The following is a 143,856-nucleotide window of genomic DNA, read 5'->3' as shown; positions in this document are numbered from 1 at the left end:
TCGCCGGGCCGCCACCAAGGTAACAAGATTCAGGGTCTTTATAAAGACTCTGACACAACACATACACAAAAAGATGAATCGGTTTCCTGTTTTTTTGTTTCACTGCTCGCAGAAGAAACGCACCAGTGCATTGGTTTCAGAAGGTGTCCTTCTAACTTTTTCTAACCTGCTATACTTTGGTGTTTGAACATAAAGCCATTACAGGAAGCTCTTGTTTTTGCTGTTCTCTGGTGCCTGTTTTTTGTCTTTTCTGGTGCAAAGTCTGCCACGAGCTCGTGTTTACATGAACAGTTTGAATGTTTGAAATCCTGCTCTAAATTTACAGTGTGTGTGAATGGGTCACACAGTTCACAGCTGTGTGTGCGAGCAGATCACGTGTGGTACGTTTCCAGGCACACACACTTTCAAATGTGCAGGTGTGAGTATTTATGCAAATGTGAGGGTTTCAGGTTGGAATTCATCACTTACCAGCCAGCTGCTGGTTTATTTTGTTTGTGACGTGTCATTTTTGTCCCCACTGTCAGCTTAGCAGGTTAGGACTCTTGCACCAGCTGCACCTGCATTTAATCAGAATTTGAGTTGCAAAAACCAATTGACTTTAAAGCTTTGCATAGTCTCACCAAGAAGAGAGAAATGACATCTTAAGAGGTGTTTAAGTTCCAGTAACTACAACATTTCTCCAGATTTTTCACTCTCTGTGGCCAGAAAATGTGTACCTAAATCAGTTTCCTCTGTCAAAGTGATTTTGGCCTCAGGCAACATGTTTTACATACATACATACATACTGTACATACAATAGCAAAGGACAGACCTCTCTTATAGGCACGTATTTAATGGCAGGCTTTGTTAAGTATTTCAAGTGGGTAATTAAATCAAGTGGTCTAATTATTTTAGCTGGGTAAAAGCTATTCGGTGACACTGAATCCACAGATTGGGAATACCTGTGAAAACAACTTTGAGGGAAATAAAGTCCAACATCTGCAAGCCTATAGCCTAGTTAAATCCATATTTTAAAAACCTCTTTATATATTTTATAAATGCATAAAAACCTGTAAATATTTCACATAAGCAATGCACAGCCCCCGTGTTTACAGTAAAACTGTTGATTTATTTTTATAAATATACACAGATTGACAGATTGAAACAATGCCTACCCTAAGACTAGACGTCTACTAAACTTTTCAACCTTTAATAACCTTAATCTAAACTAAATGTCTACAGAAAGATAGACATATAATATACCTCTATTAACATATTTTCAACATCAAACTTCTCAGTGGTTTTGGATATAGAGTTCATGTGAAGCAACATGTTAAGCAACCCAGCTTGTTGTAAAACAAGTTCACCCTCTCTCTCATAACCAGAAAATTCAAAACATTTTGGCCTATTTAAACTTGTCTTTTCTTGTGCATGTAAGCAGATATCATCAGTATTGGTCTTAAAGGCACAGTTCACCCCAAAGTAAAAAATTATACATATTTTTTCCTCTTACCTGTAGTGCTATTTATCAATCTAGATTGTTTTGGTGTGAGTTGCAGAGTGTTGGAGATATTGGCCGTAGAGATGTCTTCCTTCTCTTCAGTATAATGGAACTATATGGCACTCGGCTTGAGGTACTCAAAGCGCCAAAAAAAACATTTGGAAAAACAGCAGTGACTCTTTCCAGAAATTATCCCCGGCTACTCGACATAATCCACAGACCTTGTTGCGAGCACTTTCATATAGGAACTATTTTCTTTCTGCCGAACTATACCCGCCAACTGTATCACTGCAGCGCAGGAGGAAGTGTGCATCAACTTGTGGATGAGAAGCTTGTGACAGCATGAGATGTCAACATTAATGGCGTCTTCCTTGGCTGAGCCGTAACGTCAGCTAGCTCAGTGGTGCTAGGTGAGCTAGCAGTATCGGTTAGCTATCAGCCTCTCGTCCATGAGTAGATGCACGCTTCCCTCTGTGTGGTGAGACATCTCTATGGTTGATATATCCAACACTCTGCAATTCACCCCAAAACAATCTAGATTGATGAATAGCACTACAGGTAAGATGATAAATATGTGTTTTTGATTTTGGTGTGAACTGTCCCTTAAAGGTAGTTTGACAAAATGGGGAAACCATCAGCTTCTTTGATCAGTGAATGGAAGAAATTGCCTCAACACACATACTTGCAGACACATCACATGGTATGAAGTTTAGTGCCTGATCTCTGCCGCCCTGTCTGCTGTCCAGTCTTGACAGTTTTCTTATGTATCTTTCCCACTCCCCCCTTCCAACAGGCATGCAGTATGGATATGTTGCTAATAGTGGAGCTAGCTCTGCCTCTGCCACCACCTCAGGCCCAGCCGCTGCCCCCTCGTCATCCAGCTCTGAGGATGAGGATGATGATGAGGAGGAGGATGAGGAAGCAGGTCTGCTTTAGCCTTTACCTCCCCATAACCCATTCATTAGCACTTTCTCCATCCCCACAAACTCATTCACACCAGAAACGTTTTGCAATTCCACCCATCATGTTTACCATTGGTGCATTTCCATCCCCTAATGTCACCTTTTGATCACTACCGCTCTCCTCTTCTGATTCACTTCTGCTCTACGCATTAGGGATGTCATGATACCAGAAATGTAGTTGTCGATACCAATACCAGTGAAATTCTGCGATTCTCCATACCAGGTTATAATTCCCTCTATTATCTATTTTATATTGCTGTGAAAACATCTCCTTCAACCAACTGGATTTATTCAAGTTTCTCAACTAAAACTACATATTACAAGATTACATTTGAACACATCATGATAACGTTATAATTTACCCTTGCCCAATGCTCATTTTTACTGAATAGATAATGCATCATAATGTAAATCAATGGGAACTCATGTGTTGAAATTGGCAGGACAACAGCTAGTTAACGTTTTCAGAATTTTGGCATCGACTTGGTACCAAAGTAACGGTTATCGTGACATCCCTACTACGTACCAACATGCTTAATCAGTTTGTAGCTCATCAGCCATACCTTCCCCTTTCTAGTAGTCTAATGAGATATTTCCCTCTGCTCTCCGTCCTGCTGTCCCCTCAACAGCCTTCCAAAGTTCATGCAATGCTCACCATCTTTCCCCCTAACGGTCATCAGTACTGACACTGAATCATATTTTTAAATCTGTATGTGTACCCTGCTCTGTTGCTCCATTTAACGGTATCTTTAAAAGCTTCTGGCAGGTTCTGCTGGTCTTAATTGTCATGCAGTCAGTGTCTAGCTCTCTCTCACTCAGTAGTCTTTAGGATATGATCATCCGTCTGTAGTGCACCTCCAATTACCAGCATCCAACTGTGGTGATAAAAAAATAATCAATAAGTTCCGGTCTGTTTGTATCTCGAAACTTAATTATTGTGAGGTGTTTGGAATTGAATCAACAACAATTATGATAAATGATTAATACTTAAAGATATTTATAAAAAAAAAACACAATGCCCGGTCATAGCTTCTAAAATGTGAGGATTAGCGGCTTTTCTTGGGTTTCATATTATTGTAAATGGAATATTTTGGGGTTTTGGACTGTTGGTTTGACAAAACTAGCAATTTGAAGGTTCAGGAAAATAACTAGTGTGTGGAAAAAGGATCTTATTTTACTTCTCAAGTATGTGAACCGCATAACACTGTTCTGTCTTGAGCTTAAACAGTCTCATACATATGTGTGTTGTTATATACCACTCAGGTGTTGACGACGATCCCCCCGGTGCTGTGTCATCAGCCAGAGGTTAACAGGTTTTTAAATATAGTCACTCCCCTGCCAGCAGGTGCAGGCTCTCTGTGTTCATGTTTAATGACTCGCCTGCTCCCCATGAGAGAGAGCATGACTGCACAGCGAGCACTCATTTACACCTCTTAATAAAAAGAGAAGCTTGTTTTAGCTTTCAGCTTTTCCCCCCATGATCAATCCTGCCCGGTCTGTAACAGGCTGCAACAAAATACCAGTTGTGGATTTCTGGATACCAGGATAATATCTGAATCAAAATTGTGATATTAATAAGAGCATTTTTTCCCCCATAGTGATCACTTTATGGCAGTCAAAATTACATTTAAACAATCAACTTATGTTACACTGTTAGGCATTACTCTTCAAATGTGGAAAACAAAACCCTAAATTTACTTGTTTTTTTTAATCACATTTTGGTTTTAATCATTCATTTGGACGGCCGAATTATGTAAAATAAAAGTATAATATAAGTTAAGATAAGATAAGATATTCCTTTATTAGTCCCGCAGTGAGGACATTTGCAATATGCAATATGATCATTAGTTAGGATAATGGTACCACTAAAAGTTCAAAATCTTTTTTGGGGATTCAATATATAATTTTTTCTTCCTCTTTACAAACATTGAATAAAAAGTTAATCAAGAATAACAAATAAACTAAATTGGTAACAAAATAAAGATAGGTTATGTAAATTGAAATTTAACTTTTGGTACAAATGTGTGTCTCCTAAGGCTTAGTTCAGCTGTTCTGAAGTGGGGTTGTATGAGGTACTTATCCATAGTCAGTGTATTATTTAGAGTAAATGACGATCAGCATGCCGTCAGTTTGGAGAAACAGACCGGAGTACCAGCACAGGAGCAAAGTAATATATTGCTGGAACCATCAAATTGACCCCAGTTTTGCTAGAAAAATTGTTGTTATAAGTAGAGTAGTCTCATTCAACTCACATGCACTGTTTTGCTTTCTTTGTCTTCTTGTGTCCTCTTTTCCAAACCTGCTGAGTCACCCTGACACTAGTGTGAAAATGATGAGTCGTCTCAAGTGAACGACATAAGACGCAACTGTTGTCATGGCAGTGCTTCATTCAGGCACATGTTGCATCTTCTAACACATACAGTATGTGGTCCTGAGGAAAATTTAGAGACTCTAGAGATGCAGCCTTTTCCTCTGTTCACACTGATTATAGATGATCAGATCAGTTTCGCTTGTGAGAAACGGATTAGAAAGGGAACGTGTCGGCCACAGTATGAATGGAGCTTTAATTATCAGTAACCAGATGTGGTGGTAACAGCCTGGGGCAAGCATAGTGGGCTTGTGACTAACCAACAGTTGAGGCTTGGAAGAAAAATGGAAAACTGTGTCTGCTGCAAGGCAACACTTACCATGAACAGATTTGTTTTACTCTCATAACTCCTGGCTTGCTCCAGCGGAAAGAGGAGGACGAGGAGGTGTCTGAAGAATCTAGGAGTAGGAGGAAGAAGGCTAAGCTGTTCTGTGTCCTCCTCCTCCTCCTTCTCCAGAGCAGATAATCCAGCAGTCTGCTGGTTCGATTTAGTCAGAGATAATTGGATCCCGTCCTGTCCAATGAGCTCGCTGCCAGAGGCCTGCCATGTCTTGGTTTGCTGTTGCTGATCCCTCCTTTTGGCCTTCATGGATTAATGGGTTCATTCAGATATTCTACTCTTGTAATCCTTCTGGAAACCCCTATTCATTATTGGACATGAGAGGAAAAACAGTGGCTGCAATAGACCATAATGCAAGACTTATCTTGTTTAGATAATTTTTCGTGGTACAGTAGAGAATCACATAGGAAGTGTGACTACAGAGAGCGAGTGGAAGGACCTTGGGGTTGAATTGGCCACCATGATGCCCCATCTACAAGACCTGTTGAGTTTTGAATAAAGGCCGTTGATAGATTAATAGACACCACAAATATTTTTGTTTGCCCCTTTTATCTCTATGGGTTGTTAGGCAATCTAATAATCACTAACTAAAAGAAAGATGAAGCAAGTTGAGTGAAAGCATGTTAACGGTAACCTGTTGAGTTTTCTCGTAAATAAACAGTTATGGTTATTATAAATATCAGGGTTGCAAATTCCTCATAAAACAAAGCCAATTTAAAAATAAAATAAAAAAAGATTATAGAATTAAAATGGTCTCATCGCTCCACACAGATCTGATGTAACCTTCCTCACATTAACACATGAAACAAATAGAAATATCATATTTCCATCCAGTTTTCTACTTTGTTTTTCACCGTTTGAGGCTCGACTGGCGCTTTTTTAATTAAGTTATCTTATCGCTGCTTATCTCGATACTCCTAATAATCGCACAACGGTAGTGGATTGAAACAAGCATTCATTCGCAATTATGTTTTGCGGATTTTCTTGAAATCCGGGTAGAAGCTGCAATGGATAGAAACCCGGCTAATGTCTGTGTGTGAAAGAGAAGCGGAGAGAGTGTGAATGAAGAAATAGACTTAATCAGAAACAAGTACTGAGAGAGTTGATGATAATGACCGCCATTCTGTAGCCATCACATAATCTTTGTAATCTTTCGCTTTTCTCATGTTTCTCTCCTCCATATTTTTCCCTCTGCTCACTCCATGTTTTCTGTCCTGAGAGGCCTGTTCGCCAGCTTGTTCAAGACTTAAGTGCATCTTTTCATCATGTTTTCTTCGCTGTATTATCTCGCTCTCTCTCCGAGGCCTGAGGGAGTCCAAACGCAGCGTGTCTCATGGTCAAACCAAAACAGAGCCGCTTTTCATTCCCTTTTGTTTCCTCTTTTGTTGTTTCCCTCCTCTTATTTCATTATTTTCATCTTAACCCTCCTTTCTTCGTTTTTATTGACTCTTCAGTTGTTGTTTCTCAGGCCTTCTTTCTTTTTTTATCTTCCCTTTTTATCTTTCAACCTTTTTTTGCTCTTTTGTGTTACTTTAGTTTTTTGCTTCTTTAGTTTTGCTTTGTTCTGTTGTGCTTTTTGTTTTGCTATCCCCATGGGTCCTTGTTTAGCTATATTAATTAAATTCTTTACTCCTCTAGTCCTCCCAACCAGTCTTTGCCTTTTATTTCAGTTTTTAATAACTCTTTCTGTCTCTGCGTGTCTCAGGTGGTGACACGTCGTCCTCCAGTACTGGCAGTGCCTCTCCGGTGCCCAACAGCTATGATTCCCTGGAAGGGGGCAGCTATCCAGGTAGGTGTTGATCACAAACTCACTGTTCATTTAAATAATAGGCATACACACAAATATATCACATTACAAAAGTGCTCACCAGGGTCGTCTTTGTTATTTCATAAAGTTGCTGCTCTTATTGAGAGTAACAACAGTAGATTACGCTGCCATTACGTTTGGTAACGTTACATGTAGCCATGTATCAAAAGGGTTAATGATGAGCAACATTTCCTAAAGGATATTGCTACATCGGTGTGTTAGGGCCATTGTAGGTTACATTTTTTTTTATAAAAACTCAGAAAAACACTTTTTTCTTTGTCAAGCAACCACATTGCTCCACTTTGCAAGGTTGGCTCAACCTCATCACACCACAGACGCCACTGTTGTAAACACTGGTAGCGTGAGCAGCTGAGTGTAAAACTGTGCTAAGGCCAGACGCCATCTGAATTTCAAGTGCGCCTAAAGTAGTGTTATGATGGTTAAGATGGCCTCTGAGGGAGATGTTTTATCTTGCGTTATCAGATAAATCCTAAAGATCGCTGTTTCCGATGTCCTTTCTGACGGACGGCCTCTGAGCGAGGCGAATGTCTTGAAAGATGAACATTTTCTTTCTTTCTTTCGAGGAACGTTCAAGTTTTTTTTTCTCATAAATTTACCACAAGTTTTTCCTCGGAAATTCTGGCTTTTTTTCTCAGAATATTATCCCCCCTCCCTTGGCTGTGTATTTTTATTTTATTTCCTTTTACGTACGATGTCCCTAATGCACCGTCATAATATACTAAGACTTTAATTAAGTTTGACGAGAGTAAATGTATCATGTAGCATTTTGGTGTGGCCATGATCATAGATGCAGGTTGAACAGGTTGATGGAAAATGGGGCGAGCAAAACATAATAAAATAAACAGTACAGAACATAACAATACAAACAATAACATCACTAATTATATCTAGCCAAATGACCAAATATCTTTCAGCATCAAGAGATATGCATGTTGGATGACGTTCAACAAGTAATATGGGAGAAGTGCAGTGAAAGGATGATGAGATGCACTTCTCAATTTATGTAAAAGCCTGAGATGAAAATGGGACGGACACTCACACACACACACACACATAAATATCATATTTCCAAAATGCACTACGCAGCTCAACTGACCTTTACACTGTCGTAATCAGGTTAAAACATTGAAAACCACCTGTCCTCCAAACACACATCAGATGTCTTTAATGCTGATCTCTCTTGTCCAGATTCCATGCCGCCCTCCGACGATATGACCAACCAGGCCGCGCCCTACAGTAGCTATGGTTACCCCAGCATGCAGCCGGACTATGGGCAGGGACCGGCCTCCCATGGTGACTCCGCCCCCTCTGATGACCCGTACGGCCAGTCAAGCTACCAGCAGTACTCCCAGGTGAGGCCACAGCTGGAATAAAATCGATACTGAGAAGTGTTTTTGTATTACTGTTGATGTGATTATTTCTTATTTGCAAGTGAAAAGCATTTTTAACAGTCTTTTAACAGTTTTCAGCTCGTACTTTGTTGACTTCCCCAAACCATATTAAATGTCCTGTCAGCATTTGACATGAATCATCATGTAACTTGGCAGTAACATTGGCTAACGTTATGTAGCGTCGGCAAACTGCACACATTCGACGGGTAAAACGCAAGAAAAAATAACCGGTTGATGGTCAATGTTTGACTCATATCCTGTTCCAAGGATAGATGGATGACACAGCGTCAGGCTTCAATATAAATGTTGTGGCAAAACCAATCTTTTTTTTGGGGTAAAATTGTCGAAACAGTGTTTTGGAAAATGTCTTCTGTTAATGCAAGTTTGGTTCTGGAAATTTGGCTGGGATACGATTTTTCAAAATAAACTGCACCTATTTCTGTCAAATTTTCTGATCCTGCAGGCTCAACATTTCTCCTTTTTCAACTTTACAACTGAAAATATAACACATCTCTGCCATCGTTAGAAAATAGTACTTAGCTAGCTTCTATTGAATCTGCAGCTCTCCTCGGCTTTACGGAGCATTAACGAGAGTTTCAGCTCATTGTTTTGCTATCCAGCCCACAACAACTTTATTGTTCTGGTTCACTCTCACCGCTCTCATAGCATCATGTTCAGCCACAGCAAGCAGCAATAATGCCAGCTTTGTCTTTTAACAACTGTTGATAAACTGGTACAGAAACTTAACCACAACACTGATCTTTGTATTGCAGTTTGGATACAAGTTAGGCTTATAGTTTAATATGTCTCATCTCCTCTTGCAGCAGCTATAGTGTTCTTGTTGTATTAACACACTAGTCCTGATTTTATCACAAGAGTAAAAACAAATTTATGTCTCTCTCTCTCTCCCTCCTCTGCAGCCATTCCCAAACATGTCCCAGCTGTCTGCGGCCCTGGGGGGGCTGAGCGGGGTGCCAGAGCTGGAGGTGGAGGCCCTGAGGCCGATCAACCTGCTGATGGAGAGGAGCCTGCTGCCTCCCAGACCCCTTGAAGCCCCCGAACCGAACCTAAGCCCCGACCTCAAGAAGGTCAACTGTAATCCACAGTAAGTAAAGTGAAGGGGGTGGGGGGTACTATTGGCTTATAAACATTGCTGTTTAAAATTGCGTACTATTTTTGTTCATATTTCATATCACTGTAATTTGAAAGACTTGTTTTGAATTATCCCTTTCTCACACACACTGAAATTCACTCTGTCCTGGTCTAGACTGTGTTATCTAATACGCTTTTTGTCTCCTTGTGTTTGTCCTGCTGATCAGGACATTCAGGTGTACCCTGACCAGCATCCCCCAGACCCAGGCTTTACTCAACAAGGCTAGACTCCCTCTGGGACTCCTCCTCCACCCCTTCAGAGACTTACAGGTATGATTTGATGTCTAAAACCCCCCAAAAACACAACGTATACAGTGGAATATCCAGTGGGACAGTGCAGAAAAGGATTTTCCCTGAAAGAGGGACACCTCCACACGGCAGTCTAACTGAAGACTGGGGGAAGAATACATTCCTTATATTATGTAAAACTTAGCCGTCTTTGTCCGCCCGTCACATACTGAACCGGTTATGAGTCTGTTCTTTGTGACGAGCAGCTGCAGTGACAGCAGGACGGGCAGGTGGAGGAGATTGATGATGAGGTGCAGTAAGATAGCTGAGTGTATTTATAGGGGTGTTAGTTGATGTGGTGTCAGAAGGTATGAAGTGACAGAGAGCAGGGATGCACTGATGACACGTGAGAAAAAAGTAGGAAGTTAACACCAGCCGACTGGAAACTTTGACCGCTCAAGCAGCAATGATGGCTGGAATAAAGTTGTGAGAGGGGTCAAGTATATTGTAAGTCCATATACAAGGGACTCACTGAAAATATGATTTTGCCTTGATTATATTCACACAGTAAAACATATTCACAACCTTGAAACTGCCCAAGTGCATCCACGATGGACTTATGGATTTTTTTGGTGTCAGTTACAGTGCACGCTCAGAGCCAGTTGCTACTGCTTTCATAGTAGATGACTGTAACACCGTGGATGCAGGTTTCCCACTCACTTAACACTACACCGCTTGCCAATTTCACACTACACAACTCTGCGCTTGTCATAATTTGCTTTAATTATAAAACAGATATTCATTCTCCTCTACAGTTCCACCATGCACCTCTAAATCCTGACACCACTGATTATTTATTAAAAACAAAAACATCTGTGAGTATGCTTTGTTCCAAAACAAATGTGCTTTGTTTACAACCACTTCATAATCAGTGCTAGACAACCTGACGGTCAAGTTTTGTTTTTTTCTTGCGGATGAAATAATTTGTGTAACAAGAATACAGTGTTAGTTGTATACTGAAGAATAAATGGCCTATATTGTGAGGAAAAACATTTTGAAAATTCTCAGGCGCTACATGAGCAGGAGAAGTCCTTGAGAATACAGTCATAGAAACGTAAGAGATGGAGACAGAAAACAAAGACTACAGTCCCAAAGATTCAACAGAAACAAAGCTTCTCTTCAGGCATCTGCCAAGGAATGAATAGAGGAATGTTTTGAAAAGGTCACGGTTGAGACTTAACTTCAAAAGAAGCACAAAAATCTAAAATATTCAGCTCACAAGACACAAATGTACTTGCTCTCAGTATTTACTACATTTTTACCCCCTTTTTTTTCTTCGTCTCTCTGCAGCAGTTACCGGTGATCACGTCGAACACGATAGTGCGCTGTCGCTCCTGTCGCACCTACATCAACCCGTTTGTGACCTTCCTGGACCAGCGCAGGTGGAAGTGCAACCTCTGTTACCGGGTCAATGATGGTATGAGTGCAATCATGAGAAGTCTTATAATCATCATTATTTCATCATTTTGTGTCCCACATTGTTTTGCAGATGTCAAACCTGCTCTCTTTTTTTCTTTCTTGTTCAGTTCCAGATGAGTTTATGTACAACCCAGTCACCAGGTCGTATGGCGAGCCCCATAAGAGACCAGAGGTCCAAAACGCCACCGTGGAGTTCATCGCCTCCTCAGACTACATGGTAAGCCAGTTGTAGTAATGGAGGCTGTCACTAGCTGTCTCCTCTGTCCCAAAAGTTTTGGCTGTTCTTGTGGAGTCATGAATGTTCATTTAGTGTGATTGTTTGTCCACTAGAGGGCAGTCTTGTCTTAGTGCTACAACAGTTGGAGGCGAGGGTATTTCCACTGTATAAACTTTAATTTAACAGAGAAAAGAAAAAGCGAGTGACTGGAATAATAATGAACTCTTACAGACTATAAATTAGACATAATATTACATATATTTTCACATCCATCCCCACTAATCATGTGTGTTTGTTCTACCTCTTGTGTGTTCAGTTGCGGCCTCCTCAGCCAGCGGCCTACCTGTTTGTCCTCGATGTTTCACACAACGCTGTGGAAGCGGGCTACCTGAAGTACTTCTGTGAATCACTTATAGACAATCTGGATAAGTGAGTGCTGTTGATAATCAATACAATGAATGTGTTAACCATTTGAAACTTCTTTTTGTATTTTTTGTATGATTTCTTGAAAATAAGCAGATTTATGATTCTCTGGAAAAGTTTTCCACCTAAACCAGTTCTAACAGGGTTGTTGTGTGCTTCAGGTTGCCCGGGGATACGCGCACCAGGGTGGGCTTCCTCACCTTCGACAACACCATCCACTTCTACAACCTCCAGGAGGGACTCTCCCAGCCACAGATGCTGGTTGTTTCGGACATCGATGGTACGTCTGCTCACTGAAATCAGACTTTAGATTGGATACTCAGGAAAGGAATTTAGTTTTTTAACTAAGGCTGAATGATTTTTTTTAAAAATATGTAATTGCAATTATTTTTGACTGATATTGCGATATGATCTGCAATATTAGAGGGAATGATTTTTTACATCATTCTCATTTTTTATTGCTCACTAAGTTACATAAAGGATGAATTACAAATGTTCATGATTTATCCCTCACCTTATGATTTCTTTAATTAACTAATGATGTGTTTAATTTAATGTAAGACACCATCCACATCTTTGATATAATGTATAGCAGGGGTCTCCAACCCTTTTTCCTCTGACTTTGATAAAATTAAAGTGGTTGAGAGCTACTCATATTTTATATTATTAGTAACATTTATTCACATTGCTCAGCTCCACCCAAATCAGCTGAATAAGCTTCTTTTGTGTAAACATTTAGAAAATGTTGATATACAGGCCCGTGCTACACCTTTCCACCAAGTTTCATGAAAATCGGGCCAGTACTTTTTCCGTAATCGTAATGACAAACAAACAAACCAGCAAACCGATAACATAACCTCCTTGGCGGAGGTAATACAAAAAAATCTAATTTGCACCACTGTAATGCTGCTGGTCTTGTGAAAATCTGCATAAATCTTTTTGCTGTGATCCAAATGTCTGTTTTGTTTTTTCCAGATGTCTTCATACCGTCTCATGACAGTCTAATGGTGAACCTGAAGGAAAGCAAGGAGGTACACTCTTTGTTTTTTGTGCACATAAATGGCTACAATAACACTTTTTATAATCACACTCTTTTCTTCCCATTCCTTCATTATTCTCATTACTTCCTCTCTCTCAATATTATTTCTTCCTCCTTCCCTTCCCTCCTCCAGCTGGTGAAGGACCTGCTGACGTCACTGCCGGGCATGTTCAGCCAGAGCAGGGAGACCCACAGCGCCCTAGGCCCGGCTTTACAAGCCGCCTTCAAGCTCATGTCGCCCACCGGGGGCCGCGTCACGGTGTTCCAGACACAGCTGCCGACAATAGGCGCCGGGTCGCTGCAGTCGAGAGAAGACCCCAACCAGCGCTCGAGCACCAAGGTACGAATGAGGCGGCGGATGTTTTACTGTTTTGTGAGCACTTCAGTTATAAAAAAGTTATTTTTTGATGTACTGATGACAAAGTTTAAATTTCTGCTATCCGGCATGTTTTTAGATTTTCATTTTTCGAATAGAACGCAACCTCTAAATAATGGTGGTGCTGTATTTCCTGTGATTTTTGAAGCCAAAACCAAACCATATGACAGATGAAATATAGCAAGAGGAATGACTCTTCCTCTCTCCCAACTGTGTGGATTCATACTTATTGTCCTGGCGTTCTCAGTGCTGCTGTTATATTTATATTCCTGCCACAACTCACTTTTATTTCCAGCCACAATGTCATAATTGGATCTCACGTTTTAGTCAAGAGAGAGACAGAGCACTCATGGAGGATCATGCTGAGCTAAAGTCTGTTTTTGTCATCCCAGGATTGTGATTTATTGATCTTCATCATCTGTGTTTTATGTTTGATCTGAATAAACTGCCAAGAAGCTAGAGCGATTTGAACTAAGAACAGATGTGCTTTCTTTTTTCAGGGAAAGTGATTTTCTGTTCTTTGACTTCTGTGCTTTCAGGAGGATTTTGAGCTGAAAAGAAATGGAAATAAAAGAAAATATACTCCTTTCCATATTATACATTATTTAGTGGACACAAGTGTATCTAATAGCACAGGAGGCTTTAAGAGAAAAACTCCCTAAAGCTGTTGTTGGTGATTTCTTCATCTACAGAGCAGAACAAGAGGAGTTCTTTTTATAATGAGCCTGTATCTTTTTCCAGGGAGTTCAGCACCTCGGCCCAGCCACTGACTTCTATAAGAAACTCGCACTGGACTGTTCAGGACAACAGATTGGGGTGGATCTCTTCCTGCTCAGCTCCCAGTACAGTGACCTTGCCTCGCTAGGTAAGAACATCGCGCAACAGGGCTGTTGAAAGTTTGTTTATCTGCTGACCCAAAACTTTGATTCAGAGTGAAATATCTCAACAACGGTTGGATGGTTTACTGGGTCAAAATTTCCTCTTGTCACTTTGTGTTTGCATCACAAATCTATGTTTTGAGTATTTTTGAGGTGGATATGAAAAGTTGGTAGCTTGCTCCTTCACACAGCTGCAGTCAGTTTTTATTCACAGTCATAACAATTGGTTCTAATTGAGACCCAGAACCATGGCACAAAAAGCATTAAAACATCTGTTGAATTTTTTTAAAGCACACCTGCAGCTTTATACTCTTATCCATTGTTGGTCACTAGTTATGGGTCATAATTGCAATGCTTTGAGCAAGCTAGAAACTGATCCATAGTCAGTGTATTACCTACAGTAGATGGCGATCGTCACGCCCCCAGTTTGGAGAAACAGACAGGAGTACCAGCACGATAGCAAAGCAATGTACTGCTGTGGACAGGGGCAGAAAGAAAATACATTTTAGACACCTAAAAAAATATCAGTTTAAGTGTACGCTATATTTAGAATATTTTCGCCGCTTTACCTTGCCGTCAAACAGCCTTTTCCAATGGGGAACTGAAGCCATTATATCACTCTCTTCAAAGCCACCAGACTCCATTGCCAAAAACAATAATTTTACCATCGCAGAACATGGGAGTCGCTGTTCTACCGCTGCCTCGATCGATTAGTTTGTTTGTGTTGTTGTGTGACTTTTTAAAAGGGTTAGTTTGGTTTCACAGAAGTCACACAATAACAGAAACAAACTAACCCATCGAGGCTGTGGTAGCAACTTTCGTGGTCTGTGGGGTGAGGTTTTTGTCAATTGAGTCTGGTGGCTTTGAAGAGAGCATGACCGAAAAGGTATGAGAAACCACAAGGGACATTTCTATCACTCTTAATAAGAAGTCATTTAATTAAAACTTCTCCTCTTCTTCAGCATGTATCTCCAAGTATTCAGCGGGCAGCATCTTTTACTACCCCTCCTTCCATTACGTTCACAACCCGGCTCAGCTAGAGAAGTTCCAGAAAGATCTGGAGCGCTACCTCACCAGGAAGATCGGCTTTGAGGCGGTCATGAGAATACGATGCACTAAAGGTAACCGGGAAACAGAAACTCTGTTTTCAAGTGTCTTTCTCTACATTGTTTGTGTCCCTGCCTTCATCCTCTGCTTCCCCTTTAGGTTTATCCATCCACACGTTCCACGGTAACTTCTTTGTGCGCTCCACTGACCTGCTGTCCCTGGCCAATGTGAACCCGGACTCTGCCTTCGCTGTCCAGATGTCTATTGAAGACTCTCTGGCAGACTCGTCTCTGGCCTGCTTCCAGGCTGCTCTGCTCTACACCTCCAGTAAAGGTACACAAATACTTTTAAGTTAAACCATGATGCTAAATACAAATAGTATTACTGTCTCTGATTATTCATCCGTCTATCCTGGTAGGAAAAAGGCGAATCCGGGTCCATACTCTGTGTCTACCGGTGGTCAACCAACTGAGTGACGTGTACGCCGGAGCTGATGTTCAGGCCATCACTTGTCTGCTAGCCGATATGGGTGAGTCCGTTGCATAAACACTCAGCTGTCACAATCTTTTTAAATACGTTGCTTTAACGTTTTTGTCCATGTTGTGATGTCATGAGGTAGTGTGAGGTCACTAGAGGGAAAAAAAAATGGAAATGATAGAGAATCAGTAAAGTAGAAAAATGTATGTACTTGTAGCTTAAATTTGTATAAAATTAAATAGTTTGTCCTCAACCCAAGATGCAGCCTTTTCAGAAATGTACTAACATGTACTATTATTTGTGAATCTCCACATTTCAGCCATCGACCGGTCGATAACGTCCAGCCTGTCAGATGCTCGTGATGCGCTGACGAATGCGGTGGTGGATCTGGCGAGTGCCTACAAGAGCAACGTGTCCAACCTGCAGCAGTCCGGCCTCGTCGTCCCTTCGTCCATGCGCCTCTTCCCCATTTACATCCTCGCTCTGCTCAAACAGGTGTGGCTGTCGGCACATACACACGTCTTATAAGATTTAGACACATATACGACTAAAACCAACCACAGAGCCACAGTCACACATTCAATATGAACACCCAATAATCCACCTCTACATCAGTGTTTACATCATCACTACCCCTCCCTCTACACACACAATAAAATCTGAGTTTACACTCATACAGACTCCCTGTATGTTCAATGACTGTATTAATCCATCCAGGACGTGTTCATTCATCCATCCAGGGTGTGTCCACTTTCAGACACACTCTCACACACTTGGCGTCATCTGAGACTATAAGTCTAACCACAACAGTGTACACCCTGAACATTTAAAACACAGTTCCTACTTATTAAACACTTTGTCATGATTAAGGTAAAATTACAGATGGGCAACAATTCCGAGTCATCAGAACTACTTACTTACCTTCACTGTTTAATCCACCTTCATTACAGTGTAATGATATTCAATTAGTGTTTCTAAGTGCTTAAAGGGATAGTTTGTATGTTTTGAAGTGGGGTTGTATGGGGTCAATATTCAGTGTATTATCTACAGTAGATGGTGGTCGGCGCAGGAGTACCAGCATGGGAGCAAAGCAATGTACTGCTGTAAAATGTGTTTTAGCCTCCTAAAACCTGACTATGGATAAGTACCTCATACAACCCCACTTCAAGAAATCCAAACTATCACTTTAAGCAATCTAAGGAAAACTATGTCTTTAGCAGATGTTTGTTTGAATCCAATGACTGATGAGAAAATCAAATGAGAGGTGAACTCCATGTTGTCTGACAGTTATAACCTTCAGTATCAGTAAATGATAGAAACCTGTGTTGTACCGGGCAGCTCCTGACTATGAAGCAACATCAGGCTGAAAAAAGGGAAATGGCAAAATACAAATAAATGAAAAAAAGGATTAAAGATTAACACACATATTAAAATGATAAGTATTTCTTTTCAGAAAGCCTTGCGGACGGGCACCAGCACGCGGCTGGACGAGCGGGTCTTCGCCATGTGCGAGTTCAAGACGCAGCCGCTGCAGCAGCTGATGCGAATGGTTCATCCTGACCTTTACCGGCTGGACAACATGTCTGACCAGGTAGGACACGGACAAGACTGAGCAATATTAATGTAAAGTGCGGGAGTGAAAAACTTCTTAATAACATGTCTGGTAACGTTGGATACTTATATTATTAGTGGTGATTTATTATTTAAATAAATTGAAAACTTATTTTCAAATGACAAATTTACTTAAACTATTATCTTTTAGGCCTTTGGAGCTGTGAGTGTGGATTGTAAAACAAGTAACAACTCTCACTGTACTTGTGAACAAAGTGACTTTTATATGAAAATAAAACAAAAATAAATGGAACAAACTTGAGTGTCACTAACTAATCCGTTGCACTATTTGTGTTACACCTGCAGAGGGCGCTCCATCTGAACGACACAGTGGTTCCCCAGCCTCATCTACTCCACCTGTCTGGTGACAATGTGAGCAGAGATGGAGCTTTCCTCATGGACTGTGGAAACGTAAGCTTTCAGTATTATTTTTTATTTATAACACTCTGGAGCGATGTGGCTCTGGTTTTCCTCAGAATGTCAGAGATGATGTTTATTTCTCCTCACTTTTTATTTTTGCTCTTCTTTTGCCACAAATCTGTCTAGTTGTTTTGTTTTCTTTAACAAGTGTAGATCATCGTAAACTCCTGGAATCATTTCAGGCCAGTTTTCATTGAGTTTTAGTGTCACATGATTCAATTTAAGTGGACTTTCAACCCCTACAAAATAAAGTACAGAGAGGAAACTGAATCATTCATATAAAGACATTGAATATCAGTGAAAAAAACATCACTTATGAGCAGTTTTTCCCAGGCCAGTTGTTGAAATATGTAAAAAAAAAAAAAAGAAAGAAATTAGGTATTAAAGGAATACTTCACCCACACAATTACCATTTGTACCAATCAGTGACTTGCCCTGTGTTACCTTGTGTTATTGAAGGAAACTTAGTTTTTCTCTCATGCCTCCACGGTGAATCCAAAAAACAGAGAAGAGTCCTGATGAACTAAAGTAAATGGGGGGCCGCGTTTAACAGCAGCAAAACTATATCAAAACATCCAAACTCTCGCATAACTCATGCAGAATAATCCAAGTCTCATTTATCCAGTTGTGTGCTCACTACTTCCCAAACACATGCATTGAAGTGTTTTAAATAGTAAGGTTTTAGCAAAGATGCATGTATTTGGGAAGTAGTGAGTATACGACTGGATAAATAAAGGATTATACTGCGTGAGTTGTTTGAGAGTTTGTAAATGGATGTTTTGATATAATTTTGCTGTTAAACGTAATTCATCAAGACTATTCTCTATTTTTTGATTCTTTGTTCACGGTGGAGGCATGAGAGAAAAATCAAAGTTTTCTTCAAGAATTCAAGGTAACACGTGGTGAGTAATTGATTGATTCATAGTCATTTTATGGGTGAGCTATTCCTTTTAAAACTATTGATTGAGCTTCTCAAATGCTCTGGTAACCTACTTTCTCAATCACCTTCTTACTATGAGCGATACATCCTGCATATATTTCCGTCCACCAATCAGAGTTATTGAATGTTTAACTTGTAAGAAACAGACCTGAAGATGTTTTTTCTGGGCCTTTAATCTTTTATTGCTGCTTATTTAGTCACAAATATAGTAATATATTATAGAGCTGTGATGATCGATTAGTTGTCAACTATTAATTGAGCCCAAAATATATTATCGAGAATACTTGAAACAAAGCTTTCAGGAGCTTTAATCTGTCAGGACGATTAGATACTCTGTATTGACTCTGTTTCTGTCTGTGCAGGTGTTTTATCTGTGGATCGGCAAAAGCTGCAACGAGATCTTCATCCGAGATGTTCTGGGCTGCCCCAACTACGCTTCAATACCCCCCAACATGGTCAGTAAGACTGTAACTGTATACAAGTAGCCGTCATTTCAAATAAGATGTCCATCATTTAAAAAGTAAGTGAAAAATGATGCATTTATATTGAAGAGGAGAGTTCACCAACATCCAAACATGTCAGGATATGACAGAAAATAACTATGATTAGGGGAAATGGTGGTATTGTTTTGCACACCACCACCGCCCAGTTGCTGCATGAGTGATGTAACGCAACATTGCACACATTTGCCCTGAACATGAGTCACAGATTTGCTCCACAATAAAAGAACACTGCGTTTCTCTCAAAAAAGAAAACAACTCATGCAGCAAAACAGATTTGCTGTCGTAGCTTTTTTAACAAACTGCGCTGCTAGACCTGGAAAGCTCTGTCATTACCACACTGTGGGTGTGATGGTGACATCCAGAACTAACAGCGACCGTCAGCACTTGTTTATGCTGCTTATTGTATTTTTCTAGAAAGGGGTCGATGCCACCTACGAACACCACATTTTAAACCACAGGCATATTTCTGTTGACCACGTTGTGTAGCCGAGATGACCACGTGAAACCACGTTATCTGTTTCCAATCTGAGATGCACGGCAGTGAAAACAATGCTGTTGATGTTCTCCTCTCTTTCTCTCTATGAACCCCAGAGTCACATTCCTGAGCTGGAGACTCTTCTGTCTGAGAGAGTGCGAGCGTTCCTCGACTGGCTGCAGGACAACAGAGCGTTCTGCTCCACGATACACGTCGTCAAGTAAGCGCTGCCACACATCTGGATTAACATCTGACTTAAACTCACACATCTTCTAACATCCAGATTTTAGAAAGTCTGAGAGGCTGTTTCTTCTTCTTTTGTTTGTCTCTCACGTTTTAAAATGATGTAAAATCTTTTGACAGTTGACCTCAAAATACCGTAACAACTAAATAAGTTTCACTTCCTCTTCCACCAACATTACCAAACATTAGCTTCAAGAGGCACAGTAGTGCGACACTTTCTTTTAAGGGTGCTCTGATCAGTTTTTTGGGACCAATCACTGATCGCTGGAAGCTGTATTAGCCAATATGAATACAGGGTCTATTTGAAGCCTGTATTTATTATATTATACTGTATTTATCGTATCTATTTATTTAACTATTCTTAACAACACTGTATATTAAGTAATACAATTTAAGAGAAGAAAAAGTATCATGAATTGACAACTGATTATTTATTGGCAGGCAACATGTGCCTCATATTCCACTTCAGCTACGTTCACACTACAAGCGACAAAAGCAACAAAACGGCCAAGCGGGCCAGCTACATTTTGTTGGCGAGTTGCCGTTGAAGTGTTGCTCAAGCGCTTGTTAACGTAGTTTTGACGTTAAATGGCACTGAAAATTACAAACTTCAGTGCTGCTACTTATATACCTCTTACCCTCTCGTCTTTTTCTCCTGAAGGGCCGTTTTTCTTTTAGACGGAATGGAACAGGGTGAAACAAAAACATATGATTGTTTGATGCTTTCACATCATTGGAGCGCTTAAAAAAGGTTGAGACCAGCTCAACTTTATTTGTAGCGCAATCACGCCCGTCATGCAGTGTCGGACGTCAGCTTCATGTCCCCGACTTCATTTGAAAATGACTTGTAGCCTGTTGCTGTATCGCTCGTAGCATTAGAGACACAACTCACAACATGGTGAAGCCTTTTTAGCGGAGTGTAGAGAAATTGTCTCATGTTTTGCATCATCTGATCGACCTTTACGGAGACACCGATCAAACTATTTAGAATGAATATCGGCCGATATCGATCAGTGGCCGATCGATTGGAGCACCCTTAATTTTTTTTATTCATAGCCTTTATTTCTGCTGCTGTAATCCTTGTGTGGGATTACTAAAGTTTATCTTCAAAGTAAGGGGCTGAGATGTGGATGGGGAAACATGAAAAACCTTCAGGTTGTTGTTTGTTGTTTGTTTCTTTTTAGAGCTCTGAAGCAGCCAAACAATGCTCACTTTGTTCTCAACTCCTCCCAAAATGTTTTACACTGAATGGCGGTCAGGTCTCTAACTAAAGAAAATCTTAGTTGAATAACACTTATATGATTTTGTTGACTAATCTGTTAGTTAATTTTATCTGTAGAACTGAGTTTCTCCACAAAGAATCACACAAAAGCACCACTTTAAATCTTGTGTTTACCAGAGATGTGCTCTCAAGGTTTTTGGATTTAGTAATTCGGCATGAAAAAAGCATAAAAAATGACTAATTGACTAAAGAAATCTTTGTCGACTAAGACCAAAACGACCAATTAGTCGACTAATCGACTAAGGTGGCAGCCCTGCAGGTCACCATGCCAAGTTACACAAATATGAAACAATATATATATATATTTTTGCAAACAGTCAAAATGAGGTCAGAGGTCATGGCCAGCCTCTAGTGGTGTCTCTTGGGCAGAAAGGCTTTAAGCCTTGGTTCTGTTTTCCGCACGGACATGAGCTGATGCATCTTGTCTCTGAGGAACTGTGACATGTTTCGCTATTTTTATGTCATTTTAGTGTAAACTATTAATCAAAAACTAGGCAACAGATTTAATTTATTTTGAGGGTGTGGTGACGGGAAATGAAGTAGAGAGGGAGCGATAAACATGCAACTAAGGTTCCCGGCTGGAATCGAACTGGAGGCGTTGCAGTTATAGTTTGCGGTTTATGTCGACCAACAGATTAATCTGTATGAAACTAATAGGTTGCAGTGTCCAATAGTTAATCTGTTTAAAAGAAAAAGCTGACAGCTCCGTAGATGTTGTCAGCTTTCTGAAAAACATGTTCACATTTCCAGCGATCTGCTCTCGACTGGCACCACACAGAAACAGGGTGTGACCAGTTTTGTGTTTAACTGCAATCATGCTCCCAATAGAGATCGGTCTGAGGTTGACACAAAAATATTTCCAGTGTAAACACATAATGAGCACTCCAGTGAGGTCATTGATTGACAGCGGTTCACAGGGAACACATTGTTTCTGTTTCCTCTCTCTCCTCCTTTGTGGCACTGCATTGTTGCTCCACCACAAGTTTACACCACAGTGTTGCTGCTGTTGTTGTGGTGGAGGAGAAGGAGGGCTGATGTCAGTGCAAACGGACTGAGGATGTTTGCATCACTGTGACAGATGAGAAATGCATGTAGAGAATTGTGTGTAGTGTTTTGGAAAAAGTGTAGTTTCGAACTGCAATCTGGGTGTAAATCAGTAAATGTGCTTGTATTTTAGCAGAATTGGTTCAGGGGGCTGGTACATGAGTTGCAGGTTGAGGTCATTGTGTCTCAATTACCAGTGTTTGTGTTTAAACAATTGGGTAAAACTGTAATATATGTAAAATGTTCAATGATACCCAGCCTTACATGGAATCCAAAATTACAAACTTCAGTGCTGCTAGGTATATCCCTCTTACCTTCTCGTCTTATTCTCCTGAAGGGATGACGCCTCGGCTAAAGCTACCATCTTCCAGTACCTGGTGGAGGATCGGTGCGAGTCGGCTTCATCCTACCATGAGTTCCTGCAGCACATTCAGCAGCAAATGTCCAAGTAGGCTCCAATCACACAGAGAGAAACTTTGGCCGCTAGAATCCGAAAACCATGGAGAGAAAAGGATTTCGGCCTCGTAGAGTGAAAACTAGCGTTAGAAACGACGGACACCCATCGCTCCTTCAGACCAGTTTTAGGGAGATGGGTTACCTCCAAACACTCTTATTAAACAAATCCACCCTCCGAGCTCATTGGTCAGCCGGGATATGACCATCAGAAGTGGAGGAGGGTGATAGTTGTAGAAAAGAATAAAGAGTTACAGAAATAAATAAATGAAGAACTGGGATTTTCAAAATGAATTATTGAAAGAGCTCCTCCAGCATCTCCTCGCTGCCTCTTAACCACTGTCTAACCCCCCCCGTTTAGCCTCTCGTCAAACCCTTCGCTGCTGAGAAAAGAAGGGGACAATCGAGCCAAGAAGATGCCACTTCAACACGTCTTTAGTTCGATTTCGTGAGCCTCACATGTAGCTAGTGCTGTCTTTTTTTATTATTATTATTATTTTATAATTTATTCCTCTCCTCACTCCCTCAGTTTTATTTTAAGACTTTTTAATACACTGGAGAACAGAAACAAGCATTCTGTTGTTTTTTCGGCATGAAATACGAAACGCATGTCACCGTTTTGTTCGCTGCTAGTCTGAGCATAGACGACAACCGTCTGTGTAACGGGAATATAATTCGACAGTGGTTGGATGTTGAAAACCCCCCCTGTTGGCTCCCTCTTCTCTCCTCCACTGTGTGAACTCCTGATTTGTCAAGATCAAAATCCCCCCACTGTCAATCTTCTAATTTGTTTTATTTTTTCCAGGCGCTAACTGAAATTGCTATCCACTTTGTAACTATTGAAAAAAAGAATCTTTTATGTGCGATAATTTATGAACCAGCTTATTAAATAAAAAACAAAAACAGGACTCTGCTTGTTTCATGTCATGGTGCCATCAGTGACATTAAAAACAACCAGATTTTATTAGACTGCTGTTTTACATACAGGTATGTGTTTAAAAAAACGGTTGCTACAGTTCCCACAGTTTCCAAAGAACCTTTGGCTGTTATCTTTGAAACGGGTTGATGTCATGATTCTTAGACATCCTGTGACATTTCAGGACCTCGACTAATTGCTCTCGTGTTTCGACACGTTTACATCATCCGTCATTCCCTCCACTTTACAGATCTCATGACGCCTACACATATTTTACAGCAGCAATTTTTGACTTCATGAATCTCATGTGTATTTGAAGAGTTCGACTTTTGAATTTCTCATCAAAATAACTGAAAATATAGGCTTGCTTTACAGATGAATCTAGATATATTAGTGATGAACACAAACATGTAAATATCTGTCTCAGAACTTTGTCTCCATTTTTTTTATATGACTAGAACCAGTTGCATAAACTTAGTTTAAGGCTAGTTTTGGCCTTAGACTGTCAGGTTAGACTAGTCTATTAATTGGCTAAGCTTGAGGTCAGAGCTTTGTTGCTATGGCAACAATCAGTGAGGAGATCAGTTGCCAAACTATTTCAACTGTTTGTCCATTACTTTTTGGGATTCTTGTACCATATTCTTGAATTGTTTCTGAACATCTTTAACAGTTCTAACAACCGTTGGATTTATGCTGTTTACCTTTTCTGTTATCTTCTCCCATACTTATGGTGTCACTGTTGTTGTTGCATCTGCCATTTTTTTTCTCTCCTATGAAGTGTGTTATTTCACCCGTAATGCATTGCGCAACAGGCGTCAGTTTCACTTTATTCACTCATGGGGAAGCTTTATGCAACAGGTAAATTTAAGTGTCTATAGCAAGTCTGACAAAGATATGTTTAAGACAAAGACTAGGTCTATTTTTATGCAACTGATGCCAAATTCCATACTTATTTACTGGAAATCAGTGAATAAAAAGGCAAATGTTATTTAACTATATGCTATACGCTCTTCTCTGGTTACATTTCAGACCAATTGAAGAAGTAAAACCTGAAGAAACTTATCTTGAGAAATTCTTCACGATACTTTTGACATCTACAGTAGAGCCACCGCAGCTCTTCTCCAAACCGTTAAAGCTGCGATCTGTCCAATACATTTATAGCAACGGCACTGTGGTCTTTATATTTCAGCAGTCAAATTGGAATCACATGTTAAGGCTGCAGCCTGAACAACAAGATCTTTAATCAGATCTCTGAGACTCAAGCAGCTCTACACTATAGTCATAAATCAGATAGACATACTTGACTAATGCTGAAGATAGTTGATATCTTTTAAATTTGATTGTTTTCATGCCAACAACTTAGTCATTTTGGATTCCCTCCAATGTTTTTTTTCTTGAAAGGGCGTGAACGTATCTGAAACATCAGTTATACTCATGAGACTGCAAAGTATGCATTGAAAAACACTGTAGTTAATGAATATAACTTGAAAATCTTCCCCATGCTTTTCCACACTTGTCCTGTGTTTTCCTTAAACTCTTCAACAGCAGGAAATGATAAACTTCCAGTAGTTTTCAGACTTCACAGACCTGCAGAGGACCCCTGTCCGAGAATTAAGTTTGTTTTCCTTAACTGAGTCGAGCTGCTTGAGAAGGAGCTGTAAAATACTCTGAAGCTAATCGTCTGTAGTAAACACACAAACAACCAGTGAACTGGTCACCGCTCCATTTGCAGACTTACAGTATCTGGCTCCCACATGGTCTGACTGCTCATGGAAAAACTGCACCATGGACCTCAAATATTTTATCCGGTCATGCTTTTTCAGTGCCAGCTAGGCAAAAGGCAAAAAGTTGCACATTCTCGGTTTTTATTTTTTAAAAACAAAAAAACATGGTACAATCTGAAATGTGTAAAGAAGAGAAAAGGTCACATCCAGCTGGAAAAGGGCGTTGCAAAAGTAATGTGAAGCACTTCAAAGCAGCAGTATTTTACATACTTTTCCTGTTTTACGGATGTTCTATGGATGCCAGATGTTCGTCACACTATCATACATATGCACAGGCCATAACAAATCAAGCTCAGAGGTTTGCTTTGCTTTTCAAATCGTTACCAGTCAACAACATGTTGAACCAGCCCTCCAGTCTCTGTTTCTCACCCAACAAACAACAAGTGAGTGCTGCTCTGCCAGATATATTTAAACTCCAGTTGTGACTGGTCCAACCCTTCACACACCCACTTCCAGTGTGTCCAACCCCCCCCTTCACCCACCTCAGCTAGCTCCCCTCTCCCCTGCCACAACTCTGGTCCAACTTTCCTCCTAACTACAGACCCTCTTTGATTAATTCATGATCATGAAGTCACAGTTTCCCCATCTGGCTTTACATTTTACCTCAAGCAGTTTTAGTCTGCAATGACTCCTGTTAGTAATCATCAAAAAGACAAGAAACTAAAAGGAGTGAAAGCCACAATGAGAGCAGAAGTATACAAATTGTTAGAAATTCTTTATGAGGAATAACCCGTTGTGATGTATCACCTCGTTCTCAAGGGGGTCCTCAACGACAATAATATAATATAATATAAGCACCGCTGCTAAGCAACAGCAATATTAACGTTACTTTTCTCGTGAACATGGTAGACACAACCCCATTTGAAGGCACCATTAATATCACTAGAGTCAACACAGCAGCACCCGGTCAGCGTCTGCAACAGATCTCTATCTGTGCTTTATTTATATGGAATAAAACGATAACCAACAAAAGGTTTATCTTCTGGGCGTTAGAACATGTTGAAAGCAGCAGTTGGGTGGAGGAGCGTTCATCACTGACTTCTGCATACATTGTGTTCAGTTTCGATCTGAGCCAGCCGTTAGAAGATTGCCTCCCCTCCCTCTCCTTCTCTGAAATCCAAACGAGATTGTTGGACACATACGCAGCTCCGGTCTTGTGCTCTCTGAGGTTATCTGCCATTGATACGCTGCCCTGCAGTCTGTGGGAGTTTCTACGGGAGTCGACTCTTGGCTTCACTCTAAAGCGCTTTCTGTGTTCGTCCTGTAAGCAAACAATGGGGTATTGTTGCACCGGATATACTTCAGATAGTCGCGGGCTGCAGTCAAAATAGAGAGAGAACTTCTTTTTGTAGTCAGTGAAGGAACATATTTGAGTCTGGGGCCAGATAAGGACCTCATGTGCCTTGTTTTCATCCCTGTGGTTCAGCAAACCTGGCTTCTCCTGTATGACTCATACCGCAGAAGACGCAGACATGTGGTTCACTCAAATGTGGTCGCATGTTTTGTCTTCATGAAGGAGATCCGTACTCTTTAAGATTTATTCTGCAGTTCATAACCTGTTGTTCACACATGACTTGAACTCGAGAGATCGACGTTTCCATGAGCACAAACAAAAGCCTGGTTTCATAACACATGTCTGTCAAAGCATCATTAATGTGCAGAGCTCTCATCACATCTCTTTATCACAGTGACGAACAAACGCTGTTGTTTGTTCAGCTTTCCTGCAGCTTTGACACAGTGACACGCCAGCCCTCTGCAGGCTAAAACCCTCCGCCTCCTGATGGAGCTTTTCAGCTGTCAGGAGGGGAAAAAAGGGAGAAGACCAGCTGAGTTTATTTTGATGAGCAGTTCTCCTCATGACAAGCCCCAAATCCTCAACCTGAACCACATGCAGAACAACTTCAGAGAGTGGGAATGCTGCCACAGCGACTAAAGATTGTCTCATAGTGTATCGCCATACAGTCCCTGCCCTCACTCGGCAGGCTTTTGTCATTGTTTTGCAAAAGCACTATTTTCCCTTTACACACTAAATCGCACAGTTAACATTTTAAGATTTTTCTACTCTTTAGGCCGTTCTGATTCGTTCTCTTGGTCAGTAAGGTTTTAAGGTCTTTGCACACCCAGTCCGTATTTTTCGGATGCGTTTTTTGATCCGTCATCTGATTAAAAAAAAAAAACTTGCACACTGAGTCCGATGCGTTTTATTATTCTGTTCGTTGCGAAAATTTTCAATACAAGATAAAACTGAATTAATTACGTGGGTGCCGTGCAATGGACTGCGCTAGTCCCAAACGGGGACATTAACTGCCTATAGAGCACAATCACTGCTGTCTAATCTTTCCTACATCCTTTGTTTTGCGACCATCCCCGATTCCAATCTTTCTGCAATCGTCTGCCACAATCTTTAAATTCAGTATGTCTGTATTCTTTTATTTATTTATCGTAAATGCTTTGTGCTAGTAGACGAAGTGAATGTTTTGGGTGAGGACATTTGAACGGACGGTGGCTCTGAGTGGTCAAACAACCCTCGTTTGGCTTTTGACGGATGCGAAACAGCGCAGAAAATCGATTGATTTGAACTTTAATAAACGTGAGTGACACAACATGAGGTTGTATTTACTTTTAAACGTGCGACAATTTCAGATGAAAAATACAGACTTGGTGTGCAAAGGTCTTAAGTGTGAACACAGAGTTGAAACACAGAAAAAGGTTTTTACATTTAATTGGCTTAATCTGGATGTTCTTTAAAATACAAAATATTTAATTAATTCTACCACCCTTGATGTCATGAGGCCTTTTGAAAAGACGAGATGTGTGTTAGGTTCAAACAACGCTTTTTCTATCTTTCATTATTCTAAATATTTTGTACAATCCTCAAAGCAGTGCTTGAGTAAAATAAATGTGTGAAATACTCAGGATTTGCTGCTTTTCATAGCTGCCTAAATGGACAAAACGCTGGTTTAACTGCTTTGTTTTTGGAGTTCAGTTTAACACTCCTCCATGAAAAGGTGGCGGTTCTTCAATCTGTTGTACTTGGCCTGCAGCACCAGTAGGGTTTCAGACTCTTCCCCAGAGTAGTCAGTTACCTACTGAGGGCCCCCTGTGTTTGGTGTGGAACGTATAAATCCGCCCAGTTACGTAAGAGATCCTGCCTTTATTGTGTATTGGTTGGATCCCCAAACCGACTCAGGAAGTCGTTTCCTGCTGTCAAGTCTTGGCTTCCCTTTCTGGCCGTTTGAAACGTCTTTAGCACTTCCTCTGTGACGGTTTGCCTGAGAAGAAAAGAACAGAAAATATCCTGAGAGAAATCTCTCTGTCGCTATCCATGTTCCTATATGGGTTCTTCTACTACCATGGATAAGAGTTCCCATCCCAGTGGTCAAAACCATGCTAAAAATACGTCCACACATGGTGATGCAAGCCATTTGGGATATGAAAACACACTGGATTTATTGTACTAATGTTTAAAGCAAAGTTTGAGCCAAAGAGCAACAGTTTTTCCGGCTTTACTGAAGAATTAAAGGCACAGTCTGTACTGCAAATGTGCAGAAAATGGTCCACCAGCGAAAGTCAAAACACAGGAATGGATCCTTCTTTTCACTCCTTATTGGTTGAGAGGTCATTTCATATACTGACCAACAACCGAAGGAGAACAGCTGCTCCTCCTTCATGTTTAAAGGAGCCAGTTGAGGTGGTTCAGGTCTCTGATCATAATGTCCTCTGGCCACTTCCATTTGGAGGCATCCAGCTGGGAGGTGACGCCATGGCTAACCCAGTACATGCTGCAGCAAATACTGCATATATTCCATCTGGCCTGGGAATGCCTAGGGATTGGTGGTTAAGAGGATAGACGGCTTTGATAAAACATTTTAAAAATGTTCCAAAATAGATCTGACAATCACGCTGACTTTACGCAGCAATTGGCCAGGATTACTGTTGTTGGAAAGTAAGGCGGATGTTTGAACTCTCTCAAACTCTCCCTTTTTCATTCTTCACATAGCTACTTCTGTCAATTTTAGACATCCTCCATGTGTACGTCTCACGCTTCTCTACAGCGGCTGTCTTTTCATGCCACCTTATAGCGTGACCATCCATAACAGCTGTAAGCACTTTGCCTTTAGAGGTGGTCCGACGACATGTTGTGCGACCTGGAGATCATTTAAAGCATACCAAAATCTTAAGGCTGCATTCATTTGGACACATCACTCATTCTGGTTCTGTGAAACTTTCCAGGGTGGTAAAACGCTTCTTCCTACTATCATAAACCTCTGTGCAATGTTTTGGCCTCTGATAAGGTTTTACTCATCTCCTGCCTCAGCTTTTATTGTGCACACATGTAGCTCAGGTGGTAGAGCATGTTGGCCGTCAATCGGAGGGTTGGTGGTCCAATTCCTGGCTCTTCCTGTCGTATTGTTGAAGTGTCCCAAAATTGCTCCTGATGTGCACATGTGGTGGAAAAAAAATGCATGTCGTTTTGGACAAAATTTGGTGCACTAATGATTGTAATCTACCGGTAATTTATTTTTCACCAGTACATGTAGAAACTAGGGCTGTCAAAGTTAATGCGATAATAATGCGTTAACGCAAATTCGTTTTAAAGCCACGAATTTCTTTCACCCAGTAACCATGTCATACTAGCTTGTTGCATAGGAGGCCAAATAACGCTCCAAACTTAAGCTAAATTTTGGAAGCAAATGGCCATTTTCAAAGGGGTCCCTTGGCCTCTGACCTCAAGATATGTGAATGTAAATAGGTTCTATAGGTACCCACGAGTCTCCCCTTTACAGACATGCCCACTTTATGATAATCACATGCAGTCTGGGGCAAGTCATAGTCAAGTCGGCACACTGACACACTTACAAATCTCCCTTCAAGGTAAATTTTGAACAGATGATTAATTTGTGATCAATTGCGATTAACTATGGACATTCATGCGATTAATCGCAATTAATTATCGATTGACAGCCCAAGTAGCAACACGTCATTGCAGCCCTTTGCGTTTTTCAACACCCAGCGCTGTTTTCGTACTGAATTTGGCTTTCGCAGTTGTTGTCCTAGCATCGTCTTGCTATACAGCTGACATGCCGAGTGGCAATTTTGGCTAGTTAACCTGTCTACCACCTTCAAAGATCCTAAATGTCCTCGTCAAGTACGCAAGTTTATAAATTTAAATCTGAAAATCTGGCTTGTTCCGATATGCTCAGACCAAAAAGATGATTTGACCTCCAACACCATACAATCTGAACACATCACTCAGCAGTCTATTGATAGTAAGGCAGCAGCGTTGTTTCCGCTTTTCCCATGTCGATGTGAATTAGATTCTTCATCCCCAGATGTTTTTGTTTGACGGGGGGAGTGGATGAGTGGGTTGGCAGCTTGTGAGCTGAGACTTATGTAAGGGCCATGTGCCGACCACGATCCTCGGCCAATAATGAACTCTCTCTTCCAGGCGTCGGTCCTGACTCGCGGCCTCTCTGTAATGAAAACAAGTCTCTGTGAATTACGAGGGTTAAACGGTGAGGAGGCGGAGGACACGGCTGCTGAGACGACCGGAGATCTGTTTCCTCTGTTTCCCACAGGACCCAGAGATTTATTAATAGTAACCTACCGTACATATCAGATTCTCCGTGGACTTACTGTCTCATGAGGAGGATGAGGCTCCTTTTCTGAACACAAAACCCATGTTTGTCTTGGATTTCCCTCCTCCTTTTCTTCAGAGAGGTTAAACATCCTCTTGCCTTTTTTAGCCTGTTGACCGGGAGAGCAATCTATTTATGACATTGTGACGTTATATATCCTTTTTCAGTCATCTTTGGAATGATAAACTGTAAAGATCTTTTATTCTTCTTTCTCCTTTAAACCTTTAACCTCACCCAAATGGAAAAATGTAAATGTCCACAAGTTATGTTAGCACATGTTATTGTGCTTAAATTTGACTTTGTTGAATATGTATTACCCGTATTAACAGTATCACCATGGACATACCAAGTTATTGCTCTTTATTCATCTAAAAAAATGTCTAAAAATCGTATTTATATAATAATTTAAACAAGTATACAATGGAATAATGTTAGATTTATCATATTGACAACAGTTTATAATCAGAAAACTTTGTATTCCTTAATATTCAGCAGTACTTTGAAAACAGACTAAGGTACGTGTTTTTTCTTGCAGGAACCTCCACAGATAGATGGTATTGACTTGTATGTGTTAATGTAGTTAAATCAGTCTACTGATATCATGACATCAGCCTCTGACTCAGACGTCAACAGCTGTGTTACGTGACTGAGCATCTGTATTTGAGTCTGACTGTGAGAAGTCACAGTCAGACTCCCGTTCGTGACGGGACCTTGACACTTGTACCTGTAATTATGTGTAAAAACAACCCTTTACTACAGTTCGTGTCTGTACGGTGCAATAATCTATCAGACTGTGAGAGGATGTCTCGCTGCAGGGAGGCCACATGGGATCATCATGATTCAGACTTTGTCACGAGTGCAGAACAGAGGACTTTTGACCCAGATAGTGCTGACAGTAATATTTTTATATAAAGTTATGCTAAGCTAATGTTGCTCTTCAGAGCCAGGAATGAGGAATGTAAATAAGAACAAAGCGGATTCAACCTATACTGCGTTTCTTATCTACAAACCACGTTAGTGAGTGAAGACTGGACTGTTCTAAATACAGTGCAGACTGTTTCACACTTATCTGGACAGTTTGCGAATGAGACTATACTCGCTGGGAATACCGTCACCACGAAATAGATTGTGTAAGACAGATATGGTAGCTGGCAGATGCAAAGAGCAACCAGATAAAGTCTCATTAAAGCTTTCAAAAGTTGTTTAGGACAAATTAGCAGTTTCTTCACCAGTGCGGGGCTAAAAAAGCTTTAAAATATACTTCCTCTGTTTGCTCATTCAAGTTATGTTTTTTTGTTTTCGTGATGATTTATATTGGAAAGTGGCACGTCACATCCTCATCTAAACATTTGGTCATTGTATGTATCCGATCAGGCTCAGTTGTTTGTTTAAAAACTTCAAGGGTATAATGTACACCAGGAAGCGGTGTCATGTTAGGCAAAACACAATGTAAAGAAAACATGAAAATAATTCATTAAATGGAAATCCGTTTCACGCCGCTGACAGTATAGACAAGCTACTGCATCCGTGAAACAAACAATAAACGCACGAGATAATAACTAGATGAATAAAAGATTATTAAAGAGTTTATTTTCCTATGCTCTGCTAGAAGACCACTTGTTTTAGCACTATCCTGAAATGTATGCTAAAAAAATGGAAAAAAAAACCTTCCTCGTAACCCCTTTCTCTCCATACGTTTACAAATATGTTTTTCTCTGCAGAAGCATAATTGCAGCATTATGACTGTGCTTCTCTAACGTACGGGATATAATGAGGTTGCTGACCACCAGTGCAGAGACACACTGGCTCAAATGATTTGTACTATTTCCTGCACTGACTGGCTGGAACTACAGGGTCGTGACCGGTGATATTTTTACTCTGGTGGTGGACTCACAGCCACTCACTGTTATCATGGTGTTTCTCTATTTCGGGCTCTTTATAAGTCCTGTTATCCCACACCTACCTACAGTAGAAGGAAAACTACCGACCTGTTGACTTTGTCAGCAGATTATCTGTGTTTATTTATCTGAAGATTCAGGGTTTTCAGGGACACAACACTACCCTCAGACGCCGATTGTTGCCAAAATAAACTCCTACCGTGTGATACAGGAGCTAAAGTTCTCACTTTTCTGGCATTTTTTAGTCTGGAAAAAGTGATGTAACAAAAACAGTCCGAAGAATGTCTGATAAATGTCCGAAAAAAGGTGGAAGAAAGGCAGAAGAAAGGTCCCAAAAATGACTGAAAAATGTCCCAAAAAACGATGTAAACAAAGAAAGGAAGTTCCTCAGAGGTTCTTATTCTTAACATTATTATTTTTTATTATTAATTATAAAAGTAGTTCAATGAAATTTATGAAACTAGTAAATACTTCCTTTTTTGTTTTGTACAGTCACAATGACTTGGTTTAAATGTTTCACATTAGTCATTTAATAGCTTTCAATTGCTCATTTAACTTTGTCCAACTAACAAATGATTAATTAACATTTAATGAATTATGCAAACAGGGAAAGCAATTCTGCTTTATATATATTTACAAAAACATGACAGCCCAAATGATTGCGTTTCCCTCAGTGTGAACTTTGGATCGCTCAGATAGGATTTACCTTTCTTATCATTGAATACGACCTGGACGATCGGCAGCAGCCAATCAGCTGTACGTACGGGACGTTTTCCCCTGTATTCCACAGAACTGTTAATTATGTTTGTCAGTCATAAACTGACGGCTTGTTATCAGCAGAATCACCATATGCTGTGTTGTCAGGCAGGGATAATAATCATCCTCTGCGTGTAAAGGACAATTTCCAAATGTATGTCTAGTGTAAGACACCTTTTTAAAGTTGTTAGGAGGTCTTAAGTTTTGAAATACCTAAAATCGGGACACATTTTGGTTGGCCAAAGCATCAGCTGATTTGATTTTGGTGATCATCTGAGCTGCCAAAAGTAGGCTATTTATTTATTTCTGTTTTCACATGCTTGTGGAACGTCCGACACAGTGTGGGCTACCTCCGGGTCTGAAAAGTGAAGCAAATGTTGAAGTGCCTTAAACTTGCATTCTTTCTAACAGCCAGCAGGGGGCGACTCTTCTGGTTGCAAAAATAATTCTGATTGTATAGAAGTCTATGAGAAAATGAGCCTTCTACTCACTTGATTTTTTGAGTTTATGGTCTCAATCTCTAGTTTCAAGTCTTCTTCAATACAGCATGATGTTCATTTAGTAAATTATGGTCCCATTTAGAGTCAAATAGACCATAAAGCAGGGGATGCTTTAGGTGATTGACAGGTCGCTACCACAGCGTGCTTTTGTCTTAGAACTTTAACCCTTTCACAGTTTGTTTTCACTTCATTAAAGTTAATTATAACCTTTTGGTTGCCTAAAAATGTCTTATTCAGCGTTCGGTTGTGCCTAAGCAAGCTCACCCTCTCGTGTCACTTCTGGTTGGAAAGATGGCGCCGGCCAAAATGCTGCCACGGTGGCTATGTCCACTTCTTATATACAGTCTATGGTCCGACATCTGGCAGTTTCTTGCTGCTAAACTGTTTAGTATTTTGCGTTGTTAAATTGGAAATCAAACATGGAAACCCAGTAAAAAATAAACAGATTGTTGTATGCTTTGCTCTGGTTTGTATTGGTACGATCAGACATGTGGTCTATTGTTGTTTTAAAAGTCTTATTTTGAGATTTGGATTGTTAGAATTTGGACATAAAGTTTTATTACGGTGTTGGAGGGTCAGATGGCTTTGAATGGAGGGAGACGCCATATTTGTCATGTTTCAGTTTTATGCCCTGCCAAGCATTGATTCTGGATTATTTTTATTCTAGGTTGTTTGTTTTAAATACAAAAAGACAGTTAAATTTAGTCAAATGTATTGATTCCGAAAATCATATTCATGTACTTTTGCATGCTTTTCATAGTACTGTACTAGCAGTCCTTCATATTTCTACATGGTGCTGGTGTCCTGCGAGTGCAGTGACCTATATCCTTCTTCTTATATCTTCCTCTTTGGTGTCTATTCCAGTTGGTTGGAAATACACAAAGAAATGTCTTCACGCTGTATTTTCTTTCAATGTATTATTCTCCCATGCCCGAGGACCCGCTGGCTATCATAATACCAACATCCGTCTCCTTATAGCCATAAAACTTTGGATTTTGGAGTCATTTCCTCAAGTTGGCTCAGATTACGTTTTCACTACAAATAAACAACCCCACGATCCTGTTGAAAAGAGCTGTCTGGCATTCAACAAGATCACTTTTCCCAATCAAACTCAAGGAGAAAACCCCCTCTGACGTGTAAATAAACAGTTCCAAGCATGTTAAACGTCCCTATAAACATGCTAAATACAGTAGGCTACACAGTACTGCAAATATAACAACATTAAAGGATAAACAAGCTGAATATGTTTAGACTAGCCCTAGCTTGCTGTCTGTAGCTGGTGAGATTTGTGTAGGCGAGATATTATTTGCCACCAAAATCCAAAGAGGAAATCACCCAGAAAGCTTTGCAGTCGCTTAAGTTGAGTTTTCAGTGAGAGTGGGCTACCACATAATTATGGGTCTAATCAAAATCCAAAGATAGCATCAAAAGGAACTGTGTGTTGTTAGTGTTGAGGAGCATTATCAGGCCCGTATTTACTGTTTCCACCACGTGAAATTCAACATGCTTGGTCAGGATGTTTCCTTTGCTGCAGACTCGCCACAACAGTCGGCATCTATCTGATCAAAGTGAGCCCATGTAAATATTCCACTCATTACAGCACAGTGAAACATTGCATAATAACATTCACAGGGGAGAAAAGCATAGCAAGGGTGTGTGTGTGTGTGTATGAGAGAGTATGGAGGTTTATGATTTAAAAGGAGTATCTTATCTTTGTAATCCTGCTTGAACAGGTGCCTCCCAGAGTATCCTCGAGTCAGTCAACATGTTCAGCAACGAGCGGATTAGATTTATGAACATAAACGGAGACATTAAGATGAAGAATTCACCTTAATAATCCTACTGGGACATAAAAGTGTCTGTTGTACTTGTAAACAGTGAGTTATTAAGTGATTTATGTTAAGAACCTGAAATAAGATCTGTGGTTAACACAAGCTCTCTTCAGGTCTGAAACGTTTTGAAACGTTTCAGATATAAAAATAGCCTGCATCAATAAATATCCCACTCGTGAATTTTGATTTTAAAGTCTTTATGTGTATATAAAAAGGCGTTTGCTACCAAGTGACGTCATCACGCCGACTAGCCTTTACAGCCTCGTTGTGTATACTCGCAATCATGTGACGTTGGTGTAGTTTGTTTATAGCCCAACGTTAGCTTTTTACTTCTGGTGATCGCATTCGCATTTCAAAAATCATAAAGTGGTGTTCATTTGTGAAGATTATCTTACTGAACAAAGCGTGTAAGTATCATAAACGAGCTTATTTTCTACATTAATCCAAAACCCAATGGAAAAATACCATTTAGCTTTTTGTCGGAGGGAAACCAGGGCAATGCTAACTTCCTGGTTGGCCTACAAAAATACGCCATCCCCTGGAGCACTCTATTGGAAACATTTCAACATTGGCGGCCCCCAGTGGCAGCATCGAAACTAAAAACAGTGACAGAAGTCATAATAATTAGGCTATAATTTGAAATACGGTATTAAAATGAATACACACAGACCTAATAGACCTCAGGAAATCCTTTGTCCCCCAAGCCATCAAACTGTACAACACCTCTCTAGGGAGGTGGGGGGGGGGACGAAAGAGGACGGTCTGCAGGACAGATGATAATGCACATGGTGCACTTTCATAGACTAAGTTACCCTGCACTATACTCACTTTCAACAGTCTCTTCTGCAACTTTCAGTTTTAACAGTTTTCTTCATCTCCTTGTATTTTGATATCTGGTATATTTATTTGTATTTTGCACTACTAACTTTTTTACTGCCTTTTTACTAACATGTTTTTGCACTGTGGAACTGTGATGCTGGAAACTTGAATTTCCCTCGGGGTCAATAAAGTTACTATCTGTCTATCTATCTATATATCTATCTAATAAGGGCTTCCCATTCTAATATAAGGCCTATTATAATAGTGTATCAGTAGCTGCATGTTTCTAGTAACTTTACTTTATGGTATTTCCTTGTGATAACACTGCAGGCCAATAAAGTGAATTTGTTCCTGATCATTTTCATGTGATTAGCCTACCAGTAGTTTATTGTGGTGATCATAATATTCCCATAATATCCCTTTAAGTGCTGTCACTGAGCTGCTGTTTTATTGTGGGAGGGCTCTTCTGCTGGTGGGAACGGCCTCATGATGACGTACCTCTGTTGACAGTTGTAAAACCTCCACACACACGCACACACACACTTAAACACACACTGCCTCCACTTCACTCTCACACTCCCACCTCTCCAGAAGCTGCCAGAGAGCCACCACCTCTCCACCTCTCCACCTCTCCATCTCCATCTGCGCGTAAAGCTGTGCGCAACATCTCCGGAGCTCCAAACCAGCACATTGGAGAGAGAGAGACGGATAATATAGGAATATGTCTACCGAAACGCCGGATGATATGAAGCTGTCGTACCAACAGAAAGTGCTGGAGGAGAATTTCACGAAAGTCAGCAAGCATCCGGAGGGAGTGACGCTCATGTTGATCGCTGCGGAGTGCGGGCTGTCAGAGGAGGAAACTAAAGTGAGTAACCAACATGGCAATACTCTCTCTTCTTCTACTTACTGCCTGTGTGTGTGTGAATTAGTAGAACGTGTGTGGAATTAAGTTTTCTTCATGTTTAGATATTTTTATTTTTTTTATACTTGATTTTTTCCCTCTTTTTCATATATGCAATCCACTGTTTGTTATTATAACAGTCTATAAACCAACTTTTAAGTAGATGAGCTTTACAGACAAACCCATCAAGTACACTATAGAGAAAACAACCTCAACATTCAAAACCAAAACAAAACCAGGAAAATAAATAATAATATTAATAATGACAAAAAGACAGAGTAGAGTTAAAAAAAAACCCAACAAAGACAATGTTTAGATTTTTAGGCTGAATTGTATTTATTATGTTGCATAATGGTTTGTCCTGAACAAACAGTATATGCACAATTTCTAGAAATAATGACACATTTGAACAGCTTGATCATATCTTTTTATATTTATTCATTAAATAATGTTTTTCAGTTCAGTTTTGTTCCATAAATTCACCCCCTTCAACTGAAATATATCTATTTTATATTAGATCTGACCCTTTGCTTCTTCAAAATGCACATTGGAATTGGTCGCACTGTGAGCCACAATGGAGATAATATCAACATTTAATGAATTATGCAAACAGTGAAAGGAAGTATACTTAAAGTCAGATTAGATTGTAATTAATTGTGATTTTGTTATGGCATCACTGATCATCTATACTCCTTTAGAGACTTTTATAATAGGCTATCATTTATTCCCATATAGACAAGTGAATCTGTCTGTTTTGTGTGCATTCAATTGAGCAACACACTTAAAATAACAAATTAAAAAATCCCCTATTATTATTCATGTGTAAAAGTAGCCTATTTCATAAGGACATGCCTTGAATTATTGATGCTTAATTTTGTAAGCATGTATTTTCATTTTCTAATTTGGGTGATACTAAGTGTAACTATATACCATTGTGTAGTTTAATCCAAAGCAATACATAATATTGTATGACTATAATCTGCAAAGTAACTAGCAGATAATATGAACTATAGTGGAGCAAGAGTATAATTTTGCCAAAAAAATACTTGCATAAAGCATCTAAAAATGTTACTGAACTACACTTCTTTAGTAAACGTGCTTTGTTTCTTTGCATCTCTGCACACTTTAGAGGTTTTACTGAAATTACCAGCACAGAAGCAACCAAGTGTGATTTTTATGGTATCACAACTTAGTGTCAAGGAAGTTTACAAGCCCTTGAGTGTTATCAATAAAAGTGTCTCAGTCAGGTGACAGGAAATAATGTACTGCTAAAGGCATAAACCTGTTTTTCTAGAAGCAACACAAGACTTTAAATGTGTGATATGGAACCTGGAGCTGCTCCACTGACTGTGAATGGAGCAGGTCTTTGTCTGTGCTCAGTGTGATCCTGGTTAATATATCTGTTCAAGTGTCACAGTCTGATGAAATAATCCTCATTTGAGTGTAAACACAGACCACAGAGCTCTGCAGCGCCCCATTGATCGTCACTGGGGCAGCTCCTGGTTGTTTTCCCTGATGAAGTCATGTCAGAGTCGAGTTTCCTGCTGCTGTTTCAGCTCAGAGAGAAACTGTTCTCACAAACACTGATTCATCTGTACAGAGTGATCTAAAGCTTAAAGAGGTGACTTTAAGGAAAGATATTCTGTCAGTCATTCAGAGTAGGACTGTGACACCACATTTGTTGGCAAAGTTTCAGTTTCCTATGTGGTCGCTATCGCTGCTCGTGTCTATGCAGCTCTCATATTTGGTCGGATGTGGGTGGCAACGTATTTTTACTGAGCTGCTTGTGATGTTCCAGGACAATAATAACTGAAAACACATGTGGTTAACCCTCCTGTTGTCTTCGGGTCAAATTGACCCGAAGACAACAGGAGGGATAAATCCACAGAAATTCAACATTAGGTCATGAAAAATTAACAAAAGTATGCTCATATTATTAATAATAGCCAGACAAGAATACATTATTGTCAAATAATAGCCTTGTTCATTATCATCAGTTGGCCTGTTTAACCCTCCTGTTGTCTTCGGGTCAATTTGACCCGAAGACAACAGGAGGGTTAAGGGTTCGTTAGGCTCCTAACGTGCAGCAGGAACTCAAACGATTTGTCAGTTAATTTACCAGACAATTCACTGGCAACTATTGTGATAATCAATTAATAGTTTGAGTAAATTTTCAAGCAAAAATGCCCCAAACATTCCCTGATTTCAGCTTCTCAAATGTGACGATTTGTCGCATTTCTTTGTCTTATGTGATAATTAACGGAATATCTTTGAGTTTTACACAGTTGGTCACACAAAACAAACAATTTGCAGACATCACCTTGGGCTTTTGGGCGTTATGGACATTTTACACTATAGATTCTGCCATTTTATCGACTAAAGGAAACGATTAAATGTTAAATTAATTGGTAGATAATCATTGGTTGCAGCATAAATTACAGATTCCATTGGTAAATGGCTTTAAAGACAACCTTTGAAGTTTGAGTGTGAAAATACTTTCTTGACCTTGGGAACAGTACTCTTCCTCCAGAGCTTTCAACCACATCATCAGTAGCTATGTTCATTTCCCATCACACCAGGCTTTAAGGAGAAACAAATCCTACATCTTGATCAGTTTAACTTTGTTTTTCCTTTTCGTGGGGAATCCCAAGTTAGGGCTGCAACTGACAATTATTCTCATAATCGATTAGTCTGCCGATTATCTTCGCAATAAATCGTTTGCTCTACATAACATCAAAAAACAATTATCTAGAGTCCAATGCAATGTCATCACATGTCTTGTTTAATCTGACAAAAATCCAAAACTCAAAAATACTCAATGTATAATAATGTTAAGACGAGGACAAGCGGCACATATTCCCAACTGAGAAGCTTAAACAAGAGAATAATTGAATTTTTCCCCACAAAAAAAATGACTTAGACAATTATCAACATTTTCTGTCCATCAACTAATCAATTAAAAGACTGTTCATTCTTCAAATCAAACCAGAAACACAGCAGCAGGAAAGAGCCACCAGACACCGATATTGTTGAGCACAAAAATCCCATTTAAGCCAATTGTTGTAGTCACTAGTTGACATTTATATAAAACATCACATTGTTACTTAGGTATTTAATCTCTACCACCCTCCCTCTCCCACATACAAACACTCCCACCATCCCTCTATCTGAGGAATGTCTTACTGTAAAGTCTGTGCAACTGTCACATCAGGAGCCAGATGTGAAGCTTCAGAGCGCCAGAGAGTTCTGCGGCAACCTCCAGTAGCATTCCTCTGATAGATGAATCATTTTAAAAGCATTCAGTCGTTATTTTTTTTTTTTGAAGAGTAGCCTGAAAGGTGAATGTCTCGCTTTGGAATAAGAGTTGTCAGTTGGCATTCTGCTTCAGGATTTGGCAAGCAAACAACATGACTATTTGTTTAGCTGTATTCCCCAGGAGGTGAAACCCTACATGTAAATTCTGTCATTTGAGTTGACGTAACATCAGGTTCATCTCGTAGGCAAATTTCTGCTCATGTTTGTGCTCTCGAGGCTGACAGATCTCACATGTTATGGGGCGTGTGTGCTTTTCATAATTAGCTCCTGAAGTACAAACAGTTCACCACTTCATACCTCGTGTACATCAGACTCATGCTTGTGACTGTTCTTTCTGCTTCGACTCCACAAACCAGTTCCTGTAGATTCCTCAGGGCTGAAGTTGACACAGGCACAAACAATGTGCAGCAGCATCAGATGAAGTATTTGTATCGTATAAATGCAGGTGTAGCCTCTTTTACACCTTTTCTACACCAGCTGCGAAGCAAAATCACTGTAGTTACGTGTGTCAGAAGAAAATACTTGAAGCCTGAAAATTAGTCAGTTATGTGTAAAAAGAGTGAGTGAACGTTTGTTGGGAGGCGGATTCAAAACGCCCGTTATACAACATTATTCAAGATGTACGTACAACTATAAAAGTAACATGCAAATGTCTCTAACCCCCGTGCACCTTCATTTATGTGCAGCCCAGAGAAGCATGTTTCAGTCTCAATGCTTATACTCCATGAATTAGTATTGCATTTCCATAAGGAAGGGTAACTTGATGTACCAAAATAGACGCAGCGATATCCTGACTTTTAATCCCTAGTTATAAAACTCTGGATCCTACTGTTCCCATAATGCAACTCAATAGTATGATGTCATTTGAGTACTCAAAGGGAGTTTCAAAGGGAGTTTGCCGTTTTTGTTGCAAGTGTGATCTACAAGCGCATCATGCCGATCTGGTTAGACAAGAAAGAACAAGAAGATTACAAAGCTAAGAAAGTTACAAGCTAAAAAGGAAATACAAAAGTGACATAAAATTTTCAACTTCTTTAAGATTAGTTAAGAAAAATGTAAAGTTAGAAGCTAAAAACAGATGCAATGCAAAAATTAAATTAAATTAGCTCAGCACCAAAAAACGATTGGTGGAAACACTAAACAAGATTACAACTTTAAAAGATACCCACTTGATTTGACTACTATTGCCAAGCCCCCATCTTCGTTACTAGAACAGCAAAGGTGTTTCATTATTTGGCTCCATCCACTGAGGCTTATAATCTGCCTGCAGAGCAGCTATGAAAAATGTCACATAAACTAAAACTGCACTATATGCTGCGTCCTAATTCCTCTTCCAGTGTTAGTGACCGTTTCCATTCATCATATACAAAGGTTGGGAGGTGCCGGGCCAACCTGACGGGGGGAAGCCTGGTCCAGGGTGAGGTAAAGGTCTGGCCCCTCATCAAAAGACCTGACTTTGTTTGTTCCAGCTGATGTCGTTTTTTTTTTTCTTTCTAGCTTTCTTTCTGTTCCTGCCGTGCTCCCCCCCCCTGTCGTGTGTTAACAAAGCTCTCATTGGAGGAGGTTTAGCTGAAGAAACACACCCCGGCTACCACTCCCCGTTTCACATTAACATTTACTGTGTGCTTCAGCGTCTGTGCGGCATGTTTGAGCTTCTTTCATAGACCGTTTTTATTTGTGTTCAGTGCTGCACTCAGTAAAGGTCTAGAGTCACGTTTGAAAGACCTCGTTATAAAATCAAGTGCTAGTCACTTGGGGGGAAAAAAATACACAAGCACCGTTGTATATGAGTTATAAATCATATTATTGTTCTGAAATGTGCAATGCTTTTACAAGACATTCAAAGATGTTGCACTTTGAAAAAGGACCACAAACAAAACAAAGTACAAACTTCCATTCAAAACCTGGTAGAGAAAATGGCATTTTTAAAGGCTGAACCTTTACAGAATTATGAACCATAGCAACTTTTTCCCCAAAATATATGCCCTGCGTCATAAAAATGAGGTACATGAATATGAAATCCCAAAACACAGATGAACAGCCAAGTTCAGAGAGCAGTTCTCAAATTGATTTAGTCATAAGTGCAAGCCCAGACGGCTCCAAATAGGAGTCTCATGTGTTTTCAGTACAATATGTGGAAACCATCCCTCCTGCCAGGCGCACGTCTCACAAAGCCAAGCAAGGGTCTCGTGTCTAAAGGCCACCGTACCGAATCCCTCCCTTTCCCCTTGGCGTTATCGAGATGAGGTCAGCATTGTTGTGAATCCCTTGACAACACGAACCGCAAGACAGCAATGCGCCGGGTCACGGGTGTGTGTTCGAGGCACTCAGCGCAGTCATCATCTGGTCAGAGTTTTCAGTGGAGCAGTTATTGGTGGAGCAGTTTGTTAAAATTGGACGGAAACATTCGTCTTTTTGTGGTTTCCTTGATACAACTTGAGCCTCAGGGTCACTGCTGTGTCTGTGTGAGTCAGTGACCACGCTTACATGCACCAAGAAATGTGACTGTGTTGTGATTATGAAGACAATGAAAGTCCGAAAGGAAACAAAGTTAATGACTTGCTCTTTTAATCATAGACTTCATATTTTGGAGTTTCTCGATGATTGCACTCTGGTCACAGAAAAAAATCAACAAAACTAAAAACAGATGGTGAATGATATTCACCCATCCTAAGACCTTTAAATGATTTAACCTTAATTCTGCGTTAATTTGTTGTTTTTAGATGCCAAAACATAACTATCAGGAATCTTTTGAATAAATAAATACATCTTTTTGTAATAGCCTATACCCTCATGTGCGCTTTGTATGATATCCTATAGTGCTAATCTAGGTTAACATGTTCTGATTACAGCTTCTTATTGCACAGACATAAGTTTAACAGTTCCTCATCTCACTCTCAGAGAGAAAACTATTCTTTTATCCAAGACGGTGTCATGGCAGCTTAATATTTTTAACAAGACTGTAGCCAGGCTCGTGACTACTGAGGTTGTAATGCTCAAATGATCTCAAAACAAACTGTAATAGACACCAGTTGAACGATTTCACAGGTCTTTAAAGTTGCCCATAGAAGCACAATAGTTGTTTTAGTGTCTCACGTGTCTTGAGTGAATACTTCCAATAACACAACTGAATTCTCAGTGATTGCTAAATAATTGTTGTGTATGTAAAAGTAACCAATGGCCTGAGGAACAATGAATTTGGAGAACTCGTTATTTTATTCAAATCATTCTTGACAATACAAGAGCTCCACCTGTGTCTCAGGAATATTCATGTCATGACTGTATTCTGTCAGCCAAACCAGTTACCTCATCGCTCTCGTGTTTCAGGCTCTGCAGCACTTTGGTTTCTGTACAAAAACCTCTGGTTTCTAACACCTCCCATTTTTTCTTTTTGTTTATTTGTGTCCTCCAGAAATGGTTCAACACACGTTACGCACAGTGGAGGAAGGCGGAGGGTCTTCCGGCTCAGCTGGGATCAGTGTTGGACTGAGACTCGAAGAAGAAGCAGACGAAGAATCTCCTGGATTGCCTGAAGCTCTGACCCGACCTTGTTTCTCCTGGACAAACTGACCCTACCACCTCTTCCTCATACACTTCCCCTCTCTCCAATGTGTCATTCTCTCTTTTTGTATCTATGAAGCTATTTTAAAACTTACTGTGTGGAATGTGAAGGTGTTTGTGTGTTGTTGCCAATATAACCGCCATGTTTACAGAAATAAACATATTGTTATTATAAGTTAAAATGACTTTGAGTGTGCTTTACGTCTGGGGGTCCAAATTCACTGAGGAAGCAGAGGTATAGTACGATGGTGTAGATAGAATAGGGAGGTATTGGGGATTGTGTGCTTTTGTTTTCAGGCTTTGTTTACATACGTGTCTGTCAGAAGGTATAGCGGAGCTGGACACTATAAGCTGTTCACAGGACTATAAAAGATGTAAGGAAGCGCTGTGATTACAATAGATGCTGCTGGAATCAGCTGACGCTCTCCAGCAACTTCCAGGGACAAATCTGGAACATTTGTAGTTGTTAGAGGGAGGAGGAGGAGGAGGAGGAGGAGGAGGTGGACATGTGAGCCGACTGAGCTGAATGGCATCACGGGCTAAACAAATGACAGGTGATGTCATGCATTGTTCCCTGTGATCACTCTTTGTGAAAAGGATGTGATCTCAGCAGCCAGTTTTAGCTTTATGCCTAAAAAAAAAAATATTCTGTATTTTATTTCCATGAAGAGAACACAACTAACAAAACAATTGATCCTACTAACAAGTATTGCCTAGTATGCCAGTACTCACAAGAGCACCAAATGTGTACTAATCCACTACTGGAAATAGTCCCCAACAAATGGATATTTCCTCTGTTTGCTAAAAACTACAATTCCCAGCTGTTTTATAATAATAATAATAGTAAAATTATGACACTTACGATAATATTAGGTACAGAAGAAATGAGTTTTGGTATTTTTTTTCTCATTGCACCTGCTGAATGATGTATGCATTCTCTGTGATATGATTTGGAGATATATCAAGCAGCTACAGCGGGGTTTGATAGTTAATCTAAAAGTTTTGCTGTCAGTCCTTCAGAAACAAAGAAGCTCTCTCGTCTTTCTTGAGCTGCCAAAAAATCCATCAAAACAAACACAAAGGCCAGTTTTTATTTTTCAGTTTACGTGAGAGGTTCTTTGAATCGAAGGAAATTCTTTTCAGCAGCTTTTACTGGACAGTTAATGGAGTTTTGTGCTGTAGAGGAGCAGAAAACGTCCTGAAATCAGACTGAAAAAGTGGGACGAGAGAGAGAGAGAGAAGGGCTACAGTTTCTCATTTTACAGGACAGAAAAGAAATCCTGAACCCTGTGTGAGAAGAGACTGAAGAAGGTGGAAGAAAGAGAGAGAGAGAGAGAGAGAAGGGGGATGAGGTTTCCTGCCAAAGAGCCTGGTGTGAACACGCTGTGATTGTGGGAACAGTCTGCACAACGAGCTCGACAGAAACCAACACCGACCCAACAGGTAGTTCAACTGCTCATAAAACACACTGCTGCTTTTTAACACGCTGTTGTGACAGTGTTTACTCTGGTATCTGCACACACATTCATCAAGTATGAACACATTCATCAAGTATGAACACATCAGCACTGATATTCATGTTTACTGACATTTTCTTTTTTAAGATTATAACTTTAATTTCAACAGTAAAAAACAAAATCCCCTCACTTTTAAGTTTTGTTCTATTTGATTATGAGGATATTTGTATCCTCATGAGTATAGAAATACAGAACATACACAGTGGTGTCTGTTTCCTGAGCCTGGGGGTGTTTTCCTGTGTTCAGCTGAAAAACAAGTATATTTGTTTATGATGTGCACACACATGCAGCTGCTCAAGCCCCTGCTTAAAAACACACATTATATCCCAGACGCTGCCCCGCTCCCGCTCGCTCATAAATCACCATTTAATCTTATACAGTCTGGATTTCTTAACGGCACAAAATGGTTATGATATGTCAGATTGTTAGTATTAAAATGATGATGATATTGTTCAGGATTATGGATTAAAACCAATGAGTTAACAATTTCTCAACCACGTGATGTTTGGCTCCAGGAAATCAATTTAATGGCCTGCACTGTTTGTGAACAAAAACATGTTACACTGCCAAAAAACACAGCCGTACTCTTGTTACTGTAGTGTATTTTGTAAAGTGACATTTTTTACATTGTCTTTTCATTTTTGTACTTCCCAGATCTGCATAGACCTTCGACTCAAGTCAACTTTAAAGGCGTCGTTGTGCTCCAGCTTTGAGTGTGGCAACACCATTTTTACCAGGGTATGTACATTCTGTTTTATATCACTGGGTGTATTAGACCACTGTTGGCAATGTGGGAAATCAATAAGCAAGACTGATCTATGGCAATCTTGGATTTGGATTCTTATGGTCAAAAAACCTCTTCGACATACTATACTATGATATTTTATGACATTTTTATGGTATACTATATTAAAGCCTTTTATTTACATACTATACTATGACTTTTTTAATGAAATGTTTATGGCACTATGATATTTTTATGACATTTGTATGGTATACTATACTATGACCTTTTATTTACATACTATACTATGACTTTTTTATGACATTTTGTGACATACTATACTATGACATATTTATGAGGTACTTTACTATGACCTTTTTGTGACATACTATACTATGATACTATACTAAGACCTTCAATATTTACATTTTCACTTGCAATGTTGACTGTAAAACTTAAGTTTTTAACTTGTCTGGAATGACTTAAAACCAGCTGTGATATTTCCTACCTTCTTACCAATAAAAGCCAGTAAAAATTAAAGATTACTTAATGACATTTTAACTAATTCAATAAGGGAATAGAGTTTCACCTGGTCATTTTAATTTGTGGAAAAAGCAGGAGGATGTATTTTAAATGATTTTGCCCGATGAATATTCAAGGCTCTCAGCTGATAACTTACCCAAAGTTATTAACAGTGGAGCTAAAAGTGGAGTAAACTTATAAAAGCGTGATTACTAATATTACTGTGAGAGGTCATGAAGTCCTGATGGCGCAAAACCCGAGTCACTCTGGTGAAAGGGTGATCTGAGTCTCTGATGTTGTGCCATAAGAGCCCATGAGAGTGTGTGCAGAATTTGAATGGAGTGTGGTTTTGTCTGTTGCTAAGAGGACTCTGCAGGGCTGTGAGGAATCTGCCATTTAGAGGCTGCCAGGCTCAGTTTGCGTCAGTTTGTGCAACCTGACTTTTTGTTCCACTTAATGCAGCCGCTCTCAAAGGTTTGATGACTGAATGACATTTTAGGGAGTCAGGTTATGATTGAGGGCCGCACACATAAAACTAAATATATGTCCCATCTGACTTCCATATAAAACTGCAGAGTTGTCCACCAAAGTCCCTAACTTTAGCTAACAGCATTATCATTGATGATAAATCCAGCAACAATTTCCATGCAAGTAGCTTTCTACAAGTTTTTGTTACGGTTAGGGGGGCGCAGTTTTGTCTTAAAAAATGTCATGATACTATACTATATTTTTATGACATACTATACTATGACTTCTTTATGACATTCATTTACATAATTAAATGATCTAATAATATAATATTATATAATTAAATTAATTTTATTTATATAACGTCAAATTATAACAGACGTTCTCTCAAGACACTTTTTTTTCTTTACATACTATGACATTTTTATGGCATATTTTACTATATTTTTATGACCTACTATACTATGACTTTTTAGTGACATCTTAGACTGACGTTTTTGTGACGTACCATACATTTTACATTTTTTCACTTACTATACTATGACGTTTTTTGTGACTTTTGTGACATACTATGGTTTATCATGATATATTCTGACATTTTTTGTGACATACTATACTATATTTTTATGAAATACTTTTTATGACCTGTTTGAAATACTTTACTGACTTTTTTTTAACATACTATACTATGACTTGTTTATAACATTTTTATTGCATACTATACTATGACATTTTTATGATTTTTTTTTAAATACTATACAATGACTTTTTTCGAGATATTAAACTGTGACTTTTTTTCATATAAAAGACATAGCTTCAAGGTATTTATTATCATATGCACACCAATTACAGAAAACCAGAACATTTTCAATAAAAATCTTCTCAGGCTCCCTTTACTTCTTTTTGGCATAGGCTGGGGTGATTGGGGTCCCTGATGATCCTGTTGGCCTTCTTCCTACACCGTTGGGTGTAGAGGTCCTCCAAGAATGGCAGTTCCGCACGGGTGATGTGAGGATGTCAGAATAACCTCGATGGTGCACTTGCAGAAGTGTCCGTGTTGATCCTCCTGAAGCTGCAAGGAAGAAGCCGTTGTCGATAGTATGTCGAAAAAAAGTCATAGTATGTAAAAAAAAAAAAAAAAAGTCATAGTATATTATGTCGAAAAAAAGTCATAAAAAAGTCATTGTATAGTATTTAAAAAAAAAAGTCATAAATAAGTCATAGGATAGTATGTAAAAAAAAAAAGCTTGAAAAAAGTCATAGTATAGTATGTCGAAAAAAAAGTCATGGTATATTATGTAGAAAAAAAGTAATAGTATATTATGTCGAAAAAAAAGTCATAAAAAAGTCATAGTATAGTATGTCAAAGAAAAAGTCATGGTATATTATGTCGAAAAAAAGTCATAGTATAGAATGTCGAAAAAAAGTAAAAAAGTCATAGTATAGTATTTTCGAAAAAAAAGTCAAACAAAGTCATAGTACAGCATGTTGAATTTTTTTTTTTAAAAAGTCATAGTATAGTATGTCGAAAAAAAGTCATGGTATAGTATGTAAAAAAAAAAGTCATGGTATATTGTGTAGAAAAAAGTCATGGTATATTATGTCGAAAAAAGTCCTAGTACAGTATTTCGAAAAAAAAGTCATAAAAAAGTCATAGTACAGCATGTCGAAAAAAAAAAAAAAAAAGTCATAGTATAGTATGTCGAAAAAAAGTCCTGGTATAGTATGTAAAAAAAAATGTCATGGTATATTGTGTAGAAAAAAGTCATGGTACTGTATATTATGTCGAAAAAAAAGTCATAGTATGTCAAAAACAGTCATTATAAGAAAAACTCACCGCAGAGACATCATCACCAAGACAGCGAGACAACGGCTCTTCTTCCTCGCAGGTTGAGCAGGATCAACATGGATTCCAGGACACTTCTGCACGTGCACCATCGAGGGTATCCTGACCGGCTGCATCACCGCCCTCACATCATCCGGACGGAGCTGCCATTCTTGGAGGACCTCTACACCCAACGGTGTAGGATGAAGTCCAACAGGATCATCAGGGATCCCAATCAACCCCAGCCTACGACAAAAAATTAAAAAAATTAAACCCAATACATATCGAATCGGCACCCAAGTATCATGATAGTATTGAATCGGGAAATCGGTGTATCGTCCCAGCCCTAACACACACAATACGTTTTGGTGATAAACACTGACTGTAAACAGAACTATTTGTTGACAGACGAAGAAGATCTTTTAGCTCCACCTGGTTACTGAAGGTTACACTCCAACAAATTTCCTCCTCTGAAAAATATTGTTAAACTAAAAGTCAGCTTTCTTTTTTTTAATGTTTGTCCCCATCTCCCCACTACCTTGTAGTCCCAGGTCACGATCGCGGCAGGCTAATCCCAGATTAGCCACCCAGTGGGGTGTCGGTTCAATCCCCTCTGATGTCTAGCCGAGCCGTGCTGGGCCACAAACCTGACTTGATCTAAAGCCCACGTTGGCTGCCCCATGCCTGAAGCGCTCCAAATGAAATTACAGCACAGGGCCTCAACCTCTGAACACGTCAACTGTGACTATGTTTTATGTAACACTCGCTCACACAACTGTACACGGGATTACAGTGGATTTCCAAGATGAAGCCCTGGCACCCTTTGTAAACTATGTGGCCAGATTGCGGTATTTTCCGAAAGTCATGACCTCTGAAAGGGGAAAGGGAAGCTTCTGAAAGGCTTTGGTAAAATGTTCTCACACTCAGACTGCACATGGATGCACAACAGTGGCCTGAAGTGACACTGTTCAAAATATCTATGAGTGGGAAAACAAAATGCTCATGGCAGACACACATCTGTCCCAAATTAAAAACTTCAGAGAGAGATGGACAGGAAGTGGTGAAACTCACAAAGAAGGTACAAAATGGAAAAAATAACTCTTTAAAAGGCTAAAATACCTTCAAAATAAAAGTCAGTGAACTGATGCTGTCTGTGTGCAAGGATTCATACACACATGGTTGTGATATAAATGCAGAAAGACCCTGAGGATCACTTCGGACTGAGGCCGTTTTTATTTCCAACATTATTCATCTTCTCCGCTCCAATATATTCAAAAGGTCTGAGATTTAAACCGTCAGTCTTTCATAAATTCTAGTATCGCAGTCCAAATTTTTTATTCAAGGTTTTATACACATGGTAACGACATCAACAGAACCGCAAAGAAAACAGACGCACCAATGTGGGTTGTTCTCACTCACATTTCTCCTCCAGACGAATCTAAACATATTTAATAATTTTATAATCTTTCAGCTTTGTTTTCTAATAAAATAATAATAATTTTTACAGTTTATAGTAATTTTAGGGCTGTCAATCGATTAAAATCGTTAATCGCAAATTAATCACACATTTTTTATCTGTTCAAAATGTATCTTAAAGGGAGATTTGTAGAGTATTTAATACTCTTATCAACATGGGAGTGGGCAAATGTGCTTGCTTTATGCAAATGTATGTATATATTTATTATTGGAAATCAATGAACAACACAAAACAATGACAGTTATTGTCCAGAAACCCTCACAGGTACTGCATTTAGTATAAAAATATGCTCAAATCATAACATGCCAAACTGCAGCCCAACAGGCAACAACAGCTGTCAGTGTGTCAGTGTGCTGACTTGACTATGACTTGCCCCAAACTGTATGTGATTATCATAAAGTGGGCATGTCTGTAAAGGGGAGACTCGTGGGTACCCATAGAACCCATTTTCATTCACATATCTTGAAGTCAGAGGTCAAGGGACCCCTTTGAAAATGGCTATTCCAATTTTTCCTCGCCAAAATTTAGCATAACTTTGGAGCGTTATTTAGCCTCCTCGCATCAAGCTAGTATGTTATGGCTGGTACCAATGGATTCATTAGGGTTTTCTAGTTTCATATGATGCCAGTATCTTCACTCTAGAGCTCTTTAAATGCGTTGAATGAGTTCAAATTGCGTTGATGTGTTAAAGAAATTAGTGGCGTTAAAACAAATTTTGAATGTTATTATCGCGTTAACTTCGACAGCCCTAATTCATTTGTTTTAGTTAATTTTCATGCTGTCATTTAGATCATGTCCTTAAATACTGGTGTGTTTGGTCATCTTGACTTCTCTTTTTGTCATTTTATGTGTTTTATTATATGACTGCTTGTCGTAAAGCTTTACAGTGCTGATTAGCTCAAAATAATTTGTAAAACACTGAATGGCCGAGGTAAATAAAGCACCTTGTTTTAGGGCTTTATTTAAATGTCCACAACGATCATCATTACTGTCTTTATCATTTTTAAAAATCAAGATCTAAATATATTTGACTTCAGAACTTTGTATCATATTGTCAAAGTTTTATTGAATGTGCTTCACATACTGTAAGTGTACAAACTAGGAAAGCACTGACTTGGTTGCGATGTTGAGGGAAGCTCAGCAGGACAAGACGTTGTTTCAGCTCCACCCTGGTACTCGAAGAGGGATGTAGTCCTTGGAAAGTGGCTTTGGTGTCGCCAGCATTTCAACACGAGCACTCGCTGTGGCTTCCCTCGCTGCCTTAGAAACCTGAATTTAGAGATTCAGACATTTAGTTTTAGAACTGACAGCCATTTCAGAAAAAAAAATAAAGAAACTACTGGCCCCAAACTCATGTCTTAAAAGATGTTAATCATGTTGTACACTCAGCTGCTGTTCAAGCAAAGGATCTTTTGTCATTATACATTTTTCTGTACGTCATTATGTGATTCATCCATCAAAATAAGAGCCAGACTGCAAAACCACAGATCATAAGGACAGCCAATAAAAAAATCTGGCAATGGCGTGTAAGCAGAGGACGCATCGAACAGTAATTTGGCTGATGACAATGATTGGAAAATTCCATATATAATTGAAAGAACTACTCATCATGTGAAAACAGCTCTACAGTTTATGACAGAGAGCTGGATCAAACAGCTGGAACATATTTGATTGATGAGTGATGTCAAGCATGCAGCCGTACAGTGAGATCTGTTCTTGTTTTGTTGAGATGTTTGTTTCATCCAAGACTATTTTTGAAAGAATGTACAAGACATTTTGAGTCCTCTGCTGTTTATTAAATTGGCATAAACTGCATCAATAAATAATTAAGTAGGTGCTCTTACAGTGCCGAGCTCGTTGCAGATGATGCCCTGCTTCAGTCGGGGCCGTGACAGCTGGACCACTCGCTGAGAGATTCGAGCCGTCTTGGAAGCGAAGGAAATGATGGACTCAACACTCTGACGAACACAAGCAGACGAAGGAAACACCTTTGTGGTTATTATCTAGAAATATAACCATCAGCTGAAGAAAAACTGGCCGAGGAAGGTCTAGATTTGTTATCATTGGCTGACGTTTACATCATGATATCAATATGTACTGTGATATAATACACTTTCTGGAAACTCAATGTCTAAGTTTATATAATTTAATGAAAAAAAAAAAACATCTGCACACTCAATCTGCGCAAAAATCTTTTTAATAGACGGGCTTTTCGAGACCTTCATCAAAGTCTTTTCTTGAGCTTTCTCTGATCGCAAGCTTATTAAAACGAGTTTTTGCACAGACTTGAGCGTGCAGATGATTTTTTTTCCATTCAGTTTGATAGTCTATATCTCTAGCACCTCAGCTAAGTCTGATTCTATTTTTAATAATTGATTAAGATGTGCACTGGAGAGTGCCCTGATCAAGCCCCTCAGTTTTTTTTGCACCTCTTGATCACATTTGTTGTTGTTTATGTAATATCAATTTTTACCTTTTTTATATGCGTAAACAAATCTTAATCTGATACTGGGTGAGCTGTGTTTTTATCTCTATTTTTAATAAGTTTATATAATTAAAATGATCAGAAGAGAATGTCTTTTCAGCTAATACTGTGAATTAAATACCAGAAAATAAAGGTACTTTATTACATTAATGCAAAAATCCTGTAAACCAATATTGCAACAAAACAGTTCCCATTGATTATTGATAATTGGAGGAGAGAAGCTTCTTTTAACAATAACACAAAACGACAGGGTCAGAAATGTATTGCAACTATTGCAACTTGTCAGCCAACATTACCACTTAGCATTGCCTGTGGTTTTTTTCTAAGTGTGTAAGTGCTGTAGGATCTTACCTCTCTGTCTCTTTGGAAGTCAGGATGGTCCTGTTTGGGGTTGGAGAGCTGCAGCAGTCGCGGTGTGATCACAACAGTCCTCATGCTGAGATCGACGTGCCAGATAGGACAGTTCTTCTCACACTGAGGGGTGTGAGGAGGCCTTTGGGACCAGCAGAAATACATTTTAATATACTACTAGAAATAAACATTTGAAGAGTCAAGTGTTTTTTTATTGAGCTGTATGTGTCTAACAGATACATCAATGAGCTTTTCTTTTAAAATGTATTATATTATTATGACTTTCTTGTAAAATGATGTCTTTATCATAAAAATATCAGTTTTTCTCCACTAACAACTGTTTCTAGAAAATCTATGAGTGATTTAAGTACATCTGTGGTAAATATTCTAAACATAAAGGCCCTCTTACTTATCCTGGAGCTTTCAACTGTGTCTCACAGAGGGTCAGAATAAAACAGTCGCTAAATACAGTTGAAAAGCTCAGAGAATAGCTCCAGTAAGTGGACCTTACATTCAGAGTATTGACCACAGATGTGGCATCCTCGTGGCACAGTGGTTAAGATGAACACCATGAAACTGCAACGTTCTTGGTTTGGTTCAAACTGGGGATCTTAACATGTCTCTGTCCCACTATCTACATAATAAAGATAATAAATAAACAAAATCTCAAGAAAATGTCATGAATCTCAACGCTTAACACGTTCTGACATTTATTTTTAAGAAAAACAAGACTTCAAGACAAGATGTCCCCAAACTAAATGCCTTTCTAAGCTGTATTTTCATGAGAAAAATATTATATAACTGGTGGAATTTCTAAAATATCGGTTGATACTCTGTTGACCTAGGATGTGCCTCATCTGCTCCAAGTCCCAATCTCTCAATAAACAACATAATTAACACATGAAATACTTAATCATGCTAATAATGAATCATGAATCTTGACGATGAGACCAAACTAAAGATGTATTTTCATTAAAAATTACATAACTGACGCAATTTCTCAAATATCGGTTGAAACTCTCCGTGAAAAAGCAGTTGAAGTGATGACTATAACACTATTAGCTTTAACAGAGGGCTGGTACTTCAGTATTGAGTATTTGAGAAGGTGACAAATTTGTAAGGGCACATCTTATTAATGTTTAAAATGAATAGCAACTTTCACTACAGTGATCATTATACCAAGGTAAGCCCTTTTACTCCCCAGCAGCACATATGTGTAATTTTAGAAATAAAGGTATCTGATTTTTATCTGCCACATGCTGCTTTGTGTTTTGTCTGGTTTATTTATTTATTTATTTCGCTTTTTTGTGTTGTTTTTTTGGAGCAACAAGATGAGAGGATTAAGTTTCAGCAGCTGGTGATGATTATTTTTTGGTGTAGGGCATTAAAAGAAGCAATCAATGTAATGTCTACTATCTAAATTACAAATACTCATTTTGTGTATTGCATTCAGAATGTAAACCCTGTATAAGTCTATCTTCATGTCCTACAACATGTGCTGCTGTGTTCAGGATTTATAAAAAGACTTCCGCGGCTGTCTGCGAGTGTCCCGGGGGACGTGAACTTTGGACAATAAGCTCTATTGTCTCCGCTCCTCGCTCTCCCACAGTCTGACACTGAAATAACAGATGTCCAAAACGCTGGCTTCCTCATACAGCGTGGAGACGTTAGTGTTGGAGCGAAGCCTCTGCTTCTCGTATTTAACTATATGATATATTATATTCTGCAGCGATCGTATTCTAGGCTTTGGTTCGTACGTGGACCCCGCCGAGGGAGAAGGAAAGCTTTGGAGTTTTGAAGTCACAAATCTGCCAAAAACCGATGACATGGAGATCTAGTGAAGAGCTGGAAGTGGAGATAATCTCAAAAACAGAAATCTCAAAGAGTTCGTCATGATCCTGTCGCACATACTGCACACATGTATTAACATTAAAGCAGTGATGAGCTGTTTGATATGATGAATATGTTTCAAAATTGGTTTAAAAAAAAAAATAGGTGTCTGTTTAAGTGATGATTTCTAAAGAAAAAACAATGCTTACTGAGCCCAAAGCCCAAATAATGTGCTTTTAAATAACCTTAAACATCAGAGCACTAATTGGACCTGAGCTTGTTTGGTTCAGCTCCACTTGTCCTCACTTTACTGGTTGTGTTTGATGTCTAATGAGGCTTTTACCTCATTTCCCGGGAGCCGCAGCGCCTGGGTAAGGGTGTTGACAAGCGGACAATGTGCTTGTACTGGGATGCCATGGAGGAAGTACGTTGGGTCTTCGCCGCCTCCTCCTCCTCCTTCCTGCAGGAAAATGGAGGCCATTACTACATCCATTATATGTTGTGTGTCTGGGACAAAAGAATGTCTTGAGCCAGAAGGAAGGAGGAGGAGGGGAGATACAGAACAATAGATGAGTGTCAGTGCACAGCTGATGACGGAGATATGAGCGGAAAATCATCTGTACCCACAAACACATTTAAATTTTAAACACAGACAGTGGGAGGACACACAAGGTCAAATGCTCCCTGCTGGCAATTTAATTTGGACTCATTGTTCTGATCTTGTTTAAGGATTTAAGGAATGCATCGTCTTTGCAAAGTCATTCCTGGTTGATTGTTAAGGTTGAGGCTGGTGATATTCTATATTGTTCTTATTGTCAACAATTGAATTGATCCTACTAACAAGTATTGTCTTTGGTTTATTTTGATTCAATCCCACTGAAAATAGTCCCCCAAAAATGCAATATTTACTCTTGTTTGAGTCATGTTTGCTTAAAACTACAGCGTGCAACAGTTAGGAAATTACTAAGCTGGTTTTCAAATTGAAATAATATTTATTATTATTCACGCCTTCAGTAGGAACCGATGGTCTTGGTATGGCAGTGTATTAGGGCCGTTGTAGGTAAAAAAAAAAATTAAAAAAAATTACAGGAAGGGGAGTAATATTCCAAGAAAAGAATATTCCAAGAAAAAAAAAAAAATCGGAATTTCCAAGACTAAAATTGTAAATTTACAAAAACAAAATTACGAGAAACTCAGAAATTCTCTGAGATTAAATTCACAAATTTATGAGAAAAATTACTAAAACATTCTCAGATTTGCAAAGTCATTAATTTACTAGAAAAAACATCCAATGGCCTTAATAAGCCGTAATATCTTAAAATTATGTAAAACAGAGAAAAGCAGCATTATTCTAACATTTGAGAAGCTGGGACCAGCAAGTGATTTTTTGCTTAATGAATGACTTTAAAAATTAATCAACTATCAAGATTGTTGTTGATTATGTTTTGTCGACTGGCATATCGATAAATGGTGTAATTGTTTTGTCACTACGAGTCGATCGACAGAAAATTCATCTGCAAAACATTTTAACAATTGATTAATTGCTCAAGTTAAGCAAAAAAGCCAAACATTCACTGGTTCCAGCTTCTCTATTGTGAGGATTTTCTGCTTTTCTCTACTTTATAATCACTGCAAACTACGTATCTTTGGGTTTTACACTGTTGGATGCAATGGGCATTTTTCGCTATTTTATAAACCAAAAGAATTATAATAATAATTATTATAAAAATAATTAATCTGCAGATTAATCCATAATGAAAATGATCCGTAGTTGCAGCCTGATATTAAATGAAAGCACCAGCTGCCATACCCTACATTTCACCACACTATTGATACTGAGGTATCAGGCTACACCGGTAATATTGTGATATTTGATTTTGTGGACGAGGACCAGACAGTCTGCCAGATAATCAGATTAGAAATTAACAAAGTAGACTTCTTGACTGCAGACTGATGTGATTAGATGTGGAACAGCGGTGTATTTATCAGAAGTAACAGAATATACAGTATTTATCACAATCTAGATTTAGTATTCAGATAATCCAATATATATTCATAGTGTATGTATTCAGCAGCCTAAATCAACAATGTGAATCTCTGATGAACTTCCTGCTTCGACACAAACCAGCAGGTGATCGCTGTCATCTTAAATTACAGTAAATTACTATTATTTGTTCCGGGAGCTGCACTTCCTGTGTGGGCTTCTGATTGAATCACACTGTGCTTTTAATCTGACAGCCGAGGCGAGGGGGGAAACAACAAACAATATCAAAATAAAAGCCTCTGTATAGCTGCCATCACAGCTTCTCGTCCACTAATTGATCCTGACGGCTCTCTGGGGGTGATCACTTCTGATCAGCTGGCATCAGTCCTGAACATCACTTTGCAGTTTCCTGAATCAACTCTGTGCCAAAGAGGGACTTTAAAAGACATTACTGATTCAGCTCTGCAAACATTTTCTCAAATATGTCGATGCAGCTCGGCATAAAAGGCTCGTCTGGAGCAAGAACACAAACAAACCCCTCTCATGCCTTTTTGATAAGAGTCATCAATAATGTTTGTGGTGCAGACAGGCTACAGTTACCTCCGGTGGTCCTCCCATGCTGAGAAGTCTCTTTTGTGCTTGGCTAGGTATTGGATTCTTGCACTTGGAACGGCTCCGAGCGCTGAAGCAGAGGGAGACCATATTGGCTCCTGGTTGCCCCAGACCAGCCTCTCACTGATCAATGAAGAGATGAAAAAAGTTTCCAGGAAGGAGATGAGATTATGGCAGTTGGTGTAGAAGCAGAATAAATATTTTCCAAGTGAAATAATGACACTTTCAATCAAATGTGACCACTGTTCATTTTCCTATTGTTTTGCCCTTTTAACAACACACACAAAGTGTGCCAGGCATCTGTCTTTAATTATGTAGTTTAAAGAAACGGCACTCAAGGAAGGAAACGCTGACCATAGAGGCTGCTGGAGTCAATTTCACACTAGATCGATGAGCAAACATGCAATTTCATATGATGTAACAGCTGGAACACGCTGCAACGCTGACAATGTTTACAGACCGAGAAGAATACAATGAACAGAGGCCACTGTGATAAATCTTGTGGTATCAGAGATGTTTGTTTTTACAATATGCAAGAATGAATCCGATTTTAATCAAGAGGAAAAAATTTGTATGACTCAGCTACTCACCAAGGAGCCGTGGTCGAAACTGTTTTTGAGGTTTTGTGCAGCGCCAGCTCCGAGATTCTGCCAAGAAAACATAACATTCCCAAAAAACACAAATCAGCTTTAAATACCAGTGTAATTCAGAGACTTTGGGCCCAGGGGGAACATGCAATCACTCAGTGGGTTTCCCGTCTGTGTTGAGGGTTTTTCCTCTTTCTGGCAGAGCTGTGACATAAACTGGTCGGTTAAAAAAAGTTGGCTTCGAACTCTGAACCTCATCGTGGCCACTAATCAAAGTCAAAGACACAACTGTGAAGTTTTAGATCCGTGAGTCGTACATCTTCATGACAGGTTTTTCATTTTGCAGGACTGACTGTTAGAAAAAAGTTTACTTCAACTTTTCCTATATTCCACGATGAAGCCTCAGGAAGGTATATGGACATAGTAAGATATAAATAATATAGGTAACACTTCACTTTAACACCCCATATTCACCATTTTTGAGCAGTATATAAACATGATAAACTGTTAATAAGACATTACAATGTAGGTATATTAGCAGACATAAGGATATTCAAGTGTCTATTAATGTACAGTATTTTCAACAATTATAACTTCCCCTATGAAGACACATTTTATATAATTACAAGTAAGGGATAATGTACAGCGAGCCGGTCATTGTTGTGAAAGAAACCCCAACAGGGCGATGCGGCGGTCTCTCATCGCCCTGAAGGGGTTTCTTTCACAACAATGACCAGCTAGCTGTACATTATCCCGCTTATTACACGGCTACTTACTTAAGAAATCAATAATTTGACACAAAAACGGTCCGAGCACTGCGTCCATATCTGCTATAAAAAAATAACAGACCGTAGAACGTCATGATTAACCAATCAGAATTGAGAGGTCAACACCGCCATGTAATAACTTTGTTATAATATGTCATTCATCATGTTTATATACTAACAAAAATAAGACAAAACATGAGGGAAATTCACATTATAGCAGCACAGAGACTAAGAGGTAAGAAAAGCAAATAAAAATATGAAATAGATAAAAAATAAAAGAAAGGAAATTAAGATAAATCAAGAGATGACATTAAAAAGATATATACACATTGCAAAACTTACGACCAGTGGTTCCTTATACATTTGTTGTTGCTATTTCAACTGTTAATTAATTACTTATTACTAATAATTTCTGTTTTTGTTACCTGCCTAGTGACTATGGATGTAAATTAGCATTCTTGCCAACTCTGGCACGTTTACATCTTGTATTTTATACTGATGTTCATTAATGTGCTCTGTCCCCATCAAATAAAAAATAAAAAAATTAAATTAAATAAATGAAATTTCAACTGTTACCCATAATTTTAGTTAGCTATTAGCCATTTGAACTGTGTATCCAAGACGGAAATAAGGCAAAACTTGAGGGGGAAATTCAGATTAACTTACAGCAGCACAGAGACAGACTTAAGAAAAGCAGAAAAACAACTGTTTGAATGAAATAGATAAAAAATAAAATAAGGAAATTAGAGATGACATTAAAAAACTATGTTATATATACAGTACATTGCAATATGTGGTTCCCAACTCCTTATCCATTATTACAGTCAACTACTTCAACAGTTTATTTCCTATTTCTGGCTAACTATAAGTGTGTAGAGTTATACATATGATAAACTACTATGGAATATATATAGAAATTATAAATAAACAAATAAATGAGCAGACAAACACACTGGCAATTATTCAAGGTTACTTATAATTAGCCATTATTATCCATAACTATAACAAACTGATCCAGATTTGTAAACTTTTTGTAGCTGCATCTTAAAAAAGTAAGAAATTCATATAAAAATGAAGTGACTTCACCTGTCTGATGGACCGAAGCTGGACTGAAACCCTGCAAGAAACAACAAGAAAAGAAATTAGACTGATAATACAAGACTAAAAATATTTGAAGACATAACAAGTTAGTAGATTTACCTTGTTTTCCAGTCATCATCTAAACTTGCAGTAGGCTGGATGTGTCGGCTTGCTGCCTGTTGATGGTGTCACACTAATCTCCTGCTGTTGCTATGGAGCCAGGAGTCCTTAGCAACCACCATCACACCTGAGGACTCCTTGAAACTGGAGTCTGCACACTCAATGCCATCTTATCGTCTCAAGACTTCCGTTAAAAAGAAAGTGATACGTGATCAGCGGTGACGGCGGCTGCTGGATTAAAAGTGCTCTGATGGCAATGTTTGAAAAAGGTTCTTCCTCACATGTCAGTCTGCATCCTCAGATAAGCTGTTATTAGTTTTATACTCATAAGCAAGACTGTATGTGGAAGGTCACACAAGGTTACAATAAAACACACCAATAAATTTAGTGGAAACAATTTATTAAATTGTGAAAAAACTGTATATAAGACAATCAAACTGTTCACACAATACTGTTTGTTGAGATGTTTTGGTATTGGAAAAAACGCTCTGAAAATGTGGATGAATTTTTAAGAAAATGTGCTCTTTGAAACATTTAAATTCCTAAAAAAGAAATGGTACACATGAAGGCTTTGCACACATCAACAACATAATTCCCCTTCATCCCAAAGTTAAGAGTGGTTAATTAAACATATATCACCGAATAAAACAGTATTAAGACAACAAAACAAGCAGCTGAGCGCATCTCTCTGAACAAGCAAAAACACAACACTAATCCAAAAGACATCTAGAAAGACAATGAAATCTGGTTTATATTTCTGTTTTCGGAGTTATTTTTTAAGATAAAGTAAATTCCCTTTTTTAAGATAAAGCCTTGACACTTATCAAAGTATTTAACAATGAACTTGTGTCATAAAAGCAATAATGTTTTAAAGCTGTCATCTGTAAAATGACGATAAAACAGCTGATTATTGAAGGGAAATATCCACTTTACCTGCTCCGTTCAACAACTCCGTTTATTTTAAATATTAATGAAACATCAGAGAGCTTGACAAAGGGAAAAGAAGTTTAATGTCTTCTTTTTATTAAAGCTGTAAGAGTCAAGTTTGCATGTTGGCGGCCCCACATGGCTGAAAGAGGTCACTGTTTGAAAAATGATAATTTAAATACTCATAAATCATGTCATGTACCATCACAGCAGCCTTAAGGTTTGTTTCTTCATCAGAAGGGATGGGAGCCTCACTTTGTACTCTCGTATTTGATATGAAAATGCTGCACAGTACAGCTTTAAGTCTTTATGTCGAGGTATTGAATATTCTGTGAATCGTGACAATCATTATGATACAGTCCAAATCAGAAAAATAAATTTGCTTAAAATAAAAAACTACATCCATGATGCTAACAGACTGTTAACTCATTGCTGGTGATAAAAGCTGCATCCTGCAGCTACACAACACAGATGGCCTGAAATAAATCCACTGTGATTGTGTACCATCTGACAATCTGCATTAAAACCTGAAGGCTGAACTGCTTCTAGAGTTGCTCGTGATTCATCATCTACAGTGCTTAAATGACATGAGGAGAAAGAAGCAGTCTTTGTATAGAGAAACATTCATGATCTATTGGTGAAACTCGTCACCTGCCTGGATGAGAATAAATCTTTGGTGAAGATAACATTTGAACACAAGTTGTTAGGAGTGTCCTGTAGGCCCCCAATTAAATTAACACAACTCATTTATTAAAGGGATAGTTTGGGTGTTTTGAAGTGGGCTTGTATGAGGTACTTATCTATAGTCAGTGTATTTCTTACAGTAGATGACGGTCAGCACTCCCCCAGTTTGGAGAAACCAACAGGAGCAAGGATACTAAGTGATGTACTGCTGTGAAACATATTTTAGCCACCTATAAGAAAGGCCCACCTAAAAAAAAAAAATCAATACATGTTTGATATTCTATACGTTTATATATATTTATAACAGGAGTTGCTGGTCTACCGTTGCCTCGATTGTGTGACTTTGGTTAGTACGAATACCAGCAACTCCCATGTTCTGCAAGGTAAAATTACTGTTTTTGTTGATGGAGTCTGGCAGTTTTGAAGGAAGTATAGATGGATACAACAGCTTCAGTTCCCCGAGGTAAAGAGGTGAAAATATTCATAATATAGCGTACATTTAAACTAATATTGATATTTTTATGTGTAACATTCTTTTAGGTGGCTAAAATATGTTTTGCTACCGGCCCCGTCCACAGCAGCTGCTGGCCGACCGTCATCTAATGGAGGTAATACACTGACTATGGATAAGTACCTCAAACACCCAAACTATCCCTTTAAGATTCGGTCTTTTGGTAACGGTGAAACAAGAAAATAGTTGTCAAATTCAGTGAAGTTTTACACTTCCAAATCAAAAATGTAGGACTTTTATAATCCTAGCTTTGTCATACCAAAACAACAAACACATTTTAAGTTTCTCATAAATAAATAAGAGTTTCAGCTGACCTGGTGTAGTGAGAACATTTAGATGAAAAGATGCAGAGAACCTATTACATTTTTTTTTATCAAAAACCCAGGGCTAAGTGAGTGTTTTATCTGCCGTCACAAACCATCTGGATGATCAGGTCCCGAGCATCCTGAACGCCGGAGCTGAGCTCTGCCTCGCCCTTCTTCACGTAGGTACCGATGAGGAACAACCTGCGGTCTCCGACCTCAGACAGAGACAGGGCGTCATGGAGGTCGGTAATGCTGCAGGCTCCTGGAAGGTCCTGGAAACATCAGACAAACATGAGGACACATCTGGGTGGAATTTTTAATCATCCCCTTACTTTATTATAAAAGATACATCAGAGGATATTTGCTCTGTACTGGACAGGGGCGGATGCGGTTGAAGGGCCTCTGAAAGCAGCAGGGAAACTACCTTCTAAGTGGTTTCAGATGATGTAAGTAAAGCATCCTCTTTTCCTTTCTTTCAATGTATGAGATGTGTTATCAGCTTTTCTTGGATTAAAAGGCAGAATTATTACGATGTTGAATTCATGTAAGATTTATAAAATCTGATTAACAAAAATATATTTTGATCATTTTTTTCCACTGACACAATTGAGTTCTGATAAAACAAAAGATATGCTTTCATACTAAATATGTATTTATTTATTTTGATACAAATAAATTCACAAAAACTTCACAGAATTTCCTCAAAAAAACCCAACTGTGTTTCTCCAACTGTGTACAATGTTACTTTGACTTTTTTTTTAAATCAAAACTAACATATCTACTCAAAACTCTCTTTACCAGATTTGTGAGAATGCAGCATCTTTAATTATTCTTATGGCATGACTTTTTGTTTATAATAAAATGAGACAATCTTTGTGAAAATGTGTGCAGTCTATGTGGCTGTATTGGTGATGAGGAATTTTAAAATCCTTCAAATAGTGTCTGTGTCTGATTGTTAGACCTTTAAAACGGCCTGTTTTACTCCTGTGTTTGCAAACACTTTTCATGGAATCAGAGTACGTTAATGTGCTTTGGGTCTCGTTTACCCGGGTACAGTGCAAATGAAGTGCGAGCTGTTACGGCTTCTGTGTAAAGAGCTGGATTGAGGAGTGAATCTGTTCCCTCAGATGCTAGTGAGACGATCAACTGAAAAACACAGCTGAAACGTCTTCTGTGCAGACACACTGTTACTCCATATATTAAATACGTCATCAATTTGGTAGTGAAAGCAGGTTACAATCATGTGTTTTACATTTTAGTGGTGATGCTATGACTTACATTTGGATCACACTTTTACACATTTCTGAACCGAAACAATAAAATCCCATCTGAACACAATAGCTGAAACGATTAATCAATTTGTTGATTGACGGAAAATGAACTCTGCAACTATGTTGATGATTAAAACAGAATATATTTGCATTATGGAGTTTTGTTCGGACAAACAAGACATTTGAAGATGTCACCTTGGAACCTGGGAAACTGTGATGGACCCTTTACACTATTTTCTGACAATTTTTAGACCAAACGCCTAATTGAGAAAGTAATCGGTACATAAATTGATAATGAAAATAATCGTTCGTTGCAGCTGGTGTGTAAACGAAAGTCTCTAATTATGAACTGTTGAAAGTCCTTCGAGGACAAGAGGCCTTTTGTTCTGGAGAGTGTTTCTGTCACACTCACCTGTTTGTTGGCCAGTACCATTAAAGGCAGGCGGGGGTCGGACGCCAGCAGCTCATGTAAATGCTTCATAGCGACGGGGAAGAGCTGTGGGTTGGAGGAGTCGACCACAAACACCAGCAGCAGGGCCCTGGACATGTATTTCTGCCAGTACGGCCGTAGATCCTCTTTACCTCCAACTGACAGACACATATGACATCAAACTCATGACTGACATGAAGCAGAAGTGACATTGTTGATAATCAGTTTTTGAGTTGAGACTTACTTTCTAGGAACTCGATGTGCAGATCCTCTCTGTTGATGGAGACGGCGTTGAAGCCCTGCGTCGGCTGCATGTCCTGCTCCAGGACACCGGTGGACAAACAGTGCAGCAGGCTGGTCTTACCGGCTCCATCCAGACCCAGAACCAGAACCTGGGTCCCCGCTGACTCCACAGGCTTGGACTGCAGCACACACAGACCAGTACATATTAGATTATGGCTGGATATTATGTGATACACGAGTTCTGTACTGATACCATAAAGATACTTATTTGATACCGAACTTTGAGAAATGCTTTTACACAAAACTCTTGTTTCTATTTAGAAAAATAAGCCTAAGTAAACTCAGATGAAAATATTGAATATTGCCCTAACATAAAGCAGTTGTACAAAAACTTAGACATAGACTAAAGCATAGTCTTAAAAATCAGTAACATTTGATCAATCAATAACTAAACACTAAAAAGAATCTGCATTGAATAGCAACTTTCAGTGCCTGACAGTTTGATACGATAGAGCTGAAACATGTATACAGAAATTTAACTACAACAATTTTGGTAATTGATTTACTGTTTTAAGTCAGTTGTCAGACAAAAATGGTTGCAAAAAAGTTGGCCTCTTTAAGCATGTGCATGCTTCAAGGGGCACTTTTTTTTTTACTTTTATGTTAGTACTTACTTGTGTTTGACATTTGTTTTTGCACTATTCTTTCCCAAAGGAATAAATAAAGTATCTATCATCTAAAATGTGACGATTTTCTGCTTTTCTTTTGTAACATCAATATAAATCAAAAATAATAATTTTAAGTCATCACCTTGAACTGTAATGGGCATTTTTCATCAAGAAAATGATCTATAGTTGTATTGTATTGTTAGTAATTTTCCGTAAAATGCATATTTTTTTCATGCTCAGTTTATTGTTTAATCTATTTAATATATGTTTTTTTCTCAACTTTTGGGATGCGATAACTGGACCCACAGCCAATACAAAAAAATATTTTCAAGACAGTGATGTGACACAGAGTTTATAAGAAAGAAAAAATGTTAATGTATGTATATTTGAGATTTGTAACTAACCATTTCATTATCCCTTCATTTGCAAAATATTTTCCTGATTAATTATTAGTCTTTTGGTCTGTAAAATGTCAGAAAAAGGGGGGGAAATGTCCATCACAGTCTCCCAGAGCCCAAATGATTCAATTTACTGTCAAATATTCACATTTAAGAGCCTGGAACTAGTGACATGTTGGTATTTTTGCATGAAGAAATTACTAAAATGATGACTAAACTAAAATGAATTGTTAAATTAGAAAAGTTGTTAATTTTCTGACACTCAACTAACCAATTAATTGTTTAACTTAATATATTTCAGTCAGTGTGATAACTACATTTCCCAGAATTCCCCACAGCAACCCCTCAGACAACTTGCCTGAACTTGTTACTGTTGTAACCATAAAAATTAAAAAAGGTATCTAGCTGATTTTAGTAGTAGTTTATAAAGTCTGGATGATGTTCATGATTAAAAAGGCAAACCTAAAACACAATATATCTTCTGTAGCTGCTGTATTTAGAGTGTAACGTTAGAAATGTGTCTTCATGAAGGTGTGTCCCGGTAACGTGTCTTACCTCCGGTGCTTTCGGAGCTTCAGCAGCAACAAGCGGAGCTTCAGCAGCAGGGACCACGACAGCTTCCCCTCTTCTCTCCGGCTCCTCTTCGGCACTTTGACCGTCTTTCTCCGGTCGTGTTTCAGGCTTCTTCTCTTCCTCCCCGGAGGAGGAGGAGGAGGAGGAGGTGAAGGTCCAGATCAGATAAGCGACTCCTCCAGCGACCGCGACGGAAGCACCGACGACACCGGCTTCCCTCAGACCCAACATGATGCTTATTACCCGTCCGTTTCCGCCATTGTTGTTGACTTTGAGTGGAAGTTTTTACTTTGAATCCTCCTCTTCTTCCTCAAGCTACTCAACAAGTGGATTAACAAGACAGGAAGCTGTCTGAGGAGGAACCCCGGTCGGGTCTAAATGGGGACCCGCAAACCGCGAAATCTGCAAAAAAACATGCACAAACTCTCGCGAGACTCGCTGCCCCGACGACCTTAACTATTCGAGATCAACGGCTTAACCTTAACAATCTCGCGAGAGTTTCCACAGTTTGCGGGCTACCTTCTCGCCACTACCGAGGAAACTCCTCCAAACGATACTTCCGGTATGAAGAGCACCACTTTTGTTGATGCAGTGTTACAATCTCACCGCTTGAGGGCGACATGTTACAGCCACTATTTACTAATTACATAGACTAAAATAAACAAAAAACTTATGCTTTTATGGTATGATGAATTACTGTATTACTAATCCACCCAGTAGTATAAAGAATTTCAAATTGACTCCAAATTGAAGCAGTACAACATTAAAATGTATGTTAGTGATAAAAACTTTAAATAAAATCTTTATATCATGTTTATAGCTTATTTGTAAATTGTACATTTTTATTATTTTATTCTAACGTTTTTATCTATTCTTTTGTTTTTATCTATTCTTTTGTTATTATACAGTTTGTCTCGCACCAATAATGCCAAAGAAAATTCCTAATGTATACCTGTTACACCTGGCAATAAACACCATTCTGATTCTGATTCTGAAAACAGAAAAATATAATATTCAACGCTTTGAAAGCAACTGTTCTGCATAATGAGTATTTTTACTTTTGATACTTTCACTACATTTTGCTGATAATATTTCTGCACTTTTAAGTAACATTCAGAATTCAGGGCATTTACTTGTAATGGAGTATTATAAAATAAAACATCAAATAATCTTTTTTGCATAATGAGTTCTTGATACTTTAAGTACATGTTGCTGATAATACTTGCAGGTCTTTTAACTGGCTCTGAATACTTCTTCCACCACTGGTTATAATACCAGTGGTGGAAGAAGTACTCAGATCATTTACTTATGTAAAAGCAGAAATACTCTTATTTTCTTATTTGTTTCTACTCAACCGGATTCTGAAATCATACATGCACATCCATGAATTAACATGGTAAGAAAACCATTAATATGGTAACAAAAAGCATGTAGGCCTACCAAAAACGGTGGTGTTGGTTGGTGTTTTCTGTGCAGACGTCAAGGTTTGAAATAACCAGCTGAGTCACCTGACAAAAGACAAGACAGTCCAGATTGTGAAGGTGAGAATGAAATACATTTATTAATAAATCAAAGAATCCCAGTGAAAATCAACTCAAATCCAACTGTTTATCAAACTTAAAAGGTTTATTTTCCTTTATTTAACCTGGAAGAACAAAAAACAAAGAACAGAACTTCTTTGTGGAGCTGAACGTCCTCCTCCCTCTCTTCCCATCATGCTTTGAAAGGTGCCGTGTGGCTGGTCCTCTTTACTGGGACCCTCTCCTGCTCAGGAGCACTCAGGAGCCACGTCTGGAGCTTGCAGTTCTCCTTCGTCAACCCGAGACTCTGCCAGGTCCGAGCTCGCAGTGACGGAGGCCTCTTTCGCTGCAGAGCCGCCGTGTCCTGGAGCTGCTCTGCTCCTGAGCCGGAGGAATCCACCGTCTCAACCTGTCGATGCCTCCTGGACTTGGACGCGTCTGGGAATATGCCGTAGCTCTTCTGCTTGATGGAGGACAGGAGTCTGGCCCTCCTGCTGCTGGACTCAGCTGGCTTCTCCTCCTCTTCTTCCTCCTCCTCATCAGAGTTCTTGTCTTTGTTATCCTGTGAGAAAGTCTTCTGCTGCCACGTGGTGAACTCTGACATGCAGTCTTTCAGGCCGGCGGAAAAGCCTTGATGTGTCATGGTGGCGTGGCCTTTGACCTCCACCGTGGCCTCCTTCAGCTTCTCATACTTGCTCTGGATGTTGGCCAGCTCCACCAGGACCTCTGCAGAGGCGAGCTCCTGGACAGCTGTGGTCCTCCCAACAAACTCTGCACACAAAGGCTCCCTCTTTGGCTTCCTCTGCTTTTGGAAGCTGAGGAAATGTGGCATGGCGACGTAATGTATGGCTTTGGCTGCAACAAGCTTTTTAATTATATAAGCAATATCTTGATGCCCAGAATCCACAGAGTCCTTGATAAACTTCTGGACTATAGCCCAGTCCTTCATGGCGAGTCTAATCTGCACAGGTGGAGTGGCAAGTTGTGTATAGTACAAACCATACATCAGATATAAGGCTCCCACTCTGATCTGGTAGCTGTATGGAGGCAGGAAGAACTTCACGGCTGTGGCCAGCGCTACTCTGCAGAATCTCTTCATTTCACCCTCACTGATGATACCTATGAAAACATCTGAGAAGCTCATCTCCCTCCAAATGGCTGAAAACTCCTCATACCTGATGGAGTCAGTGTGCTGGAAACGAGCCAGGAGTTCCTCCACATCCTCAGTCAGAGGATGGTAGAAGAATTCAGAGTAAAAAGGCTGCGCACGAGGCATCCTGACCAAAAAACAACAACCTCAGTCAGCACTGAAACTCTTAAGACTGCTTGGACAGGAGTCTGAAGGAGCTCTGGATGGATTCACAGCACATGGGGTTTGTCAATTACCTGAGAACCACTCCCACAACGTGAGGGAGTCAATTATGGTGATTAAGGCTGCATTCAAATGGTGTCGGAATAATCAGAAAAGTGAGTTCCCGACTGGGGAAATTCATGTGAATGTCCCATTAGGTTGCAAAAATGTTGGTAACCTACACGACTTTCCTTGTCATATTACGCAGAAACATGGTGGGCGAAAGTATATGTATGATGTAAGAAAGGTTTTATTAATTCACGTCTTGCATATCATTTTTCTGCTCACATGTAAGTAAATATTTGTAATATGGTAGGCCTATTATGTAACTAGTTGCTGTCCACGTAGAATGATGTAGATTAGTTAGAAAAGTTATTCATTACCCTGATAACAAGTTAGGTAAAGCAATATGTTAGTGGTTTTAAATATATATATATATATATATATATTTATTTATTAACAGCTATCAACTTGTTGTTTTAAACGTTCTGAGCAATGAAATACAACAAATCTTCTTTAGCGTCTTTTCCACATTACTAAATTAAGCTCATGAACACAACAAAGTCAGAAGAACGACTTCCCAACTCAAGAAATGGGAACATCCGAGGAGCAGGTGAATGCACCATAACCATCAGGTGTGGTTTACCAGGATATTAAACTTGTATGCAGCATTGAGTCCCCTTAACATACATGGAGTAAATTGAATATATCTGTATTGGTTGGGGTTAACTTAATAAAAATGATTATAATCCCCAAAGTTGACTACATAACCTCCTGCACAACTCCTAAAAAATACAATAAATGGAGGTAAAAAAGAGATGAAGATAATGAGAAACACGTTTTTTCCTTTCTCATCACTTTTCTTGTCCATATTGAGAGCCACTGAATTAGAGTAACCTTACAACATACAGAACACTTGACTTGTATGCAGACATTTTATTTCTAATAGGTCATTGGTTCTTTATATACAGCTGTGAGTCCTTGTCCCTAACTGTTATTTCTATTTCTGTGAAAGTAGGACTAAATCAAGAGAAATGCATAAAACCGGAGTCAAATTCCTTTTATGTATGTACTTCGCAAATAAATCTGATTCTGATTATTAAATACTGGGAGATGTATTTTGTTCTATAACTTGTGATTTGAAAATCAAATAAGAATTGCACATAGATTAACATAAACATTGCCAGGACTTGCTTTGTTAGTATATTTATGTACAGGACGGTTTCCTAACATCAGCTAGTCAGCGCTTTACTCGAGTTGCTCTATGAGAATTTTGTAACAAAATTATATTTACCTGCTTTTATTCTGAAAGGCAGATTCATATTCTATTCTTTCTCAATAAATTACAATTTATATCAATCTACTGTGTGACCCCCAGGGGGCTCCTACTGCCAAAAAAACCCCTCTCTTTTTACCTAAAGAAGCAGATGAAATTCAATTCCATCAAAAATAAATCAACTAATGCAAATGCAGTTCAAGGGTAGTAGCCATCTAGTTAAATGTTATAGGAAGCACAAGGGTCATGTGTCATTGTTAAGGGTTTTATTAAGACTTAACAAAAAGGGACACCTGTTTGGTCCTAAAACATGCTTTGGACAGACTTAAATTCAAGAATTTAAATTCTTTTGCTTGAATTTAGACCAACTCAGGGATTCAAAATAAATATTCTTTAACGTTGCATCTTTGCAGCTGATTGAAAGTAAAGGGACAATTTAAGGAAACATGAAGCAAACAGCCAGAGTATGAGATCCTAATACTCAGACCCAAGAGATATTAAGGACAATTCTCCCAAAATTGGACTTAAAGTTAGTATGCAAAAGCAGTTTATTTTCTACGGTCTTAACCATTTGAATTGATCTGTGGATTTTAAGTTATTAATTAACAATATTAAGAAAAAATGCTATAATATACAGCAATGACACTGAATTAAATGAAAATGTTAAATCTGATGATGTGAATAGGGACATGATTTTAATGATTCAATTGAAACTTCATTGAATAGTGGTTGGATGGATCAACCAAACAATCTATTATCACATTTTATTAAAGACATTTACAGATGTTTCTGTATGCAGTGTCTCTGTGAAAACCTCACACATTACAAGGGGGACGAATGTGAGTCATTTTGATAAAAAACAAAAACAAAAAAAAGCAAAAAAAGCATCAGATAACAGTTTTCTGACCTTTAATGAAAAACTAGGTGGCAACATCTGCAGTTTAATCCATTTTACTGTGACCTTAGAAGGTCATGAGTTAAAAAGAAAAAACAGAAACACTGCTGAAATCTGCTTTTGCAGAGCAACAAAAAGTTAATTTCAGTTGAATTGTCCTTTAAATACTCTCCCTCTTCTGTACTTTTAACAACAGAGGGGAACTTTTGGTTTCACATATTTAAATGAATATCCAGAACAAAAGTAAATTTAACTTGAAACGTAAAAAAGAGAAAAGCTTATGATTTCTTGGTGAGACATCACCGTATCTCATGGCCCCTCTCTGCCTCATGTGTTGCTTCCCTCCGACTACCAGCCTCCTTTGCCTCCCTTCTTCTTCTTCTGTGGTACCTTCTTGCGCGTGGCCCCCGAGGCTGCAGGTTTCTGCTGTCGTGGGGGGACTACGTTGCTGGCGGGGGCTGTAGATGAACCAGATGCAGACCCTGGTCTGGGGGAGGTAGGGGGGCTGCTGGCTGTCTTACTGGCATCCCTGAAACAGAATATGAGCCAGGATCGTGTCACAGATTGGGCCTCATGCAAGAATTTAAGAGAACTCATCACATTCACCAATTTTCTCATATTTAAAATTTTCTCTTCGTTACGAACACAATTTGCAAGTGATCCAGACCTGTCGTAGGTGTCTTGTGTAATTAGTCTACTGTTATCCAAACCTAATTTCATTACAAATAATGTACAAAACATGTGATCAACTTATCAAATATGATGAATTGTTATATATTAAAAGGTCCACATCCCTATGAGAGGCCCTGAAGTCCCCCCCCAAAATGTTTTTTTTATTATCTTGTAGCACACGATAATAACTTATTATCTTGTATATAAGAAACAAATATTTCGGGACCTTGAAGTTTCCATAATTAAACACTGAAAGGGGTCATTTTGTATATTGAGTACTTTTACTTTTGTACTTTAAGTACATTTTTCTGGTAATACTCTAGTACTTTTACTCAAGTAGAATTTTGAACACTGAGAATATTTTTTATTTTGGCCTAAATAACACACAAGCTGTTTCTTTTGCACAGCAGCTGGACGTCTCCACTGAGGATTTGTTGGCAGGGAATCAAACAGGACAATCTCTGGTGCTTTTCCTCCATTAGTGCAGTTGATTACTGGGTTTCAATTACAGGAAATTGCACCCAGACAACTCCATTTGCAGGTGATGTGCATATGCATGTGATTCTTTCTTTACTCACAGCTCGGCCGAAGCTCCTGCCGTCGCTCCCTGTGTGCCTTTTCCTATCTGCTCCTTCTTCTTCCCCTTCTTCTTGCCTCTGTAGTAGGTACGCTCCCTCATGGGCATCCACCTCTCAATGTCAGGGGTCGCTTTGGGGTCGCAGTTCTTGGGAAGTTTGCCTAAACATAAACATCAGGAAGAATCACTGAAAGGTTGCACTCAGCTCAGTGTTCTGTGAGTAAATAAATGAGACGGATCTGTGGTCAAAAACCATCTGCATAATATATCATTTTGAAAGTATCTTGTGTAAGAGGAATGACACACCCTTCATTTGCAGCAGAAATGCACAAAGAAATGTATACATAAATAAATAGATAAATAAATAGGGTGGAAATGCCAATGGGAAAATAATGCATGAATAAATAAATACATAATTTAATAAATAAATAGATTTAAAATAAATAATAAGAAATGCAAAATAAATAAATAAATTTAAAAGTTAATAGAAATGAATCCAAAATAAATAAATAAATACATTTAAAAGATAATAAATCAACTGTAAAATAAATATATATAAATATATAAAAGGGAAACTAAATAGAAGAGAAGATAAATAAGGGAATTATTTCAAAGGTAAATAAAGAAGCAAATCAAAACAGAAATATCAATTTATGTCACATTTGATCAATGAATTAATGCCTATTATATTCTACATTTATTCCAAATATTTTTTTGGTACATTTAATGGCATATTGAGTCATTTATTTAATTATTTATTTATTTTTGACTTTTGGCAGGTTCCATCCTCCTTACCATAGAGGTCAGTAGTGTTCACAGATTATACTTTACCCATCTTAAAAGTGTACACATGATATAACTCAATGAACTATTGTATAAGAGGACATAAAGACCTTTTGAATAGTAATGATTTGTTTTACTTTAATCCTAATATTTCCTGAGAGCAAGTGACCTTTTAATTATTTTGGAAATAATCTGTCGCACAAACAATATTTGATTAATGGCTTACCTCTCTTTTTCTTCTTCTTCTTTTTGATCTCGCCTGGTTGGCTGTAAAGAAAACGCAAAAGTTTTAGCATTGAGGAGGTGAAAATGAAACTAAGCTCATCCTTCTCACTCTGCTCAATACAACAAAAACAAAAATAAATCTAAATTTAGTAAATGTTATGAACATCATGAAGCCGATGTTGAAGAGAGTAATGAGGGTTTACCTTTGTTCTTTGGAAGGTTTTTCTACTGTGACCTTAGCAGCCTTTTTCCTGACGTAGGTGGCCCCGTGGGAGTTCTCCAGCTCGTCCACGTCCACATTGAGCGCCATTGTGTCTGCAGAGGGCAGGTGCTTGCTGAGGCTGGAGAGAAATGCTAAGGACATAGCTATAAATGTACATTTTCATTTGCACCATCATAAGGTCATCTAAAAGAGTCCTAAACTAAGGGTTTTTGCATTTTTATTCTTAGAAAGGTAATGTTATACAAGAGTTTGTAGTGTATATACAGTAAAATGAAAATATCATGATAATCTCAGGTTGGATGATAAATGATGGAGCTCCAATGCTATGTTCGATGCAATTAACATCATACTAGTCAATAGCATCGATGGTGTGGTCTTCTAGGGCTGCAACTAACAATTTTCACAACTAATTAATCATTTTGTCTATAAAATGTCAAAAATGCCTTTTTAAATTTTCATAAAAACTGAGGAGGCGTCTTCATATTCCTCATTTTATCTGATCATTAATCCAAAACAACAAAGATATTCCTATATCACAGAAAAAAACTCACATTTGAGAAACTTGTTTGGTGTTTTTCGCTTGAAAAATGTCTGAAACAACTAAAAGAGTACTAAAACAGTTGCCAACTACTAAAAACTTATTGTTTCAGCTTTAGTGTCTTCCATTTCAATAATTTCAGTAGGTGAAAAGGATACGATTTGGCTTTATCCGTGTCCACCAAAGAATACGCCGAGATGAGTTGTGCCAGTGTGTGGATGTCGTTGGTGTTTTGCCTGTTTAAAGAAGAAATAAACAAATTAAGCTTCATTGTTGTAAAAGAAGGAATTCAAACAAATGCTGCAATAAAAATGACCATCACCTGACAAACATAAACTAACACAAAAAATAGAAATGTTAAAGTGATAGTTTGGATGTTCTGAAGTGGGGTTGTATGAGGTACTTATCCATAGTCAGAAAACACCAGAACTATTCCTTTAAATCTCGCACACACTCACAGATGTGCTGCATAAATATGTAAATGAATAAATGCTTCGCCTTCACATTGAGTTTCTCATTTTATAATTTGTATTTTCTGCTCTATAAGCACATTGTAACGATGTTTATCAACCTTTTTGAGAACTCAATAAACATATGAGCTACTTGAAATCATGCCGACGAGATTGATAAAACAAAAAGCAGAATCAACATCTGTGAAATAACCTCTAAGGAGCACATTATGTGTTTCCCCCCCTTCCCAAATACTCGACACATGTTGAACCTCAGAGTGTTTTGCAGGGCTGTAACTCACTTCCACAGCTGCTCCAGATCACTAATGGCCTCTTTTTTCCGTCCGTACTTCAGTTTGAAATTGGCAGCTTCTCGTACAAGTGCCAAGTGTGCAGCGGATCCGGTCTGTGGAGGAGGAAGAACAGGCTGCTGATTACACACAGTGGAAACACATTCAGATATCACAAAAGAGTTCATGTGTTGGCTTGTCTTGTCAGATGAAAGTATTACCCACAGCCTTAACTACTTTAAATTTGACTCCATCTATGTTTAGACTTTATTCTCTGAAGCCCTCAATGCTGCAATGTTTCCTGAACTGCCGTTCCTGCAGATGACTCATCAATCAAATACAGTGGATTTGTTTTGTTCCATGAATGTTGAATTGTTTATATTTTGAGTTTCTGTAGGTGGCCATCGTCGCCAAAGTTTGCTACCCAGTTCACAGGAAGACTCACTAGAGTCACAAAAGAATCACTATTGTCTTATATCAACTTGCAACAGAGTGAGAGATGTCGGACACAAACCTGTTCAGACTGGTAGTGCTCAATGGCTTGTTTGAAAATCTCAATAGCGCTGTCAATGTCTTCTTCGTGGGAGTACATCGTTACCAGAGCTGAAATCTGAGGAGAGATTGACACAGTTAAGATGAACACTGTGAGAGTTGACTGAAGCTAAATCAAAGAGTTTACGCAGTAACTAAATGGTCACAAATCCAAACAGCCTTACCATCCCCGATTTGTGCTTGAACTCTTCAATGGACCTTAGAACATCACAAGCTTTTGTTACGTGACCTGAGGACCCCAAAAAAAAAAAAAAAAACAGAGGATTATAACACAAATGCAGCCACTATTTAGGCACTCCAATGATTTAGAAACTGAATAAACTACCCACTTAACCAATAAAACATGCTTTCATTTGACAAAGATATGCATGTATTTATTATAGGAAGCCAAAACATTTTTAACTGATATCAAGTCCTAAGAGAGCAAGGTATTTCTAAATGCATCAAACCGTCATCAATATAAAAACATGCCAGTACCTTGTATTAAATAGAGTTGTGCCATTGTCAGTTTAATGCCAGATGCACTCTCTGGATGTTGGTCTGAGAATTGCTGTAAAACAAAAGAATAGTCAGTAAGAATGATCTTAAGAAAATACAAATCACTGAATGCATACAAAACTGAACTAAACCATTTCATAGAATCCTGTTTAACATACTAAATAAGCTTCATTATTGCAGTAACTAAAAAGGGGGAACAAAGAATAATCAGACTGAATACATCCAGCAGTGTTGGTCATTTCTACCTGGAGCAGCTCTATGGCCCGACTGTGCTGCTTCTCTCTGCACAGCTGAGCGACCTGGATGAGAACCGGCCGCGGGTGACCCGGATTCTGAGACTGAAGACTGGATGACAGTTTCCTGCACTGGTCAGCCTGTTGATGGCAAACAGCAAAGAATGCATCATGCATCAGTAATTAAATCTAAAATTCTGTTCATCCTCTTCATCTGACTCACAGCAGCTTGTTAGCTACCTGGTTAGTGTACATGGCCAGGAGGGCTTTGTTGAAGTCGATGGCCTGCAGCTGCTTCGTCGCCAGCTTGTATTCGACACCTTCAGCGTTCGTCAGTTTCACCTTTTTCTTTGAGTCGAACACGTTTTGGTCCTAAGAAAACAGAAACAGAGCTTTAATTAAAACACTGCTGCTGTTGCTTTTATGTTGAAATATTTAACTTGGTAAGATTTGTCACACACTCACCTTGTTTATCGTAATGATATTGTTGGCGGTCACAGCAAGCAGCCCAACATCTGATGGCCTGCAAATTAAGAGCACATTATGGAATATCTATCTGACATCTGTTGACACATAAAAAGTACAAGTTGTGTGTGGACTTTAGAAATGCCTTTTAAACTGTTTCTGGCACAAATGTAGCATGAATTGCCATCACAGCTAGGGGTGTCGTGATATACCGGTATTGACAATAACCGTGATATAAAAAAAAATGTATCTAGCGCCTCTTAAATTGTATTTATACAGTTATGGTTACAGGCTCTCTCTCCACCTTCATACACTAGTATTTTGAGTGTAATTCATTTATCATGTCTTATTTACATTCCCATCATCTGCTTTAAATGCAATGAATGCTGCACTCACTTGAGCTTGATGACCTGGTTGTAGAGCTGCAGGGCCTCGTCTGTCCGACCTTGTAACTGCATGATGAACGCCATCTGAGAATGGATGACGGCCAGCTCTGACTCGATGTCCTCCTCAGTCACATCCTGAAAGTGACAATGACAGTGATTATCCTGAGGGAATTAAGACAAGCATGGGCAGTGTTGTACATTTCTTAAAAATAAAAACACCATAATAATTCCTACTTGATCAATTTGTAGTTTCTGGTAATATCAATATTTTATTGCCATCCATCCTCTACCTTGGTAACATCTCAACTCAAACAAATATCAATTTCAAAATACCAATCTTATTTTTTGTCCAGACTATTTCTGGGAATTAAAAATGTTGGCTGCTGCCTTCTGTTCAGTAAGATTTAACAAGACAACTTCACTCTCCAGATAAAAAAATATTACTGAAAATAAGATTTCATAATTGTTTGTGCTTTTTCATTATCAAGTCCTAAATTCTATGAGGGTTCACTCTCTTTTCATTTTCCACTTAATGATCTTTCAAGGTAAAAAAACACAAATCTAAAGTTTCACAAAGTGCATCACATCATCGTCTCTGAAGCACCTTCTACCGTCTTATGGAAAGATGCTTAAATGTTTTAGAAAAACAAAGCAACACTCACAGAATCATCTGCCAACGAGGCTCTGCAAAGCTCTGTGAAAGAAAAATAATCAGTTAATGTCAAATTAAAAAAGGATAAACACTTGACCGAGAAGGCAGAACAGAGAAGGACTGACCTTCTGCTTGTTGTAGTTTATTGTTGGCCTCTGTTAGCTGTCCCTGGCCAATCAGAGCGCAGGCAGCATTGTAGCACAGCTCATACGTGGACTCGGGAAGACCTAAATCCTCCTGCAGAAGACATTATAACACCTCATCTTAATAACCGAAAAAATAAAATAAACGCACAGTCATTTGCTTGGCGACACGTCCAGTCTGACTCCAGTTCCAGTAACCTTGAGCTGAGCATGGTCAGACTGTCTGAGCTCTTCCTCTCTGGTATTCATACTAAAAGGTAGACACCGATAGGACGTTTTACAAACTATCGTTAACGGCACAACTGGGCTCAGATAGTGGCTGAGCTATCGGCTTTTTTTCTGCTCCAAAACTATCGTTATTATATCGGCCTATTAATACTGGTAAAAAACATTTGAAGAAGTATCTTTATATGAGCTCCTGAGTCGTTTTACTTTATTTTGTTATAATCAGCATTCAAGTGAAAGAAACTGTTCCAGAGTTAACTCAAAACATAGACTGTCAAAAAGCCCAAAAATACATTTTGTAGAGGAGTGCTTACCAACGGAGCTTCCTCCCACTGACTCATAGAAGCCACCACAGCAGCGAGGTTGGTCTTCCTTTCCTCCTCGTACTCATCCTGGGAGTTCCTGATCAGATCTGTGTAGACGGACTTGCAGTCGTCGTAGCGCTCCAGTCTGTACAACTAGACAATGAAAAGAGAGAGCAGGAGTCTTTAAATCAAACACCACAAGCTTCAGTGAATAAAAATGTTTCTCTTTGAGAGTAGAGAGATATAAAAGATATTCAAAAATAAAAATTACAAGGTTAGATTAGTAGATACTTCATATCAATATTCAGCAGCTTTGAGCCACAAATACACATCAGTTTAAGAGCTCATATCAGTCAGATCTTGTGGACAAATTGTGTGCTTTTGCAAGATACACCACATCAACAAGAGGGTGGGCAGGAACACAGTTTTCTTTCCCCTTAAAAGTCTCAAAAGTAAACAGTCTACAAATCAAAAGCATCCAGCAATAACATAATTTCTAAACAGCCGTACCACTTGACCGTAGAGCTCTTTCAACTTGTCTGTTTGTTCAGGAGCAGCCTCGATGGTCTTCAGGGCGCTTTCCACTCTGTTCAGCCGGTACTCGCAGTACGCCTTCTCAAACACAACATCACTGAGAGAGAAGAGAAAAAAAACATTATTTCAACAGAGAAATAGAGAAAATCGCAAGACATGCAAGCAAGTAGGTGTAAAGAATCAAGCATGGCAAAGCATTTACTTATTTATTACATCTTTATTGTTTACTTACTTACTTATTCTTGTTATGAATATATATATATATATATATATATATATATATATATATATATATATATATATATATATATATATATATATATACACACACATACTGTATATATGCATCCTGTATATATCATATTATATAGTATAGAATGCACATTTTACTAATCAACACATGTAAGAGTTATAAACAAGGAAATATAAATCATTTGTTTACCTGCTGAGCAGTTTTGAATGTGTGTTCATGACATTCAGCGCCTCTTTGAAGCTCCCAATCTGGACAAGGCAAACTATTTTACAGTGATGGGCCGTCACATCATCCCTGTTTTCATGCAGAACTGCGACAGAAGAGGACACAAACACACAGCCGAAATATTCATTAATAATGCAGATTAAAGAAAAATATATAGTATTGACTCAAAACAAGATTATTAAAAGAGGAATCAACAGCGAATACAAGTTTTAACGGTTTCGTGAATGAAGGCTGGTTTAGCTCCCCAACATGATAAGTTAGCTGTAAGGCTAGACCAGGGGTCAGCAACCTTTACTATCAAAAGAGCCATATAGTATAGAGTATATATAAGTCTAATGCAGTGAGGGCCAAAGTGCAAACGTACTACAGAGTTTTAGGGGTCACATTGAGGGGAAAAAACATCCGAGATTTACAGAATAAAGTCATAATATTAGGAGAATAAAAATCGCAATATAAGGAGAATAAAGTCATAACTTTACGAGAAAAAACGTCGTATTATTACGAGAATAAAGTCATACTTTACAAGTAAAAAAGGAAATAACTCGTAAAAATTACTACTTTATAATATTGACTTTATTCTCATAATACTACGACTTTTTTCTCTTAAATTTATGACTTTATTCTTATAATATTACAACTTTTTTTTACATAAACTTGTGACTTTATTCTCGTAATATTATGACTTTATTCTCATAAAATTACAAGTTTTTTCTCTTAAATTTATGACTTTATTCTTATAATATTGCAACTTTTTTTTACATCAACTTGTGACTTTATTCTCGTAATATTATGACTTTATTCTCATAAAATTACAACTCTTTTTCTCATGAACTTTTGACTTTTTTCTCTTAAATTTTGACTTTATTCTAATAATATTACAACTTTTTTTTCTCATAAACTTGTGACTTTTTTCTCTTAAATTTTGATTTTATTCTAATAAAATTACAACTCTTTTTCTCATAAACTTGTGACTTTTTTCTCTTAAATTTTGATTTTATTCTAATAAAATTACAACTTTTTTCTCATGAACTTTTGACTTTTTTCTCGTTACATCATGACTTTATTCTCGAAGTCTCAGATTTATTTATTTTTTTCCTCAATGTGCCCCTAATACCCCGTCATACCCTCGTACTATAGACCTACAACAAAGATAAATAAAAATGAAAATGTAAACAATAAAACAGTTATTCATTTTTTAATAAGTCCACAGGGAGCCACTCGCGAGGAGCTGGAGAGACGCAGGTTGCTTAGAGACCCCTGCTATAGGGACACGTCACTCATCAGGAGAGGACGGCGCATTTCTGGAGCAAAATATCACTTTATTACTTAACATAAAACCTACATTTGTAGCTAAAACACTTGAGTATACAATTAGTAAAAAGCATTTGGTATATGAAGCTAACTCAGTGTTTTACAGACCTGACAAGTAGATGTCTAACATGTGTTAGCCTAGCCACATGCTAACAGCTGGCCCCTAGCTTTAGCTTAGCTTAGTGAAGACATGGAGCCGTTTGTCTACCGTGCAACCGCAGCTCCGGTTCCGTTTGAGAGTAACGACGACAGATGTGGATACCTACTTTTAGTCAGAGCTTTCAGGGCTCTTGTAAAGTCTCCATTCTGTCCACAGCGGTTCACTTCAGTCCACAGAGAAGCCACCGAGACTCCTCCACCGCTCGCCATCTTGGCTGAATGGGCTCACAAGTAGTGATGTGTCGGTCGCGAACGAGTCGGTTCAAAGAGCCGACTCTTTTAAGTGAACGATAAGAGCCGGCTCCTGTCCGAGAGACGTTTTTTTTTTCTTCTTTTAATTAATTAGAATAGAATAGAAAGCTTTATTGTCCACAGGCTCCGTGCTTTCCACGCTCCCCATTCATTGTCTATGTAAGCAGCTGCACAATGCTTTCTGGTAGCGTGGCGACGCGATTCGAAAAACGGAGCGTCACAATGCCCGCTCCTCATTTGCATAAAGTTGAGGTCTAGTCTACTTTATGCAAATCACAGGTGTCCGACGCAACTCGGTGCGTCTCGAAACTCCCAAGAATCTTTTAAAATAAACGTTCTCGATCCAAAATAAAGACAGATTCAGCAACTGCATGGATTATTTCTCGCCTAAAATGTTCTCAGAAACACATTTCGGTGAACTATTTTTGTGAAATAAGAGAAGAACGTTTCCAAATGAACCGCCATACTGTTTCCGGTTTGAAAGCTGGGAGCAGCAGCCAACCCAGGGAAAGCGTTCATCCAATCAGGTGGGGACAGCCTTGTGTCTAGGACAGCCCACCAAGCGTCCAATGTTGGGAAGCGTCGCGTCTCCTCGCGATAAAAACGCACCTGTGGACACGTACCATGAATGTTGTGTTAATGAAGTCCTTGCGACCAATCAGGTGATGACAGACAAGGATCATACCATCAAACAGGTAGGGTTTGGAGTGCACGGCGCGTTGACGATCTACAGGTACAGAGCAGGAGGAAGAGGAGGAGAGAAAGAGAGAGGAGTGCGGTGCGCGAATAGCAGACAAGATGAGTGACAGTCGGAAACGAAGCAGCATGTACAATTATGGTATTCTGGAAATTATAAGGTTAAGTATAATTATATTGAATGATTTAAGTGATATATGTGCACACATACTAATCATAGGTCGAAACAGCGCTAAATTTGTCTGAATTATAAAAAGGCAGAAGTAGTAAAACAAAGAGTCGTTTGGGAGCCGGCTCTTGTTGGTGAGCTGTGCCAAATGATCTGACTCACTAAAAAGAGCCGGAATTCCCACCACTAGGGCTCATAGAGTCGGCGGAAGTAGAAGGTGACAACATCCGGGTTAACACAAGAATTGTAGTTATTCATTTTTTACAATTAAATTAATAATTTAAAAATAAAAGTAATCCACAAACAAGAAGATTCGTGATGAACCACGATGTTTTTTTTTCAGTGATAATGAAAAGTTAATATTTTGGAGATATAGGCCTACTCTAACGTTAGCTGTGTGGTTTCTCACTTAGCAGTGACGCAGGCAAATGATGCGTTCACAGCCAACCTATAAAGTTCGGCTGCTGCAGAGCTGCAATAGTACCTAATTCTTATTACTTGGGAAGATTTTTTTTTTACATAAATGTGCATACATGTAGATACTTTAAGACTAAACCCAGTTTGAACTATTGGAAGAATGAGTTAAAACTGGGTTTAGATAATTTAAGACCACTTACACACCAAAAACTGACAATAACCTGATATTTTCAGGTGGAATTTCATTTCATTCTCACTGTGCAATATCATTTTCCACTTATGCAATTTTGTTAATAGTCTGTTTACTGTCAATACTGTATATACTTCTCCTATTTGTATACTTCCTTTTATTTAAATGGTTCATATTTTGTTACACTTTGTTCAGCTCTTTTTTACTGTGTTAGCTGATGCATCTTGTTTTTTTGCACTATCCCCTTTGCTGCTGTACACTGCAAATGTACCCACTGCGGGACTAATAAAGGAAGATCTTATCTTATCTTATCTTATCTTAAATCCAGTTTGAAATATTGGAAGAATGAGTGAAAACTGTTGAGTAGCTAAGTCACTGAAACGTGTTAAAGACAAGAGAGCTCTTAAATTGTTTTCATTACTAGATAAATTAATCTGAGAAAGCACTGTTTTTATATTTCAGTTTTATTTCTGTCATTTTTGTATTTGGTTTTGATCTTGCTCAACCTGCGGCAGAATATTTTGGATGAACAAGACATGTAAATATGCCCTGCTTGTTTGCACTAGTCATGTTCTCAATAATAATAATGATAATAATAATAGCTTAATAAATAGTGGTGTGCACTGATGTCTCAATAAATATAAAAGGTTTAGGTTTTTGAGATTATTTTTGAGCACCTTCTGGTAGTATTTGACTATATGTCAGAGGGAAATGTTGTACTTTTTCCTTTACTACAGTTTACAAGTTAAGATTTAAAGAAGTTGAATTTAAGAAGAATTTAATTAGTACATTTGCTGATAATATTTCTGTACTTTCTCTTCAGTAAGATTTTGAATGCAGGCCCTTTACTTGTAATGATTCAAGATTCAAGATTCACTTTCATTTCACAGAGTGAAACTCATACTGAGTATGATTTGCATACACAGAAGGACATTAAATATTGTTTCTCCCAGCTCCCGTCAGTGCATTAAAAAGGATAGAATAAATAAATAAGTATTAAAATTAACATACCTAAAAATAACAATTCAAAAAGATAAAATAAGTAAACGTTTCAGACACAATTTTACACAATTTGCAGTCGTGTTTAGCAGCAGAGAAAAGTGCATTCATGTCCATAGTAAAGTGCTGTTTGCATTACTGTTCCAAAAATTGTCTTTGACATGTGTCTAGCTTTAAAAACTGTTTCTGTGTTAATGCTGGGGGGTTGGATGTGAGTGTGTGTGTGGGGGGAGGGGACACAGTCCATTTACAAGCCCAACCGTTTGTGGGAAGAAGCTGTTCAGCATCCTAATGGAGTATTTGATGTAGCCTATAATGCTTCTTTTACTTGAGTAAAGCTTTTGAATATCTTTCCCATCACTGACCACCAGATCACGAGGACACCCATTTATGTTAAAGCTGAGGTTACCAGAAACGTATTTTTATATTATCTAAATATCTTACAATCAAATCATTCACCTTTATATATTTTATTGGGTTATTTTTATTTACAGTACTATTCATCTTTCATAATTCCGATATTTCTGGTAGCACTGGGAGGCAGCGCGACAGACAGGCTAGTGTCGGAGGTTCGGTCGGACTCGGCAGGACTCGGCAGGACTCGGTAGCTAGCCGAGGAGGGGGCACTGTTGTCATTCGTCCGGGGCTGTGTGTCGAGCTTTTTGTCCAGGAGAAATGGCTGGGATTAAAGGTAAGAAACGTCCACTTTCCATCTTACTTTAGAAAGCCTCTAAAATCCGGCTCAGTTTATGAAACTGTGTCAGTTTACTCTGCAGGCAGATGGGTGCGTGTTGCTAACGGTAACGTGAAGAAGCCTGCAGGGCCACTACACTGCTAGCATTAGCTCAATAGAGATGCTTTCTGCAAGTGGATTAATTGCTGTTAACTAGCAACCACAATGCCTGCTTTCAGAGTTTAACATGATCCTCTAAAATAACATGGTTTGGATTGTAAATGTAATGCTGTTACAAGTGAAATCAGCTGATTCATCACATGGGTATAGCTCCAGTAGCCAGGGGGCCCTGCTGGCTGGCTGCTAGGATGGGGGTTGTTGAGGGTTAAACACTGCACAGATAAATGTGACATTGTCCAATGCTGATGTCCTCCCTTTCTGTCTCTCTCTGCTAGCTCTCATCAGCCTGTCCTTTGGAGGGGCCATTGGCCTCATGTTCCTCATGCTAGGATGTGCCCTCCCTGTGTATGAGTAAGTACCACCATCACACCATGTTAATGTGTGAAGGTAAAACTGTCCACACTTGGCACACTCAGGTGCACCTTGAGTGATCCCATCATAGGTTTACAGCTTTAGGTTACAGGTGTGGATGCAGGGCTGGATTAACTTGCTTGGGGGCTCCCTGATACTAACCTGCCACATGAGACAAAGACAAGAAGAAGAAGAAAGGGACTTTATTAATCCCTGAGGAGAAATTCAATTTTTTCACTCTGTTATATTTTACATAATACATAGTACACACAGGCCCGAATACACACACGTGCACAAACAGGACCTATATGCATGCATTAATGGAGCAGTTGGGGGTTTGGTACCTTGCTCAAGGGCACCTCGGCAGTACCCAAGAGGCAAACTGGCATCTCTCCAGTTCACACTCAGTACTTGGTCCATGCGGGGACTTGAACCATCGACCCTCCGGTTCCCAAGCCAAGGCCCAATGGACTGAGCTACTGCCACCCCCAAGCTACAATTTCCCACCTTTGTGATAAAGAAGTTTTATTTTAACACTTAGTTCTTCCCTGTTTCTGTAACTTTTGTGTAGTATTTTATGGTGGAATATTACATGGCTCCCAGGTATTTGTGGTATGGTAATTTGAAATACGTCGGCCCCACCAATGTCATTTTCAGAGCAGTTAACAAAACATTTTCCAAGATGATTGAAGAAATATGGGGATTTAAGGGTTATTATTTCTGTAAATTGACTTGCAACAACCTGTACACAGCTGTTGGTCTCATCCACACTTGTCACTTTTTTTCTGTTTTTCATGGATGTGGCAATGTAAGAAGGTGTCCCCCAAGAATAACAATCCTGCAAACAAAACTCTAATTGGTTGACTATTTATCAAACCACAGTGGGCCAAACACCAGACCTATTTGAATTCAAAGGATACCATGTAAGCACAATATCAGCTGAAATAATGAAGATTTTGACAGCCTAAATGATCCCAATTTTAGGTAATAGAGCGGCTTAAAGCCACGTACCATGTCAGTGGATATTGTACTTAAGGGGTGCATTTTCTAGGGCTGCCCCCTCTAAGTCGATTAGTCGTTTTTTATGCTTTTTTATGCTGAATGAGTTATTTCCAAGAAACTTATGAGCACATCTCTGGCAGACACAAGATTAAAAGTGGTGCTTTTGTGATTCGTTGTGAAGAAACTCTGTCGATTAAATCAACTAATCAATTAGTCGAGAAAATCGTTTGAGTTAGTCGACTAAGAGTTTCATTGAGTGAGGACAGCCCTAGCATTTCCACAAACAAAGATGCAGTTTTTAAAATTACCACACAACCAGTTATCAAACAGTAAATCTTGGCTTATTTGATTTGCCTTTTCAAAACAATTCTGATGTTTTTCAGTCCCTACATGAGAGACCTCGAGCTGCAGCCTAAAATCTGGCACTTGTAATCTGATCTCATTTCCATTTCAGCCGTTATCATTATACTAAATGACTCAGTCCATCAGAATGTAGAGGAAGAAGGCTGTTAGAAAATCAATTAGAGATATTTATTAGTAGAGTCTAACTGATATTATCAGCCAGTTTTAGCTCATCATAAATCGGTATCTGTATAATTGTCCGCCAATGAATAACAAGAAATTGCAGTTCAGAAATACCACAGATACTTTTGAAATACAATATAATACAGGCTTGTCCACTTAAATACTAGATTATTTATTATAGCCTAGTCTAATTCATATATATATATATATATATATATATATATATATATATATATATATTCACTGTTATATACGCTGTTAAGTTAATTGTTCACATGTAAAATCTCTCGCTAACAAACTAGTTATTAGGTTGTAGAAATGTAGCTCCTCCCTCAAAAAATACACCTTTGAAGTTCGACAATGTGCTGAGTGCTGCTGAACTGTTGTTTAGTTTTTTATCCTTCAATTCACTTGTCTGGATCCTTTTCTCTCTCTGCAGCAAATACTGGCCTTTGTTCCTCCTCTTCTTCTACATCCTCTCCCCCATCCCTTACTGCATCTCGCGGAGGGTGGTCGACGACACAGACTCGGCCAGTAACGCTTGCAAAGAGCTGGCCATCTTCCTCACGACGGGCATTGTCATCTCAGCCTTCGGCCTGCCCATCGTCTTCGCAAGAGCTGAAGTAGTAAGTCGCAGAAGCTTCTTAGTGCCGTTTACACTAAACGTCAATGACAATGCCTCCAGTGTGTGCATACATACAGTTTTGTAGTTTACTCCACCAAAGCAGGAAAACCTAAAGTAAAAATAGTCATAGAAAGCAGACATAAAGTAGAATATGGCATCAATACCACCACACACAAAAAGTCACCTTTCCCGTCATTAAATTCACCTCTTAATCTGTCACTTGTCACATTGCTTGTTGGCTCACATTCAACACCTCCAGAACTTGTGAAGCTCAAAATAAGTGTTTCGCTTTCTGTGTTAATTCTGGTCGAACACACACACTCTTCAACTGTTTGTCCTCATGTTCTGTCTCACCCAAGCATCCTGTTTTTACAAGAGCTGAATTTAATTACAGTACCAACACAACATCTGATGCTAAGTCTAAAATTACAATCCAAACATACGTCAAATTGCATTGAAGTCTATGGGATCTTCCCGTATGTGCCGGTCTGATGTATAGAGAGGTTAGGAAAGCCAGAACGTTTTGGTCTTTTCATGGGATTTGTTAACAGTAACATACATTTTGAATATTCCCAGCTGTGTCTTTTGCTCTAATGCAGTAACAAGAAGGTTTATCTCTGCCCAACAGGTTTGCTTTTGGCTCCAGGCAGCAGCAGGCAAATGTGCTTATCTGACAAGCAAGAACATTAAGAGGGAAAAAGTCAAACAAAACCAGTTAGGCAATTAATTAAAATTACTTTAAGAGACTATGTCTGACCAGAAAGCAGAGGAGCTGACAGAGCAGCAGCTGATTAGCATTGAACAGCTGGCAGCTTATTTAATGTCTCATCCTGCTGCGAGTCGTGAATATACGACTGTAGAGCAGCGAGTGGAAACGAGTCTGTAAACTGTTGTTGTTGACACCCACTAGATTCTGTCCTAAATATGCTCTGCAGCCTGGCAGCATGTGCAGCAGCATTTGTTAACCTGAATTAATAATGCCTTGGTTTTTACAGATCGCCTGGGGGGCGTGTGCGCTCGTGCTAACGGGTAACGTAGTCATCTTCGGGACCATCCTGGGCTTCTTCATGGTCTTCGGATCCAACGACGACTTCAGTTGGCAGCAGTGGTAAAACAGCTGAGGGAGGGGGACCTTAGTCTGAACTGTTTTTATTAGCGTTACAATTATTATTATTATGGTATTACTGTTTGGTTCTTGTTGTTGTTATTTATATGATGACCGCCCATCCATAGACTCACACCAAACCAGTGCAATACTTTTTTTTTTTTTTTTTACCGCCTGCATCATATTGAACTGACACAAGTGGGATGGAAAATGCTGACTTTCTGTTGGATTTTTACTCATTTTAGTTATGCTCTTGTGTTTTTTTGAATTTTCTCCATTTATGTGTTTTTCATTTTGTAAGCTGATGAGCGCTGGCGAACAACTTGTGTTATCTGTGAAAAAATATGTTAAAAATAATCCAATTGAATGTTGAATGAGACTTAATCTGACCAAAACAACAGGGTCATACCTGTCTGGGCTCCGTTCTCTATTTAGTAGACAGCTTTCTCTACACTGAGAGCACAGATGGGTGTTCAGGGCTAGGTGTAAATCAGCAGAAAACTGATGGAAAATCTGCATGATACAAGCTCAGATTTCACCACTAATCTAACTATAAAACTACTGAGAAATTATAAAGAGGAATCTCTTTCTGTGGGTATATGTATATGTCCTTCGCATATCTCGAGAACCGCTCATCCGATCGACTTCACACTTGGTGGGTTATTTGGAAATTACCTCTGCTAAACCCAGACACACAAACCTAACGTCAAAGAACTAGCGAAGACGAAGGACGCTCATTGATTTGCCTCACGTCGCCTTTGTCTTGGCCAAAAAGTTGCACTCGAACACAACGCAAAGACGACAGCCGACGGCCAACTACCACGTACGTTCTGCGTTCACCACTTAGCTTCATTCCAGATGGCCATGTCGTTGTGAAAATATCCGTGTATTGGAATGATCAGATGAGATCGAGATGAAAAATGAGAAGAGTATTCTGTGGTTTTCCTCTTGACTTTACTCGTCGGTTTGCTTCCTCACTTCTGTTTCTCTTCTCATACACTGATTCGTTTAAGTTGAACAACCAATCAGAGTGATTTCTCTCACCAACAAGCTCCGCCGCCGATTCAACATGCTGAATCGGCTGTGAGAACTCTGACACGGGCAGGCTAGAGCCAACGGTGCGGGACACACTGCAAAAACTAGGCCGACGGATGCTCACCTACGGCCGACCGTCGGCTTGGTGTGTCAGGACCTTTATACGTGTATTTCACCGGTGTTTGACCGCGATTAACCGCGACTTGGCGGTGTGACGCAGCTATGTCACGGTAGGTGTATTGCTCAGGACCGAAGGAAGCGCAGTGTAAAGTTGTTTGTATGAGCGGTTCTCGAGAAAGCTGCAAGCAACAACACCACAGACCAAGGCTTCATTTCCACTTGGAACCAGTCTTATTAGAGTGAAACTGTCTATTTTTCCTCACAGTAAAAAGGTGAAAATTCAGCTGATAGGATGCAGTTTTTTAATTAGCTTTCTGCTAATGCAGCGCTACCATCGCTAAGCTGTGAAAGTCAAGAGGATCAGTGTGTGTTTGTGAAAGAACTGGGCTGTTACTGCCAACCAACCCTTCTCATCTTTCGAAACCCCGTAAATGTAAATCAGTTTTCTTATTCCAGCAGCATGTTCTTTGTTTCTGTTTGGGATTTCTTTAATGTCTGCAATCCATAAAAAGTCATATGTCATCACACAAAATAAGGAGACAATGTTCAGGAACAGCAGAGTGTTTGTTTCCTCTCTGACCTTAAGAGGAGAGGATTCATTCACACACCCTCACCATCACCGCAGAGATCAAATTAAACTGACTCTGTGATTTCCCAGGTGCCAACTGGATGCAGGCTGCTTGTGTTATTTTGCATAGCTGTTACCTCACTCTGTGTTTGGGTAAGCCTCGCCGTGTCGGGTCAAGAAAGCATGAACAAGCCTTTAGTAGCCGCCAGCTAGCGTAGGATTAGCCCGAGGACAGCGGCCTTGTTGGAAACTGAGTCAAGCTGGGCGACTTATAACGGAGGCCTGGTCAGTCACTAACAGCCCTTAAGCTTTTAAATGTGACTCCTTCAAAATAAAAGCATCCAGCGTCTACGCTCAGTGTTGTATTTCTCTCTCTAGAAGCACATTAGGTCCACATTTCCTCACACCAGCATTTTCATGATTAAAACACACTTCTGATTTTGTTTTGGAGTGTTTCTATGTTCTCCGGCTCGTGTGAAGGAAATTTGTACATAGGGTTGTGTAATCTGTTGGCAGCTTAAAGCCTGTAGTCAGTCAGGTGCAGCTCTCCTGTTTGCTGTTTAACTGCATGAGTGGGAGCTAAACAAGGAATTTAGCATCTACTGCCGCGTCAAAGCACTGGAACATTTTCCCTTTAGATGTTAATGATGTTGGAGGGGTTTGTTTTTGTGGATGGTTCAGTTTGAATATGTGCTCTCTGGAAGATACAAAAAATGTGATTTTTGATGAGGACTGATGTTGACGTATTATAATTTGTTTTGATTGTGTTCCATAATTTCATAACTTATTCATTTATTTTAGTTGTTATGTGTTGTAGGCCAGCCTAGAACGTACTTTTACCATGGGTTTTCATGCACAGCAGATTTCCAATGAAAGTTTAAGACAAGCTCTTAAGTAAATTAACACTCACTTTTTGTACCACAGTGTAATTTTCACTTTCTCAATCCCTTTTTCAGATTTTTAAAACCACATATAAATAATAAATTGACAGAACATGCATTAAAGTAAGTAATGCATATTCATTTTCCCCCCCAAGAGTTAGATGAGATGATTGACACCACTCTCATATCTGTGTGTTAATGGAGCTAGAGCCAAGACGTGATTAGCCTAGTTTAGCATAAAGACAGGAAGCAGACGGAGACAGCTAGCCTGTAAAAGTTAAAAAATATGCCTCTAAAGCAACTCCAAAGCTCCTTATTTAACACATCATATATTGTTTGTTTAATCCCTCCACAAACAAATATATATATATATATATATATATATATAGGAATGACAAATTGTGGTTTTAGAGGGATTTATGTGCTTTCACTAAAAACTGTTGTATAAACTGTTGTTTGTAAAGAAATAGTTCTAGCACATAACTCTCTCTAAAACCACCATTTGTAATGTTTTAATCTCTATTTGTATGCGGATGAAACAAATGATACAACATGTTAATTAGTAAACTTCAAAGATTGAAGTTGGTAGTAGGGCTGTGTATTGGCAAGAATCTGGCGATACAATACGTATCATGATACCGGTGTTATAATTCAATATATTGTGATATATTGCAAAATAAACAACAATAAATCAAATTTTAGGAAAACTGTCATAGTATAAAGAACACACCGCTATATGCATAAAAGTTTAATTTGTATACAATTAGATCAGTGGGATTACAACACAACACAAAATGAATCACTGTCTGCCACAAATATTTGCGTGTAAACTATTAATTAAAAATATATATATTGTTTTGGAGGAACAATGATGGGTGTTTTGTTTAAAAACCAGGACAGCTTCCAGTCTTAATGCTAAGCTAATTACCTCCCTGTTCTGGCACCATACTTGAAACGCAGACATGAGAATATCTGTCTTCTCATCTAAATCACATAAACAGCTACAATTTATAAAGAAGAACAATAAGTGAAAGTTAACCGCTGTGTTTCCTACATAAATTAAAAACACTGAGAAGAGAAAAAGCGTTGGAAATCTGCAGAGGGAACCCACGGCTAAAAATACTAACCGACTCCTGGGTTTTAGCACTACAAATTGGGATTAACACTTCACACTCAGCTGTAATATTTATTTTTTCTTGTCTGTTACGTGACTCTTCCAGAGATCACAACCTCAGAGAAGCACTGATTGTATTAAAAGCACCATAACGATGGCAGCTTTTTAGTTCCAGTTAAAAATGTATTTAACTAAGTTACTGAATATTGAAAACTACTGACATGATTTGTGCATATTGTTATGTAACACCACTTTGAATCTAATTGAACAGTAGATTTACCCCACCGGTGGTATAAGCCAGTCTCTGGTTGGACAAGCAGGGTAACTCCATATTGTGTTCCTGAGGCGCCAACGTCTGTACGACACTGTATGAAGCTCAATTTGTCAAATGTTCTGTGACTCTCTGTTTTGACGTTGAAACTCCCCGATGTGACGGAGCCTGGTGTGTAGCTGTGGGATGGGTTTCTCTGTGTTTCTGTTTTAAGAGAAATGTTACGCTTTGTTTCTCACACATTTGGGAGGATATTGTATTTATTTATTTTAATAATCGGACGCTTCGTGTCAATGTCCAACGCCATTTTCTATCTACAACGTTTCTGTTAAAGAGGCAGAAGTCAGCATGGTGGTTTTCTTCTTCTTTTTTTTTTTTTTTTTTAAATAAATGCCATTTTTGAACATCCTCTCCTTTGAATGACTACTGTACAGATGCATTTGCTTTGCTGGCAAAACGGGATCAGATTAGGCTCTCTCATTTTAGGCTCGTAAGACTTCACAGGAAATAAGCTGAACTGATATCATCTGTTTGTCCTGTTGTTGAGCATCTCTCAGTGACTTCTGGAGAATCAGCCCGTTACTAGACAGAAAAAACAGAGCCAAAACATCTTATCATGTAGAAGGAGGTGATTTTTAATTGTCTTAAATCTTTCATGTTGAAGGGAAATCAGCTTGTTTAGTGAATGATTTTACTGATAATTTAACTGCTTGGCAACACTTTAAGTGCCCTAGCAAGAACAAGGAGTATATAAACACTTATTAAATGGTTTATAACACACTATAATATAGTTGCAATCAGAAATAAGTGTTTATTAAGGCAACTATACCTCCTCCTGTGGGCACCTGTAACTGGAGAGGGACACTACAAACCTTAACTGAAACCCAGAGATTGATAAAAAGAAATACACTCTTCTATGGTAGTGGCTCTAGTAGGAAGATTGATCCCCAACTCTTCATTGGCAGCATCACCGCCTTTACACAGATTAAGTTAAACAGTATATACAATATGTTTAGAAAGTAATACATGCTTACCTGACAGCAGACTGAGAGGAGTAGCTGGGGGTTGTCTCCCTCTGCTGGCATCAAGTGCATCAGCAGCAACATGAAAAGTCATGCATTTAGACACAATCAATACCTGTTTGAGAAAAGAGAGAAAACAGAGTAAAGAAAAATTATTATATTATATTATTACCAATGAGCCACAATTTCACACTTAGAAGTGAGAATATTTTAAAAGTAACTACTTCTATCCTCCGTGTGACCTCTTCGTCTGCCTAAAGAGATATCGTCAAAACCTTTAGCTGCTATTTATTATCACTTAACTTTATTTGTTGCGCTTTATAGGCTTAATAATACAAGTGCACAATATTCTTATTTGTTTCTATTATCGAGCTAGAAAATAAAACCAAGAAGTAAAGTAGTCCCTGGAAACTCAGACTGATATTTCTGTTCTAAATTGATTCTTTATGTATTTACCGTTACATTAATTCCCTTATTTATTACTCTTCTGTTTAATTTTCCTTTAATTTTGTATTTATTATATATATATTTTTTAAATGTATGCATTTATTTATTTATATATTTATGCACGATTCTCCCTTTGCATAACTTCTTTTGGCAGGTTTTGTCCTCCATAATAGGCCCAATCACGTCAATTTTTTTTTTGTATAGCCCGAAAAAAGGCCCAATCACCATTGTATTACCTCCCTCGGCAATAGATAGTGACTTAACAGACATTTATTTAAATGAAAATCTTCAATTTTTCCACGTTAAGTTAAATAGGTGTGGGATCTCATGAGAAATTAGCAAAAATGAAAGAGTTTTAGATTATATGTGACATACAATCTACCAACACACATCTAACACATAAATACAAGAGAGTGCCAAAGGTATGTTCCTCTATAAAATCACGGCTTACACAATCCTATATTATAAAATATCTGACCTGAGGCTGCTGCTGTAAAGACGCCTGCCTGCTAGACATGACATGCCCGACCGTCTTCAGCTGCAGCACGCCTTGCCTCCATGTTATGAAAACAGCAGCTTGGATTAATGCTTAAACCTGCCCTCTGTTAGTGCGCTCCGTGTTCTTTAGGACAGACTGTGTGTACAGGGAGAGTCACTGTGTCCTATCTGACCATGTGGGACACACCGGCCCTACCCTAAGGATCACGGGAAGCAGGAAGAAGCTTTAGATTTGCAGCAGTTCAAACGCCGATGAACATGAGGAGGTTTTTCCGAGCACAAAAGGACGAAGACGACAGCCAGATCCAGTATCTGACGGCCAAGTGCAACCGCCTGGCTCATGATAAAGGTGAGTTGTTTGACCTCTGAGAATAAAGTTACACATTTACACTTCAGAGCCGAGTATAGCCTCCTGATTCAGTCTAGTGTTAACGGCCATTATGACCTTTTTAGTCTGTTTTTCATGTCTGCTGTAAGCCGCAGACACAATTAAAGTGTTACAAAGTCCCAGATTATACCAGAGTAATGTCATCTAATGGTCAATATCTAACCTTGACCATCTCGCCAGAGTTTCACAAATCTAGGGTAACCATGTAGGCACGACAAACATATTACTGTGGTATCCAAACGTTCATACTTCCTCCTATTTACTGGGTTTTTTAATGTATTAGGTTGATGTTTAAATCTGGTTTTATGTCATAAAATGAACCACTTACAAAGATTCACGCTACATGCTGAAGATTAACCTGTGAATTTCCTCTACACCTTGCCAATAGTAGATAATATAACTTCAAAGGTCGTGACTTGAAAATGAAACTGTGCCTCATTGACTGTAAACGTGACTCTCTGGTGTGATGTTGTCAGGGTTAATAGGGAAGAGATAACATTTAACAGAACACACCACAGCAACAATAAACCATTATAACGTCACTGAAAAAGTAATCAGATTAGTTTTGAGCACCATAAGTAAAACATTTGTAAAGGAAAAATACAGATAAACATTGACAGTTGCAGAAGCAGTGTCTGATGTACACATGCATATAGCTGAAGCTAATTTCCAAAACCAGTCCCTTGATGGGCAAGTCATGGGCATACATAAGCTCAGTTAGTGATTTGCTTATGGCCACTTAATGTGAACAAATGTCCACTTCATCTTACCTTATCTATCAGGTTGTGAACAAGGTTTAATCAAAGAGTAATTTTCCCTCTCTGACTGTTGCATCTGAATATTTTTTAGAGGCCTCAAGAGGTAAGATACATATTTCTGATTAAAAATGTCTGTTCTGCTTGTCAAGTGTCTTTTTTAAGGGGCATAGTTTAAGTATAAAATCAGTACATTTAGTTTAAACTGAACTACAAAATAATATAAAGTGAAATAGAGATGAAGACTAGAATTATCGCCTCAAAGGTTGTATGCCTCCGCCAACCAGTCAAGTTGTAGTTTACATCCATGTCTGTCCAAAATGTCATCACTTCGTCATGTTATTCTGTTAGACATTTGTGTGAAATTGTCATAATTGGCATATGAATTCTTGAGTTTTGGCCAAAAACGTGACCTCTGACCACCAAATTCTTATCAGCACATCTTTGAGTCCAAGTGGATGTTTGTGCCAAATGTAATGAAATTCCCTCCAGGCGTTCCTGAGACATCACTATCACGAGAATGGGACATATACGTATGGACAGACAACCCGAAAACGTAATGCCTCAGGCCATGGCTGTCGCCGGCACGGAAGCATAAAAAGGCCTATTTGTGGGAGAAATCTGAGCTTTATCAACCTCTGCTGATGACCAGAATGAGTTGCAGCTATAATGATAGATCGTTTCTACGCTATGTACATTATATGGACCATAAAGTGTGAGATGAGGACGGCCACAGAGCTGAGATCCAAGAGAAATGTGTGTGAAACGTATTAAGGACACACAAGTGCAGTGATGAGGTGAGAGGAGTGGGAATGAGAGGAGTGTTTCAGTGCCAGAGATGTCAGCAGCTGACATACAACCCCACATTTAAAGTGTTATGGTTTTAAACATTATGGTTATTTTATGCTGTGGGCAGTAAAAACAACATACTTTTTCATTACCTTTCATTAAAACGTGTCCAAGTGGCACACATTCAGCAGATCTTCAGTTTTAATGAAAATCGCCTACAGCTGTGGTTTTCGTGGTCCAAAACCTGACTCGGGTCTGTTGTTTGTGGCTGCAGCGGTGCTAGACAGGGAGTTCCTGTTGTCCAGAGACAGGGAGAGGAAGCTGCACAATGATCTGGAAGCTGTGATCGCTCGACTCCTCCACCAGGAGCAGCTGAACCTGGAGCTCAGGATGAGAGAGGACCAGCTCATCAGCAGGATCCACCAGCAACAGGTGAGCAGACTAGGATTAAATGTCTGCAAAGAAAGAAATAATCTCATTGTTAGGATGTGGGTCATTTATCTACAGTTATATTAGAGGCCATCTTAAAGCAGCTATAATCAGTAATTTTATATTAAAGGGATAGTTTGGGTGTTTTGAAGTGGGGTTGTGTGAGGTACTTATCCATAGTCAGTGTATTACCTACAGTAGATGACGGTCGGCATGCCACCAGTTTGGAGAAGCAGACGGTAGTTACTGCAATGAACCGAAGTACTGTACTGCTGTGGACGGGGGACAGCAGCAAAATGTATTTAAGACACTTAACTGAAGCCGTTGTTTCCATCTCACCACTGATGGTCAAATCCAAATCCAGTGGGGTTTCCCTGTCCCAAAAATGCATCTTAGTATCCCCTTCTCCTTTTCAATCACAATAAATTCAGCTGTTGTCTTGTTTCACAAGTTATTTCCCTTTCGCAGGTCCTTCCTTCCTGCAGCTGTCAGACTCCACAACCAGCACTGCTCCCAGTAGACCACTTAAACTTACACAACCAAAACTGACAATAACCTGATATTTACAGGTGGAATTTTATTTCATTCTCACTGTGCAATATCATTTTCCACTTGTGCAATTTTGTTAATAGTCTGTTTATTGCTAATACTGTATATACTGGTCCTATTTTTATACTTCCTTCTATTTAAATGGTTCATATTTTGTTACACTTTGTTTAGCTCTTTTTTTTACTGTGTTAGCTGATGCATCTTGTTTTTTGCACTATCCCCTTTGCTGCTGTACACTGCACATTTCCCCACTGTGGGACTAATAAAGGAATATCGTATCTTTTAACAGACTTGTATGGGTCCCTTAAAATGTTCTGAGGAAAATGGTTACTAAGGACCTTCTAGCAATGCATAAAGGAATACTTAAGTAGCTAAGGGCAAACAAGGGTACAAACATACTAAGGAAATCCTTAAGGTGATTTTATGCAACTCATTTTTAGATGAAAATTTAAGGGCAAACTTCACCCAACTGCGCACAGGCTCCTTAACTGCTAATGTTCCACTTTTTCACCTAATATTGTCTGCTGTTTGGTGCTGGAACGGTAGCGTACAGAGCTTTATTTGCTGAAAAAGCATCAAGCTTCTGTTGGGAATGAACCACACAGTAAATGTGCCGTAAAACCAAAACTATTAGTTCCAAAAGGCTAAAAAATCTTCAGAGTTAGCTGATAATTCTTCACAATGAGCGACTTCTTTCACCAAATCCCGATTCCTAAAACAACATTCAGCTCTTAATCTCAAGCGTTGGTATAGCAATTACAGTCTTGTTAGAAAATACTTACCTGAAGGCCAACTGCTGTCCAATTAAGTGATTTTTTAAAAATTGTGTAATTTAACCGTGTAGTGTTTAACCTCATTACAATCCCATAATTTAAATGCACATAGCCATGACCATACCAGCCGGCCACCTATGCTGCAATTACTGAAATTACACTGGAATCAGGCCACCAGTAAGTGCCAGTGTTAACATACTGTAAATGCAGAGGGTTTGGCACTGGTTACCAACCTTTTGGGGGTTTTTGGCTCCTTGTCAACATGGGTTGCATAAAGCTTTGAGAAGTTTAACTAAAGAGAGATTTTATTCTTTTCTGACTGCTTTATTTCAATACTTTTAGAGGCCAGGAAAAAAAGCAAAGACTAGAGAAAACCTAATTTAGTGCTGCAGAAATAGGTTGCAGTAGTTTTTCTCTTCTTCTTCCTTGTCCCAGTTTTTACCTTTCGACCTCTAAGAGTTATCCCTACTTCACAGTAATAAATGAGCAGCTGGTCTAGATGGTATTTGTTAGAGATTTGGAGAGTGTGACTCACACAGATTTGATATAACGTCAGGTTTGGGCTTGTCACAAACTCTTTCACCTATAGGTGTGTTTGATTATCACTTGTACAGTTTGTACAAGATGATAATGCGATGAGATCTTTAAGGTAAGGAAGCACGGAGTAATATGAGGTTAATATGCATAGTTAATACGTAACATTTATGAATATTTTGTCCTTGTTTGGGTGCATGTACCTTTATGAGAGCATCTGGATCAGATGAGATGAAGATCTGAAAAAGAAAACCAAAATGCACTCTATAAAAAAGTTGATAAAGTAGTAAAAATAGAACAAAAAGAGACATAAAAATGTGTAAAAACATGCTGCAAACAGGTATGTGAGTTAGTATAGATTATTTACATGCTATCTCCTGCAGGACCTGGTGGACTTGCTGCAGAAGCGCGTGGTCCTGCTGGCGGAGGCGAGCACCCGGGACGCAGAGCTGCTGCGGCAGGTCGGCTCGGAGCTGTTTTGCCTGCAGAGCTCCGAGGGGAAACTGGAGGGCCTGGTGGAGGAGCTGCACGCCGAGGCCCAACACAGAGTTGTGGTGGCAGAGGGCCTCCAGAAGGGGCTGCGCGTTGAGGCCCAGCGCAGAGCTGCGCTGATGGAGAGCCTGCAGGCAGAGCTGCGCAGGTAGGTTTCACGTTTTCTGATTTTATAGACTAAATAATTATTTGAAAAAATAATTAACTGATTAGTTAATATTATTTAGTTGCAGCCCAGCTGAATAGTGTCGTAAGACTGAAGCAAATTAGATCTTTTCCAAAATTTATATTCTACTATAACAGTTTTGCAGTTTTTGTTAATATTGGTGATAATCACTTTGAGTGGGTGGTCTTAACTTTGTGCTTTATATCCACTTGTTGTGCATCAATGATGGTGATACTAATATAAATGTGCACCACTAACCTCCGGGTCTGAAAAGTGAAGCCAATGCTGAAGTGTCTTAAACTTGCATTCTTTCTAATAACCAGCAGGGGGCGACTCCTCTGGTTGCCAAAAGAAGTCTGATTGTGTAGAAGTCTATGAGAAAATGAGACATGAGTTTATGGTCTCAATCACTAGTTTCAAGTCTTCTTCAATACAGCATGATGTTCATTTAGTAAATTATGGTCCCATTTAGAGTCAAATAGACCATAAAGCAGGGGATGCTTTAGGGCGTTGTCGGGTCTGGGAGTTGTCCGTGTTTTCGCCTTAGAACTTCAACCCTTTCACAGTGTGTTTTCAGTTCATGAAACTTAATTGTAACATTTTGGTCGCCTAAAAATGTCTTGTTCAGCGTTCGGTTGTACTTAATTTGGCTACTTAGCGACGGCCACAACGCAGAACTCAAGGCTTCAAAACCGTAGTCCACAAACCAATGGGAGACGTCACGGTGACTACGTCCACTTCTTATATACAGTGTATGATGTGCACGAGTTTTCAGATAAAGCTTGAGCACAAACCCTCACTGTGCTTCAGACGAGGACCGGTCACAGCTCTGAGTTGTGAAGGAAATACCTGAAAAAACGGTTGTGGTAACGTCCTTGTTTTCGTTAACCATGTTGAATTGTTGATGGTTTGATTTGAACACATTCCTCCATGTTCCACCCAGCTGTTAAAACCGAACACAATATAAAAAACAAACATTAACCCAGATAAGGGTGTGGACTAAGAAAAGAAACATTTAAATTAATAAAACGTTTGATTACCATCTCCAGCAAACTGAAGCCAAGTGAAGCTGTCACCAGCTGCTCTGCAAACCCACAGAGAACAGCTTCATCTCAAACTGTCGTTGACTGTGTTGTCTCAAGACTGAATGAAAACAACGAGTTCGGACCTGCGAATTTAAAGTCAGCAGAAATGCAGCGCCGTGCCTAAATCTGCTGACTTTAAATCCCCGTGGAGAGTTGGCTTAGTGTCAGAATACGTTATCATGATTCCACAAGTCAAGGAGATGAAAGAAATCTTTACATTAGCAGAGAGGTTCATATTTACATTTTCTTTTTACATTTCCCTATAAAATTCTTATTGACTCTTATACAGTAAATGCACTGATACAATCGTGAAATTTCATTTGCTTGTCTGTGAGAGAGCAGCAAGGACCCATGGAGGGTTGAGAATAGAAATCCAGATGAATAGACAGATCTGTGGAAGAAACACCTTGAAAAACACTGACATATAAGGAACATTATTTCATTTAAGAGCCCTATGAGCACCAAGCAGTCATATTATATTCAAAATTAGACTTAAAGGCCTTTAAATGAAACATCTTCATGCTACTACTTTGTCATTTCAGTCATTTTAACCAATGACTAGTAAATATAAGAAGTAAAGTGATAGAAATAACGTTTCTTCTCATTTCAATCCGCCTATTTGTCTCCAACAGTAAGACAGCGGTGCTGGAGGAGCTTCAAGACACCAACCAAACTCTGACAGAGAAGCTGATGGATTTACGCTCCGCTCATCAGAAGGAGGTAAGGGAACAGAAACGTACAGACGTAAATGCAGCTCTGCCACGTTTTGGGTCTGTGGGTAACAAGTCAGTTCTTGCAGCTTTGCCTGTAAGAGCTAAAGTAACACTAAAAGTAATGTCAAGGTTTTTTCTGTGAATGAACAGAGTCAAAGCAAAGAAAGAGTCAAAATGAATCAAAACCTCCAAAGAAACTTCTTAAACGACTCCTGAAGCATAAAACACTTCTGCACTGTGGATCCATTACATTCATTGTTTTCTGTATGTTCATTTTCATTCATTATCAATTAATCTGCTGGTTATTTTCTTGATTAATCGCTTAATCGTTTGGTCTATAAAATGTATAAACACTAACAATGCTGATGCAAAGAGCAGAATAGTAATTTCTATTTTTCAGTTACATGAAGAAACTAAAATCAAAATGTTATTGTCCATCACAACATGACAACAATTGTCTTTGGTTCAAGTACACAGCATATTCATTATAAAATTAAACAAAAAGCGAACATGTATGACAAAATCCCTGTGCAATTTCAATGTATATTAATAAGATATGACTAATGAATGAATTTTTGTATTTACATGACCCGTCTTTAGTGAGATTATTAATCAGCATCAAACCAAACCTTTAAATACTAACCAGCATCTACTGTAACACAATATAAAGGTCAGTGGTTGTAATGTGACTTTTGTCCAGCAGATGTCAGGATTAAACATGTTGTTCAACACTGCTTTGGTCTTTTTCTGCTTGAGCATAAATAGATAAGTAATGAACTTTTAATGGTTTTTATAATGAATGTGGAGTATTTCTCGTTGTCAAGCTTACAGCCAACTCCTCCAGAAATAATGCAGCACAACATCGTCCCACTGCCAGCTCCCCCCAATCACACGTAGTGGTTTAACACTGTTCTCAGGCTGGTCAGGTCAGCGTGCCAGTTAAAACCAGAGAATAACAACTCTGCTGCTGGATTTTGAATAATTAATTTCATGAAACGTAAAACTTCAAGGTTCAAATTTATGTTCTGTGGCCAAAATTTGAAAAACTACAACCACCCGAGAGAACGCACTAATTCAGATTTTGTTTTTCTGGCCTTAGTTTCGTATTAATGTGTGTTGAGTCTGGGCATTAGTGAAACATTCCTACACACTGTCAAGGTTTTTTTTTATTTACGCCTGGCTTCAAAGACTCACTCCCTTCCTGGCCTCAGTTTCAACCAGTCCATCAAACAGCAAACAATCCAGCTCTACGGCTATCTCTCGGACGAGACGCAGAACGAAACAACAGACCGCCCTGTCAGAGAAACACTTAATGAGAACATTTATTTGCAGAGGATAAAGTCAGTGAATTATTGTGAAAGTCCTGGGAGTCGGGGAGATTAAGTTCGACCCTGTTGCGTTCCCTCATCTTTCCAGATGACGCAACCGAGTTCAAGAGTCTTTTTTTCCTGATCTAAGCCCAGACAATCATTATTCCCTGCTTTCTTGTTGTCTCAATCACATCCTGGTTGAAAATATAAAGTGATGCTGTCTTGTGTTTGAGGTGAGGGAGCTGCAGCAGGAGAACGAGGGGAGTCTGAGGAAACTACAGGGGACAGCAGAGCAGTTTGAGTGGCTCTGTCAGCAACAGCGCTACTGGATGTGTTGTGTCAAGAGGTGGGTATTTTCTAGGGATAGGATTAAAACATTTAATCGTAATTAAAACTCATGATTGCCCATAGTTAATCGTGATTGATCAGATTAATCACACATTTTTTATCTGTTCAGAATGTACCTTAAAGGGAGATTTGTCAAACATTTAATACTATCAACATGGGAGTGGACAAATATGCTGCTTTATGCAAATGTATGTATATATTTATCATTGGCAATCAATTAACAACACAAAACAATTGAAAATATTGTCCAGAAACCCTCACAGGTACTGCATTTAGCATAAAAAAATATGCTCAAATCATAACATGGCAAACTGCAGCCCAACAGGCAACAACAGCTGTCAGTGTGTCAGTGTGCTGACTTGACTATGACTTACCCCAAACTGCATGTGATTATCATAAAGTGGTTATGTCTGTAAAGAGGAGACTCATGGGTACCCATAGAACCCATTTTAATTCACACATCTGGAGGTCAGAGGTCAAGGGACCCTTTGAAAATGGCCTTGCCAGGTTTTCTTCGCCAAAATTTAGCGTAAGTTTGGAGCGTTATTTAACCTCCTTCACGACAAGCTAGTATAACATAGTTTCATATGATACCAGTATCTTCACTCTAGTTTTAAAACTGAGCCTGCTACAACCTAAAAATCACAAGTTGCATTAATGTGTTAAAGAATAGTGGTGTTAAAATGAATTTGTGTTAACGTGTTATTATCGCATTAACTTTGACAGCCCTAATTTATATATTTTGGAGTTCAAACACATTGGGAATGGTTGTGTTATTTTTCTGTGCAAAATTTCCAAAACAAACTGAACCAAAAGCGTGACCCATAAAACGCAATAAAAATCGAACTGTGGCACCACTAGTATTTTCTCCCTGAACTTTTACAATCACACACACAGCGTCTACATACACAAGAGCTGATGTAAACAACTTTCATTTGTGCCCTCAAAGTACATTAAAAGCCCTGAAAGCCAACTTTCATAATTAGGATAATAAACACCCTCAAACTCTGACACTAAAACTAAATATATAAAAACTAAAACTAAACCTGCTGCAGAAAATACAGCCCTTTGAGCCCTGTTTCTTGCTAGTAAAGGATGTTAATCTGATCTCTGGGAACTCTACAGACCTCCATATGTAGCCAGGCCTTATATTACTTCTTCTTTTAATTAGACACTCACCCACTGTATGTTGTACATTGTATATGAAGAACAGTGGAGTGTACTTGAGATGCAGAATCACCCACTAACTGTGCGTCAACAAACTTTTTTCTACAGATTCAAAGACACCCTGATGGAGGAGAGAGATGCTCTTCTGCAACAGGTCGTCTTGTTGAAAAAGAAGGCAGAGAAACTGAAGAAGAGTTTACATGATGACAGTCCCACACAGAGCGTCCTCTGTCCTCTACAGGACACTAAATGCTGTGACGGGTAAGGCCGCATACAGACCGATAGATGCAACATACAGTAAACGTATCACTGCGATGAAGCTGAACATCTGTTGCCAGAAATCAGCTCTGGAGTATTTTAAAAACCCTCCCACGGACATTAAATAAAGAAAACAAAATTCCTCTTCATCTCCTATCATTTTTATACATTTCCCACTCCTACATACTCCAACCTAACGTCTAACCTGCCTTTCTTTTGAAGCAGTATAACATCGTGGGATGCAGAAGCAGTTGCTGACCTGGAGGCTCAGGTGGAGAAGTCAAACATGCTGTATAAGGAGCTCTTTAACCAGGTACCACTTCTTAATTGATGTATGCTTCATGGCTAAAAATCGCATCATGTGTTTAAGAAATGTTCTACATGTCAGAGTTCATCGGTTCAGCGTTTTGAAATCTTTGTGCGGGAGACACGAGCAAACCTCTGGGGTGAAATATTACAGATTTATTAGGGAGGGCTAATATTCATCTGAGTATGGTTGCCAATCCCTGGAGGAGTTGCTGTGCTGTGAGTTCTTCCAGAAATTAGAAGTACGTCTTGAACAGGGGTGGCTAAGAGTGTTTTTTCTGTAGACTGTTTAAAGTAAAGAGGCTTTGAGGTACTGAAAGCTCTTTGGCAACCAGTCATGGAGCCATAATGGTTCAGCACTCTAATGATTATTTCCATTATTGAATAATGTGTCTGTTACCTTCTCAATTATTCATTTGTTTTATTGTTTTGTCTATAAAATGTTAGAAAATACTGGAATTTCCCACAGACAAGATGATGTATTCAAATTGCTTGTTTCATTGGAATATCCTCACTAAACAGGGTGTTCTCATACACTGTTTGTAGCTATACCTACACTGTACTGTAATTCGTATATATCCCACAAAATTAATTTGTAATCCACAACATTGTGAACCAGGAGGTCTTGGTGAGTCAGAAAATACCGCACTTTTACGCAGGAGACCGCTGTTTGTGTCTCGTGTCCTGGAAGTCAACGTTGATTTATTTGTCACGTAACTTCCGTACTTAAATTATGCCACTTCCAGAGTTATTTTAACCCAAACCACGATCTTTTCCTAAACCTGACTAAGTAGTTTTGTTGAAGACGGAAGTTTATTTTGAAAAGACTGGAGCGGAAATTGAAACGGGGGTCACATGTTGCTGGACATTCGTAGGAAAACGCACAAAAAATTAGGAATAACGAACCGTTGTATGAGAATACGTTGCGCCAAATGCAATTTGTAAGTAATTTTGCATGCAATGACAACGACGTTCTTGCTTCATTTCATGGCATGTAGTCTGTACTGACTGTAATCGAAACGCATCTGCGTGAATATGCTACGCTCAGAACTAGTGGCGAATAATAAAAAGTGAGGGAGACTGCTTATGGTTGGTGGGAGGGGATGTGGATGGGTCCAAAATAGGACTTTCAACCAGGAGACCGGTGTTCATGTCCCAAAGTGTTGTTGAGTTATTTTGAAGTTAGCGTAACTTCAAAATAGTGACGTTTTTATATACTGTAAGTTTCAACTTTCAAGCCCAATCATGATGTTTTTCCTAAACCTAATTAAATGGTTTTGTTGCCTAAACCTTACTTCAACGGTTTCACGGTAACAATTAACCCCCACGGCGTGAAATGACACACAAACTAAAATGCGTTATTATGACACACGGAATGTCCTTAAAATGACGTGCTATTTATGCGCCCTCCCGTGAGATCATGTTGGAATAACAGTGCAAAACCCCAAAATATTCTGTTTACTATCATACATGACAAAGAAAAGCATCAAATCCTCACATTTGAGAAGTTAGAACCAGAAAATGAATGACATTTCCACTGGAAAAATGACCTAAAACTATTAATCGATTATCAAAATAGTTGTAGACTCCAATTGCTTGTTGTCTCTTTGTATTTTACCCTCAGATGAACCTTTACTTTAAAAGCAACCACTTCTGTATTAAAACACTTGGATCAAAAGACAAGAACTGATCTGGGGACTGAAATAGAAGACATCCAAAAACAAAAAAACAGGGCTAATATTCGTCTGGGCGTGACTGCCAGTCCCTACAGGGGTTGTCATTCAGCCAGAGCTCTGAAACTTCATGGGTACTGCGTCTCATCACTGGTTCAGCTTGAAAGCCTTTATGCAATCACTCAATAACCGCAGAATGTTCCTTAAAGAAGAACGAACGCACACAGAGAGTATCTTTTAGTCGTTTTGTGCACCCATCCATCCACCCCGACCTCCTTCGTAAGAGTTTTTCCGGAGGTGTATGAACTTCACATTTCTACTGAACATTAAAGCGGCAATTATCGATATTTTAATAATAACAATATTTCAAATGACGATGTAAAAACAATGTGAAAGGGGTCACTGGCAGTGATGAACCTCCTGAATCTCCAGCACTTTACGGAGCTTTATAGTGAGTTTCAGCTCAGTGTTGTCCGGCTGCCACGTTACAGTTTTGGTTCACTCTCACTGCTCTCATAGCGTCATTTTCGACCACAGCAGGAAGCTGTTTTCAGTGAAAAAATAAAAAAAAGTCACTGACTGTTCCCTACATGTTCAGCAGCAAACAGCAGTCATGCACAGTTAGAGATAGCTGGTGAACACAGTGGAGTATAACGAGACCCTCAGGAGTTGATGGAGACCAAAAACTGAGCAAAAACAAGAGTGAATATTGGATTTACATTTATCATATGAACACAAACACGACTCCAAATGAATGAAAATATTACCTGCTGGATGTGTAAATAAACAACTGCTTGCTCACAAGTTCGCCATATAAATCTTGTCAAAGGTGATGACATGTCAATGTTGCGTTTCACAAAAAAAATGGTTGGATGTTTTAAACTGTTCCAAAAAAATCAACCATTTCTGTCCATTTTTCTGGAGAGGACAGCCACCTCCTCCAGGATGATTTAACTTTATTTTACTGTTATTTGCTATTCAGTTTGTTCAGATTTTTAGAAGGGAGCAGTATCTTTAAAGTGATCAGTTCAGTGTTTAAAAATCTCGGGATCGAAGTTCCGATCTCGAGGGAGAAATCTTAGAAATCCCAAAACTCAGGGTTAATATCCATCTGGGTACAGCTGCCAGTCCGCTGTGGGTTTGTTGTGATGCCAGGATTTTCGAAAAACTCCGAACCCTCATGGGCATTGGCGTCTCATCAGTGCTTTATTTTGTCTGTCTGCTTAGTGTTTTAACAAGGACATACGACTCCATAGAGCTTTCAGCAGCGTCGGAGAGACGAGGAGCGAGAATGATCAGTGGAAGACATTACTGTATCACCCAAAAGCCACAAGGGGGCACATAAGCCAACTATGAATAGGGCTCCTTATTATAGTTGTTATAAAAAAAAAATCTGGGTACAAATTAGATTTTAGAAAAACAATTGTTCTCAAACTTCTGCAGTTTAACTATTCATTGAGTATAACTTATAAGGAGGAAGGGTGCATAATCAGCAGCTTGTTTGTGTTTCACTCCATGTTTCTCTTGTGTTTGAATTACTGAAACATTTTATCACCTTTTCTCGTTGCAAAGGTCTTTACTTACTTACGTTACATTAAACAGGGATGATGAGTGTCTTTTTTTAGCTGGAAAAACCAATGTTGAGGGCATAACAATGGGTGAAAAACACTTTAAACTTTTTGAAAATCTACAATTTTCAATAAAAACTAGGTGCCTTAAAAACAATTATTATTATTATTATATTAATGTTACAACTTATTTTTGTAGTTTTTGTCAATTATTTCCATCAGTAATAATAATATTGTACTCACGAAGTTCGTTACGGCGATCAGGAGTGCAGCAACATCTGCACAAGAAACAAGAAAAACAAACCTTCAGACAAGATTTCCCATACAATGAGGGATTATTAATAACACTTCGGTTTTGCTTGAAAAGAAAAAGAAAATAAGACAATCTGGCTAAACTGTTTGCATGTTTAAAAACTGTCTGATTGGCAAATATGCTGCTTTATGCAAATGTATGTATACTGTATATTTATTAATGGAAATCAATTAACAATATAAAACAATGACAAATATTGTCCAGAAACCCTCACAGGTACTGCATTTAGCATAAAAAATGCTCAAATCATAACAAACTGCAGCCCAACAGGCAACAACAGCTGTCAGTGTGTCAGTGTGTTGACTTGACTATGACTTGCCGCAAAACTGCATGTGATTATCATAAAGTGGGCATGTCTGTAAAGGGGAGACTCGTGGGTACCCATACCCATCTTGAGGTCAAAGGTCAATGGACCCCTTTGAATATGGCCATGCCAGTTTTTTCCCCGCCAAAACTTAGCGCAAGTTTGGAGCATTATTTAGCCTCCTTCACTACAAGCTAGTATGACAATGGATTCCTTAGGTTTTCTAATTTCATATGATACCAGTATTTTCAAAGCTGAGCCCTTTACAACCTCTGAAAGATCGATTGCGTTAAAGAAATTAGTGGCGTTAAAACAAATTTGCATTTACAGGTTATTATCGCATTAACTTTGACAGCCCTAGTCTTTATACAGTATAATGATAGTACCTCTGATGGAAGGTTTATTAATTCATCTTTTAGGGCTTAGGTGCGACGCTGCCTTTGGATTATAGAAAAGATCTTCTACTTTAGAGTGACCAGTTGAGTCTTTTAAAAGCCCTGGATCAGATACAAGTGCAGATCTCAGGGGAGAAATTAGAAATTCAAAACACAGATAGTCATCTGAAGACGGCTGCCAGTCCCCTGTGGACTTGTAGGGCTGCCAGAACGTTCATAAAACCGATACTTCATGGGCACTGGAGTCTAATCAGTGTTTTATTTTTTCTGTCTGTCTCATGCTTTATAAAAAGTTAGAGGGCTTTGAGGAACTTTTGATTGCAAAGCTGTTTTGCAATCAAACAGGAACCCCACAATGTCCCACAAAGAGCTGCTCCAGGAAGCGTTCACAAATCCTGACAGGACGTCAAACACTTTTATGGTGAAGAAACCAAAAGGTGTTTCGCTTGGGATTTTTAAAAGCTCCCACATCTTCAGAGTGACGCTCAGTGTTTTTAAAATCCGTGGCTAAGAGGAAGCCTGACAGACAGAACATAAGGCCGATACTGGTGTGCCAGAGGAGGAGCTGCAGCGCTGCCAAAGCCTTGAGAGATTGCTGATGCTTTCTGGGCACCGGAGTCACGTCAGGCCTTTTCTCTCTCTGTCTGTCTGTCTGTCGGCTGCACATGGCCTCTTCCCAAGCCGTCCGGGTCCTCTTCCAAAGCAGCAGAGGGATGACTAATAACGACTGCAGGGAGGCGATTGCCAATAGCCTCTGTGCTTCATTCCCCTCACCTCTCACAGGCTCTGCGCTGCATTTCTTAGTATAATTATTCTGATTGAGTGCAGATGATGCTTTTTTTTTCTGCAGAGCTGAGAGAGGGAGGAAATATAGCTGGAGGAGCGGGGACCGCCGGAGACAGAGAGGAAACAACCATGATAAAACACATCACCAGCTCTGACATGATTTATATAACTGTAGATTCGCACTCTGTAGACATGAGTATCGTTCCTAGTTGCTGGTGTGGTTACTGGAATTAAATGCAGGAAAATGGAAGCATTTACCCACAGCGAAATGAAGTGATAACATAGTTAATAGTATCTCAAAAATAATGACTTAGTATCTCAAATAATGGCTTAGTAGACATGAGTATCGCTCTTAGTTGGCGTTGGTGTGATTCCTAAAATGAAATCCAGGGAAATGGAAGCATTTACACACTTGTTGGGGGGATTAGTGGTTCAGCAAGTAAAAGAGGATATAGGCAAAAAATGTATATTGCCAAGAAGTGAAAGTCAGCAGAGCTACGCCTCCGCCATTTTGGACTGAAAGCGACTACAGGACGCCAGTAAAACGTCCACCTACAAAGTGCAATACAAAAGTAATACAACATTATTTCTATTCTATTGTCATATTTAATGTCTCTACTGAAATGGCCTGTGTTGAACAATAAAAACATTATAAATATATTAAGCGTTTTCACACATTCCACAAGCACATTTCAGAAAAAAATCAAAAAGGTAAACTCTATGATGGTGAGATCTCATCTTGAATTTGCAAGTTCAGTCTGATGTCCTCATTAATTAAAATATGTAGAAAAAATTGAGAAGGTTCAGAGAAGAGCTACTATGACGTCGCCATCTTTGTTTTTTGCAACCAGAAGTGACACGAGAGGGTGAAGCTAAGTACAACCAAATGCTGAATAAGACATTTTTAGGTGACCAAAAATGTTACAATTAACTTTTATGAACTGAAAACACACTGTGAAAGGGTTAAAGTTTTATGACAAAAACAAGGACAACTCCCAGACCGGACAACGCCGTGGTAACGACCTGTCAATCACAAGGTAGTCACGCCCTAAAGCATCCCCTGCTTTATGGTCTATTTGACTCTAAATGGGACCATAATTTACTAAATGAACATCATGCTGTATTGAAGAAGACTTGAAACTAGCGATTGAGACCATAAACTCATGTTTACAATGTTTACTGAGGTAATAAATCAAGTGAGAAGTAGGCTCATTTTCTCATAAACTTCTATACTATCAGACTTCTTTTTGCAACCAGATGAGTCGCCCCCTGCTGGATATTAGAAAGAATGACAGTTTAAGGCACTTCAGCATTGGCTTCACTTTTCAGACCCGGAGGTTGCCCACTGATTATAACCCACTTACTAACAACAATTATGCAACCTAAACTCTAAAAAACATACACAGCCAAATTAAGCCCAGTTTTAACCGTGATATCTAGATGCCTTTTGACCTGCCATCACTTACTCGGACATTTCTCCTGAAGGCATTTCTCTCTCTGATTTCCCTTCTTGCACACACTTTATGTTTATTGTCTTTGGCCATCTTCACTTACAGTTTATTTTTCTGTCCTCAGGCAGGGAGCCCGATCAACGGACACCAAAAACCTCCTTGAGGACAGAAGCCTGGAGCCTGGACTCGTCTTCTTTTTCTCTTCCCACCTCCTGAAGGCCAGAAGATAACCACTAGATGTTTGTGTGTGCGGTTAGATTCATGGAATACTTCCCAGTCATTGTTGTAAAAACCATAAAAACCTTGGGAAAACATACCTGTGAAACCAAACATTCACATTGTTTCTTCCACTATTGTTCACCTGTCTTTGAAAACAATGTGCTTCATGATATATGACTGAATTAAAACACAGCACCGTGCTCCTGTTCTCCTCATGCACATCACATGTGGCTAACGTTCCTAAAGTCACATTTTCCTGTAATTGTCCATTATCCAGACCTTGTAATCAACACCACTAACAACAGCAATAAAGCACCTGAGAATGCACTCTTTTGTTGTTTTGCCAATGAATCCTCACAGGGGAAGCAGCAGCTGGTGTGCAGAGGAAACAACAAACGTGTTGTTAAGACCAAAATGAAGCCCTACTGGTTGTTCCCCCACTGAGGATCTGGTACATCTCCACTCTGGTGATCAGATCTGCTCACTTATCTCGTCAGCAACAATCTAAAGCGTATGCGAGGTGATATTGGCTCAGATTAATGGTGACGACTCAGAGGCTTCATCGTATGTGAACCATATGATGAAGCTACACGTGGTCTTAACAATTTACAGACAAAGAAAAATTTCTAGGGGAAGACATCTGAAGCATTGAACCGCATCCAACAGTGAGTTAGCCCAGTGGGTCTCCAGGAAGTGACAAATACGTGTTGGACTCTGTCAGCACTTAATGTATTAAACAAAAAAGACATATTATGCTCATTTCCAGGTTGTATTTTGGGTTTCTACTAGAACATGTGTACATGCTTTCATGTTAAAAAAACACATCATTTTTCTCAAACTGTCTGTCTGAATATACCTGTATAAGCTCAGTTTTAGCACCTGTCTCTTTAATATCCCCTCCTCAGTCTGCTCTGATTGGCTTGTGAAAAAAATATGGTGCACCTTTGCAAAGGTAGTTCTTAAGCTGTGGGCGGAGACAATCAGATGGTGGCGGTATTAGAGTTGGGCCGGTGTAAAGAATTTCAAATCGGTTTGATATTAAGCCACAACACCAGACCAGTACACCACATTTAACCACTATAGGTGTCGCACTTGACTCAGCAGCCGCTCCACTAAAACTCACTTGCTCCCTTCTCTCTCGACCGCACAATCGCCAACGTTAGGTCCGCCGGCAGCCTTTACATATTATTATAGTCTCTGCTGCAGGTGCTGTTCACCAACTTCCTCCAGTGCCTTCCCTTTTAATGTGTCTTATTAATATTCATATCATTGCATGCTACAAGATGTGTCGATTAATCTTTTAATGTGTGTATTTTGCAAATGTGTCTTATAAAAGTTCTGTTCATATAAAACTCATTTGCATTCACCAGGGTTTATTGCACATCCACCTGGCCTTCCTTGACTCCCTGCAAGGTCTAATCATCGGGAATTTATGTATTTTTAAGATTTTTTTTTTAAATAAAATGTGTTATACAGGTAGCACACGCCTTTAAAAACAACTCAGTGCATAGGTTATGTGCTTAACGTTAGAAAGTATGTGTGGCGGAGAGAGAGAGAGACAGAGAGAGAGTGATTGTACATGTGTGTAAACGGTGAGTATGAAATTATCAGTAACGTTATAGCTGTGAACGCAGCAGTGCAGTGTGTGGAGTTTAGGCTGTCGGTTAATAAATGATACAACTCCCAGGCCAAGTTCCCGTCCCCGTGTCTTGTTTGTCACCTGCAGATTAAAGTGAAGGGGTTAACTGCAAAGTTAGCGACAACAAAGGCTCAGGCTCACTCGCTTAAAGTGGACTGACCTTTAAGGTTGATCTGCTATACAGATTTTAGTGCGGGCTGCTCCTCTGAGTTTTGCTACTCAGCAAACCACTTGGCGACACTTGGCTGCCGGTCCTAACAAGTTTTCTGGCAGAAACCTTGTTCACATTTTAGCAACATTCGCTGCCAGTTTGAATGTAATGCCGCCAGGATAGCGAGTAACATTTACTACAAAAAAACAAATCCTACACACTTTCGATTACTTCTACTCACGTTCCAATGTCTCGCCACGTCGTTAATAAAGTGAGTACAAGTGACTAACACTGCGTGGGATTTTTTTTAACAAAACAATGAGATTTTTATAGTAAAAGTATAGGCAACATGTTCACTGTCAACACATTTAATTTGTTTTCCTACAGTATTAACCAGAGCTGTTATCTCCTGGTAACTACAGCATGAGTAATCTTTTTTATGGTCACCTTTGGGCGCTTCAGCACACTTAAAGTTAAAGTCAGGAAGATTGTGGTAAGCCTATTCATTAACTACTAAAAAATTCAACTTAAAGCACAACACGGGAGGAATTTACTTTTTAAATATTTAACAAAACCACAACCTTTTTCCTAACCTCAATTAAAAGTTTTAATAGCCTAAACCTGCACATGCAACACAGGATGCAAATTCTGGTCTCATGTGTCCAAGTCTTGTACCTATCTTACAGATACAGGCACTACATAATACACAGTTTCAAGGTGACAATCAATTCAATGAGGAATAATAAATCAATTAAGAATTCTTGGTAAAACTGCATACTTAAAAAAAGTTGTTCCCTAAAAAGGAGAATAGTTTCCACTCACTTTTGTTAACAGTTTCCAGCCGGGAGTTTAGTTCAGCATCTCAGTCATCTACCAAAACACTGCATTTCATTACCTCTCCCTGTGTGATAATTAGGGTGAACACCTAACTTAATCCTGGATATTAAGGTTGGCGTATACTCACAGTAAAGCTGACTTTGCATGAAATAGAAACGCAGTGTTTGTTTGTTCATCTACACTGGATGCCAGTTGGGTCACATAAACAAAAGGCTGTGGGGGAATATGAGGATGTAGAAGTTGTTTTGAGGGGTCATAAGGGTGCAAATATCTTCTAACAAGCTTAACAACACAGATCCAGCGGTCAACAAACGATATGAACATAAGCAAAGATAGTCAGGGGGAAAAAGAAATGAAGATTGATCTACACCTTAAACTATTAGCTTTCTAGTAGAAGTTGTAATAGTGTTTCTCAAGCTTTCATAATCCACATTTTCCACACTAAAAGTGGATTTCTGTATTTTTATGTTGGGTGGGGTGTGTTTGGGAGGGGGTCGGGTTGGGGGCCAAATGTGACATTCTCTTGTAGTTCAGTGGTGGAATGTTCCAAGGTACGCCATAGGATTTTCGGGGGTCTAGAGTAGTGTTTCTAAAATCAACCCGGTCTCACTCCCAACTCGTCAAATACCAATGATTGGGCAGTGCCCCTCGGCATCAGAAACCAACACACAGAGGCACCCTTTATCGACATTATGTGCCGAACCAGGCTTTCAATTAACTCCAATGTAAACCCACCCGCAGCATTATTCGGCGGTCGGAGCAAGTGGCGTAGTAGTAAGACCGCTCAGGATGCGTGGGTCAAACAAACGCAAGACTTGGAAAAACGTATTTCAAACGGGGTACGTTATTGAAAAAAAGTTTGAGAAACACTGATCAAGAAGTGATACACTGATTGCAATGAAGACTACACACCCGGATCAACTAATGGTGTAAAAAAGTGACTGTAGATAAAATTTACAAACTCAAAAAAGTGTATTTAGTGTTGCATTACTATTTAAATTGGAGCACTACTTACACCGAGCCCGATGACGCCCATAAGAACACAAATACAGACAAGAATGCAGATGGAGAAACGCCTCGCCTGTTGGTGATGCATTGCTTTATGCTTTATTTCATCCACTAATGGGTGAAATAATGATCTTGCATTTCCAGTTGGGATCAGCAGGTAATTCAGGTGTGAGTTCCTGACTCAACTCTATCAAGCGCCGCTCCAGGTGGTCCATGTGCGCTCGCTCCTGAACGCCAAGAGTACCACTAGAAAGGAGTGCATGCATGCATGCATTTGAGGGGTTGTGTAATACTTCCCAGTCTGGGATGGAAGGGTTGAGGGGGCAGCGGTAGTTAGACGTGTCAGGCTGCAGGAACCGGCGTTACGTCTCGTGAGAAAGATGTGCCCCCAGACTTGCGACGGCGCCGATGACGACGAGGGACACCGGTGGCAGCAGCGGCAGCCTGCCCTCTGACTGCCAAGTGCCAAAAAAAGTCTGACCTGAATGGGCTGCGAGTTGCGGAGGTGTAGCCGGAGATTAACAACGTGTGGCAGCTGGAAACAGGTCGCGTTTGCACACAATAAATACTGCTGCACCCTGCCATGCGGAACGAGACTCAGACATTATAGGCGTTATTAATAGAACAATTATAGGTAGAGCAAGAATAGCATGTTTATGTCCAGCCGTCGTCACAGCCAGGCAAAACACATAACAGGTATTTAACACCAGGATATACCCATTAAAAAAAGTGAGACTTGTTAAAAATGGAGACCGGGAGACTTGTATTTCCACGTGTGACTTTTGTCTGTGCACTTGCTTGTACAAACACGGATTATGCTGTACAAGTATGTACTGTATGTAGCTCATATGGATTATAAATAACACCACATGGGGCTGGAAAAGGTTCAATTACTGTGAATAGAAAGCGTTCATTAAACATTTATGAGAGTCCACTTAGAGAAATATTCGTCTGTCTCTGCTCACAAAACAAACTCCGGGATGTTCGGCACATAGTTGTTTGCGGTTCGGAGCTTAAACTAAAAGACAAAATGTTAGTGAAACATGGAGTCACGTCTTATTCGCCCCTCATGGAGATTAGACCTCAATCCAGCTGAGTTAAAAGTTGTTTACTCCCGCGTCCTCTGTGTATACTGCTGTTTGGTTTCATCAGATTGATTACTATGGATGTTTTGGGACTGTTTCTCCCTCGCTGAGGAAGAGACAAACTGCTCAGCCGCATGTTAATGTAAAACAGAGTGGGATGATGCGGTTTTCCCTCTGACACTGTTTGGATGGGTATGTAAATGTTTAACGGTGGCGTGAGTAAACACGCACAAGGGTTAGGTGTCGGGGTTTTGAGAGGGTCTTGTTTGGCGGCAGAGGATCTTAGCCGTTAACGCCCATGCTGCGTGCTGCGAGCAACCTAACGGCACAAAGCTGCATGTAAACACAAAGCTATTCTTACCCTAAAGAAACATTGACATCACATGTAGAGGAATCCTCCCCATAAACAAGATGAATCGCTACGTCAAGTGGAGATGCAAACCTGGCAATGTGCTGAAGAGGGAATTCTTAAACAATAAAGCACATATTAGGCATTTGTGATGCTTCGTTTTATAACATCAGAGCAATTTGCACTTTTTAAAAGGTGGCGGTTTGCTGAAGCCAAAGTCTAAGCGTCACACACCCTACATATTTGAAAGTTTCATTAAACCAAGTAAATAATGCAAAAAGCATTAATTCATTCAGCTAACATGTTTGCTGCACAACTTGTAGCAACGGTAGCGTGACTTGTTTTCTTTGTCCTTCTGCAATGTTTTTTGGATTGCGGATAAAGACTATTGACAAGTTATTCTCTGTCATGCAAATGCACGATGGTAGTCACCATGTCTGTTGTCTTTGTGGTGGGCATGTACATCTTTTAAAAGATGGCACGAAAGTAGGAAAAGCTGCACGCGATGTCTCTTTGTTAATACTTTCACAATGACTGCATGTCGCCATTGTATGGCACGCGTGTCTACTTTCTACTTTCATCTTCCTATTGTTGGCTGATCGTTAGTGTGTTTATTAAGAAGGAAGCCGAAGAGGAAGTGATTGGCCTGGGCATACAGACCAATGAGGCAATCGTCAACAAGGAGCTGCGTGCAAACGGCACATTTTAAGAGGCGTACTGCGGGTCTGCAAGGTTTTTTAAGGTTTTTGCAAGTCCATGAAAATTGGCGTGAGACACATGCAGCAGGCCTGATGGTCATGAGATTTGTTGGTAGAAGTAGGACACATAGAATAGATAACATACCAACACGTTCGCATCCCAACTAGTCACATAACAGCGCTTTGTCATGCCCCTTGGTGTCACTTTATTTTCGGCAACAAAACCACTATAGTTAGGTTTAAGAAAGAACTACATGGTTGGGCTTCAAAACTACTACGTTTGTACATTGAAAATGACACTTAATGTTGTGAACACGGGACACAAACGAACAGCTGATTGTAACGTGACGCACGGGACACGAACAGCGGTCTCCGGGATGAAAGCCTTTGTAGCTCCACCCTCTCGTGTCACTTCTGGTTGCAAAAAAAACAAGATGGTGACGGCCAAAAACCAAGATGGCAACAATCCAAAACCATGATGGTGACGGCCAAAAACCACAGTCAAAAACCAAGATGGTGACGGTCAAAAATCAAGATGACGACGGTCAAAAACCAAGGTGGCGACGACAGCCGAAAACCAAGATGGTGACGGCCAAAAACCAAGGTGGCGACGGCCAAAATGCCGAACTCACGGCTTCAAAACCGTAGTCCTCAAACTAATAGTTGGCGTCACGGGGACTACGTCCACTTCTTTTATATAGTCTATGATGATGATAAGTGTCTTTTGAGAGGGTAAAATGTTTTTGACAACCTGGAGCTTCTTTAAGGTTCTTTTCCACCAGGATATGCTGGCCGTGCCACCATGAATACGCTAACCAATTCACTGCTTTCTTTGCTCGTAGCCTTCCCCTCTGTATGGATTCAATAGGCTCTCTGAAGACAGAAAATGATTGATGAGAGTTGCAGCACCATCTGAGTGGGTGTGTCTTGTTTTTCTATCTAAATGAGAGCCGCTGTGAGTTTTCATTCTTCAGTGAGGTGAATTTGGCCAGTCTTCACTTCTTTAAGGAGCGTTTATGGGTTTGGACTTGGGTTTAGTTTAAGGTAAAGTTGTGGTTAAGCACGCAGAGCTGGAAGGAAAACAGTTTGAGGTTAGGGAATAAATGTAGACAATAAAGGCCCTCCCAACACGTGTGTAGCTGTATGTGTACGTGTGTTTTCCTTGCTTGACAGTGGCAAGATGTTGACTCACCATTGACCCCTGGTTGACATGTGGCGACAGCTTATTTTACAGCCCATAGGGTGACTGAAGGGTGAGTGTGTGTGTGGCGGCAGCGATGAGCCCCAGACGGCAGCTTCAGCCGTCCGGACCATCGAGTGTACAGGTGAAGCACAGCGACAAGGTCGTTCCAGCGCCGGCCGGCTGGGGGGAAAAGCCTCCCTTTACTGTCGTATGAAGCCTAATATCAATGGTCTGGAAGACAGATGTGTTTTATGTTGAGAAATATACTTTCCACTCTATGGAGTGTTTACACTGGCAGGGCGTTTTGACTGACATTATGGTGGCTGTTTCTCATTGTTATTGCATTGTCAATATTGCCAGTGTTCTTTGCTAAATTTTGATAAATTGCTCAGGAGGAGATTTCCAGGATGACCTGCGGACCAGATGGATGGAGGTGAAAGCTGTAACCTTAATTTGATTTTCAGCTATTAAAGCAACTTTTTATGATCTCACCCATGAAGCAGTGATGTAGCTGAAGGCACGGAGACAGAAAGTTATTCTTTAAACTCAGAGACACATAAATTGTGAAAAAGAGGTTGAAAGTTCAACTAGTCAGCTTCATGGATTGTATGATTCTCATATATGTATAAATAGATTTCTTTTACACATCCAGACAAATTTGAATACGTTGTAAAGGAACACTTTGACATTTTGGGAAATACACTTATTGGCCAAGACGTAGATGAGAAGATTGACCACTCTTGTGTATTAACAGAGCCAAAGTCCTGACATCGTGTCCGGGTTATGCAGGGTTCACACCAAACGCAAAGCATTCACCTCGCTTTACCCGCACGAGTTTGACCGCCGGGATCATCTGTGTTCATTCGAATCACTCATGCTAGACGCGCCAGAGAAGAGGGGGGGGGGGGTTTACCTCCATGGATACCAACAACGTTTCATCAAGCATGGCCGAAATAACTACTATTTCTGCTTTGCACATTTTGTGGAAATTCCAGATACGTCGGAAAACCAAACGCCGTTGTGTCTGGGTTCATAACATCACCCAGCGGCACTATATATCTAGCAAGCTGCATACTTTCCATTTTCCAAGACTAATTGGCTCCACTACAGCAGCTGCTACTAGAAGTTGAGATCTCTGTGATTTTAACAAAGTTAAACAACAATTACTTTTTGAACGCAGAAAAAACTACAGTTTGAAAACTAGTGCAACAGCTTTATCATAACTTGGTTTCATTAATATCCATAAACGCTCTCTTCCAAAGTATTGTTTTCCAAATTTTTAGCTGTAACTGTTATAACAATTGAGCTGTGATGTTTAGCCTACAAAAGGTCTAGGACTTATGGGAAAAGGTGTTCGTTAAAAACATTAACATTAAATAAACAATTATTCTTGATCGTCCTTAATCTAGACATATGAAGGGAGCGAGAAAGGCTCTGTTCCAAGGCTGTTCTCTTAGTTATTAGCGTAGTGGTTACATATTCATTTGATTTTTAACGAGGTATTTTACTGCTGGAACAGAAACCTGGACGTTCTGGTTTCACTTTGTTTATACTGTAAATATGAAAAGGCTGGAAACAGGTAGAAACAGCGAGCTTAGCTTTGTACAAATGTAAAAACTAGCACCTCTGAAGTTGAATAATTAACATGTTTAATCTCCACCACAAAACCACAACTTGTGTTTTCACGTTTCATGTTTTGTTTCTTTAAACAAGCTTCACATAATGTGTTAATCAGTGAGCTTTAGAGGAGCTGGTAGGTGGATTTTGTCACCTTAAGACAGGGCCAGGCTAGCAGTTTCCCCCTGTTTCCAGTCTTTATACTAAGCTACGCTAACCAGCAGCTCATATTTGCTGAATGGTATCGATCTTCTCCTGTACTTTGAAGGAAAGTGAACAAACACAATTGTTTTAAGAGGTTAAATAAGCTACATCTTGATGTTAGACGTTACCTGCAGACTTTGTTTTAGACAGGCTGATTGCTCTATTTTTGGAGACCTTGTCAACTAATGTCACTTTTTCACTGTTGATTTTCTCCTTCTATGTAACACCAGAAAGATATCGGGCCGTGCTGCTGGCACCAATTTGGTGTACAGGTTGTAAACATTTCCTCCTCAGGTTCTGGCAGCGACATCTGCAATCTATTTTCTCTCAGACCTGAAATGCCTTTTGTGTGCCAGGGCCGGATTGTTTTGGAGTTTTTTTTTTATGTCTTTGCTCTTTCTCTGTTTCTTCTCTTTTTTTTTTTACAGATATCCAGCTATTCTTCTGGCACCTTAAGAAACGAGAAGGGAGAGGCCTGTGAAGGATCCTGGGAAGAATGTCAGAGGTTTTTGTCAGATATCAGTAGTTAAGGAGGGATGTCTTTCTTTGCCTTCTCTCTTTTTGGCCACTAAAGCATCAGTTGAGCTACGGGCGGCCTGGCTCCTGGCGGGCTTATATCATGTTGTGTGGAGAAGAATTATTGTCAACTCTCTTTAAATCATGGTGCTCTTCCTCAGCATGTGAAGCCACGATGAAAGCTCTGCTAAAGCCAGGCATTAAAAGGCTCAGTCAGCTCACTCTCAGCCTCACATTTCTAAACATGTCACAAACCAGAAGAAAGAAACTGAATAGCAACAGACGATTGTGAGCATGCGTACGTACGGAAAACACTTGGGGCCACACGACCAGGACGGCCATGTTGGCCCGAATATATGACTATGGGTTTTTTTTCAAGATCAGATATTCATTTGGGATGGAGAGAGTTCTGGTGTGACACCGCCTCCTGCAGAGTGTTGTATTGATACATTGAATGTTGACGTTTCTGGACTAAAAATATGTTTGTATCAGCCTTGTGTCATGCTTGCAGAAATGCACAATGCCACGTGGTTAACATTCAAACAATTGGTTAGGTTTAGGCAACAAAACGACTTGGTTAAGGTTAGAAAAAAGGTTGAGGCTTGTGTTCAAATAATAACGTAACAACTAGGGCAGTCAAAGTTAAAGCGATGATAATGCATACTTGTTGCCAAGAAGGCTAAATAACGCTCCAAATTCTGGCGAGGAAAAACTGTCATAGCCATCTGCAAAGGGGTCCCTTGACCTCTGACCTCAAGATTTGTGAATGAAAATGGGTTCTATGGGTACCCACGAGTCTCCCCTTTACAGACATGCCCACTTTATGATAATCACATGCAGTTTGGGGCAAGTCATAGTCAAGTCAGCGCACTGACACACTGACAGCTGTTGTTGCCTGTTGGGCTGCAGTTTGCCATGTTATGATTTGAGCACATTTTTTATGCTAAATGCAGTACCTGTGAGGGTTTCTGGACAATATTTGTCGTATTTTGTGTTGTTAATTGATTTTCAATAATATATATACATACATTTGCATAAAGCACGCATATTTGCCCACTCCCATGTTGATAAGAGTATTAGATACTTGACAAATCTCTTTGAGGTACATTTTTAACACATAAAAAATGTGTGATTAATTTGCAATAAATTTGCGATTAACTAGATGATCATGCAATTATTCACAATTAAATATTTTAATTGATTGACAGCCCTAGAAACGACATAACTACCGTAAATAACATACACCCTTAGTGGACTTTCTTACTTAACGTTACGTAACAAGCATGCAGTCAACGTTTAGTTTTGGTTTCACACAGAACATGAACAGCGGTCTCCAGGGTGAAAGTCCTGTGTTTGTTTGACCCATCCACCACCACTCCAGCCCAGCCTTAGTGGATTTTCTCAGATGTTATACTCATTATTGTACCACGTAACTTTCAATAACATTGGCTCGATATACTATGTCACATGGGCTGTCGTCAAATCTGTGAAAAACACGAGAATCAACATCCTTGGTCCGTTACATAAGCCTGCACCTCCTTGACGTGTGCTGTTGTATATATGCATATATAACAGCTCATATATAAACAAAATGTAATCTTATCTAATTGAATGCTTTTTTTCTAAGCTCCTTTCAGTACATTTTAGTCTGTGCAACAACTGAAAAGTTGGAACCCCAGTATTAATACAATGCTGAAGCACATAGTGCACTTCGCAGTCCAGATGTCAAATTCTCATAAACTGTCAATGAACTTAAACCATCCTGACAAAACTACACTATCACAATGAAAGTCAAAGCAGCTGAGGTAGTTATGTCTGTGTTTGACTTCTAGAGAACTCCACTCAGTCATAACTATGTGCTCCACATCATCTGACATGTATTTCAGACAGTAATACTTCACAACTAACTCAGCCACTGGAGGTCCCTCTTGCACCAGGATTGCCGGACCAGTGAAAGTCCATTTGGCACACAACGAGACATCTCTCAAATGTGTCTTCAATTAGCGGGCTGCAGTCAACACCATCCTCTGAGTAGGAATGTCAGCTGAGCTGGAGATAACCTTCTTTTGGTTTTTCTTTTATCTCACCATAAAAACCACAGCGATGGACAGCTCAGTAATGGACGTCCTGCACACATTTCTAAAGCAGATTCAGAGTAACAGGAAAAACTTCTGAGGGATACTTTTTTCACTTTTCACTTCTGTTTCAATGTCACCCGATTAAGTTATGGGCTGCTCCTTTCAGTGTGCACCGGGCTGGCAACCTGGTAATGAACGGGTAAGATGAGAAGATGGACTCGCTCGGTGCACAGGTGAAGATTCTTCAGCAGCAGGGTGCATGGATGAAACACATGCATGCGTTACGGTTTGACCAGCAGCGGCTTTGAAAGTTGTTACGGTTATAATATCCTGATATTCAATATCCATATATTTGACAAATTTAATGCACAAAAATGACAAGAATTCAGTGTTTCCCCTGGAAATTTATTCACATCAGCTTTATAATGTTTGTATCTGGGTTCTTTTGATATAAACAAAATGCTACAAACTAATTTAGGATATAATGTGACTACAAGGCTATCAGTGGTATTATAACCATCTCGGAAAATAGTTAAAGTCACATTGAAATGGCAGTTAGAGCATCTTTAGCTTTTTTTTTTAATGTGATTTCTAAGGGAAACAGCATCACTAGCTAAAGTGTGGTTGTATATGACAAGTTGGGTTAGCTAGTCACCCCAAATCCCATTTGATTGGATACATTCATGTGTATGCCCCCTGAGTTCAATATGACTCATTAAAAATATTTTTGTTTTACAATAAGAGGATTAGAAAATGTTCATTTCACTGTGTCTTTAACGGCCTGTGTGGATGTTGGAATTTAAGAGGTATTACAAAGTATTTCAGTGCCCTTTCACACAGGTATTGCCCAGATGAGTTTAATAGTATCAACATTGTCAGCGGTGCTAAAGATTAGTGGCACTGCAGCGGAAAATATAAAACTTCAATTTCTTCTTTTTAGCTATTACAAATTTGAATAAGTGCACATTTCAAAACGTGATAAAAATGTGGGGAGAATACAGTTCATTCCAAGATTGCATGTATATGTATGTTGGTCAACCGGTATCATTTTACACATCGACTCACATGAATAACATGCATTCAGTCTGAAACACACATGCATATAGAACAAGTACATGTATGCACTCACTCAGTCACACACACACACACACACACTCCCTTAACTCCTGTGCAATATTATTGTAAGGTTTCCCACCTGTCTGCAGCTGTCAGCAGAGTCTTCTTGCTATAGATACCTCCCACCTACTGTGTCTCACACACACACACACGCACACACACGTGCGCACGCACACATGCGCACACACACAGTAGTCTCCTCCCCAGCAGGAGAGGGGCCTAGACGAGCACGATGACCGAGTCGTCCACCGCAGGAATGCAGCCTGCCCTTCTGCCAAAATTAGATATGACAACAAACCTTAAAACATTCAGCAAACAATTATTGAAGCTGAGCAACCCTCCACTTGAAACGTGGCCCATTTTGTGAAAACAAACTAAAAAAAAGAAGCCCTTCAAGTAAAACACCGGGAGACCCAAAGCTCTGTTTCTCTGCAAAGTCATTTCAGGGTTTTTCCAAATTCTTCCTCCCAAGCAGCATCACTTCCAAAAGTATGTTTTGAATAAAGTGTGATTGTGGTGTGAGGCACGGCCACTGTTGATATAATGTGAAAAATATGTTTGTAATTAGGTAAATATTAATAGGTTCAGGGTTGTGTGATGTGTGCAGACCCACCGTCCAGTTGTGTGAGATGGTGGATAAGAGTGATAAGACAAATCAAATGATGAATTGACAGAAAGTTAATTGGATTAGCGGTATGTGGATATGCTGTTTTAAATAATCATAAATTGAAAAAATGCTGGGTTTTGAACTGTTGGACAAAAGAAGCAATTTGAACATGTAGCCAAGGGAAAACGTGATATATATTTTTTGATTAAATTATCAAATTAATAAAAAAAGAGTCCAATGATTCATCAATAATGAAAATAAGCATTAGCTGCAGCCCTACTGTGAACTCATATAGAAAGTATTTTGTTATTCTGGATTTTAATTAGGGTGGAAAGATTAATCGTTTTTATTATCAGAATTGCAATTTTAATGACATTATATATGTCTTAAAGTGTTGGATTTCAGGGGATCTATTAGCAGAAAATGGAATATGATAATCATAACTATGTTTTCATTAGTGTATAACCACCTGAAACTAAGAATCATTGTGTTTTCGTTAGCTTAGAATGAGCTGTTTATACAGTATCTACATAGGGAGCGGGTCCCCTTAAAGGAGTCCGCCATGTTGCTCCTCCATGTTTCTACAGTAGCCGAGAATGGACAAACCAAACTCTGGCTCTAGAGAGAGCCTTTCACCTTTTTCCGTCACCTGAAGGCCACCGTAGTTCTCCAACATGCTTGGAAAGGGAGGGATGAGTGGAGGGCTATTCAGTTGGTTGCAATCTGCAACCTCACCGCTAGACGCCACTAGATCCTGCACACTGGTCCTTTAACAAGTTTGCAACAGACTTAATGACAGCAAATTTGCTGCAACTGTTGCTACTTAACATTAATAGGTGTTCATAAAACTGGTAGCTCAAATCACGCAATCTGATTGGTTCATAGTAGGGCTGTCAATCAATTAAAATATGGTCCATAGTCAAATGCGATTAATTGCAAATTAATCACACATTTTTTATCTGTTCAAAATGTACCTTAAAGGGAGATTTGTCAAGTATTTAATACTCTTATCAACATGGGAGTGAGCAAATATGCTTGCTTAATGCAAATGTATGTATATATTTATTATTGGAAATCAATTAACAACACAAAACAATGACAAATATTGTCCAGAAACCCTCACAGGTACTGCATTTAGCATAAAATATGCTTAAATCATAACATGGCAAACTCAAGCCCAACAGGCAACAACAGCTGTCAGTGTGTCAGTGTGCTGACTTGACTATGACTTGCCCCAAACTGCATGTGACTATCAGAAAGTGGGCATGTCTGTAAAGGGGAGACTCGTGGGTCAAGGGACCCCTTTGAAAATGGCGATGACAGTTTTTCCTAGCCAAAATTTTGCGTAAGTTTGGAGCGTTATTTAGCCTCCTTCACTACAAATTAGTATGACATGGTTGATACCAATGGTTTCCTTAGATTTTATAGTTTCATATGATGCCAGTAGCTTCATTCTAGTCTCCTAAAAATTGCAAGTTGTGTTAATGCGTTAAAATCTGTTATTATCGCGTTAACTTTGACAGCCCGAATATTTTCCCCTCGACGTTTATCCCATACGATGGTCTAAATGTTGTTTCAGTGGCTTTTCCACTTTGACAAGAACATATTTGTGGGTGGAAATGTTTGCATTTCTACTTTTGTATTAGTGTGATGCCCTAAATGATCCCTCTAAGATCTCCTGTATATGTTGTAGCAGTTTGGTGGCTTGAACTGAAGCTTAATCTATTGCTGGACTCTGTCCAAGTGTCTCTGGACGAGAGTGTCGAGTAAAAGCCTACAATGTAAATGAGAAAGATTGTGTGTGAAAGCTCTCCACACATATATGCGTGACTGTGTGTGCACTGGATCTTATTTGTGTGAGCATCTGTATGTATGTATATATATGTTCAGACTGTGAGTAAATCCTTCTCCACTTGCTCCCCGACGTCTCTGCCAAGCAGACGGGGTGACATGAGAATTGAACCATCTGCGTCTCTCCCGCTGGCCCGATCGCCAAACAGCCAGTAACTCGCTCCAGCTGTCTGGGAATGGAAAAGACGATCCTGAGACGTTCCAAGCGAATGGCAACCGCGATACAAAAGAATAAGGGATGGAAGAAAAAACGAGAGCGACGTGAGCCGAGGCAGATGTAAGATGGTACTTTCTTTAAGCTACCCGTCTTAACTTCTTTTCAGTGACCAAAGAAAAACCTCCAGAGGCCTCTTCAACACACAGACGAGACAGGACAGCAGGTTTAACCCGTGTTCGTGTGATGCCTCCATGTCAGGACTGTCAGAAACACAGCAGGCTCACCATCGCTGGGAAACATGAAGACTGAGATGAACTAAAAGCCGTGAAATACGTGTGTCACTATGCCAGCAGCTGTATTTCATACCGCTCCAATGCTTGGCTTCGTAGCTTTGCGCTGGACAACGATGATTTGGAAAATTAAAAACATGCTTTTCTTCTGCTATCGTATGCAAGCGACATTCAATATTATCACAACAGCAATTTTTTTTTTAAATTGATCACCCTAAATTACTGTGATAGAAAAAAGCATCCCATCTCCTTTAACTTAGAAAAGTGTGAATAAAGTTTTGGTGCCAGGTACGGACACTTTTCCATCTACAAAAAGTGAAAATATGTTGCCAAAAATGCCTCCATGAATTTTAAATGCATTTGAAATTCATGGAGGCATTTTTGGCTCTCATTCGGTACCTACGCACAAGGCTCCCTTAAGCATCGGTATGAGACACACAATAGGCTTTTCATTATCTACACTGTAAACTCATCTGCGGCAACAGTAAATACTCAGGAAAAGTGCTGTGGTGACGTAGTTTAGAGAGACACACCGGGTGGGTGGGAGGGAGGTGGATGGGTCCAACAACACAAGACTTTCATCCAGAAGACTGCTGTTTGTTTCACTTTCACGTTACAATCAGCTGTTTGTTAGTGTCCCGTGTCCATAACGTTCAGTGTCATTTTCACTGTACAAACTGAGTAGTTTAAAGCCCAACCATGTTGTTTTTTCCTAAACTAACTATAGTGTTTTAGTTTAATTCACAACATTAAACACAAGTTTACCGCGACAGAAAAATTACACCAAGGGGTCTGACAAAGCGTCAGTATATGACGAGTTGAGATGAGAACGTGGTGCGCTTCCACCTAGTTGGGCGGCACCGCTCTCCCCATAGGAAAACAACGGCACAGCCAGCGTAGAGCAATTCCACCACTGATTATTTGTGGGCGACTTAATGTGCAAAGAAACGTAGCAATGTAGCAACAAAGGAAAAGAAGAAGAACATATCAAAGCTAACAAACATGGATGTAAACGATGTATGATTTAAAATATTAAAAACACAGCTTTGCAATTGTTTTATAAGGAAGAAAATGCACTTATAACGATTGTAAGTCCTCAGAGAAACCCTCAAAGTATTTCGGTGAAATGTAAACGTAACTTTTGTTTGCTTACAAGAAAACTCCACAGGGCGCCTTTAAGTGACAATCCACTCTGTCCAGAGACATCTGAATTCACCATCTTTAGACGGTTTTCTCTCCATCCCCTCCTTGAGTTTGAACCATCACAGACCAAGTTGACAGATGTGAACATGATATATGCGTTTATTATTTGGAGCCACCCAACATGTGCAAAGCTGATCTATGCAATAGTACTCAGGATAAAATAACAATAAAGACATTGGCGCCGCTGCAGTTTGATGAGCCGATGATGCTCACACAGACATTAGAAAATGGAAAAATAGCCGAATGGTTGAAAAGTTTAGTTCAGCTGAGCCGCTGTCATAACAGCTGACGCAACGCTGTCAAAACAAGCAGCTGTGAGTAAACCCTTGATTACAGGGAGAGATGTGTATCTGCAGTATTGTTATGGAAACGCTCACGCTGCTGCATGTTTTGTTTTTCCATGTTTAACCTATTTGGTGATGTTTAATCGTGATGCTATCTCGTCACAAGCTCAGTAGCCTTCAGCTAAATGTGGTAGCGATGCTATCGCTGCAGAGTTATTAGCTCTCTTTCATCTCACATTGACAGGAGAAATACGGCAAACTGCTGCTTAACATGTCAGGCTCGAAGAAATATGGAATACATGTTTAGATTTTGTTTACCCGCCTTCCAAAAATAAGCGGTTTGGATGAGGATCTGCAACTATAAAATGAGCGTGCGCTTTGCTGTCGTTCTCCATGCACATCACATTTCTCTCTGTGTGTCTCAATCGTGTATTCGGTTAGTTAATTCAATCCATAAGCCGCATCTTAAGGGTGGTAATGCACAAATCTCAGTCAGTGCAAAGGAACAACGTTTTCAGCATCAGGCAACAAAACTGAGCCACAAGGTCATAAATCAGCTCCAATGTTTCCTGGCTACAAAATGTTCCTCAGCGATTGTAAGAGTGCTGCTGAGGCAAGTGTTTGGACGCCGTTTCTCAGTGCCGTGGCCAAAAAAGCTGCCCCGCGTGTCACTGAAGCAGGCACGTTTTTAAAGCCACTGATGCACACTGTGTGCTAGCCTGAAGCCCTGAATCTAGTATCAAAACATAAGGAACATATTTTAATACTATTTTCTGCACAGTGTGGCTTCTGTACATCCATTAAATCGCCTCAGAGCTGAGGTCCAAAGCACTTCAAGACCGCAAGCTCCCCAAAGAAAAACAGCACAGTCGAGAAGAAGAAAGAATACCTATTCATCTCAAGGCCAAGGTATTTTCTTTGCGGCGTGCTCGTGACTTTTTTTTAATAATCCTATATGGCCAGGTTTAAATCTTGACTTTATAAACGTCTGTTTTCCCTCCAGGTATTTTCATTGTCAATTAACCCGTATGGATTGGTGTCAAGGGGTGGTGGTTGACTCCTGGACCCCAGACAGGTTGGAGAATGTCTGGCTGTAAAAGAGAGGAAGAGGCGTCTGGGTGTGGAGCTGGGAGTTGTGGGTTTTGGAGTCTGGGGGTGTGCACGTACTATCCATAGTGCTGGTTTTCAGAAGCAAAAAATAAAAAAGCGTGCTTTGGTTCTCATGTATTTCTTGGAGGCCTAAAAAAATAAACTTATACACTGGCTAAGAAAAACTTTAAAATTGTAGTTACATTGTTTTCCCATGTCGGGTACCACTTTGAGTGTCTCTGGATTTACACGAGGAGATTTAAAGTCTATGAGCTTCACTTCTTCCTGATACTGTTAATGTTTTTCTTTCGGCAATGAACTCCAATTGTACTGTACTTGGAGTCTTTCCAAAACTCTCCAAGGAACATTTCTGCAGAAAAAAAACACACTAAACTGAAATCTGATTACAAATCCATGAACATAGAGTGTAATTCCCACAATCTCATCTACAATCTGTAATCTACAGTTGAACATCTATCGGAGAGTTCTGTATTGTTCATTGAGAGCACACCCTACATGGTTTGCACAGTTACCAAAGAAACAAGCGTTTCCAAAACAACAGATCTCCACTAAGCTTTGGAGGTTAATTAGTGTGGGTTTGAATAAAAGCCAGTGTAGCATATTGCACACTGGCGAGGGGCAGAGGACACGCCGCTTTGATGTAACATGGATTGGAGAGGATTGAAGGGTTCCCAAAATACGATGTGACCTCTATAAAGAACCCGTCTTCAATCTGCTCTGGGATCAGCGCAGGGGTCACAAGCCTCAGCCCTGTCTCCTAAAAATTAACTTCCCAAAGTTAACTACACAAATACTGAACGTTTCTAATCATAGTCCGAGGAAGTCTGTGTAGGAAGGAGGTCGGGGTGGTAGATGATTCAAACAAACAGGACTTTCACCCAGGAGACCGCTGTTTGTGTGCCGTGTAAAACCAAAAGTCAATGTTCACACTTGTTTTGTTTCAATTTACAACGTTAACCACGTGTTTAAAACAGTTTTAAAGTGTGACCGTAATCCAGGAGAAAATATGTTTCCCTCAAAATGTAATTGAGAATGCAGTTTAGTTGTATGGGAATGTAATTTTATAGGAGACCGGGCTGACTGGCGAGGCGCTTTGGTGTGTAAAGAGCCCATCCAGAACCTGTATTCAATCTGCTCTGGGATCAGTGCAGGGGTCACAAGCCTACATCATGCTGATTATGGCTACAGAAGCCAAAAAAGATGCATGATTTCAAACAGGTTTGTCTTTAGAAGTGGAGTAAAAGCTCACTTTGTGTCACTTCTGGTTGCAAAAAAACAGGATGGTGACGGCCAAAAACCAAGATGGTGACGGCCAAACTCGAGACTTCAGAACGGCAGTCCACAAACCAATGGGTGACGTCACGTGACTATGTCCACTTCAATGGCTGCGATTCAGACGTCTGGAACCGGGCTAACAGTATCTCCATTTTCCAGTTGATTGTAATACATTTACTTTTAGTTAAAAGTGCAAGATCAATATATATTTTAAATTAAAAAATCTGGCTTGCTTGTACCAAATGAGACAAAGGTTAGGTGATAATGGAATATAGGGGTAAGGCAAAATGATATACTGGTTATATTGTTCCAAAATAGTTGCATTGCAGGACGAGAACTTATGAAAAAAGGGCAACTTTCACAGAAAAGAACCACGATACAAACTCTTTGAGACAGATGTAGCCTATAGTGTGTGTGTGAGAATATGGGAACACTGGGCAACACCAGGTCAAGTTACAGGAGAAATGAGGAAACGAGTGCAGCTGAACGTTATATAATATGACATTTTCAAATAAACAGATCTGCATTCTGCTACTCTCCGTCACTGATTGCTTTAACACAATTGAGATTCAAAACACAGCCAGTTCATGGAAGCTGTTACAGTCGCTGCTCCAAACACACATTGTTTGATTGCTCTCTCTCTCTCTCTCAGGAAATATGTTATTGGCTGACAGACAGGGATGTGATTTACAGTACAGTTCCAGTCTGTTTGTACTGAACAGAAAAATGAGCTGTGATGGTCACCGTGGCTGAGCAGAGAGAGAAAAAGAGCCCCACCTATTGAAACTTCATCAATATAAAATTAATAAGAAGAGAGACACCTGGGCAGAAACATCACAACAATGAAAGACAAACAGAAGTCTTTGAAGATTCTACTTTGAGGCAGGTTATTGTGTGCTCAAAAGCCAAAGAATTTGAAGCTGAAGCCTACATCTCCTCCAGCACTGATGCGCAGCAGAGTGCCGTGTGAATGGGGGGGTATCTGTTGTTGCAAACCAATTTCATCGTGCAACTTTTGGAAGAAACCAATACCAAAAGAAAAGGATATATGATCTATGACAAAATTAGAAGAATGCCTTTGACTCATAATATAAATTAATCATAACTACATATTGTAAAAAAATAATAGCAATAAAATAAAATATAAAATAAAACTTGAGATCAACTCGCGATGGGTTCACACCAGCTGTATGTAAGTTAATTGTAACACTTTGGTATTCTAAAAATGTCTTATTCTGTGTTCGATTGTACTTAGGTCCACTCTCTTGTGTCACTTCTGGTTCCAAAAACAAGATGTGATGGCACATGTCCCCTCAGCTTGAATGGGCATGATGCTTCTGGGCTGGTTCAGGATCACGACGGTTACGGTAGTATTGTTTCAAACAGCCCGTCCTTTGTGGCTGTGGTCACACTGGATTTTGTCCCAGATTTGTTTCTATGAAGAACAGATTGGGGTCAATCTGCTGTTGGTCCTGAATTTCCCCCGCCGGCTCACTTGCTTCACAAAGATTTCAATCAGTCTGACACGCAGAATCGTGAAGCTCTCCGATGTTAAGCCACTTTGAGAGAGGTGGTTGGATTGACCACGTCGAACATCCCTACCACCTGAATGCCCATGTGTCACAACCATCTGTCTTCTATTTGAAGACTGATTCAGTTGTTTCTCCAACAACTATTCCTGAAAGCAAAACCAGACCTTTGTATCAAAGGTAAACAGTAGCTGTGTGAGTCCTGCAAAGGTGAGATTATTTAAAAATACATAACTAATAAATTGGCTGACAAATGTCCTTTTAAAACATCACTAGAAATTCCTCGAGGCCCTTCGTCTCGCTCCACGTCTCTTTCACACACACTTAGGTCACTGACAAAAGGGTGACAACTCTTTCACAAAATCTTGTTCACATTTCATATGGCAAACATTTCTGTGTGTAATTCAAAAAATCCTCTTTAGGTGACGTAATTGCAAAAGCAGTTATATAGAAGCCTCTCTGGACAAAGGCAGGCGTCCGGAAACAATGAAAAGAACAGAGCCAACAGGCCATAATGAGAAAAGCAGTGCTATACCTAATCCAAAAACTAATTCAGCTGCGTTGTAAACCTGGTGGTGAGTATAATTGCTGCAAGGGTGAACATGCCTCCTCGGATTTCTGGGCAGAAAGCGTCGACTCGCGTGCCGGATAGACCGAGCTGAGGTGTGCATTTAAGAAAAAGAGAGAGAGAGCTTGTGGGAGTGAAAGGGGGAAAGAGAGAGTGAGAATTCATCCAGGGTGGCCTTTCCCTTCCCTCTTAAACTTTTTCCATCAGAGACAATGTGTGAAACCAGCGGAAAACTTTCCAAATCTTTTATAACGCTTGGAGCAGAGCTGGAGAACAGATGAATTTCACCGTTATTATCGAATCATTTACAGTCTGGAAGGTTCCAAACGTAAAGATCTCATGTGGCGCACGCCGTGACGGGAAAAAAAGTCCAACAATACCCCATCTTTCAGCGGGCTTGATATGAAAAATAGAAACAGAAACTTTTGAAGTTGGACCAGATGACAGCTTATGGATTTCTTTCTTCTTTTCTTCTTTTTTCCACTTGAATGCAAATTTTACTTCACGATAACACTTGATGGATGTTGCAAATCAAATTATGGGTTTCTGGCACGCTGAAACATGTGTGATGTCTTTGTAACACCCGTAAAGGGCAATGTGGGGTGACCCTCAAAGTGAGAACAAAAGCTATTGGCTGAGGTGAACATACAGATGTTTAACTTACACTTTTAACTGTATATTTGCTGAACTACTGATGCACTGAGGCTCCTTCTCCAAGAGTACAGCTTAAAGATTAACAGCCCGGTCGCACTAACTGGCGTAAGAATGACACAATAATTCGTAAGTCACTTTGTGTTCAATTAGAACGCCGTTCTTGCTTTTGGCATGTCATTTGTATTGACTGCAATGCAAAATGCATCTGCATAAATACGCTACACTCAGAGCTAGTGACATAGAATAGTTTGAGACGTGTTTTTTCGTGACGTGTTTTCTGTACTTCTTCTACATTGTATATGTACCTATTTTACTAAGTTGACGTACTTATTTTAAACCCAACCATGACGTTTTTTCGAAGTGGTTTTGTTACCTAAACATTACTGTGGGTGTTACTGTAGCTTTGTTGCGTGGCGTACAAATGACACGCAACAAGGATAAAATGCGTCCTCATTACATGCCTTGTATTGTTGTGCTATTTATACGCCTTCCCATCAGGTTGAGAATAAAGTTGATGATCTATCTATGGTAACTCTACATTTTTACTATTGTCAACAAATCCCATGAAAAGACCAAAACCAACAATGCAAATAGTTTGTCTCTTATATGATATAATATTATTTATTTATAGCAGACTTAAAAAAATCGAAGATGTTTAAAGATGAATCAAAAGACAAAAATCATAAAACTAAATGGAAAAATCCTGAAATCTAAATTAAATAAGAAACACATACATAAAAATATAAGTACAACACAGACAATTTGATGGCTCCAGTAAAACCGTCATTAAAAATGTCATTATAAATCAGTGACCCTATTCCATAAAAAAGTACTGGTGTGACTTGTATAAGCGTTTTTAACAACTGGATGTGTAACAGATATAGTTTCAGTTTTAAACAGGGAAAAATCATAAAACAACTGGGTACTGTAGTTTTTCACAATTGTTACTCAGACGTAAGTAAATAGTGCAATTGTTTGAGGACTTCTTTAATTTGTGAATTAATACAAACTTGGTGCACTGTTTTTCTGCATATTTACAGCACAGGGTATCTGGGATTGACTCAAAACAGTGTCTGTGTTCATGGGAATGAAGGAACATGTCACCCAGTGCAGCAGTCTGGCTCGTTTTTGTGTTTTTAACAGTTTTGGGATAACAATGGAGCTCTATGTATAGCGCTATGGGGCTCTAGGTATATCAGGCATTGATACAGTCGTGTTAGTAGGATCAATTTATTGTTGGTTTTAGTCTTTTAATGGAATTTATTGACAATACAACACATATAGAATATCACCAGCCTCAACCTGTAAGAATAAAAAAGCTTGCAGGATGCTGTGTTCTGTATTTTTAGGGGATTTTCACCACTGTGTTTTAGCAACCGTGATTGGTTAATGCAGCCATAAAAAAGCAACACAGTGTGACACAGTGAGCAAATATTGTCCAACCTGCAACCTGCATTTCCCTGATGGGAAAAAGCAGACTGTGAATGCAGACCAACAGCTGCTACTTCCCTTATTATACTACGTATTAAATACTATTCTCTGTTGCGTCTACAGCATACAATAAACTGTGTAGGTTAGTATTTAGCGGGACAGCCAAGAGTATGGAAACAGGCTTAAATACATGTCATGTGTTTTCATTCTTTACTGTTCAACCCCTCTGATAATGTGTAAACATATAGGCCTTGTCCTTGCAGTGCTAACATTTTTTTTTATTTCTAGTAGTTTAGTTCCTAGAAACTACATTAGATACAGCTTTCTTTTCTTTTACAGATATTTTTTTCCTCTTAATGCCACAGAGACAATTCACAGATTTGTTAACATTTCCATCAACGTTCACACTTCACGTTCTTTGTCTATTCATCATCAAACCACGTTGGTCAATAGTTCATAACAAGACAGTGAATGCATCATGGAAGGAGAAGAAAGGACAGAAGAATGAAAAGGAAAATATGAGCTGTTACTCTAATTTCAGACGGAGGCTTTTGAGCACCAAAATCAACTTCGATGTCCAAAAACTTCACTTCAAATCAGGCAAAACATTCATAAAAGCTGTAATACTGCCTATTAGTTTAAAAATGCTATGATTCTCGTGTTCTGAGGTTTTATTAACGCTTGCCAAAATATACCAATTTATCCTGAAATGTCCAAGATCTAGTGGCCTATTTTTACTCTCTCTCTCAGGGAGAGGAGACCTCCAAGACCAATGTAATTGAGCAATTTTTTTTTTTTCTGTTGAGGAAATTATTCACCAGCAGTCTTTCTTCTCTCTCTTAAGAATTTTTTTTAGCATTTATTTGGTTAAACTGACCCCTGTGGTTGTGGATCAAGGTGCTGTGATCCCTCCGTTTCTGTCTGAACTTCCTGCAAAAATACACAGCACGGAGGGTCTTCCTGTATTTCCCCTTCACTTAAACAGAAAGAAGCCGGAGTCTCCGCGGCGTTGACCTGAACGCATTCACAGAATTCTCTCAAATTGCACAGCCAGACAGGTCTGACGGCTGTGTGGTCTACAGCCGAGCGTTTCCTCGCGCCTCTCGCTGGCCCTCTGACCAGTGACGTTTGTGTATTCTGGGCCGCAGCGCAGTCCCGAGTCCAGCCGGTGTCAAGGCTTGGCCAGACAAAGCAGACGAAACTGGTTCAGCCTCCAAACGAGGAGCACGACCAAGATCAACAAACAGACCTAAATACGCGGGAGGAAGGCAAAATAAGCACGACACGGACGGCGTTCGCAGCCCGTTGCAGCAGGGTTGGATCAGCCTTGGAGGTAATCCCGGGCAGCCGCCTCGGAAATTGATTGGCTAAGAAAAACAGGTCCGCAATGGGTGAAGCATTTGGGTGATAGTTTATCTAAGAAGTGGCTATAAGCCCACATTATGATAATTAGATCAGTATGTTTTTGATTATTAGTATGAAATGAGACACCTCATATATTGGCCCCACAGGCGAGTGACAACAACACCAGATCCTTGTCTTAACAGGAGACTTACAAAGGGGCCAATCTTTTAAACCGCTGGTTCACAGTCGTTTTGGCTTGTGAGACTTTACAGCCAAGAAACACCTTGTAACAAGTTGTATGTCTGAGTCGTTCAATCAAAAACTATGTTCCCTTCCTACATTTCAATAGTTTTTAATTAAAGTCCTGATGTATAACTGATGCGTGAAAAGCCTAAAATGCGTTACCATGACACATAGAATGTCCTTAAAATGTCGCACTACAGTATTTATACGCCTTATCATGAGATTGAGTTGCAATACCACAGTTTTTTCTCCCCTTCTTAAAATCTATTAGCATTTAGCCTAACTGAACTCAATCTTGCTTCTTCTTCTCTCCTTTATTTTCAACCATTTCAAGAACCACCAGATTTAGCTTGTGACCCTTTGGGGAGTCCTGACCCACAGGTTGAAAACCACTCTTCTGAAATCAAATCCATTTTAAGGGAACTTATCAGTTCATTCAAACAAAATAATGCCGACGTTAAATATCTTCCTTTAAATGGCATTGGTAAAAATAGAGCCATTCATACTGTATCCATCCCCAATATGTAATTTTGAAGGTTTATCATTCATAGAGGAAAAAGATGGCCACAGGATTTAGACTCGGAAATCCTTTTCGGATGTGCCTTTCGGTTCTGTAAATAGTTTATAGTGTATGTGGTTTCAGGATCTTTATGGTGCACGAGGCCACCTAGGATAACCTATATAAAAAAAAACAGCAAACATGAGTGAGGGGAAGGGCTTCTCCGGATTGTAAAGAAATCATGCTTTGTGGTTTTGTAAGACATACAGTAGAGCAGTACATCATTACTTTGAATGCTACCATGACATTCATCAAAACCAGCCAAAAGATGAGGTCATAATACGATTAAATTTGTGGCGTTTTGTACCACAAACTATTCATCTAATTTTCTCTTTCAATTCCTCTCTGTTCTCTCCGTCTCTTGATGACGAAGAAGAAACTTCTGCAGCCACTTTCCCTCTCTACTGTTGTGCGGTCTCTACAGCAACAGTGACCTTTGACCCCTCCAGGAAGAGGGGCACGGTTGAGCTATGGCTCGAGTAACTTAGTAGGTCCATTGCAGCGCAGTTCAACCCTAAACAAATAACTCAAGGCCTGTATTCTTTGAACCTCACAGCTCCCCAGATTTCCAAGGTTAACACCACTCCTGCTTCGGAGGGTGATCTATAGTTTCATGCTTTGTCGTTTTTATCGAGCCCTCTGCCCCCGCGGTCACACGGGGTCATTTCAGTCGACCGCATGAAACCTTGAGCGGTAACAAGAGTGTAATTTCCCCCGCTGAAAGCCTAATGGTTACACACACTTAATAAAAAGCATACTCATATGGCTCTTTGGCCGGAGACCTGGTGTAAGTATAGAGTCAATCTACAGGTCATGGTCTGGATTTCTTGAAACCGATCTGCAAAATTTAAACATCACAAATGTCAAATGAACGTGGGTCACAGGGGCAGCTGTTATACGTCTCATAACTCTTGGACACCTCGGCGTCAATCAACATCAATCAGCAGGACTTTGTTTTATGGTAAATTATGATGATTTTGAACTCTTGTCAACGTTGCCAATCTAAAGAGCCTCCACATGTTGCGTATGCTGAACTGTACTTTAGAGTCCTGGCAGGAAATATCCTCACAAGAGCCATGAATGTGATGATGACTTGTGAAGACAGCGTACCTGCAAAGTCTGCTCCGCGGCCTCGCTCTCCCGAGGTCATTTATAACTTTTATTGGCTACTTTAATACTTCAGTTTACAAATGAAGGGCTTCAGTCCAAAATACAGTTCATCCACTTTGGAAAATATTTCCGTGTGTGTTATTAAATACCCTGTGAATGAAAAGTTTTGAAGCAAGAACCTGAGTTACAGACTGTCTTCTGACAGGATACAATCCTCCTAATTGGTTTTAATTTTGCGCCAACAATGACTCCACTGCAAAAAGGTGTCAGTTACTTTAAAACAATGGATGTTTTATTTAAAATCAAAATGTTATCAGTCCTCTTTTGGTGTTTCGAGCCAATCATCAGTCAGTGCATTCGGAACTTTGACCCGGCAGTTCCAGCTGTTACAGGATATCCAGTGTTTCCCATGACTGTTTCAGATGATCTGACATACAGGAGACGGCTGTTTTTTTTTTTGTAAAAATTTTGCTCGTCATCTGTCACAGTCGTAGCCTCGTTTCAGGCCTCTGAATCGCTGACAATATCTCAAATTTGATTAGAAATTCAAGGATGAGCTAGCTGCAGCTGTACATGTTGTATTTAAGTTAACTTAAATTGAAATATTTCTTTGATAAATGTGACAAATGTAAAGTTTACTTCTCTTAGCAACTTCTACCACAGCTTCCTTATCAATTTAAAATGACGTTAGCAGGAGGGATTCTCACTACTGGTTAGTAAACTGGTTAGAAACTAAACAAAATAACCTCCCGCCCAACAAGAAATCTGCTAAAATGAACACAGTGTTTAAATGAAGTCCAGTCTGATTATCAGGCTATTACAGTTGTATCATATTACATCTGACCTTTTACGTGCAAGCCCAATGGACTCGGATGTATAAAGAGAACAGTCCACCCTGGTAACAAAAAGTTACGATAGAAGATTATCTATTTATAGAGGATAAGCATGTTATACTGTTTTGAAAACACGAGGTCTTCACCTTTAAGAATCCGTAAACCAACTGCATGTTGTCCAAGCTATGTCTTATCAGGAAATATTTTAACAATAAAGTCATACAAATATAACCTTCGTAAATATAAGAGCAAGTCGTGTTGAAAAGATCCAGGATAACTTTCTCGTCGCTCTACAATAACATGTTTGGTATCGCTGGAAACTAGAAATTCCTTTCTAAAGCACCTTGAGTCGAAACACACAGCACCCGCTATAAATGGCAGTTGAACTTCACATTTTACAGTCACACTGACATAAATCTATGTTCTTGCCAAAATATTTCACCGAGGCATATAACAGCAGATTTTAGTTACCAGCGGTTTCTACAGTAAATTTGGGGCTGCTGGGAAATCGGCCTCAGGGAGGAGTCAGCAGCCATCCTAGTGAAGCTGGGCTGGTGGGAGATCTGGCTGTTTGTGACCACCTGGTGGCTGTATTGAAGCAATTATACCAAGAAGCCATGTATCATTCTAATCAGGTTGCTTAACAAAACGAACGTACAATCATAAGAGGAGAAATCAGCTGAACAAAGGATAAAAAAGGTAAAAGGAGGTTTCGTACAATGCAAGCAAATAATCCAAAACAAAAACTAACTGGAACGGACGGATCTTTGGCACATCTTGCATTTGACCTGAATGATAAAGTCACATTTTTACAGTAAGAAGAGTAAATGCAATAGACTGTAAAACACTTGTCATTTCATTTTTTAACACAAGGGCCATAAAGGGAGTTTACAAACCTGAGCACCGGCACCGATAGCCCCGGCAGGTATCATAAAGTCATTAGGTGCTACGCAACAGTGAAAATATTTCTTGCTGCATCTTAATATCCAAGGGAGGGAAGATAACATTCACATTATATCAAGTTAATCGGGATTTTATCTGTTATCTGTACATCTCCTCCACGTTACACAGGAACCTCCTTGATGAGTGTGGGAGCGCAGTAGCCAAGTTTATGTAAAAGTGTGAGCCTACTCTATTCATGATGAACATTTCCAAACCACAGTGATACTTAAGTGTCAGCTAATAAATATAAACGAGGACGCCCTGTTAGATATTGGTGGAGTCCCTGCTTTACCGCTCTCTATCAGCTCCAACATGCAACACTTGGATTGGATTACAATGAGGCTAATGTGTTTTGGCTCTTCTCGTAGGATGTGATACAAGAATTGGGAGTGATTTTGGTGGGAAGCGAAGTCTGGGATATAATAAATAGCCCCGAAACTTCTAAGCTTATCAAAAATCAGAGCAGCTGTGGTCAGGGGACGGGGAAGCTGCGCCTTGGGCCCGTTGACGGTCACTCAATCTTGCCAACGGTGGTTATGAGGATGAAACGCAGCTGCTTCCTTTACAGTTTGAGACGGTGAAGACTTACTGGATGGACATGAACTGGCTTGTGTGAGGTCCTGAGGGGGGAAAAGAGACCCAAACCACAGCTGCAGGGCAACAAGCCATACAAGACCCACGTCTCTTCACTTCCTCGCTTGCATCTACGCCCGTTTCCTGTCTGAGCGGGAATATCATGCAGCTGATAATGACACGTAAAATAATAGCTGCGCGGATGATGAAACCACTTGACCTCCGACCTTAGGGGGATTTACATCCGACCTCAGCAGTGCAGAGAGAGAATCTGCTGCCGAATCAGTGCCTTCCCGTCTTGTTGTGTGGCCTCAGGAAAGCGTGAAAGGAGGCTGATTTCTGCAGCCTTGATTCAGGATAAAAGAGAGGAGCTGTGGTCACAACTCAATCTGTCCCATATGGGGAAGACGTGGAGCTGGAGGGATGGGTAGAGTGAGGGGATCTGTTTGTGTGGGTGTGTCTCACCATACAGGGACAGGACTGTGGCAGCTCAGTCATGCTACAGTGGAGGGGACTGTCGTGTGATAGACCAAGCCCCGATGAGGTTTATCTGGTTGAATTTCATTTATGTCCAACAACCCAGATGAGTAGGAGTCTGTGTTTGGTACATTGACGGTTTCTACGACTACCTAAACAGAAATATAGACATCGTTTATGGGCTGTTTCTGCATCCGACACTCGTGTTAACACTAATACTGTATACAAGGGCTGTCAATTGATTAAAATATTTAAATGCGATTAATATTAATCACACATTTTTTATCCTTTCAAAATGCACCTTAAAGGGGGATTTGGCAAGTATTTAATACTCTTATCAACATGGGAGTGGACAAATATGCTGCTTTATGTAAATGTATGTATAAATATATTATTGGAAATCAATTAACAACATAAAACAATGACAAATATTGTCCAGAAACCCTCACAGGTACTGCATTTAGCATAACAATATGCTCAAATCATAACATGGCAAACTGCATTCCAACAGGCAACAACAGCTGTCAGTGTGTCAGTGTGCTGACTTGACTATGACTTGCCCCAAACTGCATATGATTATCATAAAGTGGGCATGTCTGTAAAGGGGAGAATCGTGGGTACCCATAGAACCCATTTTCATTCACATGTCTTGAGGTCAGAGGTCAAGGGACCACTTTGAAAACAGCCATGCCAGTTTTTCCTCGTCAAAATTTAGCTTGAGTTTGGAGTGTTATTTAACCTCCTTCACAACAAGCTAGCATGACATGGTTGGTACCAATGGATTCCTTAGGTTTTCTAGTTTCATATGATACCGGTATCTTCTTTAGCTTTAAAACTGAGCCTGCTACAACCTTAAAAATCGCAAGTTGCATTAATGCATTTAAGAAATTAGTGGTGTTCAAATGAATTTGCGTTATCGTGTTATTATTGCGTTAACTTTGACTACTGTATACCTGAGTGATTGACTTGTCATAATATTAGATTTTTTGGCAACTAACGGTAGAGATGAGTCAGCAAATGATAAAAAAAATTATAATTTTGTTGTAGTCTGATCACATCTAACCCATCATGGGCAATGCACATAACACCAGCTACCAGACGGCTGATGTCATGATGTACGTCAGTTCAGCACTGCTCAGCATATTCCTCCATTATCGGAAAGTGAAGACCAAAATGAACATGCTAAAAATATGTGAAAACAATGAGTCCTAAGATGGAAAGACAGACAGAGAACTTTATTAATCCCTGTGGGAAATTGGGGAATACCGTTGTGGCACTATATAGGCCTAGCCAGTAGCCTGTAGTTTCAATCCACACCACAGCCAATCCGTCAGAAGACATGTTGAAGTGCCAGGCTTTTAGTGAGACAATGAAGCCCTCCCTGCTGACGTCTTCACAGGAACACAAGCCAAATGCCTAAAATGCATTTATAAGATGTAAACTAAGAAGGCTGAGAAAAGAGTCTACAGTAAACTATAGAGGATGACGTTTCCTTCTGGAAAGATACCGGCCTTTCAGATTATAGGAAGCCTACAGGACGTCCTCCTGCCTATAATGCTCGATGATTGAGGCCCTGCTTCAAGTCCCTGCAGACACCCATATCATCTAACTCCTAAAATAAAAAAGAATAAGGGACTGCTGCAGGGAGAGAGGCTGATATGTTGCAGCTGGGATTATCCTATGCTTTTTTATTATATTGCCTATCACTGCAAGGAAAACTATCTATTTATGTCCTTTCTGGTGGGATGTGTGTTCGAATAGGTGTAGGAGGGGTTTCCTCCAACAGCTGAGCTGACTGGAAACGGTTTGTAATGGGAGTCAAATGAGCCGTATAGGGTTATCATCGTGAACAACAATGTGTAATTACCTCATTCACACATGGACACCATAATATTTTGAAAAAGGCCAGCGACTGTCTGTGGATGTGTATGAGTGTGTGTGTGTGCGTTTGGTGCAAATATGACTCAGTGCCTTTGAACCCAAACAATCGCTAATGAATACTCAACAACACATACCGTAAGTGTCTGTGCTTGCAGCTGTGTTTAATAGCCAAAAGAAATTTGGCGCTCCGTCAAGTTGGTCTAAGACCACGCCGAGGGACCAGGAGAGAAAACTAATCTAGACTTTATGATCGTCCACCAGGTCAAAGGTCGCTTTCCAGGATCTGAGAATGATGCTGTTCATCAGATTGCTGACACTCTGGAAACACTTTTGGATTTGGTTGTTGGGCGTCTGGATGGACAACAAGTGGTGGAAACTGAAAAGCAGAGAGCTGCTACTCCAGTTGTGGTACAGTAAATAGATATTTAAAGTAATAGTGGGCTCTCCTGGGTCAAGTGATGGCCACAAAGGAAGTCCTTGGACCACATTAGCTGTGACTGCTCATTTTAAGTGCACTATCGGTTTTGGTCGGTCCATCACTTTGGTCCAAACTGAAATATCTCAACAACTATTAGATGGATTGTCATGCAATTTTGTACAGACATTCATGATCTCCAGGGGAGGAATCTTAAAGGAATACTTCAGCCCCAAAATGACAATTTGTATATCAATTACTCACCAGGTGTTGTTAAACGCGACCCCCCCATTTACTTCAGTTCATCAAAACTTTCCTCTGTTTTTTGATTCTCCGTTCACTGTGGAGACGTGTGAGAAAAACAAAGGTTGCTTCAAGAATTCAAGGTAACACGGGGTGAGTAATTGATATACAAATGGTCATTTTGGGGGTGAAGTATTCCTTTAATG

The 143,856-nt window shown here is 39.4% G+C and overlaps 8 protein-coding genes and 2 long non-coding RNA genes across 14 annotated transcripts in view; 4 read left to right on the top strand and 6 right to left on the bottom strand.

Annotated features, from left to right (window-relative positions):
- The window catches only part of sec24b (SEC24 homolog B, COPII coat complex component), a 26,429-nt gene extending 2,865 nt beyond the window's left edge, over nt 1–23,564 (top strand). Inside the window, exons 3-24 of one of the 2 annotated variants that reach the window (XM_037779227.1) lie at nt 1–19; nt 2,274–2,405; nt 6,856–6,939; nt 8,167–8,330; nt 9,290–9,474; nt 9,689–9,791; nt 11,100–11,226; nt 11,336–11,445; nt 11,762–11,874; nt 12,030–12,148; nt 12,844–12,899; nt 13,041–13,247; nt 14,025–14,148; nt 15,124–15,282; nt 15,368–15,541; nt 15,627–15,737; nt 16,005–16,180; nt 17,139–17,276; nt 17,603–17,707; nt 19,019–19,111; nt 19,751–19,854; nt 22,541–23,564. The exon at nt 1–19 is cut by the window's left edge and continues 125 nt beyond it. In XM_037779227.1, the coding sequence (XP_037635155.1) occupies nt 1–19; nt 2,274–2,405; nt 6,856–6,939; nt 8,167–8,330; nt 9,290–9,474; nt 9,689–9,791; nt 11,100–11,226; nt 11,336–11,445; nt 11,762–11,874; nt 12,030–12,148; nt 12,844–12,899; nt 13,041–13,247; nt 14,025–14,148; nt 15,124–15,282; nt 15,368–15,541; nt 15,627–15,737; nt 16,005–16,180; nt 17,139–17,276; nt 17,603–17,707; nt 19,019–19,111; nt 19,751–19,854; nt 22,541–22,655 (2,718 nt within the window). In that variant the 3' untranslated portion in view covers nt 22,656–23,564. The remainder of the gene's footprint in view (nt 20–2,273; nt 2,406–6,855; nt 6,940–8,166; nt 8,331–9,289; nt 9,475–9,688; nt 9,792–11,099; nt 11,227–11,335; nt 11,446–11,761; nt 11,875–12,029; nt 12,149–12,843; nt 12,900–13,040; nt 13,248–14,024; nt 14,149–15,123; nt 15,283–15,367; nt 15,542–15,626; nt 15,738–16,004; nt 16,181–17,138; nt 17,277–17,602; nt 17,708–19,018; nt 19,112–19,750; nt 19,855–22,540) is intronic. The other variant, XM_037779228.1, reaches the window with a different exon arrangement.
- A 6,934-nt stretch (nt 23,565–30,498) lies between these two features.
- On the bottom strand, nt 30,499–32,692 carry LOC119494735. Its single transcript, XR_005208283.1, has 2 exons — nt 30,994–32,692; nt 30,499–30,830 (listed from the first exon to the last, which is right to left on the bottom strand). It is a non-coding gene; the product is annotated as an uncharacterized LOC119494735 (long non-coding RNA).
- Nucleotides 32,693–37,331: 4,639 nt separating this feature from the next.
- Nucleotides 37,332–44,762, top strand: hopx (HOP homeobox). The gene is made up of 2 exons (XM_037780985.1): nt 37,332–37,668; nt 44,432–44,762. The coding sequence occupies exons 1-2, from the start codon at nt 37,522–37,524 to the stop codon at nt 44,507–44,509; spliced, it is 225 nt and encodes a 74-aa protein (XP_037636913.1). The 5' UTR covers nt 37,332–37,521; the 3' UTR covers nt 44,510–44,762.
- A 3,929-nt stretch (nt 44,763–48,691) lies between these two features.
- LOC119494785 lies at nt 48,692–61,044 on the bottom strand. 2 transcript variants are annotated; one of them, XM_037780914.1, is made up of 10 exons: nt 60,930–61,044; nt 60,816–60,846; nt 58,966–59,022; nt 58,364–58,498; nt 56,123–56,239; nt 53,950–54,091; nt 52,958–53,071; nt 52,228–52,382; nt 49,649–49,882; nt 48,692–48,883 (listed from the first exon to the last, which is right to left on the bottom strand). In XM_037780914.1, exons 1-8 carry the CDS (start codon nt 60,946–60,948, stop codon nt 52,272–52,274), a joined length of 726 nt encoding a protein of 241 aa, XP_037636842.1. In that variant the 5' UTR covers nt 60,949–61,044; the 3' UTR covers nt 48,692–48,883; nt 49,649–49,882; nt 52,228–52,271. The 2 variants fall into 2 exon arrangements, with proteins under 2 accessions (XP_037636842.1, XP_037636843.1); XM_037780915.1 differs by having other exon boundaries at nt 56,123–56,235; nt 60,930–61,002.
- A 2,036-nt stretch (nt 61,045–63,080) lies between these two features.
- Nucleotides 63,081–67,337, bottom strand: arl9 (ADP-ribosylation factor-like 9). The gene is made up of 4 exons (XM_037780221.1): nt 66,922–67,337; nt 65,302–65,479; nt 65,040–65,215; nt 63,081–63,628 (listed from the first exon to the last, which is right to left on the bottom strand). The coding sequence occupies exons 1-4, from the start codon at nt 67,168–67,170 to the stop codon at nt 63,452–63,454; spliced, it is 780 nt and encodes a 259-aa protein (XP_037636149.1). The 5' UTR covers nt 67,171–67,337; the 3' UTR covers nt 63,081–63,451.
- A 1,315-nt stretch (nt 67,338–68,652) lies between these two features.
- On the bottom strand, nt 68,653–69,869 carry LOC119494910 (snRNA-activating protein complex subunit 1-like). Its single transcript, XM_037781138.1, has one exon. It carries the CDS (start codon nt 69,733–69,735, stop codon nt 68,653–68,655), a length of 1,083 nt encoding a protein of 360 aa, XP_037637066.1. The 5' UTR covers nt 69,736–69,869.
- A 1,468-nt stretch (nt 69,870–71,337) lies between these two features.
- Nucleotides 71,338–81,952, bottom strand: srp72 (signal recognition particle 72). The gene is made up of 19 exons (XM_037780220.1): nt 81,787–81,952; nt 80,174–80,294; nt 79,708–79,828; nt 79,207–79,350; nt 78,650–78,761; nt 78,535–78,566; nt 77,883–78,007; nt 77,487–77,544; nt 77,262–77,393; nt 77,034–77,162; nt 76,768–76,840; nt 76,455–76,519; nt 76,253–76,348; nt 75,751–75,854; nt 75,158–75,235; nt 74,442–74,579; nt 74,240–74,280; nt 73,232–73,391; nt 71,338–72,510 (listed from the first exon to the last, which is right to left on the bottom strand). The coding sequence occupies exons 1-19, from the start codon at nt 81,887–81,889 to the stop codon at nt 72,330–72,332; spliced, it is 2,013 nt and encodes a 670-aa protein (XP_037636148.1). The 5' UTR covers nt 81,890–81,952; the 3' UTR covers nt 71,338–72,329.
- A 1,461-nt stretch (nt 81,953–83,413) lies between these two features.
- Nucleotides 83,414–96,294, bottom strand: LOC119494591. Its single transcript, XR_005208247.1, has 3 exons — nt 96,209–96,294; nt 93,721–93,724; nt 83,414–83,423 (listed from the first exon to the last, which is right to left on the bottom strand). It is a non-coding gene; the product is annotated as an uncharacterized LOC119494591 (long non-coding RNA).
- Nucleotides 84,921–89,710, top strand: leprotl1 (leptin receptor overlapping transcript like 1). 2 transcript variants are annotated; one of them, XM_037780585.1, is made up of 4 exons: nt 84,921–85,093; nt 85,531–85,606; nt 87,573–87,759; nt 88,387–88,507. In XM_037780585.1, exons 1-4 carry the CDS (start codon nt 85,078–85,080, stop codon nt 88,483–88,485), a joined length of 378 nt encoding a protein of 125 aa, XP_037636513.1. In that variant the 5' UTR covers nt 84,921–85,077; the 3' UTR covers nt 88,486–88,507. The 2 variants fall into 2 exon arrangements, with proteins under 2 accessions (XP_037636513.1, XP_037636511.1); XM_037780583.1 differs by lacking the exon at nt 88,387–88,507 and adding an exon at nt 88,754–89,710 and having other exon boundaries at nt 84,939–85,093.
- On the top strand, nt 94,804–111,936 carry LOC119494589 (protein Daple). 2 transcript variants are annotated; one of them, XM_037780581.1, is made up of 8 exons: nt 94,804–95,168; nt 97,026–97,183; nt 99,420–99,676; nt 101,412–101,499; nt 103,036–103,148; nt 104,426–104,578; nt 104,798–104,888; nt 111,496–111,936. In XM_037780581.1, the coding sequence occupies exons 1-8, from the start codon at nt 95,072–95,074 to the stop codon at nt 111,532–111,534; spliced, it is 996 nt and encodes a 331-aa protein (XP_037636509.1). In that variant the 5' UTR covers nt 94,804–95,071; the 3' UTR covers nt 111,535–111,936. The 2 variants fall into 2 exon arrangements, with proteins under 2 accessions (XP_037636509.1, XP_037636510.1); XM_037780582.1 differs by having other exon boundaries at nt 94,805–95,168; nt 104,801–104,888.
- Nucleotides 111,937–143,856: the final 31,920 nt, after the last annotated feature.

This window comes from Sebastes umbrosus, chromosome 9 (genome assembly GCF_015220745.1).
Source record: "Sebastes umbrosus isolate fSebUmb1 chromosome 9, fSebUmb1.pri, whole genome shotgun sequence".
NCBI classification, from domain to species: domain Eukaryota; kingdom Metazoa; phylum Chordata; class Actinopteri; order Perciformes; family Sebastidae; genus Sebastes; species Sebastes umbrosus.
The sequence above is the reverse complement of the archived record's forward strand: the minus strand, read 5'-3'. Positions and strand labels throughout refer to the sequence as shown.

Bases quoted from the DNA above. Each gene is read 5' to 3' on its own strand.
- hopx (XM_037780985.1), top strand. From the start codon at position 37,522: ATGTCTACCGAAACGCCGGATGATATGAAGCTGTCGTACCAACAGAAA. The intron at 37,669-44,431 runs GTGAGTAACCAA...TGTGTCCTCCAG, and splicing joins TGTCAGAGGAGGAAACTAAA to AAATGGTTCAACACACGTTA.
- LOC119494785 (XM_037780914.1), bottom strand. The intron at 58,499-58,965 runs GTGAGTAGCTGA...TTCATTGATCAG, and splicing joins GTTTCGACCACGGCTCCTTG to TGAGAGGCTGGTCTGGGGCA. The intron at 56,240-58,363 runs GTAACTGTAGCC...ATTTTCCTGCAG, and splicing joins GCATGGGAGGACCACCGGAG to GAAGGAGGAGGAGGAGGCGG.
- arl9 (XM_037780221.1), bottom strand. From the start codon at position 67,170: ATGTTGGGTCTGAGGGAAGCCGGTGTCGTCGGTGCTTCCGTCGCGGTC. The intron at 65,216-65,301 runs GTAAGTCTCAAC...TGTGTCTGTCAG, and splicing joins GCACATCGAGTTCCTAGAAA to TTGGAGGTAAAGAGGATCTA. The intron at 63,629-65,039 runs GTGAGTGTGACA...TGATGTTTCCAG, and splicing joins TGGTACTGGCCAACAAACAG to GACCTTCCAGGAGCCTGCAG.
- LOC119494910 (XM_037781138.1), bottom strand. From the start codon at position 69,735: ATGCCTCGTGCGCAGCCTTTTTACTCTGAATTCTTCTACCATCCTCTG.
- srp72 (XM_037780220.1), bottom strand. From the start codon at position 81,889: ATGGCGAGCGGTGGAGGAGTCTCGGTGGCTTCTCTGTGGACTGAAGTG. The intron at 76,841-77,033 runs GTAGAAATGACC...TTTGTTTTACAG, and splicing joins GGGCCATAGAGCTGCTCCAG to CAATTCTCAGACCAACATCC. The intron at 73,392-74,239 runs GTAAGCCATTAA...GTTTATGTTTAG, and splicing joins GAAGAAGAAGAAAAAGAGAG to GCAAACTTCCCAAGAACTGC.
- leprotl1 (XM_037780583.1), top strand. The intron at 85,607-87,572 runs GTAAGTACCACC...CTCTCTCTGCAG, and splicing joins TGTGCCCTCCCTGTGTATGA to CAAATACTGGCCTTTGTTCC. The intron at 87,760-88,753 runs GTAAGTCGCAGA...TGGTTTTTACAG, and splicing joins TCTTCGCAAGAGCTGAAGTA to ATCGCCTGGGGGGCGTGTGC.
- LOC119494589 (XM_037780581.1), top strand. From the start codon at position 95,072: ATGAACATGAGGAGGTTTTTCCGAGCACAAAAGGACGAAGACGACAGC. The intron at 103,149-104,425 runs GTGGGTATTTTC...TTTTTTCTACAG, and splicing joins TGGATGTGTTGTGTCAAGAG to ATTCAAAGACACCCTGATGG. The intron at 104,889-111,495 runs GTACCACTTCTT...TTCTGTCCTCAG, and splicing joins ATAAGGAGCTCTTTAACCAG to GCAGGGAGCCCGATCAACGG.